Source organism: Amblyomma mixtum, chromosome 8 (assembly GCF_055824585.1).
Source record: "Amblyomma mixtum isolate Tamu chromosome 8, ASM5582458v1, whole genome shotgun sequence".
NCBI lineage: Eukaryota > Metazoa > Arthropoda > Arachnida > Ixodida > Ixodidae > Amblyomma > Amblyomma mixtum.
Window position 1 is genome coordinate 38,347,474 of NC_143019.1, and position 144,179 is coordinate 38,491,652.

General features: G+C 47.1%; 1 protein-coding gene across 2 annotated transcripts; it reads left to right on the forward strand.

The window, feature by feature from the left end:
• The first annotated feature begins 13,424 nt into the window (after positions 1-13,424).
• Positions 13,425-89,746, forward strand: LOC149332134 (uncharacterized). Of its 2 annotated transcripts, XM_089557085.1 has the most exons (5): positions 13,425-15,425; positions 53,907-54,202; positions 81,674-81,889; positions 83,337-83,586; positions 85,210-89,746. In XM_089557085.1, the coding sequence occupies exons 1-5, from the start codon at positions 15,283-15,285 to the stop codon at positions 85,598-85,600; spliced, it is 1,296 nt and encodes a 431-aa protein (XP_089413211.1). In that variant the 5' UTR covers positions 13,425-15,282; the 3' UTR covers positions 85,601-89,746. The 2 variants fall into 2 exon arrangements, with proteins under 2 accessions (XP_089413211.1, XP_089413212.1); XM_089557086.1 differs by lacking the exon at positions 81,674-81,889.
• The last annotated feature ends 54,433 nt before the right edge of the window (positions 89,747-144,179 follow it).

Consider the following 144,179-nt stretch of genomic DNA (forward strand, 5'->3'; position numbering starts at 1 on the left):
ACGGCTAGCGACCCCTCGCTGTTCGCGTCATCATGTTTCGTGTTTTGTTTCATCCAGATTTTATTGCCACCGGCCAGGGCGCCGGTACTCCCCGCTTTACAACCCTTTCTTTCGTCGGTTGATCGCCCTTAAAGCCGGCTGTGTTTATTTCGCCCTTATTTATTTCTTTTTTTCGAGCCTGCTTAATGTTGCCTCGGGTTCTTTACGAGCTCTCGCCGTCGATATGGTGGTTCGGTCGCCTTGAGTCGTTCGAGCGGTTCTCCCCTGCGATGCACGTGGAGAGGGCTTGAAATATAAGCGGGATGAAAGCGAAAATGTCAGGAGAGTTTATTACGGTGTGGCCTTGCCAGCAAGGAACGAAGAAAAAAACAGACGTGGTAATGAACTTGGTGGTCCCTGGTACAATGAGAGTTTATTGTCGACAATGAATGATTTGAAGAATTCTTTTTATTTATTTCGTCTACACAAGTACTACCGGTATCAGCTGAAGAGTGGACAAGACAATATTGAAATGCGATTAGCACAACGAGTAGTTTTTGGTTGATGCGGAGTGAATACTAGCGCAGTTGATTTTGACTTCCGAGGCACGAAGACTGATCTTTGGAAATTTAAATGGCAGCTGGCTGTATTTCTTCCCCGACAGCAATTTTTTTCTCGTTCTTCGGGACTCATGTATACAGGGTGTTTCGCCTAAGCTTTACATCATTTTCAGATAGACTTTTTGAGTGAGAACTTTTTTTGGCATAGCATTGTCAGCGGTGTAGAACATCAGAATAAAGCTAAGGTGAACTAACTAGCAGGCTGGTTAATATTGAACAGTTAACTTTTTACCTATTACAGTTAGGATTCTTTGTTACTCAGAGGCATGTAGCCCACAACATCGAAGGAACTGTCGCATGCAACGTTCACTGATCAAATGGCCCAAATGAAACAGAAAAAAAGACTAAATATGCTAGGCAAAAGAAAGCAAATATTCAAATTAGAATTTTTATTGCAGGTTAAAGCGCCCAGCGGCTTTGATCACTCCTTGTCTTTCTTTAACAGAGCAAAATCTTTAAAGACTTCCTGAAAATAAACAGGGGCATAATGCTTTCGCACGTCTACTCGGTTTAACTACGTTAAAACACTACCACTTTTTGATTTCCTTATTTCCGGGCTATTTGTCTTGCTCCATCCACCTGAAATATAACAAAGCACTCAAGCCTCAATTTCAATGTGCGGCAGGTTTTTAGAGCGAAAAGCTCTACTCTTCCCATGCTGGGCCTGAAGGTCAACTGGCTCCTAGATTTGACCTCTAACGAGAGGCGCACAGCATGTGACTATGACGTCATGCCATGTGACTCGCCGACGCCACAGCTGCACACTGGGCAGTCACGTCCGCCGCTGCATTGGCTGCTGTTCGGCCACTCCTCCTCGCCATTTGTGCATGTGACGTGTCACGTGTTCCGATCTTGTGCTTGGCTCTTGCGCTTGGCCGACCGCAGCTCTGGACGCTCGCTCTTGCACTTGTGGCTTATGATGCATCACGTGATTTGCTCTTCCTAATATAGTTGCAGTGCTTGCTGACAGAGATTTCGTTCTGTATATCCTGGCTCAGCTGAGTTGAGCCACAGGCACTTTTTTTTCCTGCGAAAAAAACACGGAGAAAAGATTTACTGCGCGAAATGCGCAAGCGCAGGTTGTAGTTTGCGCCCCTTTGTTCAATAGCTTTCACCTCGGACGTTTTATGAAGGTCGTAGGAAGGAGCTGCAGGTTTCAATGTCTTTAAAATCTGAACCACCCTGGTTGTCACGCTTGAAAATATTTTCGTTTCTTACGGCTGCGGTAAATGTACGCTTCTATGCGGCTCAAAAGCAGACCACGTGACCTGAAAATCTGGTACCAATGGTGTACACGAATTACCAAGCACCAAAGTAGGCCGCCTTTTTCAGGTATCTTAACATACCCCTGATTTTTTTTTTGGTACCAGATGTGAAAATTGCACATGCTTGGGCTGGTACACGATGACACAGGTACAACACAAACTCTGACTCGGAACTATGCGCGACATAACGGTTCTGCTGTTTTGTCCCGCAGCTGCAATGTCCGTGTGCTGTTGTGTCACCATGCTGTTTTTACGCTGTTCTGTTTTGTCGCTGTGCTATTGTTTCCACCCTGCTGATTCGACGCGGGATGTTTTTCCTTGTGCTGTTTTTACGCCATGCTGTTTTTTGCGTGTGCTATTTTTTCGCTGTGCCGTTTTTTCTGCGCTGTATGTCGCGTGCTGTTTTGTTATTTGCTGTTCTATTTTTGTGGCCTTGTAATTTTTCCTTTTCTGTAGAATTCAAAGCAAATCCACCGAAATAAGAGTCCTCATTTTGATTAACGCGAATAGTGATTATGGTAAGACAATTAAGTATTTTTTTTCTGTACCCAGCTAAGCACATGTCAGCTTCTAATGGCTGAAAACAAAACTTTCTGTGCCCTTTACATTGAAAAACGCTGCGCATTTATCGTGTGCTGTCAGTAAAGCCAGCAACAACTCGGAAACCAAGTGTGACTAGCTAAGGAAAACGAAACTTTGCACTCCGCTGGGAAATAACACGGCAATAAATGGTATTTTTGGTTTGTCCTTTGTAAACATTTATAGACGTCATTACCAACACCAGGATTAGGATGGTTGGGTTTGGTTTATTGGGGTTTAACGTCCCAAAGCAACTCAGGCTATGAGAGACGCCGTAGTGAAGGGCTCCGGAAATTTCGACCGCCTGGGGTTCTTTAACGTGCACTGACATCGCACAGTACACGGGCCTCTAGAATTTCGCCTTCATCGAAATTCCGCCGCCGCGGCCGGGATCGAACTCGCGTCTTTCGGGTCAGCAGCCGAGCGCCGTAACTACTGAGCCACCGCGGCGGGGCCCAGGATTAAGAAATGATGATTATATGGTGTGCCACCATCTAGAAACATTGTCGTCCACAGCAGAAGAACGTGATGATAATTTCCAGTCAAGGCATAGTACGCCGACCCTTGCCCAACTGCGCAGTCCCAGGAAAAAAAGGAAATAAAAGCGAAAGTTAGCAACTTCAACACGGGACAGAACATTGGAGGCTTTGCAGGCAACCTTTCTAAATGCACGCAAGGCACTATACACGCTTCTCGACGTTCGCTTCCGACCTGTCGTCGGCCGCTTCGAGAGGGCGTGACGTTCGCGTCGGCGCCGGCAGGTAGCGCCGCTAGCGCAGTCACCGGCACCTCCTTTTTCTCGCGTCCCGGAACCGGAAATTGACAGCCGTGTCGGCCAGCGCGGGCCCCGCCCACTCTCTCGTTCTCTTTACCCCCTCCCCATCCTCCATTCCCTCAGTGGGGTGGCTGCAGCACCACCACCGGAAGTGTCGGGAACAACACAAATCCCGGAAATACGACCACAAATAAGCCGGATACCCGCTTCGATCGAGAGCGCTTTTAAACGTAATAATAAGCTCAGCCTTCTCACCCCTTTCCCATTTTCCATTCATGTCTGTATTGCACCCATCTCTCCCACTGTGATCGTCTGCGTTATGTTCTCCGTGTTCGTCTGCTCTTTGGAATGGCCGCCGCCATGATGATTCGCGGTGGGGTTGATGGGGAGTGAGTCATACCCGCAAATCGCAACCTTCTCAATACCGGCGACAACAACAAAAAGTAAAATGGCTATAAAACAGCCACAAACTCTTTATTAGCGCCTGACATTTGAAAGAGGCCTTTAAGCCGTACGTAGAATGAGTAAGCGCGTACCAGTCGTTTCCTAAAGGTCGTTTTGAAGCGGACTTCTCTTTCTGTTCCGTCACAAAGATATGTCGAAAGGACTTCACCGCGGCACAAAATGTGAAGTAAAAATGAACAAATAAAAGCCAGAGAGCGAAAATGCGTTCGGGATAATACGAAGTTGGTCGCGTACCGTTGCCGCGAGCGGGATGCGAGCGTCAGTGATTTCATTTGTTCGGTACACGTTATGCGAAAAGCATTATTGATTTCCAGTCACATCCCTTCCTTTACGCTCGTCACCCATGAGCGAGTCCTTATTGTGCTCTCTATGTTTCTGTTTTCTTTCTTTGGTTTCCGCGAGTTAATCGATTTCGACTCACGCACAAGCTTCGTGAGAGAACTTGTAGTGGCCACTCAACCAAAAGAACGGCGCGGTTTGTGACGCTCTCTACCGGAAGCTTTCAGAAACGCACTTTGGCACCTTGCAGCCCGTCGGGGCGGGCCGGGTCTGGGTTCGATTTCTGCCCTCCGCTTTTTGCGCGGCTCTGCAGAGAAAAGAGCTGTCATCGCAGGAGCCGCGCTCGCCGGCGTGGTGGCGTTGTATACGACCGTCGAAGTGGCTTTCAGACGCCCGAAAGGCCTCACAGAGACCCTTTGAACACGTCTTCGAGACGTTTTTCTATGCTGTTTTACGTGTTGCGTGCTCTCTGTCTTCAAAGTCGCTGTTCACTTTGTTTTTGTTTTTAATGTTGAAACACTTCTTCGAAGCCGCGAGTTCGACCGTAACTACAACCATGCAACGGGCCGTTGCGATAAAGTTCTTTCGGGGCGGCAGTTTGGGAAAGAGCACTTTACTGAGGAGCGTAGAATAATTGCCGTTCCGCAGCGAATCGTCAAACAGAAACTGTCGCGTGCTTAGATTTCAGCACCTGTAAAAAAAAAAAAAAGAATTAAAACCGGCATTGCCAAAGTTAAACGGACGCCGAGGACGAATTTAGGTTGACATGCATCGATAGATTACCGCAGTACAGAGACAAAAAAGCTACGTTCAATAAAAATTCAGCCTTTTCAACCTAGAAAAGACGAATAGAATTAAATAGGAGTATCGTTGACTGCGGCCATTTTTGAAAGTAAATTGCAGGGACGTCCAGGCAAATTGCAGACGCGGATCTCGGATGCTAATGAATACATAACCATCCACTTCTCCAACTGTAACACGCAGTTCAGTTCGGTCTTTACGGTCTGTCGAGTTTTAATCGAGTGGGCGAAAAAAAGTGTACTTTCTAAATTCACTCTCCTTAGTAGCGAAGCCCAGCAAATATATGCAAACACTTCTAGCTGACACAGCTGACACCACCTAGCGCGTGGCGCTGCATAAACATTAAAAATGACCGCGGGAATTATTTACGTTCGGTTCATCCCATTGAGTGTCTAAGGCTTTCGGGAACCGTTGGTGAGGGCGCAGGAAGCATCTAATAGGTAAATTTTGCATTCAGAAGGTAAGGTCAGCTTTGATAATCAATCACCGACTTGGCGCAGAATTTCTCGGAGCTATAGCTCTTTTAAAATTACATGTTTTAAACGTTCAAACTTGAGTTACGCGGTATTTAGCTTTGACGGCCAATGGATGACGCCAGCTGAAGATCTCCAGGAAAGCTGGGCGTATACCCGTCTTTTGATCCGGAATAAACGCCACCATATCCAGAAACGTCCAAAAAAGAACAAAAATTCAATATATTTGCCTTGGCGTCCCTATAAACTGTAGGTCTCCTTCATGGACTTCGTCATACTCATAACCTGTAATGTATAATTTTGAGGAGTAAACATGAATTAATTAAAACAGAAAATGCATCCATAAGCAGTCGATTATCCGATAATACAAACCGGGAAGAAACCGAAAATGTTTTCACGTTACGCGAAGTCCGAATTAAGGCAAGACTTTTAAACGTGTTGTTTACGAGACCAAAGCTTCTGTTCCGGCTAAGAGAAAGTTCGAATTAAACGAGTTTTAATTAACGCGGCTCAACTTACACTACTTTAGATGACAGTTGGGGCCAGGCTTTCCAGAGAGTCTGCGGGCACAGATTGAACGCTGTCCATAGTATGGGTTCATTGAAAGCACACTTGGAGGCATGGTCACAAATTCACAGCAGTCCCCTCTCCCCCTCCACTTCCCCCTTTCCTTCTTCTCTTTCACCGGCCAGCAACGGTCGGCGCTCTTGCTGATGCTATAAAAGACCGCAGACGTCGGGTCATTTGGACCTCGGACAAATAGGATCCGAGTCCCGGCGCCAAATCTTTCCGCTGGTCCGCGGTTGTTTCCGCCCGTTACCCTGTCCGGTCCGGAAGGGGAAGCACCTTTCGGGTGTTTGCCGTGCCAATTCGGAGTGCCAGACCCCGAGATGCCCGCCTGCCTGCCTGACGGTCGAAAACTGCCTGTCCTGCGGGGTGACTGGGGGTTCTAGCGCTGACGAGCCTCCCCAGCCCCTTCACTCCCTCACCCCCCAACCCGGCACCCACCTACACACACATGCTTCCCTTGTTCACCTATAAGCACGACTTCATCCTTCTCCCAGAGGCCCGTGTGTTTGTCAGAGGCGTCCGCGAGCTTTTGTCGTCCCGTTATTGGAGGACGCTCTTTCTTCGGCATTGAGTGCGCTGTGATTGCTTTCCTTTTTATTGTTGGTGCTGTTGTATCTGTCCTTCTTGTTTCTTGCTGCGTCAGCCGGGTATCCATCATTGTCGTCGTTTGCCCCGGTCATTTATATTCACGTCAGGCCGCGAACGCTTCACGCCTGGACATCGTGTGTGTGCATGTATTGTCCGGGGAGGTTTGAAACACTGGGGTGTTCAGACACCGCGGCCCAGACGCAGAAGTGTGTGATAAATGCGCCGTATTTCATCGCAAAAAGAAAAGAGCAAAAAAAGGAAATACGAAAGAAAGAGAGAAAGAACACACAGCTGGGATCAGTGCTTGGTACATAATACGATGTTCCTTTAACGGAGGCGCGACAAATCGCAAGGTCGCTTTCTGCTATTTAAAGTCAAGAGCCGCCCTCAATTTAAGCGCTCAATCCTTGAGGGCATCCCCCTCTACCAACGCTTATTGCTTGAGAGCGTCTTTGGAAAGCGTAGGTTGCCATCAGGCTACGTGAACTGAAGTTCTTGGCGCCAGTTATTTACTTGGTCAGTAAGAATAAACTCCGTTATGAATTATTGTTTCCTGGCGCTATACGGGATCCGTCGTTCACGTCTCGACATGGAGAGTTCGGGGATGGCTGTTTATTTTTCTTGTTTGTTCTTGTTCTGGACGCGCGTGCTCGTATCGATTATTGTCATTATCGATCATTGTCATAGATCGACGGTATACGCGCATTCCCGCCGAAGAGCGATCCACCCATGGTTGAAATTTACGTGCATACTACCAATACAGTTTGATGCACACGAGAGTGATACAAACATGAACGAGAGGGAAGGGGGTGCGACAGAAAGTGGAAAAATAGAAGGCAGTTACCGCGTTTACTTGCGTGTATAGGTCGAGTCGTGTTTTCAAATTCCGCTTTGCAAGCTCTTGGACCAACCAGTCCAGGCGAGGTGAGGCGTCAACCTTTCTACAAATTCAGAAAGGGAAAGAATGACACACTACGGAAAGCCCTGAGTTCTGGTCGCCTTCGAGCCTTCTCAAACTTTGGCAGGTGACGTAATTGCATCCAAGTGCTTCAAGCGCCTCTTCTTTATCGAGAGAGCCGTGCAAGAAAGCCTCAGATAAGGCCAGTGTGAAGATGAGCGCGGAACATCACTGCGCCATCACAGCGCCGACTGCGCTTTAGCCGCCACCATCTTGAAAGCGAAACTACCCACCGTCGCTATCAGTCGAACAGCGAATCATACCCTTGAGGGCCTGCAACTGTACCCTGGAGCACCTTAGCAAGCCTTCATCTTACGCAAAGAGGCGCCGATAAATTGAGCGGCTGCGTATACGAATTCGACGTCGCCAAAAAGTTGGTAAGGTGCTTGATGAAAGCAATGAGCGGCATCCTTTCGCGTGCGACAACAAAGCAAAGCTCTGCATTTATCCGGGGAGGATTACTGCTGTTAACCTGCAGTATATGACAAAAGTAACCAGGCAATATGTTTGCTCCTCCGCCTAATAGTGCAGCCTTTATGGCTCACCTAAAGACCGAAATGTCTCAAAAAGAGTGGATAACGGTTCACCTTACCTTACACGGATTTAGATCTTAAAGGCCAAACGCAAACAATGAATTTATTCACGGGAATCGAATTTAAAAACCTCTCTGCCACTTTATTCAAACTTGCAACGTCCTTGCCGAAAAGGAACGGGTTGAAACCGTTTTGAAGGGAATGGCGTTGTAGTGTAGCTTCTTGGAACCGCACCAAAATCGGTAGTGACGCATGCATTTACCTGCGAAATCCGCCGGCGATGGCGACACCTGTATTTATTTTTATACTTGTCTTTTCAAAGTTATGATAGCTATGCTTTCGGCAAGACTGGGTTCTCTGCGATCAGAACGCGTCGCACTATTGTTACGGGCCAAATGGGCCAAATGTCGTTAGAGCCCATTTAAAGAAAGCCCACTGGTAGAAATTAATCCGAAGCCGTTAACCCCGGCGCCTCTTCCTCTCCTCCTTTTACTCTCTCTATCTTTTCCCTCGCCAAACGGCACGCGGGCTGAGTTTCCTCAACGACCATGGAGAGATTCAGCACCGACATTGTGCACTGAAGGACTATGTCACAGCGGAGATGTACTAACGCTGTAGTCCTTCAATACTAACGCTGTTGAACCAGGGTACCTGCAACGGCTGCGCACGCGGAGTGGCCAAACCCGGCTTCGCCCCTCCCACTGCGCATGCGCGGGGGGTGTTGCCTGTTCTGGGCTAGTACGTCTCCGTTGTGCTAAAACTCTCTACTGACGGCTATCGCCATAAAACATCGGGAGAGGAGTGAGGAGGAAACAAGCCAGGTGGAAAGTTGAGGTTAAATAGTTTTGAAGCGAAAATCAATTCACTAGGCTAGTCAACACCGCGCTTCGCGTGAGCCACACTGCAGATTTGACACTTCTGCGCATGCGCGAAACCAAGTGACGTCACGCACGGCGCAGACACTCACCATGGAAGAAGAAGCAACTGTCGGCCGGCGCAGAAACAGGCAGAAGTGCCAGTGCGACCAAGGTTTTCACGGCAGACTTTGTGAACAGTCCGTTCGGCTGCGTGTGTGACGTTTGTGAAAGACTATGGCATTTGCGGGATCTTAAGCCGATAAGTGATGCCATGCAGCAGACATTGAGATTAGCATCTGTTCAGTTGAGTGAAACCGTGGGGGCGGTGTGTGCCTCATGTAGGGCATTTTTAGTCAAAAAGAAAGACTCTCTGTTCAGCGTTTGACCTTTCGCCGCAGCCGTGCGCTGTGCGCATTTGAAAGGAGAGGTATATAAGGCGCGCTTGCCCATAGAACAGGCGCAGACACTCGCCATGGAAGGAGAAGAAGAAGCAACAGCAACAGTCGGACGGCGCAGAAACACGGATCCAGAATTGGTAGTTTGGGAGTTGGCTGAAAAGCAGCGAGAGCTTTTCGCTTCGAGATATCCACGCTTAACCTTAGCTAAGCCGCAGCCATTTTTTTGTGTGTGTGGTAGGGGGATTGGCGCAAAACATTGATGTTGAATTGCATCTGTAGAGGTCTTTGTCCTGCAGTGTACTCTATCTGGGTCACGATGATAATGCTGAACCTTGAGTGTTACAAGCGCGTAACACTGATCAAAATTTTTTCTTCAATGCATTATGGGACGAAACGCTACTTTAGACTGAAAATTATATAAAAAAGGCTCCTTTGAGCGAGATAGAGGGCCGAGTTCCACGGCAACCGAACGCTCTAGAGGTCAAACATCCAAACGTCGTGATGACAGGCGACACCTTCTGTGTGTGCTCCAAATTCGACCGTGACCGATGACCTCGCAGACCCGCCGCTCTTCTGAACGGTTCGCTGTCCTCTGTCGCTTTCTGTGACTGACAAATTGGGAACGGCACGAAGGGACAGTGTCGAGGGCAGGGATATGCCGCTTCGAAAACGGACAACGGCCGAGCTGAACGTCTCTTCCCCGCCGGCACCCCCCGGCATCGTCACCCCAGGTATCGCGCCCTCTAAAGAACCCCCGCGGACCCCCACGACAAAAGGCGCACACAAATACAACAGCGCCGACAGCAGCTCGCCAGAGGACAGAAGGCTCTAGCCTCTGCTGATGCTGCTGCAGATGCGCGCGCCGGACCCTTTCCCTTCCACAACGAAAGAGTGCCCTCTGGTCCGCCCAGTAGAAAGCACTTTGGATTTTTAACTCTTACCTGCCCGCTTGGAAGCGAGGTAACCCGCTGCTCCGTCGTCAAGCAGTCTGGCAGAGCCAGCGAGCGCAGTCAAGCAGTCTGGTAGAATGCACCCACCCTTGCCGACGGAGCCAACCTCCTTTCCCCTTGCCCCCCCCCCCCGCCTTCTTGTGGTCCCCTTAGCTCCGTTCGGAACCGGAGCAACCCATCGGGACGTTGGGCAAACAGGGGTAAGAAACACACAAGTGCGATTCATCTCGTCTTCTATTGGAAACCTCTCTTCTCTTCTTGTCCGGTGTCGCTCTCGGCCAAAACGCCTGGCACAGCCTACCGGAGGAGGGTGCGTAGGATCGCGGCTGACTTTCTTCTTTCCATATGTTTGCCGTGTTCTTCGTTTTTCCATTGTACTGTACGAAGCTGCCACCTTGCAGCCTTCGATCGTACCTACGCACACACCCAGATGTATGGTCGAAGATGGCCCCCGTCCAAGTTGTTCTCCCGCCTGATGTAGACCCACGGCTTCTCACTCACAGAAATCACCGCTGCTCTGCCTTCGAGGGCTGGCTTCTTCACTTTTTCTCCACTCGCATGGTTTCGCCGCCTTTCAGCATCCAGTTGCGGCCCCCACTCTCTTTCCGTACTTCTCTTGTATGTGTTTACTGGCGCCGTCGCTTTACAAAGAGACGCTGTAAACGGATCCGCTTGTTGTCCCGACGGCCGCTCGGGTTGGACTGTTTGCTCTCAACCTTCTGCTTGCCGCTAGAGGAGCGATCGCCAAACTCTGCGCACATTCCAAAGTCCGCTGCGATGAACCCCCCCCCCCCCCCCCCCCGTCCTTTTCTTCCACTGGAATGCCGCACGTGCGGCCAACGGAATTCCTCTTTTTCCTCTTTATTTCCTTCCCTCTCCAGCCCCTTCCTTTCCAGCCTTTCACCTCTGCTCCTTTTTCCCCCTTTTGCCTTCGACGACAAGTTTAACGTTCCTCCATTCTTCCCCAATTTGCCAGACTCTGCCCCCATCGCGATGGGATTCCTCAAGATCAGACACAGCCTTTTTCTAGACCACAAATAAGAGTTGGAGGAAGGAGGGGGACGTAAGGAAAGCAGTAGCTGCCTGGGAGGCGTACGGGAACTCGCTATGTGTTTTTTTTTTTCACCGTTCTTGAGGCAACACTGTAGGAGGGTGCGCATACATGACTCTCCGGCGCTCGTGTGCTAGCCACAGAAGGACCTAAGGAGTCAAGAATGCGGCCTTTTGCAGTGCACCCTGCGCCCCCTTCCTCAACCCCCCTCCTTTTGTCGAAACTGCTCAGTTGTCCAGAGCGCACCTGCGAGTTGTTGCCTTCCTGAACAGCCAGTTATGTGCTGGCGACGAGCGGTGATGGATAACGTTGGCTCTTCTGGACGCTTCCCCAGTCTTCTGCCGATGCGCCGCCTTGCGTCGGTTTTTCGTCTTCCACTTCTGCGCCCCTGGCTCACCCAGATTTTATTTGCTGCTTTTGCTTGACCTCTGTAAGTTTTGGGCAATAAATACGTCCGAATGTCCCTTGTATACCTCGGGCCCCGTTTCCCGAGGCGTAAGGAGCGTGTCATTGCTCCTGAGGAGGTTTCTTCGGACGGGCAGATTCGCCGGCGTTCGTGCTTCTTTGGCGGCATCTTTCTTGGGCTCAGAGAAACTCGGGGAATTCCTGGAATGCGCCTCTTCACTCAGCTCCTTCGCTGCTTGGTGTGTGAGGATCTGAAAGGTTCAGAGTGCCTTAGCTAACTGTCGAGATCGTTTTAAACCACATGACACGCGAGTGATAGGTGACTTTTGGAAAGGATGAAGTGATCAAATGAAAACGAAGGAGGCTTTTGATTTCTGCTTTGCTTTGTTGTGTGTGGGAAGGACTTAAAGCCTCGAGAGAGTTCTTTCGATATCTGGACGGAAAAAAGCCTAAGGGAGCAACCATATAAACTAAGGACATAATTGAGAAGAATCGATCATTTTTTCTATACTGGAGTGCATGCAACTTGTACTCATGACGCAAGGTTATTCGGCGACACTAAACTATTACAAGGGCTGCAGAAAGCGGTATCCACCACCACACAACTCCCTTAGCAGAGAAGACTGTCGCGTGGACGCAGCTACAAACGGGCTCGTACCCGAACCTACACGTACTCAGCAAAATGTATCCTACACAATACACTGACAAATGCCCTTGGTGCCAAGAACCATCCACGCTGTACCACATAACGTGGGCATGCCAGAGGATAAGCGTGGTACCCGTTATAACAAACCCGAGTGCGGAGCAATGGGAGGGAGTGCTCTCCAGCGATCGCCGGGTCGACCAAGAAGGTCTGATTCGGCGAGCACAACTGGCAGCAGCTTCCAGCGGAGCCCTGGACTAAGGGCAGCCGACCTTTGTACAAGCAGATGGACGAAGCCATCTGACAGCCGCAGAATAAAAGCAAATCTAGAGCTTAATAAAGTTTTTCGCTCACTCACTGTTCTCATGCTGAAGAAACTGGATTCGCCATATTTCTTTCTGTCTTGGTGGGATGTACGATGAAGGAAAAAAAGCCTTGCACAAAGAGCGCTGCTGAACACAAAAAGTAGCAAAACAAACTGAGTACTTTCGTCGAGAATTGACTTGCATTGAATCACGTGGTTTCAGAAAGCAATTTGCCCAACGTACAAGGAGCCGGAGGAGCTGTAAAAGAAGCCTTTTCTTTCTGCAGAAGCCCTAGAGGATATATATATGGACCGAAGAAATGAGTTCCAATCTTTCTGGGTTTCCAAGAAGCTAAATGCAGTAGCTCATGCTGCGACTTGCTCATGAACAACATCTAAACAGATGAGATTTTGACTCTGTTTCATCCCCAATTTAAATTCATGGCAGCGTAATGAACGTCAGAAAAGGATGCGTATTGTTTTTAGCGCTGATTTTCCAGAAAAAGATCATCGCAAGTTTATGGGCGTCGGTTATGTTCCTTTATGTTGCAGCTCGCACTGCAGCTTTTTATGCCAGCCATCCCTTAAGTTGTGTTTCTTTTGTTTTTTAGTGTATTCCTTCTCTTTATCTTTCATCGTGCACGACACTCCAACTTCAGAGCAGCCATATTTTCAAAAGCAAGCACATTGTCGATCGAAAGCTGTGCCGTACTGCCGGGGTTTAGCCGTTCCCGACGGCGCCATCGCGTCCAACGTCCATTCTGCCGCCGGATAACGAGCAATACGGATTGCTCTTCGGGAGCCGAAGCATGGACCGTACGGCGCAGGTGATAGGGAGCCAGAGATAAGATAAGGCAGAGCGACGGGTGGGGGAAAAGGAGGGGTGGGGGGTTGAGCGCCCGGTTCTGCAAGCGCTGAGATTGTCGCCATGGCCGTCCATGCAGCGGCGGCGTCGCTATCGGGGCGCCGGGTGCGCGCGCGCAGGGAAGCTCAGCCGCGACCCCAGTGACCGTTCCGCGGTGCTCCGACTCTCATCGCTTGCCAACCCTGGGCCCCCGTGCCCGATAGATCCGAGTACGGTGTGCACTGGACATCTAAGACAGCTGAAACCCTGTCCTGGACCCTTCTGGAAGGGCGGCGATGCTCCGTCGTCGTCCAGGACACTCTGCAGCGCTCCTCCAGCTCAGTGCTCTTTGCAGTTCCTCGTCCATGTGAGGGCAGGATTCAGCGGAGTGAGTGAGAACATACGTGTCTTTGGATCGACAACGTGCTGTGCCGCGCTTCTAGTCGACTGACTTGGAGTCCCTCCACGTGTCCTCGAACATTGTGCATTCGCCGTTCAGGATACCACTGCTTCTGGACGGCCTTCGGCGTGCTGTGCAAGAATAGTCCTGGAACTAACGTCCACAGAGGCTAGGAGGAAGACATCGGTGCAGTTGTGCTGCAGTGCCTGTTTTTATCTCCTCGGATTGCTTCCTTCGTTGGTGTCGCTATCGGTTTAGTGAACAGAAGGCAGGTTTACTTTTTGCTTCTGCACTTTAGCTGTTTGCGTCCAGGTTGGAAACGTGCAATACGTCTGGACCAAGTGTGACATTGGCTCGCTGCAGTAACGCCTGAACCTCATGGCGCTGGAAGACCTTGGGTTTGTTCGTTGCGAGGAGTGATTCAAGAACGAAACTAACCATTACTGGAGAATGTTACGTTTAAAGCATTACGCCTTTTTGCACTAAACGTAAGCGGTCACTTGTTGACGTGGCAGAAAAGAAAGGCTTTACGAAAACGCACTTTGCTGTTCATCATAAGGCAGTGAGCTTGCCAAGTCGGGTAGCACAAAGACTGTTCACCTGCGTAATTGTTCTATTTACCAGTTCCTCATTCGTGCCTCGGCATATGCGGGAAAACAAGTAGTCGAACACTTGTACTTGCTCTTACAAACCAAATATAAGCGAAGTGAAAACAAAGAGGGGTCGTTGGGGCTGCATTTGCTACATATTGCCACCAAAATTCGGAATAAAAAAAGGGATACTTCGGATATTTCTATTGGATAGCCACAGTCACAGTCAACGATTTTGTACAAAACACCGAGCTACGTCACGAAGTGCACGGGGTGACATTTGCAGTAGCTACGGAACTTTTTGCCACATGTGTTCACGCTATATTGCAATACAGCACTGTGTGAAGCATTTCAAACACATCGAATATTCTGTTCGTTCAACCTTCAAAACGCTGCAAGCTTTTTATTTTTTCATGGATTGTTTGAAGTGACATCGACTACATTCACCTCGATGTGAGAGTTTTCATCCGCGTTGTCATTAAGCCGAACGAAGAACCAACAGCGAGGACTCTATGTTGGTAACCAAACCATTTTCGTCTGAAGAACTTCCAATTAGCTGTTCTTTAAAGCGGAGTATATTCATCAGTACCATCAATTCGGGTGCATTTCGGAAGCAGTGTCTTCTACTTGCATTTGTCGGTTCGAACAAGTCATCGCCCATTCTGGACATTGCGAACCCATTGCAGTGTACCATAGTTTCTTTGACACAGTACCTTGGACGTGGAGGTTTTCAAGTCTAAAGAAGCGTTCTAGCTTCATCATTCAAACTACAGCTAATAAGAACTCAACGGTTGCATAAAGGTTTCCGGATCATCTCCATTCCCCGACCAAGCTTCCCGGGATAGTGTCGAGACATTGTGAATAACATTGCACTCTGTGGAACACTGTGCATCAAATCTTCGGATTCCGCAAATCTCGCGGGAGAAGCTTCAGCAGCTCGCAGCCGCTTTGATCCATGGAACTGGGTCCCGTTTCGACGATGATGTATGGCGACCGCTGGTCAGACTGTACCTACATGCCCGACACCATGGGTCTTCAGCCGGGACCTTGCGGTAGTGGTCAAGACTCGCAGCTTCTGGATGACAGCCTTGATTACCGGTGAGTGGGCGCGTAAAGATTAACGCATTAGATAACGAATATGCGAATATAGAATTTAATTTTTATTTATTTATTTATTGTTTCTTCAAGGGTCCACAGGGGACATTACATGAGGGGTGAGCAAACAAAAGGGTTAATATGAACACAGATGGTCTTCAATGGCGGTTTTGAATGGAACAGGATTGATGATGGTCGCCACTTCGGATGGAAGGCCATTCCAATCATTGGCTGTTTGAAGAAAAAATGACTTTTTATATGTTTCGGTGCGGGCCCTTTCAGGGTAGACGGCGTTAGGGTGCATGCATAGAACATGCAGGGTTCGTCGAGATCTACTCGATATTACGTATCTTAGTGCAAGTCAGGTACAAAATGAGCTTCTTTAGCACAAAGCAACCTTTACAACTTTTACACGCCATGCAATAACTAAAACTCATCTAAAGGCTGTTCGTCAGGACAGGAAGTTCGTCGTCATCTGTGACGACAGTATGCGACCGACATGGTATTAAGCATTCGACGTACTGCGGTCAGTTGAAGGATTTTCGCTTTTTCATGCTGTGTTTTGCTAGGTATAAGGTGTTGCGTTTTTCGGTTTGAACTGAAGCTGCTGAGTACGAGTTACATTTATCCCAACGGTCTAAGAAAAAAGGAGTAAAGAGGGTGTAAGCCGTTCTCTAGTGCGTTCCCTCATACGAAAGGGAGTGTACTAGAGGACAGCTTTTACTCCCATATAGGCGTAATTGTGTTTAGAGTGCAGAGAAAATTGCCGAAGAAAGAAGCCGGCTAAGAGAATAGGGTGTGCGGGCTACCAAAAGTTTTTGCGCCTTGAGACATTTCTCTGCGATCTCAGGCATACGCCGGCGCAGACTGGAATGCTATACTTCGCCAAGCGTCTACAAGCCTAGTGCCATCTGTCCACAGTCTGCCATCTTCATCTGCTTAAAGGGTAACTGGTTCTAGAATTTAACGAGCTTTGAGGGGTCGAATGTGTCTAACTTGCAGACAAAGCATGCTAAGTCCTCTTGTGCTAACATTTGAAATGGCGATGTCATCGCCGATTAAAATTGCTGCGACCTTCAAGCTTCTCTGCAGCGCTCAGCGCCAAGTGTGGGGTGCATGGTGACGTCATGTATGGTAGTGGTACATTTCCAAAGCATACACGCTTGTTTGGAAGGACGGAAACCAAAACCACTGAAGACAAAACCTACCGAGAGTTGACTGGATACAACTACGCAAGGCAGGGTGTGTTTGACGGCAACTGAAATTAGCAATCTTACCATCCGTGACGTCACATCAAGCTTCAACGCACTCCTATATTGATTTGCAGAGAAGCCTTGAAACTTCATCGTTGGTTACTTCATCACTTTAAGTGCTCGAAAAAAAAAAAATCGGCGTGCTTTGCCTACAGCCTGTGCAGATTTGAATTCCTGAATACAGGAGATTTCTCGAAAAGTGGTTCAGTGATCCAACACTTCCAATGTTTCTAACCGCAGCAGGCCAATGCCAACAGGAACAAATCCTATGGCGCCAAGAAAAATGGATGTCAAGTCCTGGCGTCAGCAAGGGTTTAGCGGCAGTTATACCGCTGCCGTCATTACGACGACAACGTGATGCGTGGCCGACTCCTTCTAGATTCCTGCCACGGTCATATTCTCAACTTTGCGATATGATAATTTGTTCTTGGGAAGCATCCGCACCTCCAATAGTTCCTTCTTTGAATGATAAGAGGGAACACCGTGTCGTATGCAAGAAATACACGGGAATTTATCGCAATCGCATGAAGTACTTCTGACTTGAAGGCGACTAAAAGAAAGGCATGGTTCTGCTTGCCTAAGCGTGGCAAATGTATATGCGTTCCGCGCACATCTTTCTTTGGCGCGTTTAGCATTCGTTTCTTTACTTTTTGTGTTGCCATTCTCTAAGGTATAAACACTGATATACTTTTCTGAATCACGGCTAGAGAAATTAAATCCAACTGCTTTACTTTTTCTCACAGTGAAATCATTTCCCCATGCAAGGATATCCCTAAATTCGACCGTGCCTACATAGGACTGCTCGTGCTAAAAACAAAAAGATGAAAGATAAACTGTAGGTGACTTGTGACTTCACAGGGATGCCATATATATCACCAACGAAAAAAAACTTTTTCTGTTGAAAACAATTTTATTCAGGAAAAAGAAAAGAAAATTGTGTTCTGTAGCAAACTTCAGTAAAAGCCCGCCAAGTTTTCTAAAACAAAAATCCGAAATTCCAACCAGTACTTAAACAGAAAATATGCGCCCTTTCAAACCAAATCAAGGTTATTTCATCATGTTAAAGGTGGTCGTATATATTACATAAGGAATGAGGTCATAGTTTCAGCCACTGTTTTTGGAGCTCCAATACAGTTTGTGATTCTACCTGGCACTACTGATGGACTGAAGCAAAAGGTATTCCAACATTCATAACTTTCTAAGGCAGCACGCAGCATCTTTAAGTGCTGCGTGCTGCCTCATAATTTGGATGACAAGAGGAAGTGGCTATATATGTTGGGCCATATGACTTCTTAACCTAGAATTCCTGTTTCTTTCTCCGAATGTCCTTAACCACTTTTTATGCACTGAACACCCGCTCTATACGAAGCAAGCAATAACAGGTATCCATCACTCCACTGCCAAGACAATGAAAAGGTAGCATCAAAGTTTCTCCCTCCATCACTTCGTCGTCGCTGACCCCTTCATTACAGCAGGCTGAAAAAAGAAAGCTAGTAGATGTATTGAGCAAATATGTTCATCTTTGCAATGAGTGGTCTTACAGCCCATCTTCTGCATCTCCGGTGCCCGGAACTAATGAGACCATTCATCTGGTAGCGTTCGGAATGGTCATAGAGAGAGAGGGAGAGAGAGAGAGAGCAAACATTTATTATGCAAATAAAGTGACAGGATGAGCCGGCGCAGATGGAGAATGCTGGCATCATCTTGGTCGGCGTCTCTAGCCCGGGATGCCGCAAGATTCCGCCGCCTCGCGAATCCCGGCGTCGGAGGGCAGCTTGTGCCGTCGCACTAGAGCACTCGAGTAGGAAGGTCTCCGGAGCCTATTTAGGGGGGGGGGGGGAGTGCGGTCTGTGTTGACAGGCCCACACCATGCGGGATATAGAACAGAGCTGGTCGCAGTGTGAGCACAAAGGATTCGCTATCGGGTCACAGCGAGAAGCCATGGAGAGAAACCAGTAGGCGTTCGTCTGCAGCTGTCGTAGAATGTGTTCGTCTGCCTTCGACGGCCCCTTTCCGCTGGAGGGAAATGGCGATGCCTGTCTTTGTAATTGTCGATGATTTCTCGAAACCGCAGAGGTGGTCGGCTAGGAAGGGGAGTAAGCTGTTCTCTAGCGCAATCTCGTTACCAGGCAGGGTATATATGCTGCCCAATCCCTGGGGTAGATTTCCATCACTAAAAATACGGAATACTTGCGGCTGGTAACGGAACGAATTTCCTCTTCAAAACATCCGGAGTTCTCGCAAATGTGAAGATTTCAACCGAATTTTTAACCTCCTCTATTTGCTAATCTCAGAACCTCCGATGTCGCGTTTAATAGCCTCCTCCCATTGCTAACTGCATCAAGCTACCCATATTTTGTAGTGGGAATATAGCTCCGTTGATAACAATAAGCATTCCGTATATTTAATGATCGAAGTCTGCTCCGAACTTTGGCAGCATATTCTACCCCGAAATGGGAATGTACAAGAGGACAACTTACTCTCTTTTAGAGCGCAGCTGTTAGGTGCCCCTATCCAGCGTTAGCCGTCGTAGTCGTCGGCGTAACCAGTTGTTCAAGTAACGAAGCGGAACGCCACCTGGAGGGTGGCTGCCACAGTAAGATCCCCTAGGCTGGCCAGCAGCGTGACAAGCCATCTGCCAATAGTGGCAGGTAGCGTGTGAAGAGCTGCGCTCATATTTCGTATTACCGACCAGCGTAATGGGCTGTTAATCCCATTACGAGACATGATTAGGAGAAATGGCGGGTCTCAGGCAGGTTGAGCCCCTGCCTTAATACCCGGATATGAAGACAAAAGCTCATTCCTAGTTCTCGCTCCTCTCATCTACTCGATGTCGATATGGCGCTAGTTCATTCGCTGTCGTATTCAGGAGCAACTGTAATTTCGCTACACTCACACGTGAAGGTTATACAGTTAACACACTGTTTCGTGCTTTGCGGCTCCTAGCAGAGATCAGTGTTGCGTCTTTTGACAGTTATTACTGCATAAGCTATCCCGCCGTTCCTCAACGCGGCCGCTAGTAAAGCGCTTTTTCGCACGATTATTCGGAGATTTTAAAATTGCGCGAAGATGGGACGACTGCTGTGCTCTGTGTGGTCCTGTTCGTGCCTCGTTTTGTCGTCTCGTCTTATTCGCGCAGTTTTAAAATGACTGAATTCAAGAACCCACTAGCCGCACTTCATGCGTTACTTCAGCACGACTATTCGTTTGTACTGTAACGACGAAGAAGTTCTTGTTCCGGCGAAGACGACGACGAACTTCTGACCGTTGTGTTGAGCGGCATTGCCATCGCTTTGTGTGTGAGCTCTCGGTGCTCGACCTGTGTGTCTACGAGGCCTGTGTCTCTGCGTCTACCACCGGTGCCCTGCTCCTCTAACCGTCCCAGTGCCCATCTTACATTTACGCCTTATTTGGCCCCGGCTCTTCGACAGGCTATACAAGATCAGGTTACTGAGGCGCTTCCATCCTTCCATCCTCCGCCACCTGTCGCCGCACCCTTGATTTACGCCGATGCTGCTCCTAGGTCTGTCACCAGTCCCATGCCTTGCGCCGACGTCGCCCCAAGACCTGTAGCCGGTCCTCGGACATACGCCGACGTTCTAGTACAGCCCCCGCCGTCGTCCTATCCTACAATGTACGTGCCTGTGCAAGCGTCGGCACCTGCCCTGCGACCAGCTCGAAGAGCAAGCAATCCGTGGCGCACCAGTGACAACCGTCCTGTGTGCTACACTTGCGGAGTGCCTGGCCACGTCGCGCGCTACTGCCGTCGCCATCTCCAAGCGCCAGCCCCACGTGCGCAATCTTCGGGGTACTGGCCTTCAACCCGTCAGTATTCTGAGCCTGTCGACCAAACGCCAAGTCGTCCTTACTCCCCTGATCGTTCAGCCCTCTCCAGCCGCCGCTCCCCTTCGCCTCGACGCCGCTCTATCTCCCCCATGCGACGTCGCCCTGATTCTCCTCAGCAGGAAAACTAGGCGCCGCAGTTCCGGAGGCAAGAACTGCGCCCCCGTCGAAATTTCGAAGACCTCATCGATCACCTGCAAACCTTATTGATGTTTTTGTTGAGGGCGTGTCTGTGATGGCTCTGATAGACACCGGTGCAGCGATTTCGGTAATGGACGAAAAGTTATGTACTTCTTTAAAGAAAGTTAAGACGCCAGTTTCGGGACTCACGCTGCGCACGGCCAGCGCACAGCCGATTACGCCGTTAGCAGCATGCACCGCTCGAGTTCGAATCCAGGACACACTATACTCCATCGAGTTCGTCGTGCTGCCTTCTTGCTCACATGCTTTAATTTTAGGGTGGGATTTCCTGTCGCGTCACGAAGCTGTCATCGACTGCGCTCGCGCAGAAGTTGAGTTCTCCGCTTTGCCTAATGTCTCGCCAGACGCTGCTCCTTCTGTTCCGTGCGCTAAAGCCGTCGTCACTGAAGACATCATCCTTCCTCCCAGCTCCACTGCGCTTGTAAGCATCTCTTGTGACTCTGTTTGTGATGACGTTGTTCTCTTCACGCCAGCCTGCACTTTCCTGCGCCGCAAGTCCCTCCCGCTGCCCTACGCTGTGCTCACTATTTCTGCAGGCCTTTCCGTGCTATGGGTCTCTAACCCGTTTTCCTTCCCTACTGCTTTGCGCCATGGCGAATGTCTCGGCAGTTTACAATCTATTGCGTCCATTCTCACCTGTGAGGACCCCGCCGATTCACCTCATCTAGCCATGACTGCGCTCAGCCCTCCATCTTCTGCGCCTGATTCCTCCGCTACAGACCTCTTCCTTCGCTCTATCGACACCGATCTTCCTTCCCCGCAACGGACGCAGCTTCTTAACCTCCTTCACCAGTTCAGCTCCTCACTTCGCCATTCGTGACAATCTCCTTTACCGCCGCAACTACAGCGCAGATGGTCGCAAGTGGTTATTGGTTGTTCCTCGCCACCTCCGCTCGCAAGTCTGTGATTATTTCCACGCTGACCCACAATGCGGACACGCAGGAGTATTCAAAACATACAATCGGATCCGGCTGCGTTACTACTGGCGCGGAATGTATAACTTCATCCTTAAGCACATCCGCTCATGCCTGCCCTGCCAACGTCGCAAGCGCCCTGCCCACCCTTCTGCAGGCGAGTTGCAGCCACTACCTTGCCCACCGCGCCCATTCGACTGCGTAGGCATTGATTTGTATGGACCTCTTCCCTACACTGCAGCCGGTAACCGTTGGGCTATCGTCGCAGTTGACCACTTGACGAGGTATGCAGAAACCGCCGCCCTTCCATCCGCCTCAGCGTCTGACGTCGCCTCCTTCATTTTGCGACGGTTCATTCTTCGCCACGGCGCACCGCGCGAACTGCTGAGTGACAGAGGCCGCGTTTTCTTATCGGAAGTTGTGCAAGCCTTGCTCCGCAAGTGCAACATCATTCACCGAACAAGCTCTGCCTATCACCCGCAAACTAACGGCCTTACAGAAAGATTTAACCGTACCCTCGGCGATATGCTCTCTATATACGTCTCATCAGACCATTCCAACTGGGATCTCGTCCTTCCGTATGTGACGTACGCCTACAACACCGCAACGCAGTCGACTACTGGCTTCTCTCCGTTCTATCTTCTTTACGGCCGTCATCCTTCTGCTCCACTCGATACCATTCTCCCATACCAGCCTGACGCATCTGAGTGTACTCCTATTTCGCAAGCTGCACGACACGCAGAAGAGTGTCGCCAAATCGCCCGTTCTCTCACATCTGAGGCCCAATACCGTCGGAAATCCCGCCACGACAGCCAACACACGTCCCCGCACTTTTCTTCTGGTAGCCTCGTGTGGCTCTGGGTTCCATCCAGTACTCCAGGCCTCTCCTCGAAACTCCTTGCGAAGTTTCATGGCCCCTACCGAGTTGTGGAGCGCACCTCGCCTGTTAATTACGTGGTGGAACCGCTGATGCCGTCTTCTGATCTTCGCCGGCGCGGACGCGAGACTGTTCACGTGCAGCGCCTAAAGCCGTATTATGACCCTGCCATCTCACCCACCCCGTAAGTCGCCAGGACGGCTCCTCTCCTTCCCGGGGGGGCAGTTGTAACGACGAAGAAGTTCTTGTTCCGGCGAAGACGACGACGAACTTCTGACCGTTGTGTTGAGCGGCATTGCCATCGCTTTGTGTGTGAGCTCTCGGTGCTCGACCTGTGTGTCTACGAGGCCTGTGTCTCTGCGTCTACCACCGGTGCCCTGCTCCTCTAACCGTCCCAGTGCCCATCTTACAGTACGAATATTCGCTACTTACGTGAATATTGATGAAAATATTCGAATCTTATTAGATTCGTTCCTTACCTACACCATCCGTATTCGATTCGGTTTTGAAAAAAAGTACTATTCGGACGCTCAGAGAAACTAACTTTGAATTTAGATATTTTGAATATGTGTTTCGTGCAGTGCTAAAAGCACTCTCATTTGTGTAATGTCGATTTAACAACAAGTAAAAAGTTACCAGGCGACTATCGAAGACGGAGTCGAGTTTTCTTTGAGAACTCATCTGGCTGGGTTTAATCATAATGTGAAATTGTATACGTCGACCAAAAAAATATAAATTCAAGAAGATTGTGAACAAGGCTTTCGTACTTGAGCCGAAACGTCTTTTTTGTGTTTGTTTTTGGTCAGAGTCGACAATTTCGCGTTATTATGACTGTAAAAGTTACCGCGAAGCACTCTTTAGTGACCTTCGCTGAGCGAAACGCGGAAAGTCGAAAGGGTCACCATTGAAATCAAGCTCAAGCGCCTTCAGTGGCATTCTCCTTTTTCACACCTGCCTCTTGCGTCAGTAACGACGTATTCCAATTGGGGTTCCAGAACAGCTCTCCTAATTTTCTTTCTCTTGTGTTGTGTCTTTTCGCTGCCTTTAAGATGACTCAGTACCAACTCTTCCACTCGTCAGCCTTGCTGTATTAAGCATACGCGCGTTGTCGAGGCGCTTGTTATCGAGACATGCTCAAAATGAAGTGGAAGATGTGCCCGTGGGGGTTAGCAAGCACCTCCTTCGAATAGAGAACAAAAGAGACCCCCGCATATCTTGGTGCACCCCGTCCGTGTCACAGTTGCAGGTGTTCTCAGCGCATTACTCGCGCGGCGTCAAGCGTTCTCACCTGGCAGGCAACGAGTCAGATAATCCGCAGTTGTTGTCTCCGCGCTTCGAGCACCTCGGGAAAACGAGGACCCCCTCCAATCACGCTCTTCTCCATTCAACAGGCCCGCAGATAAGCGGACATGTTGTTGACCAAAAGGAAGAAAAAGAATGGCCCTTCAGCACTCGACGACGAGGGTTTTCGGAGACCTCGTTACGAGACTGCCGCACTTCCCTTTCTGGAGCTTGCTTAGGATGGATACGGATATATATATAAACTTGGCAGCAGTAGCACTCTCCGTGTGCTGTCTATACTTACTTTGGCGTTTAGGCCTGGGTAAACGAAGAACTCTGGCGACGCTCCGTGGTTTGCCTAAGTGAGACGAAGAGTTGGTTACGTACGCATGTGGTCGAGCGGAACGCGTAGGTTCTGTTCGAGGAAGGCGAAACTTTTCCTCAACAAAATGTAATTTTTGGGCTTTGATGATGTATTAATGGAGTACCGAGACCATATATGTTATATTAGTATACATAAATCACTTATAGGGTGCCGTTTACACGTGGGGGAATAATTTGCATTCAAATTTGCTTTCTAATTTTCGATATTTAAGTGTTTTAGTTTACTCTTAATGAGATGACAAGAGTTAAAAATCAACTATGATGTCTGTTTATGTATTTCTCACCTCATCTTAGGCGTCAGAGACACCATTCGGATGTTGAAATTAAAACGGGAGCAATGTGAGAGAAGAAATTCAATGATAAAATACTTATCGGGAGTACGGGAACTTCACGTGGCGAATTATGCTCATTATTGGACATGCATATACCTATATAAAAAAAGCACGGAGACAACTAATATTTCGTCTCTCTTTCTCAACTCCATCAAGACATTTCCGATGAAAGGCGGAAAAGGAACATCAACTGGCGAGATATGATAAGTACTCTAAGAGTACTTGCCTCGTCAGGCAAAGTATGCCTTTTGCCACGTCACCCTGGACAACCTTTTCGTTGTCTTAAATAAATTCTGAATGAATGAATGAATGAATGAATGAATGAATGAATGAATGAATGAATGAATGAATGAATGAATGAATGAATGAATGAATGAATGAATGAATGAATGAATGAATGAATGAAAGTATTAGAAAAATTGCGCGGAAAAGCACGGGGAGTACAAGAGAGTCTAAAGCTACTGACACAGTGCAGACTTCTCTTTACAACATCATCTTTTATTCAAGAATATAACGAGGGACCTATTTACCTTGCGGGAGTTAGCTTACAGTTTATTAGGCTTATAAACCACTCTCCTTGTTATGTCGCGCAGATTTTAGGAAACTCTAAACACATCAACGAGCCCACCAAGAATTATTGTGCCTTCCACTATGTCTCATTGGCTGGGGAACCAGCGTATACAGCCTCTGAGACCATGGTCGAAGAACCAGGTGCCGGCTGAGACGGTCTCATATCGATGGGGACCAATTAAAGATGACCCGTGCGACGGCCGATGTACGTGCACCTTAGAGAACACCTGGAGGTGGAAACAAACAAGGATAAAAAAAATATTTTTTTTCGTCCTTCAGCTGGAAAATAATCCGGCGCCCGCCTCTACGGCGGCTCCCACAGCCTTTACCATGCCACTGAAGAATAGGGACGTTAAACCGAGCATCGATACCATACCTACCATGCCAATCCTTACCATGTCATACTATGCAACTTCATACCGCATCTTGCCATACCACATAATACCATGTCATGTCATGCCATAAAATACCGTACCATACTATATACATTACCCCGCTATTGCATGTCATGCCGACCATACCTACCATGCCTCCAATACATGCCGTACCTACCACATATACAATATAGCATTCCATACCTACCGTGTCTAACATACATACCATACCTACCACAGCATGTACCTTATCATAGAATATCGTACCATACCATACCACACAATACCATACTTTACCATACCATACCATACCATACCATACCGTACCGTACCGTACCATACCATACCATACCATACCATACCATACCATACCATGCCATACCCTACAGCACCATACCATACCATGCCATACCATACCATATAGCACCATACCAAACGAGGAACCACTGACTGCGTATCTTCGTGTTCCAAATCTTCGTGCGTTGTTGTCTTCCAGCGCGCTGCTAAGATGCCGCCGTGTTTGCTCAAGGCAGAAAGCAGCGGCCCCCTGTCACGAGTCTCCTTCTCCTCTCCTCCCAACCTCCCGTACCTTCACCAGGGTTTGCCGACCCGACCCGAACACAATGGAAGAAAAGCAAGCCCACGCTTATCGTCGCCCCGGGGCTGCCTCTATTCTTTTCTCTAGTTTCTTTCATTTTCTAACCGGCGTCATTCTCTCGTTCCTCGCGCATCTGGCTTGCGGGACGTCCTCGCCGTCTTGTTCCTTTTATCTGCCGGGACTCGTTCCTGTTGACGAGATCTCCGCGAGCACGCACCAAGCATGTGCGTTGCCCCGGCTTGTGCGGTCACTCTGCACCGGCTGCACCGAGATATTCGAGTGACCTTCCACCGTAATCGTTTACGGTAGTTTTAGGGCAGCTTTAGAACGTCTCAGGTCCTCTTGTTGAAGCATGTCTTGTCTTGTCGCTTTTCTCCGACCGTTGTTCATTTTGTGCTGTCCCCTAGTTTGGCGCTTCCAAATGCTAATAGCGCTGGCCCAGTAGCCATACTATGCTGCCAGATAAACCTAGATACCCAGGTCGCCTATGTCACCTATGTTGTACATTTTGCCTACATCACCTATGTCACCTATGTCGCCTATGTCACCCATGTCTCCCATGTCGCCCATGTCTCCTCTGTCGCCCATGTCTCCTCTGTCGCCCATGTCTCCTCTGTCGCCCATGTTGACCATGTCGCCCATGTTGACCATGTCGCCTATGTTGTCCATGTCGCCAATGCCGTGAACGTCGCCTATGTCGCCCATGTCGCCTTTGTTGCCTAGCGTTGTTATCTCTCCAACTAGTCAGTTATGCAGCAACACACGAAGATGACATGACGGCCGAGGAAGCTGAAGGAGTCTGGCGAAGAGCGGGAGGATGCTATGGCTCGTCAAACACTAGAAGCAACGAGGTACACCGAACGCGCTGCCCAGCCGGAGAGAGAGAAGCGGCTGAACGCAGCTGCACGTAAGGCATCGAAAGCTGCGAGGAACGCTGAGCGCTCTGTGCAGCTCAGAAATCCGGCTCATTGTAGAGACTCCTCAAGCCGCGGAGGCGAAGAAAAGAAGGAAGGAAGAAAGGCAGAAAGAGAGAAAGGAAGGAAGGAAATAGGGAGGAAGGAAGAAAGGAAGAAAGAACGAAAGGAAAAAACGAAGACAGAAAGGGAGAAATAGAGAAAGGAAGGAAGGAAATAAGGAAGGAAGAAAGAACGAAATAAGGAAAGAAGGAAAGAAAGAAAGAATGGAATGAAGAAAGGACGCAGTAAAGAAAGAAGGATAGAAAGAAAGAATGGAAGGAAGGAAGGAAGGAAGGAAGGAAGGAAGGAAGGAAGGAAGGAAGGAAGGAAGGAAGGAAGGAAGGAAGGAAGGAAGGAAGGAAGGAAGGAAGGAAGGAAGGAAGGCCATGTGCGCTGTTCACATCAAAGACCAGGGCAAGGTCACATGGTGTAGGGAGGGGGCACGTTCATTAGTCCATGGAACTGGCCAGTACCCGAGTTCGGATGCCACACTGTGTGAGCCGTCCTAGAATGCACTATACACTTCCTGCAATGCATTTCATGCTTGCACGTAGTCTAGCTCCACGATCAGAGAGTCCGGTTTCTTTAAGGTTATAGCCTCTTAAGACTTTCCAAATGCTGACGCTTGGGTCAGTTTAGTGTTTAATCTATGAATATTCATGATGATGCATGTACTCAAAACCAAATAAAATGAGAAGAAAAAAGGTATACTACAACACACATTAGTTGTCCCCTCTCGCCTTATGCGACGCGTTTGTGTGAGCTATCGTGCACTGCCAGGTTAAATATAAGTAATGAACTAATTTGCGAGATAGGTTACCTGTTCTAAATTACTGAAATGCGTCTGATAGTTTTGGCTTACCGCCCGCTGCCTTTCTTGAGTTTTGTAAATTTCTCCGAACATGAACGAGTTGGTGCTTCACATACTTTACCCTAGTTACATGGTATACATACAAAAATTACCATTCCAAGTAATGTCAGATTAAAGGACAGAACTATCAAAAAGAAATACATGTACAGAAGTCTTCATTCCAGGCCGCAGATGAAATAGTGTCGAAAAACCAAACCGGTGTATCATTAGACCGGGGCCAGATCGATTGGGAAATCGCGGCCACCGGTGCAAATCTGTTCCGAACGGCCCTCCTCTCTACGCTCCTTCTTACCGTCGTTAACTTCTACTCGTCACCCCACCCCCAGCGCCCTCTTTCGGGGCCTCAAAACCCACCCTGTTCTGTGACCACACTCCCAGGTGGTTCCCCCTAATTGTGCCGACAATTGATACGTGCGCCTGGATTGAGCGTGCGTCATCAGGCGGGTGGGCGGGAGGGGGGGGGGGGGGGGGGGGGGTCGGACCTTGCTCCTGTCCGTTTCCGACGTGCGAAGCAAGGTTATGTGCAAGTCGCCCCCACTGGAGCGGCAGTCTTTCGATTACGACTTGCTCGCTGGCACATACTACGGACTTTTTCATTGGCTGCACGCAGATGTCAAAACACCTGCTGGTCGGACTACTGCGGAACAGTGCGGAGAGCTCCCGATAGCAGGTACACACAACAGGCGCGCACAACAGTACAGCGAGCAATATGGTGACGTCCAGGGAGCTCATTGCAAAGATGTACATTCTTGGTAAAAAGTCTTAAGGCCAGATGCTTTTCGTTTTAGCCGCATAACAGAGCCACTGCGGCGCTATAAAGACCGAATGACCTTGAGATGCTAGCGGAAGGTTTCTTCTGGCGTTAGAGAAGCTTCCTGCTTGACTTGTGTTTTGAAGGAAACGCTACACGGAGCATTCTGAGAACATTCATTTCACTGAAGCTGAACGCTGTGGCCTCAAGACATTCGACCAAGACTGAACACTAAAACTTGATGTTGCTTTATGACGTTTCTTGGGGCGTTGTAGGAGGTGGAAAGACGAAGGAACGTGAAATACGCAACCAGAGGCTGTTTAGTATCGTTCCCAGAGTTGCGATTTCGAAAACCATCCCTAAAAAAAATAATGTCCAATGTTTGATCTGACTTTAGTTCTATGGTGCGTATTTTCCTATTCTGCTATTTGCATGCCTAAGCAAAATTGCGCGCAGTCGCCGCCGGCTAACACCTGGCAACGTTCTCCCGATGTATACGCTTTGTCTAAAATTAAGAGCACAGGGTGGATTTGCTTCTAAGCCGTGCAGTGAGGCTGATTATCCGTCCCTATGCCAACAAATCTTTTGAGTACAACATAAATTCTGGTTCTTTTTCTTGCGCAAATTAGAACTTCCACTCAAGTTACAAGAGCCCTTGTACACGGCTTAGAATCAGAGCCCCATGGGCTCAGTAAGCTTTTCATGGAGGCTGTACATGAATTTGATGTTTAGTCCTGTCAGGATCTTGCAGCTGCGATCGTTATTGTGGCCGCTCGGTATTATTTGGAGACCTTGTTTGGTCGCAGTACCTTCCTTATCAGCAATATTGGACAGGCGTGCATTTATTTTTTTACATTAAAAACTAATGCTTACCACACGTATTGCTGATTCATTTGTACCTTGTGTAAAGCTATGGGTAGCTGATATGTCGCCTGAGATCAACCTTGTTTCATCTGATCAAGTTTTCTCTTGATGCAATTACTTTAGGGAACATACCGCAAGTTTAAAACACCCTTTTTAACTAAAAAAATCGCTGTGTTATTCTTTGCTTTCGTATTGCATAATGCGCCTAAACAGGATGCACACAGAAGCTGTGCAAGAAGTACATTTCGTCTAATATCCGGCCTGTAGCAGCGAGGAGCATGTCCCGTTTATACCCGGCTCTCCGGGGCAGAGAGAATGCCACGGCTTGTACCCGACGCCTGGCTGTAGCCGTGAGACGTCCCGCATAGCTACCGCCATACTCCTGACAAGACCTAGCCACTGATTCGTTTCCCGCGTAATCAGAGCACGCAAGGCCACACGTTAACGGATACGGCGGCGGCATCTTCCACTCTACATTATTGATTGTGTCGAACGAGGCCGCACCTGGACCGGGAGTCGAACTACTGACCTCCGACGAGGACACGCTCAAACGGTGTTAACACAAACTAGCTGACCGCAGACGCTCTACCGATCCCTGCTGCTCTGGGCACGTATCCGAGGCGCCGTGTGACCTCGCCTGTTTGTAGCGTCGCGCTGGGTTTGCGCACTGCGGGGGCATTGTGCGGTGTTGACTCGCTGGCGCGCGCGCGATGGGGTCTGCGCCGATAGCGACCTCGGCCACCCCCTTCGTGTATCACGTGGACAGCGTCAGTCTTACCCTTTGAACGCGCATGCCGGTTCACGTGCGCTTGTTTGTCACCGGTGGCAAACTGTGCCCACCTGTTTTTACTTACTCGATATGTTTACCGTACTTACTGCAGCGCGCGGGGGCATATGCAACAACGTGCTTATTTCTCTTAGATTGGGCGATCGGGCTGGCATGTTCATGGCTGCCACCGCTGCTTACGGAATACGCGAAAGCCGTGCATAACTTCAATGCTGGCCAACCTACTGGAAACTACACAGAGCCACGCTTGACGAGCAAAACGCCGCGCACTTGGCAATAGGCGGAAGATGTAAAAACATAGCTGTAGGCCAGACTGAATGTAGTTACATATGCGTCGCGTGGCCATAGGAAAAAACACGAAGGAGCCGTGGTCAACGCTTGGGGACAAACAGCGGAATCTCGAACGTTCAGAGCTAAGAAAAATACTCAGGGCAGAGACGTACAGTGCTAGCCCAGGGTGACATGAACTAAAGGAGGTTCCAGAGGTAGTCTGGAATATGAAGGACCGTGTCGTGCCAGCAGTGGTGAACTGACAAAATAAATATGGCTGATTAACTCCCGCACAAACGTAAAAGAAGGCACACACGTAAGAAAAGTGTATCCAACGCTGGACCAACATAAAAGGTTTTGTCCCACCCTGAACGGAAGGTTGAGTCACAGGACTGATGTGTACGAGCATTGCCTGAAATACTACTTAAGGTGAACCCTTCACTATAGAAGCCAGGAACACGCCGCAAGTCCTGTGCATAAGGCGTGAAACGGCACAGAACGATACAGAAATAGGAGCGCATTGGCATTTGCACCCTTTGCGGTTTCTGTGCGAGAACTGCCTGGATAATTTCTTTGGAACAGCATCGCTGATTGGCCGGAACGAAGTGACGTCACCAGACCTGAGGTTTCCCATTGTCTAATTGGCTGGAGGAGAGTGACGTCACCAGAATGGAAGTGTCGTCACTTCCGGTCAAAACGTAACAGCTGCTAATGAGATCGCATCGCGAACACATAATGGAATTAGGTGCCCTCGTTAATTTTTTTTCATATCTCAGCTAAACGTTCCGCGAAACTTCCAATCACTATTAACAGTTAAAATTTGTGGTGGAAGAATATTCCTGTCAGTAAATGTGTGAGACGAAAATGTCTGAAGATATGCAGCTTTTGCAACAGATCTTTAGCTCGCATCAGTGTAGAGGCCCGGACACGTTCGGAAATTAACGATATCGCCCGCTCCAGCGGTTCCCATAAGTATACACCTCCTCCCGTAAGTGCTGCTCCGCTCAAAACGTTCGAAGCCCGGTATATATACTATCTGATGAATATATATAGGCTATGCACCGACTCACGGGAGCCCCGCAGTCTCCGGAAGCTGTGGGAAGGTGGGAGGCGATGGACGATTAAGCCCCAGAAACAGCGTTTACACCGACGGGAGCGGGTTGTCCCTTATTGGGGAGTGAAATTTAGGGAGGTAGGGACGCACAATCACCGCAGCGGGATTCATTTCGGAATCGGCTTCCGTCCGCCCCGCTCGCTCGAAGTCCGGCGGGCAGTTCGAAACCTTTCGGCGGATATGCACGGGAAGGAAGGCTGGCGCTACGGATTCAGCGTAATTAGGGGAAAAAGCAGAAACCGGTGAAGCAGCCCGGCTTTTGCCACGAGTACATTTAGGGAGAGGACGCGTGAACAGCGGAGATTCAGTGAAGCTCACTCCGCCTCCTCCTTCTTTCCTTCTTTCCCACCCTTCCCACTTTCCCTTTAGCGTTAGTGGAGATCCCCATTTTCCGCTCCTTTTCCAACCTCCCTAATTTTCCCGCGCACTCCGTCCGTGCAGCGACGGTTTCAGCTGAATCCCGCTTGATTCCCTAATTTGATGTCATCGGAACCGAGAGGGAATACTCGTTTGAGGGGTCGGTGCGCGCCGTTAATGCACTGCTGATAGAAGCGAAGGTTTGCGGGTGGAAAGGAGTCATATATTTGGGTAGGTGCCCAGCTGAAAACGAGGTTTTGGCGTAATGCGTTTCGGAATCGACACGTCGCGTTTTTCGTTCTTTCTGCAAGGTTGGCGGGAGCGTATTTGAGAGATGGCTTGATGCTCGTCGAAGAAAATGGGATCTTTCCGAATGTGAAAATTACGTTCTGGTGGAAGCTGCGTTTTAAACAAAGCAGAGCGTTGCTATGGTAACTGCCTCGGCAAAAGGGGTAAAGGGTTGAAGAGTGTGCAGCATGATTGCATTGTACTTTAGATCCACTAATGCGCCGTGAAAAGAGATTTGTGGCACTTTGTGCTTGAGAACGTATGCTCTAAAGTCTCTTGAGGTTCGATGAGATTTTGGATTTATAACCTTTGACACCAGATCAAGAAAACCAAAGTTTCTCTTACTGCACGAATTCCTAAAGTTGGGTGAGTTGGTTCATTCTTCCTAACAGGCAGGAAAACGGCCTTTAGGAGAGAAGGCGCCAAGTGAAATATTTGATTGTTAAGAGAGAAATATTGGGGCAGTGTTCAACCTTCCCATGTGATTATGTTTCTGTACTTTGCGTTGCTCTGGATGGATGGCTTCACGGTTGAGCGTTTCATATATTTTTTAAGGTTTTTTAAATTCCCAGAGCAACTTTCTGAGGAGCCTAGTTGTCCCTGTGACGTGACGCCATGGTGGGGGCTGCTGTAGCAATAGTGTTGGGACTTGCAATTCGGGTCTACATGCCATTGAGAACACGCCTTGTAAAAACCTCCCCTTAGGTTATTTTCTCTGCGAAGCAGGGCGTCAGGAATTGTATAACAGGACGTTTCGATACCGCCTCATGCCTGAATTCAGTGTAATGCCCAACCACGAAAACGTCGCATAAAAGCTATTAACCTTAAAGTTATTATGTAGTGTGCTAAAAAGTACATTTCTTGAATTCGTATAGAATGATCTAATAAATTCTAATGCTCTTGAATCTGTTTGTATGTTTTATTCAACGTTTGTAACGAACGTCCTCTGTTGTCTTTTCCTTCATTTCATTGGTTCCATATGCTTACTTTAGTTGATTGTTAGATTTGAGTAATATCTTCTATGCATATATAAATGTACACATCTTTTTTGATGCTGACGCCTGGGTACGCTATTTTATGCACTTATTGCATGGGCCCGAATTCACAGCTTGCTAAGGGCCCAGATGCTTTTATCACCCTCTTTTGTATAACCCCCATCCAAAGTGAATGAACTGAAACTGAAACCTCGATTTGTGGATGCCTCTGTAGAAATGTAAAAATTGCCGGATTAATTGAGAAAACATTGATGACTGCGTCATTAAAATTGGTTAATTATAGTTATGTGCCATTGACAACAGTAAAACTGTGCGTTTAAATTTATGCGCATACAACAAAGCAATTTAAGAATTTCAACTGCTTTATCACTTGCCAATGAGAGCAATAAGAACGCAAACATTTTTTTTCCCGTTTTGCCGTTAGGGTTAGCTTTTACAGTGACCTTACACCTTTGACTTTTACCTTTCCTTGATAAATATTTAAAACAAATTCCGTTTTTGCTACAACGTGAGAAAATCAGAACCATCTGCAAGAACAAACGAGAACTACTGACGTTTTTACAGCTTGTGTTTTACGTGACACGCACGACATCGCACGGTTGAAACATTTGAGTATCTGCTTCCGATGGATTGCTGAACGCCGAGCAAGCAATCACGGAACAGCGGCAAACTGAACGGCGAGTGATTTAGAGTGGAGTGCGTGGACAGTGGGCTCAGGCGCCGATAACGCTCTGGGTATTCGGTTTGGAGGAAGGAAAACAATCTTGCTTTTTTTTTTTTCATGTCTGCTGATCCTGCAATGCCACTCGTGAAGTCTTGAAAGCTTCGAACTCTGCAAAGATACACAGTTGCATCCCCCGTCTTCAAAAGTTTTACGCGCAGATTGAATAAAATGTTTTTGAATTCGGGTGGCGCGAGGCCCACTGGGGTAAGGAGAATGCCAGCCTAAGCAGTTAAGGCAATGCGTCGTCGATCACAAAATTCTCCCATTGGCTGGAGGGAAACACGTCACCAGAACGGAGAATTTCCATTGGCTGGAACGAAGTGACGTCTACAAACCGGAATTGACCGCTGTACATTTAGATGTTTCATTGCATTCACGTGGCCACCACTAGACACCTTCGGGGAAACATCCAACCACCATCTGTAGATCCTTCTTGTGTGCAGAAAGGCGTGTAGGGGTCCCCAAACACGACTATGAAAGAATGACATAAAAATTTACCTAAAAGTAGCAGCAGCTTCTAGTCCTATCGCGTTGCCAACACACAATAGCTCTGTTTACATAAACCCGACAGGATCGGGTGAGTCACCGTCGGGTGAGTCACCGTCGGGTTCGATGACTCGCCCTTGATTCGCCCCGTTTGGTGTCTACATGAACTCGGTTCAAGCGCGTATCTCAGCGGCGCTAGCGTCGATGTTCGCAGTTATCGGGCAAGCGTCTGGTTCCTGTTTTTGGTCCAGCGTTCCCGCGCGCTGCAGTCTGCTATCCAGCGCCTCGCTCACTTTTATTTCATTAATCAATGCTAAGAAGCATTCCACTACCCGTCGTTCCAAGAAGCGCGGGTGGAGTTAGCGCGGGGGCTGACGACGGCTGCATTTTGATCGATTGATCACATGAGCGGAAGCTTTCCCAGAGTTCCCTGTTACCCGACTTCCTGACCCGACTGCGTTTACATGCTTTTAGAAAGGCGGGTAAAGGGAGTTAACCTACCACACGCAGGCCAGTTAACTCGACTCGCTCTGGCGCTTATTTTACTCGACACGACAGCGTTTACATGAACCCGAAAACTGTTTTTTTTACCCGATAAGCAAACTCGACTCTACTCTATCGAGTTCATGTAAACAAGCTTAATGTAATTTGGTGTCCCCGTGAATTTTTTTTTTATCGGGGAGAGAGCGGATAAGCTAGATCAGCTTCAGTTTGATTTTCGTTGTCTTCAGTGAGAAATTATCGCAAGCAATTCTCATTCAAAAATACAGAATTCCAGCTATCAGTTGGTTCAATCAATCAATCAATCAATCAATCAATCAATCAATCAATCAATCAATCAATCAATCAATCAAATGTAGAAATGTAATGCCTTACTTGAGAGGAAGCGGGTGAAAAAATGTGGCTAATGGCACCAAGTGCTTAACTGCAGGTTTAGCGAAACTCAGAGAGTATTGCACGATGCAGGCGAGTGGGGAAACAAAAATTTCGGGGTGATCAAGTGTATTCATACGGAGCAAATGCGATAACATTTTTCTTTCATTCGCGAATCTATTCCATTCCTTATTCTATTCTAGTCTGATTCCATTGTCTTTCGCCCACCAATGTATTACAATCCTGATTCTATTCAGCTTTCATACTATTCCCGTACCGTTTTTATTCGTTATTTTGTTATTCATTTTTGCTTAGTTATTTTTAGTCTGGCACTCTCCCTTCCATCCCTAACAAGCGGAGAGAGAGAAATCTCCCTAAACACCACCCGCCCACTTCCAGGCTTCGCAGTTAGAGGTTTCACACAGACGACGACGCCGTACAGTTTTCGTCTTTGTGCACTTCTAAATGCTATCGCATTAGAATAAATGAAGGGAAAAGAAAACCCAAAGTGGTGTGACAAGGCGTCGACAAATCACATCCTCACTGACCGTATATAAGCGTTTTTCGCACGTCGGCAACAGTTCCTTACTGTGAATCCATTTTTCTTCGGCACAGATTCGCGAGCCGGCTTCCAAGAAGCAACGGTTCGTCTGCAGAGCACCGCGTGCGTCCGCCCCACTTGAGATAACAGCGGCGAGAACGGGAACATAGGCGTGCGTTCCGCTCCTATCCAGCGTAGCCAGAAAGACTCACCGAAGAAGCAAGGAGCGCGACAGACTGATAACGGGATGCCGTGCGGCGCACACTGTAGAAAGAGATGAGACCCGTGCTCTGTATTGTATCTCTGCAGACGTTCCAAAATGAACACGTCAGCGTGCTCTATAGCGATCCTAAACGGCGGCATCGCGAGGTGTGTTAACCCTTTGAGACGCCGCTCGGAATTGATGTATTAAAAAGAATCTGAAAACGAAGAATTTATTCAAGGGAATGGCAGTGCAACTAAGAAAGCACGAGAAAGAACAGGACGCATGCACGCTAATGGATTGTTGGGGCGACTTAGTACATGTTACAAAGGAAGGGCGGTGCACCTAAGACAGCACAAGAAAGAAAAGAATGCATGCGCACTAACGGATTGTTAGTCGAGTTGGTGCATGATGGAAAAGAACGGCAGCGCTAGTTAGACAGTACAAGAAAGATCACGACACATGCACACCATGCACCAACTCGGTCAACAATCACTTCTTTTAATCATCTCTTAATCAATGCGAAACACGCACTGTTATTTTCAGCATTTAATTAAGCAATTAAATTTTTACAGTGTATTTCTGTAGTAGGAAACTGTTGCATCGAAGAACCATGCGGGATTTGTCCGATGGGCCCTCGATGGTTCGTGGATTGGCATATTTCTTTTTTTTTTGGACGATTCACATGATGATAGAGGCCAAGGACGAATTATCTTATTACGGGGCAAATCTGGGTGCAAGGTGAAGGCTAAAAACTTATTACAAGCTGCCTTGTTTGAGAAATATTCCTTAATTTCTTCGCTAGCATGAAAAAGCGGCCTAGTTTCAATGTGAAGGAGGCTAAATTCGTCGGACCCTTACAAAAAATTTTTAGACAGTCTATAGAGTGTCTATAGACTGTCTATAGACAAAAGTCCATAGGCAATACAAATGCCATAGACAGTCTACAGACAATCTATAGATTTATGGCCATACACTTTTAGTAGACTTTTGTCTATAGACAGTCTATAGACTATGAATAGACAAAAAGCAATGTCTATAGGAAGTCAATAGAGTCAATAAGAAGTCTATAGACTGTCTAGAGACCGTTTTTATAAGGGGAAACAACAGCAAAAATAAAAATCACCGCTAGCTGTAGCAGTCTCTGAAGAAATGCCGCGAGTGTTCGTTGCACATATTGTCGTACAATGTGTCTGAAAGAGTGAACTCGATGTTTCTTGAAGTTCAAGTGGCGTAGAGAGCCAGGGCCTAAAATACATCTCACACGCCCTGTTGCGACTACCGCCACGCCGAGGGTCACATAAATCTAAGTAGGGGCGCATTAAGAGCGTCGACCTGAAGGGAGGATTCAATGGGAGCTGTGCTTAGCGTCCGCAAGGCATTTACACTAAATGACTGGCGCGATTAGATGGCCGCACTTGTCTGAGCCTTGCTTGCACCGGCCGATTCGAAGCCATTTCTCATATCAATCCACTAAACAATGTCGTGCACTCTTCGCATCATTTATTTACGTAATACATTTATACATATATCCTATCGCATCATCTTACTTTGGCTCTGTTCGGGTTTCTACTTTTTCTGCCGCAGGATATTCTAGACGTCCGCTCTCGAGTGAAGCAGTGATAATGCACGCGACCATTTCTTTCAATTATTCTACTCATCAACATTATCTGCAAATACAGCAAGCAATATAACTTTCTTTGCTATTCCTGAGATATGTACACAATGTGCAACATTCTCCCACCAAAATATCTAGAAAATGCGACCGAGGTTCGAAGCCACATCAATCTCTGTATTGACTTTTCCCGGCTCAGCACAGCGTGGAATTTTTGAGCAAACGCGTCGTCAGTGTAACCTAACAGTGCGAGCTCGGCCCACTGCAGAACAAAAGCTACTGTCATACGCTTCTAATCAATTGTTCGATGTTTTTACAAAAATAACTTGTCCCAAAATACCCTGAATAGCGCAATACCCAAAACGGCCAGGTTCCAAAATAATCAGATATTCAAAGCAATTAAAATGACGAAATACCAAAGGCACCAAATACCCCAAGATCCATGAAATATATAAAAATGGCCAAAACTGTCCAAATAACCGCGGCACCAAAAAGCACCCAATAACCAGAAGCCCGCGACGTGGAAGATCCCTCACAACTACGTACTACTACTATACACGAGAACGCTGAGCTCGGCCAGCGGAGCAGTTTCCTTCGATACTCTGGCTTCCGATCCTTCCAGACACGAACTCGCGGCTCCTCATCACCGCTCTTGGAGCTCGCGAGAGCAGTCTCTTCATTCTGAGCAGGGCCGCCAGAGAGAAGAAGCTAGTAAAGCGTGATTAGTCCCGACGTAAGAGCCGGCGCTCCTCGAGCGACGTTACTCTTCGTTAGCGGGTCGACAAGAGAGTTATGAGGCCCTCCAGATTCTCGTCACGCCGGCCGCTCACTCTCCGAGCTCTGTCCATCCATGGGGCGTCTCCTATAAGCAACAAAAACAGCAAAAAGTAAACACTGATCTAGAATAACTTTCCATCCTGGCCACGGCAGTGTGCGTATGTGAGCGCCTTTGTGAGTCTGTGTGTTTCTCGCGCTCGCTGTATCTCAGGAGTTTCTGGGTGTAGGTTGTATACACCATGCTGTCGGCGCGTTCATTCGTTTGTGTTTGCGTGCTTAGCGCGTATACAGTCGTTGGCAAGGGCCCGCCCTGTGCAGTCCACCAGGAGTGGCATGTTTACCCGGCACATTTCGTGCACGTCTTGGGCCTGGCTTTCGAGGGGCTTGGTCAAAATGACCGCGAGAGTGTTCTCCTCTGGCCTGTTTTTTTTTTTGTTGTTGTTGTTCTCACCGGAAAACAACGTGTCGAGGTTCCCTTCCACACCTCACTCTCTATATGTTGGGCTTACTTTCGTCGCTCACGCAGCTTTTTCAATTTTTGTTTGTTTGTTTGTTGGATGTAAACAGCAGCTCCTTGTATAGCGGACCAAGGAAATAAGTGGATACATTGTTTTGATTTTCGGTGTTGTTCTAAGCCTGACGGAAAGTTTCGAGAGCTTGCTTCGAACGACTAGTTCGCAGCGAACAGGGCTTTAAAGAACGAGAGATATAGAGAGAGTTCTTAGGGGTTATGAATAATTTATGCGACGGCATACGCTTCTATTTGTTTCAGCGCTGTTTCCTGACGGCGCTATGAAAATGCCGAGCTTGTTTTTGTGAGTATTTATAAATGTGCATGCGAGGCAAGTTTCCTTTTTCGAGAGCTTACTCGAAACGGCGTTCTTTGCGGCGTAGCTGTATGCCGTTAGGAAGAATGGGACGTCTCGAGTGCACGTGTTATGCAAATGCGCACTTCGCTTCCACACGTCCTCACGGTTTTTTACTTCGTTTTGTTCGTGAACGGTTTATATTCGTAAATGCAGCAACTTGAAAGGAGAAGCTTTAGTCACATAGAGCTTTCGGGTTTTTGATTCTCATTCCATTCGAGACTGGATGCGCTCCGCTGAATTCAATCGCTGATCGAGCCTTAGAAAGGCTCTTTTTTTTTGTTTCAGCGCCTTCTTTTCTTGGCAAAGCATGTACTTGATTAAGACACGGGAGATTTTAGTCACGTTCTCGGAGGGAAGGTTACACGAACGAAACTCGAAAGCGAACGAGAAGAACCCGGGGAGAAGGACAGGGACCGTACAACAGGAGAGAAAAATAAAATTGAGCCCTCAGCACATGTAGTCACAGAGTGTGATATTCTGCGCGTGTGTACAGTGACGTCAGACGACCACCCCTGTCAATTTTTTATATGCTGCATTCGAAGTGCATGATAGTCAAATTAAGCTATGCATTAAGTCCTCCTCTTGTTCTAAGTAAGATCTGTGTACATATGTCTAGCCGAGTACCATTTCCGCGGCGCTTTCCCAACCCGACCACTATATCTTTCTTGACGGCAGTGCCGAATATGTGCTTTTGACTACCCTTTTAGACACGCCATCAGAGTTCCTTAGAGTGACATAGGTGCTCAGTAATATGGTAACTTTACTTGTCATCTAGGTGCTTGGACACACTAAGCTTCTTCGAAGAAGCGATGAGTGAACGCGCAATCATGGGAATTCATGAGACGTGAACAGAGTAAGTGGTGTAACCCTATAGGTGGAAGCATCAAACATAAAAAACGCACACTAAAGTGAAAAAGAATAAGTACCTGACAATTATTATACATAACCCGCACGCAAATTTTCTGATTTGAAATAGCAATGCGTTTATGGCTCCAGCAGCTTCCGCAGCCTACAGCACGTCCGCCGCCGCAGAACTTCAAGACCAAGACAAAGTTTTCTCGAAGTACTGAAAAAATGTGGCGAAATACTAATCCCTCCGCACTCTGATTCGCCATCATCGTCTGTATGTTAGTCACTGAATCCGACAAAGAGACTCGCTCTGTTTGTCTGCGCCATCACTGCTGTTCATGGTTTCGTAGTCAAGGCTTTCCGCGAAAGATCTGCGGCTCTTTGTGATACACAAAGTTTCCTCCAGTCAGTGAGGGAACCTGGCGATGTGCCTCTTTTTTTGAATGGAGTGATTTTAAGGCGAAAGCCTTTAATGGCGCATACTGTAATTCCTTAACAAAGCCTGTCACACGCGTTTAACTCGGGAACTAAACAAGATAGAAGACAACCAATAGCTGCTTCAGATAGCAGAGGAAAAAATAAACTTAGAAGCCGAGTTTGATGACTGTAGGTCAATTAGTTAATTAATTATAGGCAGAAATGTAGAAATTGCGTCGAAATAGCGTGGACGTCGATATACCCACGGGAACGGTGTGACGTCACATTTACCGGAAGTCGTCATGGCATAGTGAAAATTCTCACAGAATGGTCGGGAAAACGACGGATTTGTGTCAGATTAGAAGAAGAAAGGTGTAATTAAGCGTAATTAACACTTGAGATCCCGAAAAACGTATAATTTTGGTATCGATATAGTCACATCCACCGGAACTCGTCACGGCATAATGTCCTCGGGTTTCACCTCGCAACACTTTAGTTGACAAAGTATCCTCGCAATTTTTCTATTATTTTCTGACTGCCGGTCATCTAACCATACTGGGAATCTTGCATTGTCTACCTTCACAGTCAGTGTTGTTCATCGTTTGAGCTTTCCGCGAATGTGCTTATCCCGAGCAGCGTCCATCTGAAAGACAAAGGGCCAGGAGAAAAAGGCGAGATGAAAAGACTTAAGCAGTCTGCTGCCATGTCTTATCTCCCCTACCCTATCTCTTCTGTTTGCGGGCACGTATACACACACAGGCTTATGAGAACTAAGTGGTCGAACAGGGCTCTCCGGTTCTGACAAGGCCAGCCCTAAAAGCTTCCCCCCACACTTGAGCTCTCTTCAGTCGTTTCTAATTCACGCTCATTTAGCAGACCACGGGCTCTTCGCGTCTTGAGTGGCTGCACTTAGCCGCTTGCTTAGAATGTGGCAATCATGTGCTGAGCTGGGAAGTCCCCGTGTCCATATCGCGTACGCGTTTACGTTCGTCGAGTGAGAAATAGCTTTTGTCTTGCTTTGACGACATCGAGTCATGCCCGTTAATTGACGAAGCAAAAGTTGCTTGGATTTTTCTTTCGTGATAGCGAAGAGATTCTTCCTTGCCGGAAATGCGCTCGCAAACCGTTTATTTCAGTGACACAGCTCTTCAAGGGACACTCTAACGGGGATACAGCTTAAACGCCCCGTGTTTTACGTCATAATCGAATACTCCTTTCTCTTCCGGGTCAAAGGGAATGCTATCCTGTTAGACGATGGCCGTAATGGGCTATTTAGAAAGGGTGTGGAAGCTAGCTAGTATGCGTCACGTGCAATCCTGGCGGTCTTGAAAGCATATTTAGTAATGAAAATGGGAATCGGAGGGAGGGAGCTGCCAAGGGAGGTCAGCTGTTTCTTCGTTGTGTGGGATTACGGGGAAGATGCTGGGAACCCTTTTGCTCCATCGGACACCGAATACAGACGTCACAGGATATGTGCAGGTTTGGTTCATTATCCTCGAATGTGTAGGTACTTCCTATGAATTACTATCGAAGGTGATGCTGAGCACGCGTTAAGATTAAAGGCACTCTGTGCGAGCAACGCAAACGTGTAGCAAAAGGAAATATGATGCACCTAAACTTCTGTGGCGTCTCAGCGAGAAACACTGCATTATTGAAATTCATTTTCCATTATAATTCTATGCTTCTTTTTCTTTCTTTTGTGTCCTGGACAGATTTACTATCGAATTTTCCTCTCTTCTGACAAAATGAAGTTCACTTTGCATAGACTTACTTTTTCATGACAAATAGAAGCTTACGTTGAACAGACATTGACATATCTGAAGAAATTTCAAGCACTTCCTTTACTTTCTCTTTGAGTAAAGAGAAATCAAGAACTTATAGCTTTTTCCTTTCTATGTATTTTCGTCTGAATTTCTACTTCCCTGCACTGTTCTCTTATAACGGGTTGTTTATTTTCTGAACAGAAGAATTTCAGTTTGTCGAGATTACATAGCCTTCTGTAACATGAAAAACACATTTCGTTCCCTTGTCCTCCAGTAAATAGAAAATAAGTAAAGCACATCACTTTCTCCTTATCTATTGCCTTTTCTACTTCCCCTCTGTAGATGCTTAGTTTGGGCATTTTTTTATTACCTTGAAGAGGTTCGTTCAGTTTGAGTAGGCGCTTCATACTCCTGTAATACACATCAACTTTCTTCTTGTATCCTCGAGATATCAGAGAAGTACTTGATTGACGAATACGCTGCCACGCGAAAGCGAAAATCGGGTACTGCCCTACACTACCGCACTTTATTTTCTGTAAAGTGAAAAAAAAAAATTCGTCAGAGACACGTAAGACAGCTTAAGTGAGGGAATGCGAAAACATTATTGTCCATGGATGCATTGTTTGCGCGTATTGTTTGCGTTTCATCGGCATTCAGACTGGCATGGTGAGCTCAGCGTAAGGCCGGAGATGCGGAGACGGGTCTGGTGAAACAGCGCAGCCCTCTTGTCATGTCTGGCCGCGTTTCTCCGCGGTGGTGCTTGATTGGCGTTTTCCTTTTTGCTCGGACTACCACGTTTCACATCAGATGGTGCCTATATGAAGCTGTAGACGTTGATGGTTCACTGTTCATTGCACGAGCGCACATACAAAAGGCAGCAATGAAATCCAGTGACGAAATAGCACGCCGCAGGCATTGCGATCCACTGTCTACAGCATTTCTTGTAGCGCGATGCATGGCACCACCCACACACATGCGTATGACACCACCCGAGAACGCCGTACTACGAACGATTGCAACGCGCGTATGAGTCCACTCGGAACGCTGTACAGGTACGACGAATGGTTGCATCACAATTTTGATGCGAATTATATATTTGGGGAAAGAAAATGGCGCAGTAATTGTCATTACATACTCTATGGCACCACGAGGACAGGGACGGAGACAGAGTGACGACAACACAAGTGCAACCATGTGTTGTGTTGTCGTCGCTCTGTCTCCGTCCCTGGCCTCGTGTTGCCACCGCAGTATGAATTCGTGCCAACTCGCCCAGTTCTCAACCCTATTGTCATTACATCTCGATGGACGCCTAAACCGCGTCTTAAGGAAAGAGGTAAAGAATCTGGGAAGGCATACAATTGAAGGTGCGTATATCATCGGTTTGAATCCCTGTCTCAAGCTAGCCTTTAACATGACTAGCACATGTAATCTATGTGCAACGAGAAATCGTATGACACCCCTCGGGACGCTGTACGACAAATCGTTGCGTCATAACTTTGGTACGAATGCGGTCGGGAGCAAAACTGGCGCCGCACGGAGGCAGGCTAGTGGAGAGTGTATATAGACGAACGACAAGTATAGAGGATAGTCAGAAGTGGCGCTGCTCGGCTCGCTGTGTAATGCTAAACGGCAACTTTATGACGTCACCATATTTTTCTTGCCATCGCTAGAATTTTCCGAACCATGTGCGAGTACACGCACTAACGCACACCGCAGACGTTTCTAGTAATGAGACTAGTAATGCTTTCTCATTAATGAACGCATCAATACACTCACAGAGTTTGATGAACGAAAATATGCGCACAGGTGAGCGTAAGTGCGCTGTCTACGCGCTTATCCTATATGCACACAGGGCTGAAGGAACGAAACACACACGAAGAAAAAGAAGCGAAGAACAAGGAATAAACTAATATGTGAAAAAAAATGAGTCTGTTTAGCAGAATTTTCTCCGTATTTCTTGAATTGTGTGCCATTTTCTTCATTATATACCAACTAGCCAATATGTCGGTCGTACTAAGCATGCTTTCATTTGTGAAATGTTGAGTACGAAATTAATTGCGTGAATTGGCGCGCTGTTAGGTGATTATGAAGATGCTTGTCGCATTACGTCAGCAATTTTGGCGGTGGAATTAAGTGCGTAGCTTTTGCGGCGGTTTTTTTTTTTCTGGTAGTGATTTTTGGCCCGACTTTTTGGGAGGGTATTGGCTGGAAATTGAAAGGAAACTCAAAGGAAAGACATTCAGATTGGATGGATGGGCGGTGGAAAGTTTTTAGTTCATCAGGATACATTCAGGGGCAATGGTTAAGTTTTGATTCCCAGCACACCTGGAGGAAGTTCCAGCAAAGGACGTTGAGATTGAATTCACTGCCAGTGGCCAATTTCTGGTACACAGGACAATGAGATGAAGTTCAAAGAAATGACGTGAAGATTTAATTCTAGGGCAGCGTCCAATTTTCGGTTCACTAGAAGTTCGAAGACAGTTACCCAGTACTGCATTTGGGCATTTCACTTCGAATGTAGAGGACATTCACATTTTCGTAAAGGCCGTAAATCGGCCTCCTCCTTACGGGAGCAGCAGTGGTTGGTGTCATCCCACGTCATCAGCAGGTCTGCTTTCCAGGGTGTTCTTTGTCGTACAGGCCTCCCAGTGCATTTGCAATTGAAGCCGGAAATTGTCGCAACGAGTGGCGATTTATTTAACCAGTCGACGAGCGCTGGAGTAAAGGCGTTATGATGGCCTTTCCTGGTAAACAAAGGAAAAAGTAGCGGATTTCTATTTTACTATTTTTGCAATAAAAAACTAATACTGAATGGACGTTTAATATGGAAAAAAAAATGCTGGATTTTCTCTCTTGAATACTCGCTGCGTAAATATAGTGTATAGGATTACGGTTCGGAGCAAAAGCAGAGGCATATTCGTGTTTTCAAGTATACGCGGGACACACCCAATTGTCTTACGTGATGACGTGCTTAAGGAGGAACGAATATCGCGAATGGAGGAAACGCATGGTTACAGAATGAGCTGTGTTGCTCTAAGTTGGTACTCCAGCTTCACTTTTGAGGGAAAAGTTTATGAGGGTGAAAGAAGAGTGGAATTTCAGAGGGGGAAAGGCTGCTTGGATCGTGTTGGGTCTATCCGCCATCGTACCGGAATCCTGTACGATAAAATTGGCGAGAATTTCGAGCTGACGGATAGAGGCTTGTGCCCGTGAACAAGTCCAGAGCAAAGCCGAAAGGCTATAAACTACGTGGTGTCCGTAAATCCCCCAGGACGAAAATGCCAGGGAGTGTAGTGGGCGGAAGCCTGAGAAGCCTGGGATCTTGGAGAGGATCACATGATTCGTGGGTGCTGCAGATATGACTCCTTCGCCATTGTTCTCTAATAGCAAAAACAACGAAAAAGTAGTAGTGTAACACCGTCCTTATAAAAATGCTCTATAGACAGTCTATACAGTTCTCATAGACTATATTGCCTTCCTATAGATATTAAGGCGAAAGACTTTAATGTCTCATCGTTGTCGACTGAAGGCTGTCAGCAGAAGGTTGTCAGCAGAGGTGTCACGCTTTTTCTAGTCAGACCAGAAAAAAATTCTTTGTGCAGGATGGGATTCGAACCACCATCCTTCCGTTCCGCAGCCGAGCGTGCTAATGGCTACTTCCTGCCAACGGATATGCCTTGTGTATTCTCATTGTCTATGATGCTGGAGAGTGTTTGCAGGAAAACGTCGAATCAGACGGATGCCTCCCAAGCGCCCTCGAGTGTCTCCAGCATTTAAGATTCACAAATAATTGTGTACTTAATTAACATCTTAACCACAGACCAGTGACACAAGCAGCAACACCGCGCTAAAGGTTTTCGCCTCACCGCACTTTAGGTCAACAAAGTGCCCCCTGAACTTTTCTTTTTGTCTATTCATAGTCTATTATAGACTGTCTGGAGAAAAAGGTATACTAAAAGTGTATGGCCGTGAATCTATAGATAGTCTATAGAAGTCTATAGCATTATTATAGACGGCTCTCTAGGATTTGTCTGTATAGATTCTATAGACTTTATAGACAGAAATCTATGGACAGTCTATAGACTGTCTAAAAACATTTTCTCCGAACTTTCCGAGGTGTTGTGTCTGCTCAGCTGGGCTCTTTTCGAAGTCGGCAGCAGGCAGCGTAAGCAGCCGGCGCAGCACAGATTCCGCGTTGAGTGGCCATTCAAAATAGAGGAGTGCGCCTCGAGCATCGGTGCTTGAAACAAGTGCGCGCGACCACTCGTGCATCTGCGGGGTGGCGGCACTCGCAACTTTTATCGAAACGGTGACGACGACGACTGCTATACGGAAGCATTCATTGCGCGATCCGTTCACGAGTGGCGAACAACACAGCAAACAGCTCTCACTCTCTCCATTGTGTCGGGCTGCGAGTGTCAGTGCGAGTTGCTTGCAGGGTGTATGCAGTTCGTGTGCGTGGTAGAGATAAAGAGTTCTCTTTTTGTGGGAGTGTTTCATGGGAAGCACTTGTTGAGAATGCTTCGCGCGCAGAACTGGAGAGTGCGCGTGTGATTAGCAATTATGCTATCTCCAGCACATTCATCTTCGGTGGATGGGAAGCCTCTCGATTTGAAACTTAGCGCCGTCTGCGTACGCCAAGGGGCGTGTTTGGCTGCATTTAGTCTTCCTTTTGAATACTAATTAGCTCAGTTATGGTCTGTACGTGTGTTACTGACTACTCAGTTAATTATTTCACGTGATATTGATTGACCGATTCAGCAAGTCACTCATTCCTTCATAATGATTTTTTATTGATTGATTGATTGATTGATATATCGATTGATCGATTGATTGATTGATTGATTGTTTGTTTGTTTGATTGATTGATTGTTTGATTGATTGATTGATTGATTGATTGATTGATTGATTGATTGATTGATTGATTGATTGATTGATTGATTGATTGATTGATTGATTGATTGATGTATCCTTTAGCGCAATTTTATAAACCGGAGTAAGAGTACGGCCATGAAGCACGCACTGGGGAGGGCTTTACACTAATTCCGACTATGTGGTTTTCTCCAATGCGGACCGAAATTCCACCTCTGTCGGTGCCGGTGAAACTGCGTTCAGCGAACGCCACAGTGATTGAGCCACCGCGGTGGATGTTTAAGAAAACAGTCATTCCAATTTATACGTTCACTGTCTGGTACTGGTGAGTTTCCGCTCGCTGCTATATCCACTAGAGACCGAGTGATATCGAAAGAAATCTGTGCAGGACGTTACCAATAGTGCTTCTTCTTCACATGCCGAATATAGCTACGCTTCAGAATGTTTATGGCGCGGTATTTATGGAGTTGATAGTTGTAACTCCATGTTTGATTGTCATACATTTCGCTGCATCAGTTTCAGAAGATACGGCGCAAAAAAGGGGGCGGCACTCAGAAGAAGAAACAGTTGGAAGTAGCGCATGTCGTCGTTGTTGTTGTTGTCCTCAAAATAATGGCGTGTACGTCCCTTCGCTGGCGTGCTATGCTTTTTACGCTTCATCTTCTCAAGTTATGCACCCACTCACCCAGCAACATGTTTTAATGCAATACCTCACCTGCATGAAAAAGCAGGTTGTCGATTGCGGAGTAGATATCAATTCTCTTTCATTGTTATAAAGAACAAAGCCACGAATAGTTTTTATACAAGGGAAACCCGGATAAGCATGTCACTGCTCCAGATAGTCATGGCATCCTGCTATAATCTAAAACTGTTATTCAGAAATTTTGTTTAATTTCGACCGCGGGGCATTTTAATATTCAGCCATTTTCTTCCCAACGGCCGCAAATGTGGCTTGAACGTATGACCGCTTTACTGCCCATATAGCAGAAGTGGCCTTCCAAATAGCATTCTGATGTTGTTGCCATTTCGGAGCTGGCGTGGCAGCAGCTTATGAACACTATTTCGCAGCTTCACCCCGGCATATGCTCCGCAATCTCCTCATACTTTCTGACTAAGATTTAATTTCTATTTTTTTTTAATAACTAAACTTTGCCACATTGCGCACGCGTTTGCAGTGAAGAAAGCTTTCTGCCATAACAGAGCGTAGTTTTCAAAAATCGCTTTCTTAGCAAGGTCGCAAGATATGTCTTCATGCTGGTTCTTATTTCTTTGCGGTTTTTAAGCCGTATCAAGATGTTTCGGCGTTGGGTAACACTGCCTTACTTTCACTGAGCGCGTAGTGAACGTTAGACACTTAGACCAGCACGACGTCTTATAGCCCCTAAAAGTACGGGTCAGGAAATCGAGAAATAAAAAATGAACAAGATATAGTGCTGCCGTTTACACGTACCTTTCCAATATTTCCAACTGCATAAGCCTGACAGCCCTCTCACTGCCTCAAAAACGCGCCCTCCAAAAGCAACTCCAATGAGACCAGGGGCAAAAGAGATCTCGCTAAGCCTTCAGCGAGGCAAGCTATACACTCCGCAACGGCAAAAGGCTCATCGGCAGAGGAATGAAATTTTAAAAAAAATTTATAAAAAGAAACCGCACGAGTAGGATTTAAGCCCAGTCAAGGTAACGCAAGCCGAAGCCCTCGGAAGAGGGTCTTCGCCGCACAGATATGTAATCTCGTCTAAGCGGCGCTCTCATCAAAATCGAGGGTCCTTGCACCGTGCTTTATACGCTTAGAAGTCTCTGCAACGACTTCTTTGCAATCGACGACCAGCTTGAGATCGGAAGTGCTTTGATCCTAAAGAAGAAAAGAGGTGCAAAGAGATGCCCATGCTCTCTCTCTCTTTTTTGATCTGCCTCTTATTTGTATTAAAATTTTTACTTCGCTATTTCGCTGCTTTCAGCTCTGGTATTCGCGCACACGATTGCAAGCGATGTGAAGGTACTAATAAGAAAGGTAAGAAGAGGGTGTGGAGTAGTGAAAAGGCGGGAGAGCTAGAAAGAAGGAACTGAACGGATGAAAGAAGATACAGAACGTGACTATAAAGTTTGGCCACCTTCAACGCGGCGTCTTGGAGCATTCGCTGGCGGTGACAGAGGGCTCCAAAAGCTGTACGGCAAACTATACATCCCCCTTCCTCTCCTCCTCTTCGTCTCCCCTCTCCCCTCACCGGCATATTAAAGAGTAGGAGGAGTGTCCCGTCGTCGTCGTCGTTTTAGAAACCTCCAGAGTGCGCATGCAAGAAGAGCCTTCGGGCCGAGAGCCGATGCTCGAGTCAGGAGTGGGGATTAGTGCTGTTTCTCCTCTAGTCTCGAAAGTGCGGCGGGGTGAAGGCTTTACAGTGAGGTGGAGAGCAACCCCTCGAAGGGAGTGTCAAGTTCGACGACCAGCAGAGCTGCTGGCTCCCTTCGCATTTACCATCACCTTCATCCTGTCGTATGCCTCCCCCTCCCCTATACCGTCCTTCATCTCCATCATTCTCTTCCCAGCGCAGTATTCTGAAGTATACCAATCGAAATAGAGAGAGAAAAAGAGAGGGGTCGCTACGACTTTGCACAACAAAACAGGCTGCTTGCTAGTCGGAGAGCCCGCTTGACTTTTGATGCTCCTAAACTGTCTCACAAAGCCAGACCGAGCCGTTTTGCAGCAACGCAACGAGAGAAGGCTCGCACATAGGCGAGAGTCCGGAGCACAATTTCAAACTCTATACCGATGAACAAATAGGACCCTTCGAAGGGGGGAGGTGTCAAGCGATACTCCGATATGGGGCCTCTCTTCTCCGTTTCACATAAGAAAGCCCCAAGTGCGCGCATGCCGTCCGTAGAGATATATTATACGGTGTATGCCGATCGTGTAACACCTGGGCTCCAGAGCGAGGCGGCTCGACAATGGCAAATTGTCGGAAACAGCTTCCATTGTGTGTTTCCCGTATTCCTGCTCTCCGGCGCTATCTGAGCTCACGCAGTGGAAGCGGCGGTGGCTTGACGCGGCGCTATAATGTGGCATCAATCGCAGAAAGAAGGCGAAGGGCCACACTGGGCCAGGGTATAGTGTACGCTTTTCAAACAGTGACCGAGCAGCGTTCTTTTCGCCTTTCGCGCCCCCTCCTCCCCATTCTTTTTCCCTTTTTTCACGCCCCCTTCCCTTATTCCTTTCGTAGCGCATCTATCGCCACCGGCGCTAACACTGGAGCGGCGCTGGCAGCAGAACTTCTTTTGTTCCGCCCTGGCCCACACCGTGTGGTGCGGTCGAGCGCGCCTCTCCTAGCCGCGGCGGCAGTCTCTTTCTCCGCTGCTTCTTTCTATCCTTCTTTCTTTCCTTTTTTTTTGTTCTTTCTTTCCCGAGCCGGAGTAGGGCTGAAGGGAGGGGGCTGCCTTTATTTCAGTCCGAGCCCTGTGCAAATACTCACTCCCACATTTGGAACACCATCTGGTGGAGAAAAGCGCTCACTCCTGTCGTCGCGTCGGTCCCTTTTTTCGCCGGCTAGGGCTCGCAGTTGGGGACGGCATCGGGAGGACGCGGGCAGGAATAAAAAAGGTATAAAAAGGGAGAGCATGGGGAAGAGGAGTGGTAAGCGCGCGCGCCGTGACAGAGGGCCGAGAAGAAGAGAGGAGCGACTGTGAGGAGAAGAAGCGATGGAAGAAGAAAGAGAGAAAGAGAATGTGAGAGAAAGAGGGAAACGCCGTTTGGCGGACAGCGAGGTAGGGGCACGGGTGGGTTCGCTCGGGCCGCTCGCTACGCGGCGGCTTTGCTTCGTGCGTGAGCTCTGCGTTGCTCGCTGCTGCTGTTGCTGTTACAGCTCAACGGTGGCGTCCTTCCTCTAACAGAGGGCCTGCAGAATGCATATTCGGAGTGGCGGCATAAAGAGGGCGGCAGCAAGGACGTCTGAAAGCGCCATGAATTGATAGCCGCCTCCCAGGATCTTTGCATGCGTGCTTTGAATGTGGGCTCTCGCATTGCTCCCAAGTTTGCCGGGCCGTCCGCATCGGTTGTAGACGGAGAGAGGCAACGAAGCTTCCCGAGATACCCATGCTTCGATGACACGCCGCTTCTGGTGCTTGTTCCACAACGAAAAGAAAGAAAAGATGGCCAGAGTGTTTGGGGGAGAGAGAACAAGAAGCATTAAATAGTAAGAGAGGCCAGCTAGTTCGGTGCTATAAGACCGAGAAGAGACGTTGGGTGCGTTAGGGAACGGTGTGGTTGGGCAGGGGGGGGGGGGGGGGGGAGATAGGTTTGGAGGATGGTTGGGAACAAGGGACTGGAAGCGTGTCGCGTTGCGGAAAAAAGGAAAGAAGGGAAAAAAGGGAAAAAATAAAAAAGAGAAAGCCCCCCCAAGCGTGCTCGTCGACGACATAAGATTTGACAAACCCCTCGTCTTTTTCTAGAGCCCCTCTCACCCGAGTCAAGGGGGTGGTGCGGGAGCGAGCATCAGCCTTGCGGGAGAGCCCTCCCCATTGGCCGAGGCGGGCACGATCGATGGGCCAATGGGCTGCGGCCCGGAGCCGAGCCAATTGACGCCCGGCTCAACTCAACTGGTCGCGCTCCGCTCGCGACCCGCGTTGGCGTGGTGACGCCGATGGCGGTGGGTGTTATTGACGGCCCCGACGAGAGTTCGCAGGAGGGGGTTTCGGTAGAGGGGTACAAGAAACGGGGGATTGTTGGGGAGGGTGGGGGGGGGGGGTGAAAGAAATCTCACAAAACGGAGTGAACTTCTCTCTAGTGGAGTTTTTCGACTTTACTTTTCTCATTCTCTCTCCCCTCTCTAAAATAGGGAGGAAGAGAAGCACGAAACCAAGAGTCAGAAACATGGGTGGGTCTTTGCTCTCCTAGAGAGTAGGTGTCCGGGGCCAAGTGGTATTAGCAGAGAGCGCTCCTCGTTGGAGCGCCACCACTGTCCGGGAGGATCCTCGGCTTGGCCCATCGCGTCCGGCCGCCTCCCCCCTTTCAACCCCCCACTTCTTCCCTCCACCTCTCTCAAGTCCCCCTTTCTCTTTATATATTGCCTCCCCCGCCGTCCCTCTCTATGCCTTCTCTCCCGCGCTACCACCACCGCCGACCAGAGCCACCCTTCTCCCGCCGTGCACTCGAACCCGCGAGCGAAACTGACAAGAGCTGCGCTTGCCTCTCGTGGTGGCGGCGGCGACGGGACCCCGGTGACGACGAAGAGCCGCTGTAGAGGAGGAGGGTGAGGAAGAGAGAGAGAGAAGGCAAGACAAGCGGAGGCTTGTCAGTTTTTGTCCTCACTGCGGATTTACAACGCGCTCGAGAGGCCACGGCACACGCGGACTACACACACATACTCACCAGCGAGCGCGTCGAGGGCCCCGCTGCGTTGTTGGCCCCTGTGCTCGGCTGCCCGCTCGTTCCGGGGGCTCTTGGACGACGTCTGCCTGTGAAGCTTTCAGATCGGCAGCATTCCCCTGCATTTACCGGCAGTCAGCAGCCTCTTCTGAGATGAGTGCGTGTTGAGTGGCCGGCGAGTTGCCCGCCTGCCGGGACGGACGGGAACCTTTTCCAGCAGCGGCCTCTTGTTTCGTTTTTCTTTTTTTATCTTCTGGGTGTGTGTCTAACGAACGACACCGCTTCGGTGCTCGCGTGGTGTGTGCTTTGTGTGTGCGGTGGTGTGCTGCTGCTTGAGATCCTCCGATTGTTGGGCCGTCCTCAGCTACGAACGGAGGTAGAGAGACAGACACACGCAGTGATCCGGCCACTTCGCAACCCGTGTTCTATCATTTTTTTTATTATTTTGTGCCAGAGAGATATTGCACGTTCCTTTCTGGCCCTTGATTCTTCGCTGTTTGAGAGACGAACGGAAAGAAGCGAGAAGCAAAATGGGCAATTTCTGGGCGGTGACGTCAAGTGTACTCGTGACGTGTTCCTCGGTCCTCGTCGTGTAAGCCTCCCGGAATGTTGCATCCGACGGCATCATCTCTCTTTCCCCCGTGGTCGTCCTCCCCTTGGAAGTCAAGGGCCCGCGGCTTCTGAACGCGCCGTCGGTGAGGTCTTTTCGGGGCGTACCAGGAGTCCGCGTTCGACCCCGCAATGCTGCTGGTGAACCGGGCAGAACAAACACAAGACTCGCTCCGGTCGTACTTTGACAAGGTCTTTGACTCAGTTCTTCTGAGCCAGCTCCGCTGGCCCCGGGATCGTCTTCGCCATGCAACTTCACCGGTACCGGCAGACCGCGACTCGCGATGAGGTCCACATGCAAACGCTGAAGGAACTCGCCATTCCGCTTCTTAAAGAGCGAAGCCAGAGCAGTGGAGGTGGGGGCAGTTCTGGGGGCAGCGGTGGTGGTGCGGGCACGCTGGCGGCCTCCGCCGGAGCCCGAGTCGCCGCGTTGCCTATCTCCCTGCAGAACATTGCCTACGTGTCAGTGCTACGGCGCGCAGTGGCCCAAGCCGCGGCCGCAGCCGAAGCCAATGCCGCAGCCGCTGCAGCGGTGGCCGCAGCGGCGGCCGCTGCCGCGACGGGCACCAAGTCGGGCCGGCGGCCCGCCAAGCTCAGCTTTTCGGTGCGTGACATCCTTGACTTACCCGAGGTCAAATCTGGCTGTTCCAGCCCACACCCGTTCATCGGAGCGAATGGACAGTCTGCGGTCGTGGGTTCCGCCGGCGGTGGCGGGACTGCGGTCGGTGGAGCCTCGGGAGGAGTCGCGGCTGCCGACCTCTGCGGAGGACCCGCGGCCTGGAGCACGGCGGGACACGTCCACGGTAACCCGGCGGTGGCCAACGCAGCCCTAGGTCAGGACCTGGGAGCGTCTTCGTACTCACTCCACTATGGCGGTGTCTGCTCCGAGACGGCCTACCGGTGGTTCCATCATCCGACGCCGGACATGCTGTCGTACGGAGCCCTCGGTGAGTGCAGCCGAGCGTTCATTCTACTCTTTCTGGCATAGAAACGTCCAAGTGGTGGGATAGAGGGTATACCCTGAGAACCACTAAAAGTGTATATGTAATCAAGCGTCTACGTTTCCTCCAATCGGCATCATTGTAGGGTTGTGTATTGCAGTTACGGAGGTATAAACGAGCGATCAAAACAGTGCTACAAGTCATCAAGCGCAAAGAAAAAATGAAAACTAGCTGAGAAATAGGCAGTGCAAGTGATAGCACATATGAAAGGTAGCCGAAGGTAACGAAATTAACTCATCAGAAACGTGTCATGGAACTTACGATGAGAATAGTTGAGCAGCTGACTTGTTGCAATGAAACCACTATAGGTGCTACTTCAGTAGAATCTCAAAATTCTTTTCAGTAGGCGAAATAACATTTACAGGTAGCCGCTTACATTGGTTGATCGCTCGAGGAAAGAGCAGTGATTGCAATGAAGTTGAAACAAACAACTTCGCATGTATTTCAACTAACAATTTCTAGCGGAAACTGCTAAACGGGTGGTACCGAGTTGGTTAGCGCACAGTCCAGACTGGAGGCAAAGAAAAACGTATTAGGAGACGCGATAGCTTATTTATGAAATCGCTGCAAGGCATGAAGGCATATAAATCTTAAATTTTTTTTAACTGTTGCGCCAGACTTTACCGCCTTCACTCCTACTTTCTCTTTTACTCCTGCAAATAATAGGTGGCTCGAAAAATCTATTAACCTATTTACACCTTCACCTCTTTAGTTTCTTTCAATTTTGAAAGCTTGAATCCCAAAGCTATAGGTGGAACGAACAGCCATCTTTTGCGATGCACTTTTCTTCTTGATTTTACTCGGTTTCGTGTAACCCCGATTCCGTATTTTCACCCCATCCTGAACATCAGGCGTTTCTTGTATTTCATAAAAATGAGGGAGATTAAAGCTATATTTAATAAGACAACAACTAAGTGTAGAGTTTCTTGAACCTTACTCGGTTTCTTGTAACCCCGGTTCCGTATTTTCACCCCATGAGGCGTTTCTTGTATTTCATAAAAATGAGAGAGATTAAAGTTATATTTAATAAGACAACAACTAAGTGTAGAGTTTCTTGAACCTTCCTCGGTTTCGTGTAACCCCGGTTCCGTATTTTCACGCCATGAGGCGTTTCTTGTATTTCATAAAAATGAGAGAGATTAAAGTTATATTTAATAAGACAACAACTAAGTGTAGAGTTTCTTGAACCTGATGTCACGTGACACCGTATAACTTTTGTCCAGATGTATGCGCCAGATCGACATACCTTTCTTGTTTTGCACGAGTAATTTGCATTTTAAGTAACCGATTAATAAGCCCTTAATCCAGGCCAACAAGAACAGGTACGAGGATTATATGCTGCCCCTAAAAAAACTAGTACAGTGAGGACCAGAGTCCTGACTGAAGAAAGGCGCTGGTATGCGTCAGGTTTATCTTCTAAATCACAGCTGACCACTCTGTGATGGCCTAAACTACAATTCAGCGCTAAGCAATCAGAATCAAATGAGCTTTAGTTTAAATCCAGAATAAGACAATAATACTGACCTTTCGAAAAGTTGATAACCCGTCGAATCATTTGTATTCCAGTCGTGATTTTCTCGCTGCTCGGTTTTCGAAGTTCGGCAAAAATTTTCGCACGAGAAGTGGCGCAGCCGCAAACATTTTTAATATACAATATGTAAACAGTGGACAGAAAAATTAATTATTTATGTCATTCAACATTATTTTTCATCTTCTGTATCAACTGAGGTAGCCCAGACTGCTGTTCCTTCGAAAGCATGCCGTGATAAACAAACTGTCGGTCTAATACAACACATATGTCAAGCTATCAAAGCTATCCCACGCTCTTCACGGGTTATTACCATAACGTAGAGAAGAACAATGACTGGACGCAGGTGTGAGATATTTATCTAATGCCATTTTTGTATCCCCAGGTGGCCCGGCAGCCATAGTTTAAAGGTCGCGATTAATTGTCACCAGTAAATTTTTCTTTAAAATATCAGCATGGCTTGTTCATTGTTCAGTGTTCAGAATGAATTCGGAATGGGACAAGGACCACACAAAAAAGACACGACTCCACAAAAGTTAATTTTCAACAGACGTTGACTTGTTCCACATCAGCACTCGTGGTGTCCTATATATTCCTTCTGGACTTTCTCGATATCTAAGCTGTTCTTGCGTATCTGCAGTCCTCTTTGATTTCATTTCTTTAATCCTCCATGCTCTATACTAGGCGGGAATTACAATAACTTGGAAACGCTCTTGATGTTCAGATTGCGTCTGGTCCTCAAAGTGATGTAAAACTCCTTGGAAGCCGATAATAATATGAGGAAAGCAATTTTCGATAAGACAAGACCCAACCGTTTTGTAATACAGTCCGTACATTTTTTCAGCGACATTCTCAGAAAATTTCGTTTACGCAAGTGTGATTCGACTTCCGGTTCTACTTGCAGTCCATCACGATTTTGTTACCGCCTCCTGTGCGCTATTTTTATAAAGAATGACAGTGTTGGTATTGCCAACACTTTACTATAAAGAAAACTGTTGCAGTAGCCTTGCTGCCAGGGTGAAGCGTAGCTTCCCTTTTGGACGTGTATGATCGCACGAAATGCTAAAGTACTATAGATAGGAAATCTTTGTTTGCATGTTTTTTTCTTCCAAATTATGCGTGGTATACATGGATCATTGCATAATAATCGCCCATGATCGCTTCATAATTGCATTTGTGGGCTCTTACTGTATCTGTTTCATCAACCCAACGATGGCTGTGACGTGCAATTGACCTTTAGATCACGTCAGGCACGAAAGAGACGGTAATATAACTGCTGATACATTGTCCGCCGTGTGTGCATTTCTTGAAACAGGCTGGTTTAATTGTTGTAGTTAATTAAAACTGTATATCAGAGTATATAATGCAGCTTTATTTATGCCTCACGTGACTTAAAGCTCAACTACAAGTCACAGCCATCGTTCTGCTGATGAAAGTGAAACCGAAACAGCATGAGAGAAGAAATTCAATTATAAATTATTTAGTGTTCATAGACGAACACCAAGTGGTGATCCACGTATTCCAATGTCTAACGCATCACTTCAAAGAAGAGAACAAGCGACTAAATTTAGATGTCTATAGACCTTTAAAACTAATATTTTAGTGCGTGAATTCTCTCTTTAGAGTTCCAAGCTCATCATATCAGGAACCACACGTTAACATCCCAGTAGATATCTTCCTGATCTCGAATCGCCTTTCGTGCTTACGCTTAGCAAACGCGCTAAGCTTATCTTTTCTTGTTGACATAAACATATAAGGGGACGTTGGCGCTTGACAATGGCACCAGCTACCTCTTTCTACATAGCAAAACAAAATACAACAGATACTAATACTTGCATAGAAGACAACACGACGTAACTGCAACAGACAACACAAAATACAATTCACGAAACAAGAAATCAGCACTATCAGCAGCCAACTAGGAAGCTTAAACTACAAACTGGACACCGCGCCATTGTCTTAAACTTGCTTACTCTCAGTTGAGCTGTACTGAGCTGTACTGAGTGATTCTTGTGGCGGCCACAGCTATCAGAAGGGCCAGTGAACTTTGTTTGTACACAAATACCACGAAGTAAAAAGCTAATGGCCTCTTCGCTGCCGCGAACGTGAGGAGCCAGCACTATCACCCATGCTGCTGATTAGGGATTCGTTAAGATACCGATCGTAAAAGACCTCAGGAGTCGCCATGGACGCCGGGCATATTCGCGACGTCTCCCTGTTTTTCTCAAATAAGCACTGATAGCTTCACTCCCCACTTCAGCTGTCGTTTTCAAGACAACTTAGTAAAGGCCTTCTAAGTTCGCAACCGCGCATGCATATGAAAACAGAAAGAGAGGAAAGGTATATTGTGCTGTGTACACATATATGGCATGCATATATATACTCATATAGGGTAATAAAGCCATGAACGTACGCACATGTGTACAAGGATATAGATATACATCCAGGCATACGTATATACATATATATGCATTAGATACAGGGTGTCTCACCTAAGATTTTACATAATTTATAAAAATAGGCTTTTTCAGTTAGAAGAGCGCTTTTTTCCGCATAGCATTGTCAGCGGTGTAGTACATCAGAATATAGCTAAGACGTGCTGACGAGCAGGCAGGTTAATTAATATTGAATAGTTTACTTTTCAACTATTACTCTTAGCCTCCTTAATTATTGAGAGGAGCGTAGTCCGGCGCAGTAGACCTCTCCCTGATGTAAACAGTGTGACGCCAAAAAGGTGTGCCCCGATGGGCAGAATCGTCGACTTTCGGTTCTGTACCGGTTTTTCTGGTGCCAAGCGCTCCCCCACCACCTTTGTTCCCCGACTCGAAACGCTCGCAGCCTTTCTTCTCCTGGTGTGAGCCTTCTCGGTACGGCGCATGTTTTGCCCATAGGACCGGAAACACGTGCGCTGATGACGTAGCCCGGGAGAGGTCTATTGATATCCATATGAGTTTTTAGAATTTCGAAAACGCGGTTACCCTCGGCGCTGTAGCCCAATGAATTCTGGCTACATCGCGCAAAAATGCATGTATACTTTCGAGAAGCTTGCAGGGAAAGCAACCTCTCCAGTGCGCGTAACTCATCGAAATAGCCAAAACTTGCTGAGCCACAACGCCGCTGGTAACCGCGATTTCGGAATTCTAAAAACTGATATAGGTATTACTTGTGGTGGGCTACGCGCCTCTGAATAATTAAGAAGTCTAACCGTAATAGTTAAAAAGTTAACTATCCATTATTACTATCCAGCCTGCTAGTTTGAACGCCTTAACTGTATTCTAACGTACTACACCACTGACAATGGTAGACCAAAAAAAAAAAAAGCGGTCTTCTAACTCAAGAAACCTATATTTAAAAATTGTGTAGTCTTAGGTGAAACGCCCTGTATATGTGTAATGGCTTGTAGAAAACCTAGATAAGCATATATAAACTGTATTCAACCTAAGGTGCGCTCTACTTCATGCTGCTTTATTGATAGATAAAAAATGATATGTGTAAGTTTAATAGAGAAAGAAAGCGGCCCGGAAGAAAGCACAACGTGAGCCGAAAATATTTTCGGAAGAATTAAGGAAATATGGACGTGACCAGAATTGTATTGGGCACAACTTATAATAGCAGGTCGACCATCATAGTGCAAGAGATGATGTCAAGAGAAGGGAACCTTAGTGAGAGAGAGTGAATCTCTGAGATAATTAGGTGGAATAATAAGCCATCAGCTCGCACAAAACAGTTATACGTGGAGGTAATATAAAGATTTTTTTGTCGTGCACTGGATTCAACTGGTATGCTGAGGATGATGATTATGATGATGATAATAACGGCAGTGAAGTACTGATTAGAAGGAACCGATGTGACGCCAGTGACAATTCCCGCCAGTGATTATCTTCTTTATAGCTAACACACAGCGTTATGTCCGCTGCTGTTATCTTTGACGAAGAAAGAAAAAAAGGAACACGAGACAATGCCTTTAAATCCGAAGACAAAGCAAAATATGTACTGAGCAGCGCAATCGAGATAAGTTTTGTTTTTATGTAATTACGAGCTTTGTCTCATTATCAGCTGCACACATCCGCCCTTCATTTTCACTTTATCTGCTCACCACATCTTTGACTTCATCTTCTTGCTGTGAGTGTGCATTTAGTTTCTTTCTTTATATTTTCTTGCGATGTATTCATAACGCTGCAGATATGCAATTCCACAAAGGCATTGTGGTGACTGGCGTATTTCATAACAGGAGTGGGGCATCATTGGCGCCTTTTTAGATCAGTAAACCCTCACGCAGTTAGACAAAATGTTTCACGGGTTAGCACTCTGCGTAAACAGGAGCACTTATTTCATTGTCATTAACTTCTCTCCCACTTTCCCTCTTGGGGAGTCCTTTTAGATCATTGTTAGAGTGCACGTCTTTATGCAGTCAAGGTATGCTTAGGTTAGGTTACGAACAGCGGTGGATTTATGGGTGACTCTTGGAGGGAAAAAGGCGTTTAACAAATATTCATCCGTTTAAAAATTTCTCGCTAAAAGTCACCGCCCCCCCCCCCCCCCTTCCCTCGCACAGAGCCGCCCCTATTCACCAAGCAAGAAAAGACGTGATATACCTGCCCCACAACTGGTGAATTACTGAACGCTTGAATCATGTCGTGAGGCAGAGTATTTTGGAGTTTGTTCGTGAAATTTAGTATTTTTACATCCAAGGCGCATTGCTTGTTTGAAATTTAGTGGCGCACTTTGCGATTTCAGCACTTTGAATTTAGCCGTCTATACATCTTGCAAGCCGTGTCCAAAGACGGTGATAAATTTAAGATTTTTTGTTTACTGACATTGCGTTCCATAACCTTCAACTGCAGAGGAATATGCCTACTGCACGGGGAATTGGTGGGTCCAGCAAAAAATGCGTGGGTCTAAAAACCTTGCGCACGGAACGGAGGTGTCACAACTCACCAGATGCTTCTGTAACTACCCTGAAGACGCCACTCCATCTGGTTGCAGTCCATAAATCACCCATTTGTTTGACTAGCGGACTCTTTGCAAAGCACATCAACAAATTTCAACCAAAACATACGGCTCCCACAAAATTGCATGGAAAATTTTTTTTCTGCACTCTTCGGGACAAATATAGCAGGTTCTCTAAAGCGTTATGTTATTATGTCGCTATCGTCACTAGACGGCTTGCGTTAACTTCATGAAAAAGGCCTCTCTGAATGACCCGATTATTCCTATCCTGTTTCAGCCGCCCAGTGCTGCCAACCCTAGGGATTTTTCCCTAGATCTAGGGAATTTGAACGTCGTTTAGAAAATCTAAGGGCATTTAATTTCCTCGAAGAATTTTTTTTTCTCCCTCAAATTGTGAAGACAGTACAAGCTTTTCGTTGTTTTTTCTCTACAACTGACGGAGGCCCACACAACACCGCCGCGCGCTCAAGTAAAGCCTGTTTCACATGAAGGTGAAAACGCTTTGTTGCTGCAGCGAAAAAGCTGTTTAGAACCATCGCGGCGGCTCCAGCAGTCAGAGCGGCGATGTTCCAACAAGTTACAAATTTTTCGCAGCGCTGCGCTGCTCAATTTTCAGTCGCTTGCATGCATGTGAACCAGCCTTCACACGGACGTAGTGGGACGTGTATGGTCCCTGACGTGGCCACCCGCTGTTGGGATCTGGAGCGCTACCGTCTTCCCTCAACACGCGCGCCCCTTCCTCACGCTGTATTTGAAGCTCGCTGCACGACGTGAAGTTCCTTTTAGTAAACATATCTCCATGTTTGTTTTGATAAATAGAAAAGAACAAGGGCGTCATTTTTTTTTTTTATAAAGGAGCGCCGTGTTGGAAATCAGAGCTAGTCTAACTAAGGGAACAATTGCCAGTTCACCCGCCGCGGTGGCTCAGTGGTTATGGCGCTCGGCTGCGCTGGCCCAAAAGACAAGGTTTCGAACCCGGCCTCGGTGGTCGAATTTCGATGCAAGCGAAATTATAGAGACCCGTGTACTGTGCAATGTTGGTGCCCGTTAAAGAACCCCAGGCGGTCGTAATTTCTGGAGCATTTCACTATTCCATCCCTCATAGCCTGGGTCGCTTTGGGACTTTAGACCCTCCAAAATTATAAACTATAATTTCAAGTTACATCACGACGAACAAAGTGAGTTGAGGTCACAAGAGGCATACAAAAGCCAATCACTGCTTCATTGTCTTAATTGACTCAAACTGTTTACCCTCAAACTGTGACTCAAACTGTTGCTGACCCCCACCTCCCCCTCCCCTTACACACACACACTTTTTTTAACTGAACCGGTTTCACCATCTCTGAAGTACAGACAGCTGACCGAAGCACCGACTGAAGTACATTGCTCTAGCATTCCATATATCTGAAGGTTTACGAGTAGTACGACAACACTGTGGAATAGCGTTAATTCAGACTCACTTAATTCGGACTTCCGGTTGATTTCAGCTGATGTTTTCTTACCGTGAACAAAAAGAGGGTGAAAAAAGGCTCCCGTTATTTCAAACTCTGCATAAAGCGAAGAAGTTTCCGGTCCCCATAGAGCCTGAAGAACCGAGAGTTAACACTGCTAAACGACACCTGTTGTCCACTACTGCCGATACTACAACCGCTGCATTACTGACGCATTTCAGTGGAAGAGATGTGAAAGAACACCCTTAAAGTGAAATATAGGGTGCACGTGAAAGAATCTGCTGCAGTAGAAATTATACCGGAGCCCTTCACCACAGCCTGTCTCATGTTTATGTTGCTTTGAGATTTAAAACCACTAAATTCAAACCATTCATGCTGCTATACTAACTATACCTTAATTACCTTATTACCAACTATTACAATACTGCTGCTCCTACTAATTATACTAGTACTACTTACTACTTTTACGACTTCTACCAATACTATGGCCTGGTGTGGCAGGCTCAGCTCATTTTGAGCTGTTGATTTCTTTTCTGAAGTAAAGTGCTTTACTGGTACTACTACTACTACTACTAGTAGTAGTACTACTACTACTACTACTACTACTACTACCACTACTACTACTACTAATACTAATATTAATAATAATAATAATAATAATAATAATAATAATAATCGGTTTGTTTATTGGTTGTTTAGATGTTACGTCCCAAAGCGACCCAGGCTATGAGGGGCGCCGAGGAGGAGGACTCCGCAAATTTCGACCACCTGGGGTTCTTTAACGTGCGCTGACATCGCATAACACACGGGCCCCTGGAATTTCGCCTCCATCGAAATTCAGCCGCCGCGGCAGGGATCGAACCTGCGTCCGTCGTGTTATCAGCCGAGCACCATAACCACACAGCCATCATGGCAGCTAATAGAAATAATAATACTGAGAATGCCACAACTACTATTGCAGTCACTATGGTGGAACCATGAATCCATGAAAGCCTCCTTGAAAGAGAGCTATCACCGTAAAGCACGAACTTCCCTTTGCAACAATACAGCTGAGTCACACAAAAAACGGCTTCGTTGTCGCACTGATTGAGAACGACAACAATCATTCCGAAGGTCGCGCAGAGCCATCTGGGTGACAAACGTATGAGTTCCTCAAGCTCCGCACAGAAGCGCACATCATTCTTTTTCCGTGTTCTTCCGAGATAAGCGGCGCGTCCAGCAAATCGAAGGAGACGCGCGTTTGGTTCTGTTCTGGCAGTCTAGATATAGGTCCATCTGTGCGTCCCTGTTCACGCTCGCGGACATCACTCACTCAGCGCTGGGTATCTGCGGCTCCGAACAAATCGTATAATGTCGTAGAGCTTGGTAGCAGTTCGACCCCTCCGCACGGTTCAACAGATACCGACCGAATAGAAAGCGAGCAAAGCTGGCACAAATAAAAAATAAAAATATCTGACGACAGTGGTGTCCGTACCAGATATCACGAGAATCTTCTTCACAGTACGTATACGTACAGTCCTAAACGACGCGGCTGAAACCACAAATGCCAAAAATAAAACATATATACACACTTCCAGCTGGCTCGGATCGTCTTTAAAAACCATACGGGTCTTCCCTGTCTTCCGCGTCTTTTACGGGGGAAGCGATAGCGGCGACATAGCCCATCGGTGCAGTGTATATAAGTGAAAAGGGATCCCCATTCAGGGACAAAAAGGAAAAAAAAATGGGGAACAACTGCGCGCTGCCATGAGATTACAACAACCAGCGTCAAGAAGTACGGCGTCCAGAAGAGTAGGTGGTTGGTTGGGTGGTGGCGGTTTTCGGCAGTGTGGGACGGCGCCGATGGTTTTTTTGCGGCCTGTCGCCCCATCACGTACACACGCACGCACACACACACCATTCACTTAAGCGAGCGACGCTAGCGGCCGACCGCAGCGGAACGAAGGGTCGCCGGGAATTGAAGATGGATGCGCCCGTTGTGTCTCTTATCGGCGCCCGGGATCTCATTCTCCGGGCGCCGGCTCCCAGGGAAGAACGCAGTCATCAGGAACCGTTTGCGGGGAGCCCGTATGCCGCTGCTGCTGCTCCCTCTCTTCCCCACGTTCCCTATGTGTGTTTGTGTGTCTCCATGGATAGGGAAGAAATGGGGGTGGAAGGGATCCCGGGGATGAACGGCGCGCGGGAAAAACGGCGCGTAGCTGGGCTTCGCTTCGCTAGAAGCCAGAGACACGAACCCCTCCCCCCTCCCCCCCCTTCCTCCCCCAACCTTGTGCACGGCTTGCGGGGTCGTACACGATATAGCTCATCGTTCGCTCCTCGGATTCTGTGTCTGTGCGTCTGTCTGTCTCTTCGCGGACGTCTTGCTATTGTTCGACACAATATGTTTTCTCTGCTGGAAGGGAGTCAATCTGTTGTTTTATTCCTGGTTTGTCCTGTATCTTTTTTCTTTGTTACTGCCGACTGGCTTGGGTGGAAAAGCATACCGCCTTTTCTTCTTTGTAAGTGAAATATTGTCGTATCACTTCATGTCCTTTCTTAGAGGTCCATTAGCCTACAGATGCTTACTGGTAGCTAAGCAATCCCACGTATCTGAAACCCGCATGATGACTGGTATTGAACAAACCCGAACCTCAGTAGTGGTTTCGTCGATGAGAGAGCTACTATAGGTCAGTTTCAAGGGTGTTGAGTTTTGTAGGAGAATAGAATAAGACGGATACAGTACAGAGGGGTTGGAGATCTTCATTTTATCATTAATCGTGAAATAATGAAGCGATGGATGTAGTAGCACGCGTGATTAGTGCTTAATAATCAGCGCGCTAACGTTTGCATTTAGACTTTGTAAACCTCCGCCCGCGCTACTTCATAAAGGCAGCATGCATTTACCTTCGCACTGGTTAGCAGTTTCTAGGGTTTAATCTAGTGTGTAATAACACTTGCGACCTGAATTAAAACGCCAGTTTTTGGAACGCGGTTGATGATTTTCTTTCATTAAGACAACTTAGTTGTTTCCAATGTTTGTTCCAAGATTGGCAGTGAAACTACTAGTGTTGTGCTTCGAACTTACTTTACACTCAAAAATTGATTTCGACCAAGCTGTATCGCCGAGTTTAATTTAATTTTCTGCTCCATGTGCCAAAATCTCGCTGGAGAGTGACAAAGTGAAAAAAAATATTATATTCCGTAGAATGTTCATTCTTCCCCTTAAGCAAATACTGGTCTCATGACAAGTATATTGAGCTTATATCGCTAGGAAACAGGATAGTTACTTCGAAGCGTCGTAAAATTGAATCCAGATATGAATTCTGAAGGCCCTAGTTATAAGAGCGCTTTATTCGCTCCAGCTTCAAAATTCTTTTGTATGAAGTCTGTAAATCCGTCTCCAAAAAACTTTTTTCTTTTCTGCAGATTGTCCCCCAGAATGATTTCGTAATGTATTTACATTCTGCAACATTGCTTTGCAACAATGTAAGCATTAGTCATGTGCTTTCGCTTCAAGTTTAAACCCATGCTTACATGAGCCGTTAAATAAACGGAGTTGTGTTGTATTCAGGTAATTACATTCATTAACGCCTCTGTTACATTTGCGCCGTGCGTTGTGCGAGTCTGAGCGTCTACTTCCGGTCTATTCGGTCTGCATAACGAAAGCAACGGAAATCTGTAACGGAAGCAACCACGGTCGTCGACACATTCGTCCATAACTTTACAACCGCCGCGTATGCGAGTGACTGTAATAATCGCCGGCCATAAATTCAGAGCCTCTTTTGTGCAGGGCACCGCCCTCCTTCTCACTCCCATATGACGCCCTCTCCCTCTTTACTCCCTCTCACCACGTGTGCTGCAGCTCGGGCACAAAACCTTCGCAATGCCTCACAAGCGCAGAGCTTATGTATAGCACTTTTGCTCAAAGTGAGACACTTTGTTAGAATTATACAAAGAGAGAAATTTTCGAGCAGCCATGGCTTAAGCGCTTTCGCACCGAACAGCCTAGCGAAATGCTGCTCGTAATCGCTCGCATTATTACTCCGCTTATAATACTCGTAATAACAATTCCTAACGGGATTTTGCGCCTCCGAGCGTGCTTTATTGCCGTAGGGGAGGAAGCAGGGAGGGTTGGTTGAGGATAGTGGGTGTTGCGTTTCGAGGGATAAAAAGGGGAGTAGGGAAAGCGAGCTTACAAGCCGAAGTATATGTACGTGCGGGTTTTGAGTAGAGTATAATGCGCCCAGCCGCGAGTCCTGAATGCAGGATACGCACAAATGTAGGGCCGCGCATCGCCGTGGCTTAATGCGGAGATGTGGCGCGCCCGAATAGGGGCTGCGCTAAGCCTAACGATGATGACGCCCTCCGCCGATGCGCTCTTCCTCTCGTTAGGCCTAGGAGCTTTGATCGCGCAGGACCGTGTTCTAAGCGCGCGTTAAGAAGCCTTCCTTCTCCATAGTTGTGCTGACGCGAGAACTTGCGAGCTCGCCAAACTGGAGCGGACAAGTTTTGCGGAATTAGAGGCATACAGAGAGAGAGAGGAGTTAAAGATGGCAGCCTAGCTTCTCCGACAGAGTCGCCAGAAGTCGTTCGCGTGATGAAGGTCATCATCATTTCGAGCCGTATTCAGAGCGACCGAGTCGTCTGCTCACGTAGCTCGCTGGTGGTCGTCTGCGTTCATGCGTGCGCAGGCATCACGTTCTGGTTCTGTTTGCTAGCATTTTGCGAAAAGATAGGAGAAACGAATAGTACTCAAGCAGACGGCAAAAGTACGAAACTTTTTCTTCGCATTTATTTTTGAAATGAACGTGTAGCTGTAGTTTCTTTCCCAATAATATTTGTGCATGGTTTGACGCGACGCAACGTACAAAACTGTTCTCAGAGACATGAAGGGCCACTTGTGGGTGGTTGTACTTTTTTGACTCGTACTTGTCGGCAAGCAACTGCTAGTTATCTGAATCAGAATTTTGGTATAGACTAGTTGGTTCATTGTTAAAAAAAGATTAATCCAGTGCGACAGAAGAAGGGCACGAGAAAACACATGCTACACAGGACGGACGATGTCCCGTGTTATGTGTTTCCCCATGTCCTTGTTCCGTCGCGCTGAATTAACCTTTTCCGGCAAAGTTACCTGAGCTTCGTAGGTTTCTGCTGCTGCATGTGCCTTCCATTTGTGCCCACATTACTTCTATGGTACATTATTCATGACTCGTGCGTATGGAATAGCTGGTTTGTTGGAACATACTAATGCCACTTATACTTTGGGCATAAAGCTCCTTGCAATACCAAATGTAAAAGTGCTCCTGCTGTACTGGCGTCAAGTTTGCATAAAATTAGGCAGCAAAGTGACGGTTAATAAACGTTTTCATTCCAAAGCAAAATTGAGTGCAGGGACGTCGCATATTGGAGGACTTCGAATTATTATCGACCACCTCCATTTCTTTAACCCGCATGGAACTTTTTGGGCTCTGACGTTTTTGCTTTCCGCTTTCAACAGTATTGCATCCACCACGGGAGAGGAATGGGGCGAAGCATGCTTATTGGAGTGGGTGATCTCCTGCTTTGCTTCTTATCGCTCCTTATTATCTGCGCAAACAACTTCGTGAGTTACTATCTTTTGTCAACACTGGGAATAAAAACTTGAGTGCATGCACATATTTGCTCTTTTTTTTTCTGTTGAACCATCCTACCACCTACTTCCACTGCGCACTTCGTAATGATAGCTGTGAAATTATCGTTCATTATTTCTACATTAAGATCGTCTTCCCCAGTTAAAGTCGAATATCTGTTTTGCAGTGATGTCCTGAATTCCTCCACATTCCCTCTTAGCGTTAACTCGTTAATGGGTTTCCGCTTCACTAGATTCTTCCACTCCCTCTTGAAGACTAACATAATTTGTAGCGTACCATTCTGTAAGGCTGCCATTATAGGCCACCATTATATAGGCTACGCCTGTGGACAGGAAGTTATGTATACATTCGTGTACCAAGGTGGGCCATGCACTGATAAAAATAATTAAAGGGAAATAAAACATCGAGTGTCAATGTACGCATTTGAAGTGTGGGTTTTGATCATATTTTCAAGGGCTCTAGAGGGATAACAATCAACATTTCCACGCTCAATTCGTCTCGTCAACAAGGCTGATATATTTGAGAAAAATTGTTTGGCGAAATTAATATCAGCATAAGGTTGCCTCCTTCCTAATCAAGGGTGAGCTGACGTGCGAACAAAGCTAGTATCATTCTAGTCCGACGTTATCCAGAAAATTGGGTCAGAGCCGGATAAGCTTATTCCGAGAGAAAGCGGCGTATAATGAACAAACTGGGTCGCGGCACGCTAGGACGATCCAAGTCGATTATAGCATTCCTGATATCGTGACTTCGATTTCCTTGTATCGTGGTTCCTGGTATCATAACTGGATTCCAGGTATCGTTACTGATTTGGTATCACGCCTTCGTCTAGTGGTTGTGCATAGAATTGCTATGTGAACACATGTTTTTATCTAACTGCAACAGCAACATTATTGCAATCCTCGTCTCTTTTCTATGCACTTTGAGTTAGCGTATACATAGAAGCGAAGTTCAGGCATGCGCCAATGTGTTGATATAAAATCGCGATAATTTCCTGCGATATTGATGAATAGCATCATGGACAGTGATATCAATCACTTCGAGCCTCGAATATGGTACTATCGACTGGTTTTTATCATTCCCGTTATCGTAGGTAAAACTCTTCATTCGTCGGTTAACATGGCCTGTGTTAAGAGAGGAACAGTGCTTTTCACACTGCTAAAACCTCACAGAACATGAGGCATACTTCGTTGAGAACATGATTTATTGTTCTCATACAGTGTCGTAACTCCTGTGCACAATCTGACAAGGTTTTCCTTTATAACGCTGACCCGAAAGACACGGGTTCGATCCCCGTCACGGCAGTCGCGTTTCGATGGAGGCGAAATTCTGGAGGCCCGTGCATTGTGCGATGTCAGTGCGCGTTAAAGAACCCCAGGTAGTCGAAATTACCCGGAGCCCTCCACTACGGCGTCTCTCATGGGCTGAGTCGCTTGGGGACGTTGAACTTCATAAACCAACTCTCTTTTGTAACGCCAGCTGTTAGACATCAGGCGCACTCTCTGTCACTGTCCGGGTGTGTTATGTGCGTCATGACTTCATGTCTCGACGTGAGCCCGCTGTGACCTAGTCACTTGCAAGCGTGTCATAGAAGATGGGTCGATCGGCTCACCCAAATAAACGCGAAGCCTACGCTCTTGTTTCATGTCCTTTGCGGCTCTTTGCTCGTTATTTAGACGTCCGAGCACAGGTAAGAAAGCACAGTGCCTGCACACTAATCACATGTGAAATTTTATTTTGCAAATACGTAAACTCGTTGATCGTTCTAAATAGGCAGCTAGTTATTTAGTTCCGACATAAACTGCCGCGACATTTCTTTTGTAAATAAAACAACTTAATACACCTGGGTCAGAAGCCGTCCTGGTGCTACGACATCCAGCAATACCTAATGCGTATTTTTAATTGGCTATGGTATTTGTTGATCACAGTACTAACTAGACTGGGCGGGGCAGTGACCTCCTTGTGCATGCAGGTATTTTGCGGAAAGCTTCGGTCGCTTGCTTACTATATAGTCGCGCACAACTCAAGAACGAAGCGGCTTTTCCACGTCAAAGGACGCCCCTTCCAGCCAATAGCGTCGGCCGATTCTGATGAGCCTGCTAGAGTGATGATGCAGGGAGTGACAGATGAAAGGGGAAAGTCCCCTCCCTGCATTGTCACGGTAGCAAGTTCATGAGAATCGACCGACGCCATTGTCTGGAAGGGGGGTCCTTTGACGGGGAAAAGTCGCTTCGTTCTTGAGTTATATCCGACTATTGCTGAAGCTAGCGAATCTAGTGCCGGAATGGTACCAAAGCTTCATTTCGAGTCGCGTTTTTTTTTTTTAATTTTGTGCCTAACTGAAGGTTGCGGAGCTCGGCCGTTGGGAACCGTTGCCATGGTTTCAATCACAATAAATAAATAAATTTATTACTTAATTTCACCAATATTCTGGCTTACGCTCCGACCAGCCATACGCCCTTTTTACATACGCAAACAGGTCTACGACTTGTATTATTCAATTAGTGCGGCCAAGATACACGGCGCACGAATGAAGCAAGCACTGGTCTTGCCTCGTCTGTCCGCCGGAAAGATATATCCACACAATGCACACACGCGGAGTCGTACGCCGCTTTGAAAGTTTAGATTAGAATGAGCGCGACCAATGAATGATCTTATTTCAGTATTTTAGTTCGACAGCGCTACTTCTGACGTACCAACCCCGGGCAAGAATCTTGTTTAGTGCATGAAATAAATAAAGAACTTAAGTATTGCTGCGACTGTGATTGGAACCTGCTACGACACGAACAGATCAGCTTCGCTGGCCACTGCGCCAGAGCGCTTTGCTGTCGCCGCAGCCGACCACGCCTCATGTTAAACTGCAACACATTCTCGCGCTGTGCATTGTAGATCGTCGTCTTCATCAACTTCTATCTGCAGCGATAAACAGATCAGATCAGCTTAGCCTCGGCCAGAGCTTAACCTGAGTCTAATATCGTCGCCAGGCGTGCACGACCCTGCAAAGCAGAACCATGAGCCGCCCCGCCGCGGTGGCTCAGTGGTTACGGCGCTCGGCTGCTGGCCCGAAAGACGCGGGTTCGATCCCGGTCGCAACGACTGAATTTCGATGGAGGCTAAATCCTAGAGGCCCGTGTACTGTGCGATGCCAGTACACGTTAAAGAACCCCAGGTGGTCGAAATTTCCGGAACCCTCCACTACGGCGTCCCGCATAGCCTGAGTTGCTTTGGGTCGTTAAACCCCAATAAACCAAGCCAAACCAGAACCATGAGCCAAACAGGCTAAACACACGTTCTCGCACGTCAACTCGATTTAAATGTATTAAAGTCCTACCATTCTGTACAATAACCAACCGACCGAGAAACCAAAGCACTGTGGTATTGGCTTCAGCGCACACCCTGTACGAATGCACGTGCGTTTCAGGCCCCACCGGGGTTCTACGAGGCAAACAAGGGGTGTGTTGCCTGTTCGAAGCGAGAAGCGGGGCACAAGGCTGGGAATCAGAGGTGGGAACAGGAACAGCCGAGGGATAGAAGGCCGCGCGGCCGTGATCGAGCGACAACCTCACCGTGACGTCACCGGAAATGGCGTTCGGAAGTGCGCAGAATGCGTCGATTCTGGGCCACCTTCCGAAAGACGGGCATGTGTACACAAATAAAAGCCCCTCCGCTGCTAGGCAGTCGTCACCACCGCATCCACACTGCTGCCGAAGGCGCCGGTTCGGGTAGTGTTCCCCCAGCGAGAGAAAATTGGGGAAAGGGTTCACGAAAGGCTACGGAAGAGCGAAGAAAAGAACACCGAGAGAGAAGGAATACCTTCTTTCCCTCTGCTGTGCGAAACGAGGGTTCGGAAAAATGAAGATGGGGATAAAGAGGGGCACGAGATCGCTGAGAGAGGGTGAGAAAAAGGGGTGGGAGAGGAGGATGCTGGGGAAGAAATCAAGGTTTTCCTCTCTCTCTCGCCTTCTCCTCGCCGTCCCGAATTCGGGGAGGGGAAAAGGAATAAAGGTAGGCGGAGCCCTTCGATCCGGTGGCTCCACCCATGCGCCTTAGGACGCGGAAGCGAATATTCGGGGCGGAGATATTTGCGGCCGAACGTGAGTTGGGGACACATGTGCTCGGGTCTTTTTCGCTGCCTCCGCGGGCGCGTCGCCTCCGAGACTGCAGGCCGTGACAGCGCGAAGCGCAATGGACACCGAGCAAGTTTTTTCGACTGCTAATAAACGTGTTTCCTCCGAGATCCTTCTCTCTATGCGAAATGTTTGCTCGAAGACATTCGTCTCTCGAAATGAGTTAATCAGTTACAATTTAAACATGCGCCATATTGTCGCTCGGGAGACGCAGGGTACTTGGACGGAGAGGGATGCCTCAGACACTGGCGAACTCCTTTTACAATTTTGTAGTTTGCATACACATTTTATGAAGATGTAGAACAGCGCTTCGAATGCCTCGCTTTATGATCACTAGGCATAACTTAATCGGTTTTATACAACACGGAGTTGTTAACTCGTGCCTCACACCTCGTGTATTAAGAGCATGGAAGCTCCACAGATAGAAACCTTTTGGAAAGTACAGTCCTGACCCACAAATAACAGGTGAACCAACATACGAGCTGCATGTCTCAAGCAAGCATCAACTTATACCACTGTTTCCTATTGTAAATAGCGTGTGCGAATTCAAAAGATGGCGCCCGTCAACTGCCATCATCAAGCAAACTTAAATGTAGTGCATTCCAAAGGATTCATTCATTGAGGCACACATTTAGCTGTGCCTTTTGCCATTAAACAGATTGTATCGTCTCATCATCACGCCTGACACTATGGCGCCTACGACGACCGGCTACCTTGGCCTTAATTTAGGGCCGATGCAAATAACACAGCTATAGACATAAATGAAAAGAAAGGATACATGAACGTTTGGGAATTCAGCACGAAATTTTCTTGAAACGCCTCAGCTGACACTCTCTTACGGTTCCTAAAGAGTCGATTTAAAAATTAAGCAATTTTAAAGACATAATTGCTAAAGATCAATGAGACAAGAATAAAAAAAAATGAACTGCGTTCTGTTAGTTTTCTTCTGTTTGCGTACTTATCGGGCACGTCGAGTACTCGAGTACTCCAGAATACGGGATTATTTATTTGCTAAAAGTTTCCACATTCTACACTGTGAACAGGATATAGCGAAGTAATATATGCTAGACTTAAACGCTCCGCATTCAATATCTGAATCAGTCCGTTGTTGCCAACATCACGACATAATGGCGTCCACATGGCCTGCGCAAACTTGTAACAATGGCTAGTATCTAAAACGTTCAGCATTTCTTAAGAGACGTAACGGCGGCGAACAAATTTGAGCTCCGCACTGACCCCGCTTGCTTGGGAAAAGATACCTCCATAGGTCACCGCCATTGCAGACAGATTCTGGGAAATCAGACTATTATATTCTTCGTAATCTGTTTCTTCGGCTTCATCACTTTTGACGCATTAACTCCGTGACGACTCCGATGGCCAAACGCAATGTCCGGAGCAGATATGGGCAAGGATTGTGGCTGCCTCTTATCTGCGCTTCTTATCGTCTTCATGAGTGCAAACAAAGCAATCTGGAGCGTATCATCTCCCCATGCACTGTTTGGCAAGCGGCCATCCTATGCAAGTCGCGGGTTCCTTCTTCATTGTGTACACTTCGAGATAGTCTCAGCAGATATTGCGCGAGAAATCTTGCGCCGTTTTGTTAGAACAGCGCTGATTCAACTCCTCTTATTTTTCTGTTTCTTCTGTGCGCGCGAAGGTAACCTTTTTTACGAGGCGCTTGTTTCTTCGTGTAAAGCTAGTCATTGCGTTTCTTGGAGAATTTGGGCTTGCTGAAGAAATAAATGGGTGTTTTATTATCGGCGCTGGAAAATAAACAAGAGTCATAAGAACGAGCTTCATAAAGCTTCCTAAATTTTTTATATCGCGGATTGAGAGGTGACACGAAAAGACAGGGGAACTACTATAACGCTACTAGAATTTGTCCGTATCTTATGCCTCGTCTGCGCCTTTTCACCCGCTTTATTGTCACCAGGAAGAACTAATCCACTGAATGATTTAAAGGCACATAGATGTGTGAACTGAATAAACGTACACTTTGTTTCTACTTGCTATAGTTTAGAATTGCGCGTGGAGACCAGTTCTGTGTATGACGAGTCAACTCCGCCAAACTGACAGAACTGACTCGCACCGCGCCCTCCTTGGGAAGATATGTGTACTATTAATACCTGCGGTTTGCATTTCTAAGGCTCTACTGACAGTTGCAACTTGCTGGACATGACACAAGTTGAGGTGTACCTGAGTTATATACAGATACGCACACACTTATGGAGGGCACCCGATCGCCCCACTGCGAAGTGGGTGCAGTGGCGAAAGACCACACGGTCTATTAGGAAACCACAAAGAATTTTTGAGCGGGAGACCCTTTATGAACTCCACTTTTCCATATGATGCAATATTTCACTGTGACAGCCAATACATCCGCAGACCACCTGACGGCAGTCTTGTATTTTTTTTCTATTAACATTTTTGCTGTCGTCAAAAGCTTTCCGCATTGGTTTTCTATCGCAGTCTTAGCTATTCGATACGATCGATGGAAGCACTTTAAAAGAAAGATTTTTCTACATATCAGAAGAATAGACCATTACCTTCAATTGTAGCTGCCGGAGTTCCAATTGGTTTCGATTGGTTCCAATTGGGTCATCCAACCGGGAGTGCCGCAACCAAATGGAACCTCACAAACCAGTTGGGTAATCCAAATGGAAATGCAGAAATAAATTGGGATGCGCAACTGGAGCTAGGAAAACCAAGTGGAATACCTAACTGGATTCATGAGCCCGGTTGGCTGACCTATTGAGTCAAACTGGTTTCAGATGGAACCAGACGGTACGCCCAATTGGACCCATTGTCGCCTGCATTCGAGATTTCTTGAAGGAAGGAGAAACTTGAGCCCTGACTCTTTCGAAAGTTATGACTTCCAAGGATGTTTACTGCTTACAAGAGCCTTATTACATGGCTTATTGCTTAGACACAAATCCTTTCGGCTCTTTTCCAAATTTCCAAATTTTTGTTCGAGAATGTTGGACTTCCTCCCCCCGCTCGGCCAATGACACACTGACACATGACGGCCGCGAGCTGTTCTGCTCTTAAGCCCCGATGACGCGGGATCAAATCTCGGCTACGGTGGCGGCGTTTCGACAAAGGCGAAACGCAAGACGTCTTTAACGAACCACAAGTGGCCAAAATTAATCCTGAGCCCTCCTTCCTTCTCTTTCTCTCTCTTCTTTATCCATTCCCCCACGTCGCGGCTCTGGTGCCCACCGAGAGTGAGAGTGTTGCTGCTCATTCTTTCCTGATAACCAGTTATTATTAAAGGTGCACTGAAGAGGAATCTGAACTCGTCTTTTTGCCGCGGGAACTCGATCTACACGTTCCTAGCATTCTTAGAAACTGCAACTTATTGCCCTGTGTGGCCGAATTCCCTAATTAAATCGAATTAACGTCCGGCTCCCGCCTTTTTTTTTTAATTCTCCCTCGTACGGTGGGCGGAGTCGACCAACGCGTGGAGTGCCCTTCAGCCAGCTCCGTGGAGGCTTTACTTTCGCTTCATTTTGTTTTTTAGGTTTCCGTGAATAAATAGTTTCATTTGCAGATAATATAACCGCAAAATAAGCCCACAGAAATAAAAATACGCGCGGACTATTTGCTTCTACGGACTGCTACGTATTACTCCGCCGATGGTAGAGCGGCAAGCCGCCACGAGACTGGGTGAAAGGCACTCGCGTTGGTCGACTCCGCCCACCGTACGAGGGAGAATTAAAAATAAAAAAGGCGGGAGCCGGACGTTAATTCGATTTAATTAGGGAAATCGGCCACACAGGGCACTAAATCGAAGTTTCTAAGAATGCTCAGAACGTGTAGATCGAGTTCCCGCGGCAAAAAGACGAGTTCAGATTCCTCTTCAGTGCACCTTTATGCCCCGATGGCACGGGATCAAAACTCGGCTACGGTGGCCTGAGCCCTGAGCCCTCCTTCCTTCCTTCTCTTTCTCTCTCTTCTTTACCCCTTCTCCCAAGTCGCGGTTCTGGTGCCCACCGAGAGTGAGAGTGTTGCTGCTCATTTTCTCTCCTGATAACCAATTATTATTAACGGAGGAATGCATTTCACGGCTACATTTTATTGTTGCCACACCCAGCCTCAAGGCCTATTCCAATCGACGAACCGGGGCAAGTTTTCTTTCTCTGGGAATCCGAAGAGCAAGTTTCAAATGGCGATTTAGATTCAGATCCCGACTTCTGATTGGACTACTGTGCTACAGCGCGGATTCAGGCAGGCGCCCCGTATCGCCGGTTGAGATAGCTCATGTTCCGTGTCGACGCTACACATGCTTTTAACCATGCAGTTGTCGCATTCTTTCGCACGAGGTATACAGTGTACGATCCATTGAGGTACTTCATTTTAACGGCCCCACAACGCACAGCCAATGCTAACAGCTGCCACGCCAAACAGGGCTACCGGAGACTGGAATAGAAGTAATTGTCTATTGTACTCTGTTTGCTAGGTTCGTTTTTTTTTTCATCCCTCTTCTTGTATCTAGGCACCTGACTGCTCTCACCGTTGTCTAGACCAATATTCATCGGTATTCTAAAAACCAGTCGAACATTGGCGATTGCAAAGTATTGACTACATTTTGGAAGCGTTCTAACCCTGACTTCATATTCGCTTCGAACAGAAAAAAAGAATTTGTCTAGTTTCCTAAAAAGGGCAAGTTGGGGATATAAAGAGATAATAATGAGTTTGTAATTACTCATTGGCATCCACCCAAGCGCAGCCATACGGTTACAAGGTTGATGCCAGTGAGTAATTACTGACTTGTTACAAATCTACTCCACCACGGGGGATTTCCGTGAACATCTTATTAGCTAATATAAATATTTTTCGTAACTTGAAATAAATCTTAGAACGTCTCGTCTCCATTGCCTTTTAGCTCCCGTGCGCAGTCGAAGCGTTGTCGCTTTCTTATCTCGTTGCTTTCCTTTATCTTTTAGTTGTTTTACTTGGGCTCTTGGATTGGCTCACCTTCTAACGTGTTCCTAGGCCCGCGCCGACGATTCGCCCATGTCGCTGGCGCTTCTTCATTGGCCAACTGCCTATTCCCGGGCGCCGAAGTGATAAGAGATATCTCTGTCGTTGGTGGGCAAGAGCGCTCTTCTTTTCCTCCTCCGTTATCTCGCACAACCTCGGTCACCCCTGTGCAGGTGTTAAGATATATCCTGGCGGGGTCGTATACAGTAAGCGGCGAGATTGCATTCTCTGCAGATCGCCGTGTTCGCGCCGGGGCAGAGCTATAATGCGAGATTGTGACTCATAGCTATATTGCAGCCGGAAATTGCATTGTTTCCCTAAAATTAATTAATTTATACTGTTTGCATAACTTGTATTCAGTTGCAATGTTGGATGACCTGCATTAGTTCCGATTCAATCTTGCGTTGGTCCAATGTTTAGAAGAATTTCCCAAGGAAGACTAGATATGTAATAAGGGCGAGATTACTCACTAGCACACACCCAAGCGCAGACTTACGGCTACAAAGGAAAGACATAGTGCTTCCAGAGAGACATTGTTTGATGAAGAAAACGTCCTCTTGGTCCAGGGCTTTGAATCCGGAACAACCACCTTACCGGAACAGTCACTCTGTCTACTGAGCTAACCAGGACGGCTATAGCATGTGATATATCGAGAGCGAATCGATCAACCACATGATTAACTCCGATATAAGCTAAGTTATTATCGAACTCAAATCAATTTTCTTAGTTGCTAGAACAACTTCTCCCGTGAGGAGGTAGTCTCGGGTTCGAACCCCGGCCGAGGACGAATTTTTTTTCGACTACGAAGTTTCTGTGCGAGTCGTCCAAGTTTCCGTCGTAGCCGCATGGCTGTGCTAGGGTAAATGATAATGAGTGTTCATTTTTGCATTAACAATTTTAGTGTAGGAATGCACTTAACGTCTACATTTTCGGACCCTGGCGTTGTATACCTTGAAGCCCTGAGCATCCCTGTACGTGCAGAAGAAATAGACACGCTGGGCGCGAATACTTCATTGCAGACGGCACCTATTATTTCGGCCCGCCGTCGCTCAGCAAAGAAGTTTGTTCTACTTTTTCTTTTTTCCAAAAAGAAAGCAAAACATTCATTCACTCATACTGCATTCAGTTCTTTACCCTGGGTTAACAACAGTGCGTTTTGACCCGAAGACTCACTGCCGTGGACAGAATATTATTTTCTCAGGTGGCTGTAGGCGTACGTGTTTTCTTGAGAAAAGGAGCTTACCCTTCACGGTACCTTTCAGCTTACCCTTCAGCTTACCCTTCACGGTACAGTCTATCCACCCTGGAGTATTTCAAAGTGCTTTGGATGGTTTTTCGTGAACTTATAAAGTGAAGAGGATCTTTACGGCGTCCGAGAAGACACCAGAAAGGAAGAAAAACCTAGTCACTGGAGTCCGGTAATAAGGAGAAGGGACAAGCTTAGACAATTTGCGGAATAACTTAGCTCAGGTTACGCGTAGAACAGGAATGACCGGAGTTAAAAGACGGCTTCGTCCCACAACATACTGGATTGATTGTGATGAAGGTGTCTCCCTTGCCCTTATTCTTGACGCCCCCCATTTAAAGACCCGGGGACGCTGCTCATAACTTAGTCCACGTGTTTCTGTCCTCCGCTCCACGTGCTGGGGAGTTGGCGCGAGATAAAGAAGACAGGGCGCCCCCCCCCCCCCCCTTCCCCCTCCCCCCCTTTCATACCTTTAGCCGTGGTTCGATCTGATAAGGCGAGATCGGCGTTTTCTCGGAAATCAACTCGCGGGCCCGATCTCCGCGATCGCATATTGCGTATCCCGCGTCGCCGATGCCGTCCGCCGCAATGACGTTTAGGCGTCCGATGACGCAGCCTTTTCTGCGCGGGCAGGCTCCCAGGAGGGTCACGTGTCCCGAAAAGTACAAATGTAGCTTGGCCAGTTTAAGGTTTAACACATCCCACGTTCATTGCTACACAGAAGCGTGTACACTGTCGCGTTATTGTTAACATGCAACACGCGATACGGAGGTGGTACTCTACACTCTAAGAAAAAACTCGCCTGTATGGGAGTACAAAGGGAGTAATATGTCCTCTAGAACACTCCCTTCTATAAAGAAAAGTGCTCAAGAGGACAGTTTACCCCTTTTTATGCCTTTCTGTTTAGAGCGTACGAGCCCTGTTTAGCCACATAATACTAGGCGGTGAATATCTTTACACCCTTAAGTGTGCAAATCTTGTAAACACCCTTTTCGCGCCTATAAAGATACGAAATGTTTAAAAGTGCATGGTTTCGTGGAGTGTTTTCGCATGTTTCGGGTCGTTCAGCGCGGCACATTGGCATCCCCAATGTGGAATATATGATGGCGTGCTGAAGGATATATTAAGCGTGACATTTCGGATTGAACAAGTCTGAATGAGGAAATTTATATTTTATTCTCACAGCTTGCGCGCCTTATTTTTGATATTTTTCTATTGCTTAAACGTGCGCTCTCAAGGAAGAAAAAGGAATACAGAAATCGAAATGGTGGGTACTATATACTGCCACTTAAATGTAACTGGAACCCCATGCATTCTGTCGAGGTTATCTTCTGCGTCACTACTAAGCGCTCCTGGATAACATGTTTAACCTTTCTTCATGTATAATTACATAGCCGTGTGTGCAGGGTAGGCTTATAAATTCACTGCTACTCTTTATTGTTATTCTGGTTATACTGGAGTTTCATTATTATCCGAGTGAACTCTGCAGTGGGGACGCGAAAGCATTGTCACGAAGCGGATATAGATATTTCGGCCCGAGGAAATTTATTCCGCCAGCCCTAGAGTGGATGTGGGCTTAAAAATGCGAATCACACTACTGATTGACGAATATCCCCCCCCCCCCCCCCGCCCCACCCCCCTACCACGCACACAACCACGCATACACACAATGGTTCGAAATGCTTGATGGCGCACTAAGCTTGATTTCTTGTCTTTTTTCCCGATACCCATAGGTCCTTGTCTTCAACAGCACACCGCGAAATCTGTTGAACAGGCATTTTGCTTTGAGAAAAAAACTCGGATGCGATATACATTTATCGATTTATTGTTCTACGCTATCACTAATCGACGAAGTAACAAAGCTGCTGCAGTCCAACCATGTCTATTGTTCTGCCGTCTTAGAGGGCATCTTTATTGTTCCCTTCGGGAGCCTTTCGCTTATTTCAGTATTAATCTCTCTTTTGTTCAAAGATTACATACACGCCACACCTTTCTCACCTGTTGCAGCCTGATGGAAGGGGCGGTCCAGTTCCGTCATGCCTTCCGCTCCTTTTCGCTGTTAAAAACGTCTTTTCTGTTGCTCATGCTTTTCTCTATTCTTGCTGCTTTTTCTGCTATACCCGAAATTACGATAAGAAGGCTGTATCCATCGATTGCATTGAAGACCTCTATTGTTGAAGGAACGCGAAGCACGAGAAGGCTGCTTCTGCAGCTTATGTTCTGACCACGGCAGTTTTTCTTGAATTTCATAGTGTCGCTTTCTACACCTTTATAACCCGCATTCTTCTACTGCTGGCTACCAGGTTGTGTTACTGGAACGGAAAAATAGTTGCTAGATAAAAAGGAATCAGAAGACATTTAATTACAGTATGTATTGACAATCCAAAAGCATTAGAAGCTGTTTATTCCTTCACCGGAAGTGATGTCACGTCCGGTCTGGTGACGTCACTTGCCTCCAGCCAATGGTTATTATCCAGTTCGGTGACGTCAGCTCCCTCCGGCTCATTGAGGAATTGAATGACTGACCATGCATTTTGTCCCATGAATGGTTTTATGCTAGCGCCTTACAAACAAGCAAATAATCATTCAAAGTGGAAAATGCGTTCTATATATTTCCCATGAGATTCAAAAACTAGGAGAAAAGACACACCACTAGAGGATGTCAACCTTCTGGCATCTGCGCATAAGCCTGTTTCATCGTTTCAGCGCCTTTTATGGAGCTTTTGTGCGAGTCGAGTCGTTGTTGCTTAATATTGTTGGTAAGTTGGTCAGCTGTGCTGCTTAAAATGTGGTTGTGCTATCATTATAGAATGAGAAGATCATGAGGAGATCAAGGAAAATGCATGCAAGAAGAAAGGAAACACAAGAACGGAGGCACTAAATGAACACGCTTGAGTACAGAAGTAATCCATGCAAAGAAAAAAGAAACGAAAGTGAACACGAAAACCGCCTCCTAATCGCCTCACACAGTGATCTAGCAATGATTTTGATTTTTTTTCTTGTTCACCCCCGGGAACTTCAAAATTTGTTTCTGAATAACGTGGTATAAGTTTCCTTATGAATACATACTGCTGTTTCGTGTATTCTTTGGTATTTCCTGGAAGTGCTTGTTTTTAAAATTGTCCAAACTCTTATGCTGCCTCCCTGCCGATCATTAGGATCGTAGACTCATCAAGCTGCCCAAGGGTAGCTTATTTCTAAGATTCCTCCATCTGTATTGTTAGATGGAAAATAAACTTTGAATATTGAATATTTAACAAGAATCAACATCATCAAGTGGAGCTGAGCTAATCATATCCATTACAAGATGTGTCACCTTATGTTGTCCTAAACGTGTTTTTCTCTCTTGGACATGCACTTTCCGTCCAACTTTACGTACAGAACTCCCTAGCTGTGCATAAGACGACGGCACACCCTTCAGAATAACCCTGTTTATGAGAATAAATCAAGCTCCCTGTAACTGCGTACGCGTGAAATGCATGAGCCCCAATTAACTCCCTCGCTTCTTCTATTCCGCTCGCAGCGCTTGGCACGATGGGTGGCGGAGGCATGGACCCCCTGCAGGGACAGCTGCCCGTGGGCTCGGACCCGTCGCCGCTGCTCTCGGAGGCCGGCGAGCTGGCCGAGCCGCCCGCGCTTGCAGCGTCCCCGCACCAGGACTCCCCTGCGTTGCCCACCGGAAGCACGCCGCTGGTGGCGCCCTCCTCCGTGTCTCCCGGATCCATGAGGCCCCTTCTAGGTGAGGAGGGACGATGAAGCGACAAAAAGATCTGAGCTGCGGCAGAAAATCTCTTCGTATACCTATCTGAAGCGGACAGGCCTAGCCCAACGACCCTTCAACTGGGTTCGCGAATATTTGCAAACACCTGCTCTCTGTCTGCTACGAGCAGGTGCAGTCGCGTTACCACTTCCACTGCGATTGCTCCAGGAGTACACAACGCTCCACAAAGAAACGCGACTACGCTCGCTTTTTGGAAAGGTCTCCACAACCGCTTCGAGGTGCTTTGCCATTGCGGAATTGTCAATGTACAGATACTCATTCATAGCAGAACTTTTAGCTATAACACATGCTGTCTGTTTTCATTCAAGTTAAAAAATGAAATAAAAAGCCTTTGTCGTCTTTGTCGCATCCGCCACTATGCCTTTTCAACAGCAATGTGCTATTTCCCCGGCTTCTGTGAAAGTCTGTTCCATGTATCAGTAGATTACTCTGTGCGCTTGTACAGAACACTCGAAAAACCAGCACCGGGGCGTAGAGTTAACTTTGCTGATGCAAAGTTGATCTATAGAAAAGTACCCGCACGCTATGGCCGTGTTTTAAGTCCCGGGTTACTACTAAAGGATCTAATGAACTACCCAGTGCTTTGACTTCGCACGATCGAGACAAACGTGCTCACGACTGACTGTACGTCACGAAGGCGTGTAAGCAACTAAAAAAGTAGCACGTTTTTAACGTTGTTACAACGAATAGACGCGCGAAAGAATGTGTTCTTTCATCGCCTCTTCTTTCTGGCATCTGCATGTGCACGCAACTGCGTTTTTCGCTCTTCATCTTCAAACCCTCTCTCCACTCCGCGGTAGGTGGCGCGATGAGCTCCTCCCATTGTAGGGTGCCTCGATCCCTTACAAAAAAAGATTTAGACAGTCTATAGAGTTTCTATAGACTCCTGTCTATAAACTCTATAGACTGTCTATAGACAAAAGTCTATAGGCAATACAAATGCCATAGACAGTCTATAGACAATCTATAGATTTATGGCCATACACTTTTAGTAGACCTTTGTCTATAGACAGTCTATAGACTATTAATAGACAAAAAGCAATATCTATAGGAAGTCAATAGAGTCAATAAGAAGTCTATAGACTGTCTATAGAGCATTTTTATAAAAGCGTACAACTAACTGTACAGTGGCACTGGTATCGAGTCACTTTACTCCCACTGCCTACAACTGGCCAATGGGACACCGGGCTACAGCGCAATGCTCCTCCGAACTAATCCGAGCTTACCTCACGCAACATTCTTGGTTGGGATTCACCCCTCTAATTAGTGCTTTCACTCTGAAAGATGCTGTGCCGACTGAGCTAGTAGATGTGATTCAGGACGGCTAGATCTGTAGTATCCTTGTGCCCGTTCCATGTCTTCGGGCGAAATAGCCTCAACTGCAACGAATGATGTCACCACGTAGGCCCCGCCAGCCCCAACGACTCGGAGTCCTCCAAGCCGTCGGTGGACCTGGCGGTGGACGACTCCAACAGCGAGGACGAGGATGGCTCGGAGTTGAAGGGCGATGACCTCGGGGCCGGCTCTCAGTGCCGAGACGGTTCCGGTGCCTCGGGTCCCGGCTCTCAGCAGCAGCCACAGAAGAAACGCAAGCGCCGGGTGCTGTTCTCCAAAGCGCAGACCTACGAGCTGGAGAGGCGCTTCAGGCAGCAGAGGTTAGTATGCATACCTCTGTGTTCGCATGCAGCCAACATCCGTTCTTTAAAAGACGCTAGGAAGGCTTGCAGCCGGGAAAAATCGTATGTGCTTGAACTACATAAAAGAAAACCGCGCATAGACTGGTCTATAGGAAGTTACACACGCTAGAGCCAACAATAAACTGAACCCCTTTTAAGTTTAAGAGCATATTTTTTCTTGAACACCTTTTTTTCCCTTTAACTCCTTCTTAAAATAAGGTGATTCGCAACTAACGGCCTCATTTGATAACGCTCGACTTCTTACTGTCACGCAATCGCGTTCAAAGCCCCGTTACTCATAAAATTTGGTGTCGGCGTTGTGAGCGAAAAATAACAAGCACGAGTATGACGGGTGGTACCTACAGAACAACATAAGAAACATAAGAGGCAGGTGGGCCACCTCGGTCACGTGACCTTGCGACGTCATCACGATCTACCCAATGGATAGTGAGCAAACTGCTCACCGTGTCAGGGCGCAGTTAATGTTTGGTCGCTTGGGAAGAGCAACATGGCCACACAATGAAGGCCCCCGGCTGGGAGCTCCTGCCATCGCATGGCAGTGGCGCATCGCCTAACCGCTGCACCACTGCGCCAAGAGGGCTATGGGACTCCCAGGGATCTATTTATTTATTTATTTACAAATACTGCAGGCCCTTCTCGGGCCCATGCAGGAGTGGATACAAAGGAGATAATACAGGGGAACAAGTTAGGTACATATATAATACAAAATAAGAATTCATCATCATAGCGGCATCGTGGTGGTAATGATGCCAATTCAGGGAAACGAAAATGGCGGGTTCAGTACGGAAACAAATATAGTTAAAAAAAAATACAAACGAAAGTCAGCATCGTAGCTTTATCACGGTGGTATTACTGATGAATCAATGCTATTGACATGCTCTATGAATAATTCAACTGAGTTGCAGTTTACAGCTGTCGAGGGTAGTTTGTTCCATTTAGATATAGCCGCTCGAAACAAAGAATATTTATGAGCATGAATATGGCTTATGGGTTGATGAAGTGCTTTCTCGTGGTTAGCTCTCGAAGAGTGACGAAATGGTTCCTGGAGGTATGTTTCTCTTGATATGTTCAAATCACCATGATAAAACAGAAATTTTAGTCTTGATGTTGTTCTACGCTGTGCCAAGCTGTGAAGATCTGCTTTGTGAAGTAGGTTAGATACGCTGGAATGTCTGAAAAAGCTTGAGTATACAAAGCGCAGTGCTAAGTTTTGAATGCGTTCTAGTTTGCCTATCAAATATTGATGTGGACTCCAGATAATGTCAGCATATTCTAAGGTTGGTCTTACGAGCGTTTTATAAGCATTAAGTTTTACATTAGGAGGAGCGTTGCGTAATCTTCTTCTGAGGAAATATAGCTTTCCTTGGGCCTACATAAATGTAAAGTAGAGAATGACCTGCATATATTGGAATCAATCCATTACGCTATCGCGTCATACACTTAAGGCGGAGCTCAAGTGTCCCCTCCATTTTTTCCCCGTAGTTCCTTGAGACGTTACTAACTTGATCATCCAATTAATTAATTAGCTGGTTCTTTTTTTTTTCACTGTGAATGAACACTCGTGCGCTTCGCATTTTGCAGATACCTGTCCGCGCCCGAGCGCGAGCACCTGGCCTCCATCATCCGGCTGACGCCGACGCAGGTGAAGATTTGGTTCCAGAACCACCGCTACAAGACGAAGCGCGCCCGGCAGGAGAAGGGCCTGGACGGGTCGGCCGGCGCCGGCAACCCGCTGCCGTCGCCTCGTCGGGTCGCGGTGCCCGTCCTGGTGCGGGACGGCAAGCCCTGCCAGCCCGGCTCGCTCAAGGGCTCCGACGGGGCCGTTCTGCAGCCGCCGCCGCCCGGCGCCGGCGTGCCCTTCCCGGGAGACCTGAGCTCGGCGGCCGTGGCCACGTGCATGGGCTCCTTCGGGGGAAACGTCATGCCCACCTACACGCACCCCATGATACCGCCTCAACCCAGGTGGTGGTGAGGGAGCGTATCCACTACAAAACCCCCGGTGCGACGCGAAGCGCTTCCGACGGAAGACCTCGCTGTTTCAGAGCAGCGATGACGACGTCGTGATGTGACTGTGAAACTTCCTCACCCCAGCAGCATGTATCAAGGGTGCGGCATCTTCTCACCTCAGTAGCCTGTATAAAGGGTGCGGCATCTTCTCACTTCAGCAGCCTGGATCAAGGGTGCGGCATCTTCCTGATGCTTGGGAGCAAGTGGGTGTCATCGAGAGTTCAACAGAGACGTCGCTAGAGTACAGAAGAACGTAAAGCATTCGGTTGCTCACCGCAAGGTTATTCAAATGACCTCCACAAGATGACCCAGGGGTAACGCGGTGTCATTGACTGTTCAGAGAACGTCGTGTCAAGGCTGAGCCGCGTGTTCCTTCTTCAGAGGCGACGTATAGTACCTCCTCGACGGGGCCTCTCCACGTCTGGCGCACTTCCTCTTGTGGTGTGGGCTAGTAGCACTGCACTGACCCAGTCCAGTGTGAATATTAGAGAGCAGGACAGAACGGCGATGAGAATGCTGTACGCTTGTGCAGACCACGGATTCACGATGAACGTGCGTGATAATATGGCAGCGAAAAAAGTAACGGAGCTTGTGCATGACATCATCTTGATACGGGCGAAACGAAGTTTGCTTTCTCGTCAACGCTTTCTGATTGACGTATAGAGTTCCGAACTTCTACAAGTCAGCATGAAATCATGCGCTACAAGCGTCGACTATCCGCGCGTGAAAGACGTCATATTCCATTCTTCGGAAACGGCATTCAAAACGCGCGGTGCCCTTGTGGTCCTCGAACTGCAGTCAGCATTTTTCTGTCTGGGACTTCCCCTCGGCTCCTGTCTCGTATATATGAACGTGCAATTTGGATTGTCACGTCATGGTACGGCATTATGTTTCCCTTTCATTCACACCTGACGACCACTTCTGAATGGTGTGTTGCAACGTCCAGCGTTTATAAAGCCGGCGCCTGTCCTTAAGTGGAACTGACTAGGACGGTTTCGAGTTAGAGCGCGTCAAGTGAACCACATCGTTTTTTTGTGAACGACCGTTGGTGTGCGGGGAACGGGGGGGATCTGTTAACTTGTGTGGCATCGTTGGCTGCTAAGACACCGTTCCGACATTTAGGCGGCACAGCTAGCTCGAATTGTAGCCACCGGCACTTACTTGGCACATGCGTTGTTTGCTCGAAGGTTGAAAGTGATTCCCCTCTAGATAAACCATGGTCATGGTTAACAAAAACGTATTTCAAAAAATGTGGCACGGTTTTGCGATCATCACATATGTATATCTTAGATCAGCCTGTAATTTATTTTGCGACATCGTACAAGGAACGTCGATGTGCTATTCTAGCGTACTGAGTTAGGTTTTCAAGTTTGTTTGAATACCTTCTTGAGATGCACGAAGTATCCAGTGTGAACGGTAAAGTACATACGCTATGGAGACCTTGGCATCGTTGGTTCAATATTTTTTTGATGGTCTAAAGCACCGGAAAGTAAGTTTACTTCTCACATGCGCATTCATATTGTAAAAGTTCACTTTTTGGAAGTTCTACATGATAAGATAAGTTCTCTTAAGTGGCTCATTTAAAAAGTTCAGACTTACTTTGAGAACTTCGCTGGTGTCTTCTTAGAAAAGTTGCGGTGAATGTTACCAACATCCTTTCTTCCCTCAAGTATAATGTTAGCCGACATCCGCACGAGAGAAGCTCTTGCCGTTGACAGACTCAGTGCAAAGGTGCAGATCCCCCGTGTCAGAAAGACTCTGACTTTCATCTCCAGCAGCTCGACGACATCACGTTGAAGGCTGGGGCAAACTTCCGGTGCAACAATACACAAGACACGCCTTTATACACAAGAAGTCAACATATCTGTCAGTGTCCGCATCGTGAAGCACTCCTGGACATTATGCCAAAAGGACTACGCCTGCAGGAGCAGCTTCCATTCACTGGCACATCCGGCCCCGAGACGGAGACAACACATGCGCGAAATTTGTTAAGGACAACACAGTCTACCAGCATGCAACACTTGTGAGGTCAGTTCACAGGACGACGCAGTATATACCACCCAAGTTTACACGTGCAAAGACAGTTCGACACCTGTGCGGATTACCGTGGAGGATTTCGGAGACTTCACACTCTTCAACATCTACCAAAGAAAGAACTCTTTAGGGGTGCTGTGAACGGGAAAGTGCCTTAGCCCCTGCTTATATCGAGAGACAGACGTCAGTGTTTGTTGTGCGTTCGGGAAGAAGTACGCGAACTGTGTTGTGTGTAGACGGCTGCGTGCATTTAGACCGATGGCACGAGTTACGCGTGCACATTACGTCAGCGTTTAACGCAGCCCACGATAGAGCGTGAAACGCACGCACACACCATTACAAAATGCTCCCATAGATGGCGCTAGCCATACCAGCGACGCGTCGCTGGTGTGACTGGCGCCATCTATGGGAGCCTGTTGTAACACACACTTACATACATACATCCATACATACATGTATTGTTTCACACACGCCCATCGGCCCAGCTTATGTAGCTGTAGAGTTAGCCCCAAGGCATCACACCTTTATGACATTGCTCTCTTTTATTTTGTCGGTTTTTATTGTGCCAAGTTCCAAACACTTGAGGCTCTTCGGAAAAGTTTAGACTTATACAAAGCTTTCTTTCTGCATTTTGCACTTGGACCCATTTTGTGGCGTCGGGTATTAAGGGCCAGCATTCAGAACAAGGATAGAGATGATACTTAGGCATTTCAGTTTCATGGTTAAAGAACAATTCATAACAAATGTTCCTCCTTTTTAGCCCCTAAGAGCACCTAAGACTTGTAGCAGAAACACAGGCATTGAGAAAATAGTTTGCGTTTCTGACCTTTTTCTGTGCCACACATTGATGCGAACAACACATCAGCATCTGGGGAGCTGGTTTTGTTAAAACATTTCGCTTGAAAGAAGGCGTGCAAAAAGTGTCGAGAAAAGCTTTTGCGATGTCACAACCATACTACTCGCTGCAGGCTAGGCTGCTGAAGAGCATTTTTGATAAACGTGCTGCATATTTTTCAGCGGGTTCAACGGTTTCTACATTCTTCTTCAGTGTGCGTTGCGCATGCATGCGCGATTACTTTATTTGCGTTCTAAACAGTCTCGAATTCGAGCTGCTTAACTTTGTTGTACGGTCTACAATTCCTTAAGGATAAGGATACACCGACCGAAAAAGATCGATACTCTTATCACTAATGAGTGGACAGCACACCCACTATTGTTTTCCTGTACGAACACCACATTATGTTCGCTTGGTTTGCATAGTTCCGTGCAGGTCATTATGCTTCTCTAAACTGATTTTATTAGCTGTTCGTTTGTAAGACAGACCCTAACGGTTAACTCTGACCAACGGTTATAATATTAACGCCATGCATTTAAGTGTTGTTCAGGTTCTAGGTCCTATACACGTAGTCCATAATGGTTCAGAGCACCCACAAATGAAAAAAAAAATCGAGACTGATGTCCATCTTGCTCCAGCATTTAAGTCGAGGAGCACGTATGAAAACAGCACCTTTGGCAAGAGCGAAAGGAAGGCTCTGCACACTATTAGCATCCAGTGAACGAGCAAAGATATCCGCGTAATTTTTTACCAACGTTGAGCCTTAATTTTGCTTTCTTTTCCCCAGACCCACATGACAGAACTTTACAACCTTTTTGTTTTCACTTGCTGCAGTAGACATAGTTTCTGTCTTTACCGTTGTTCCTTGTTTTGTCATTCACATGCTTCATCTAGTCTCAATGTCAAAATATACACGTTCATTTCATATCTACAGATATGTTTTCTTTTTTGTTTTACGTAGATGTTTAAAGATAGAAAGCAGGAGTGTTTGTGCCTGTTATTATTTTTCTGTGTGTGCCGTTCTTAAAGCAACTTGTGCATCAAACTGCCATTTTGAGATCATCTGGACTCGACTTGTTCGTAGTTTTATTTTTGTTCAAGTGTCTTAAGATGGGCTGAAAACCATGTCATAAAAGCGTGCACTAGTAGGAGTGGCAAAAGCACATTTTCATTTCAATTTGTGCTGACGGCTTTTGTGTTGGCATATGTAAATAAAATAAAGAGATCATGTAATGAACCTAACCAACCGCTGTTGCATCTTTTCTTGGTGCTCTTTCACTTATTCGGCGTTCCCTAGTTTTGGGCGCCTCTGCACGTTCGTGTTTCTTTCACTGAAAGCTGTCAAAGAACCGTTCTTTGGGCCATATACGCTATATACAAGCTGTTTTAAGTAACAACAGCATATTGCGCCACATTTTATCCATGAAAAGTTTTAAAAAATCGTTGAGTAACGGGGAGCATCTATAAATTTGCCCCTGAGTTGTGAAGAAGAGTTCATAACTTCCGCAACTCTCACAGTTGCACCGTTCCCAAATGTAGCATGTCTGCCGTTGCAAAGCGTTTCGGAGAACGGCTTCGAAGATCTTGAGAAAGAAATCGAATTGGCAGCACAAACGAAAAGTACACGTATGATATGAGCCAAATAGCCTGAGCTATAGTACCTAGCGTTTTCCCGCAAATAAATAATAGCTATGCAATCGCAATCGCTCCAAAAAAAAAAACTTTCATGCAAGAAATGTTATTTCATTAAACATTGTGGATAAGGTGGGTCGCTAACTCAGCTGCTGTGTTGCGAAGCAGGTCTCTCTGACCCCCTCGATTATACACACCGCTGAAGGACAGTGACGTTAAGGTGAACGAGGCAAGCATAACCGAACTTTACCATGATCGTTACCATCCTGAGAGCCGAACACCCGTTTATTGGCATTGAGTGCAACCGACTGAAGCAATTTGTCATTCTGTTTTCTCTCATTGAGAAGTGTCACAAAACATGAATGCAAGTCCCTGTTTAATCATACTCCCTAAACACCGCTCTTAATCAAGTATTTAGTTCCGAGTTTTCGGCTGCAGTTTTCATGACAAGCTTTATTGCGGCCGTTTTTGTGGAGACACATATGTGCGCCCTTCAACTCAGTAAAAACACTACCATGTTCATTTTCATCAGAGGAAAGTCCTAAACTCAGTAAACTCTTTCGCCGTGCCTTTTGCTGATGTCTAAGGCGTACAGTAAAGCCGAATATATGCAGCCTTTACGGGCAAGCTGGATTGCCACAACGATCGCAACTGTCGCATGGTCATGTGCCTGGCGCTTTCCATGTGGTGGCCCAGACCAGATTCTGACAACATACGTTACGGACCACGCTAGGCAATCCTCCTTTCAACAACTTTAGCAGTAAATCCGAAAGTATTCCCAAAGAGGCTTCTAGCAGAGGTTTGTAACCAGGACCTCTGTAATCTCTATAGGGGACTCTGTTCCAGCCTTCCTGCTTCGAGGGACGGATTTATGGTGGCTGTTGGAAGGGGCGGTTGCTTGGAGGGTGAATATGCACAATGCATTCCTTGAACCTCCTTCGTAAGAAAAATGCAGTTTTTCATGGTTTTTCAGACAAAACATCTCAAGGTGAGAACCAATTAGGGAGCCGAGCAATTAGGGAGCGGAGAGCGGCTGATTGGGCTAGTTGGTAATTCATGACACCACAGCACTGTGGTGTCCGTCTTTTCTTTGTCCCTGTCTCAAAGTTGCTCTGTATTTCTTACCTTTTAGGGAGCCGAGCGCGATTAGAATCTCTGTTCATATCCCAACGCCCAAACATGCGCCGAAAATGAAGTTCAGGGCTGCTGCTACTGCGGGAAACTTCTTGCACAAGCTTGCTACTGTCGCTGTGTTCATGACTATGGGCAAAAACCACAGCCGTCCTAACGGAAAAAACCCGGCCACTTCCGGCAGCTTTCTGCAAAGCACCTCGGATAACTTGGGCCTCCTATATTGTCCTTCCATCATATTGCCAATTTATGGTTCTGTTAAACCAAACTACATTCGGCCGCCTGCCATTGTCATTGGCAGAGTATGTATATCCAATTTATGAGACCAACCCCGATACGGCCCATCTTTCAGCGCTTGCATACTATTACTAATGCGACAGCATTAGAAGACTCATAAGGGGAAAAATTCGCCGGCGGTAACACAATTCCACGCAGCGTAAGTGACGTTACCAGACGGGAAGTGACAACTATTCTTTTCGATGTATCTTCATTGTGTCCCTGTCGTCACTTCTAGACATCTTCGGGGAAACATCTAACCAACAGCTAGATGACCCGAAGGCATGTGTGGTCGTGAACAGGCAGCCATGCAGTGGTCCGCAAACACAACCATGACAGATTTACACAGATCTCAATGTAAGACATCGACAGCTTCTGATGCTTTCATATTGCCAACGAATAATGTAATTCGGTTTCGCTCTGAATTTTTTTAATAATTTGTTATAAATAGGGGAGACGTGAAAGTATTGCTAGTAAACTAAGCGTTAAGAATTCTTGACTGGATAAACTGTTAGCCTCGTACAGTTAGCACACGAACGTTCTGACGAGAACAGACTTGAATAAAGGCTCAGTAAAGGAATCAGTCAATGAAGCGGTCACTTAGCTCCATAGAACAATTTCAAGGCACAAGAAGCGATTATTGAGAAGAACCTTCGGGACACCATTGAGTTGTTCCGCGATTGATAATGAAGAGCGCACAATGTCACGAGCTGTGCCAAAAAAATAAATAAAAGAATATTACTATACAGACAAGATGATCTTCGATAAGTCTGTGCAGGACCGATAAGAAAGCTTTCATACCGTGCCACTGGAAGATATCGGTGTGACAAAAAGCTTTCAGTATTTTGTCAGGCTAGTATTACCATCACGCGGACGCTCGAAATTAAATGCCACGAAATTTAGAACAATGTAATTCTGGCAGTAGTACTAGCAGCTAGATAAAATACTTTGACTTGTTTTCAATTAAAATCCATGCCTGACGTGTGCTTTTAGTGCCTTCTGTTGTCCTTCTGTCGCAGGCCTTCTGTTGTTTATTCTGTTCATCTCTCACCTATGCGATTTGTTTAAATGAAAAAAGCATTAAATACTACAAGCCTGTTTATCTGAGTTGCACGAACTTCTCGCGTAACTTTCGGGCACAATTGCTTTGCCTGCTGCTTTGAAATTGCTTGAAGCTGCTTTTACGAGAGTTCCCGTATTTTCAGCTTCTGTTTGCTACACCGCTAGACAGCAATAAGGATAGAAGTGTGAAGCTCTTTATGTGACGAAAATTTTTCTTATATTATTTTTTCGAAATTATGAGGTAAATATATACTCAGCCGGCAGCATTCACAGAAAGTTCGATTTTCCGTTTCAATGCGACATATCTTGTCGAAGTTTTCACATGGCCTGTCGAAAGATAATTTCTCAGTTTGAAGTGTCTTTTTGTTATAGTAAAGCTATATAGTATAGTTCAGCTATAGTATAGCTGAACTATAGTATAGTTCAGCTCTTGCTAAAGCTTCCTTTTGAGCTCGGTGGCCAATGACACGTGCCTTCTAGAGAGGGTGTTTCCCTAAGATTTGACATAATTTTGAAAAGTGTGATTTCTGAGTCAGAACAGCGCTTTTTTGGCATAGCATTCTCAGAGGCGTAGTATATTAGAATACAGCTAAGACGGGCTAACTAGCTGGCTACTTCACTAATATGAAATAGTTAACTTTTCAACTATTACTGTTAACCTCCTTAATTATTGATAGGCGTGTAGCCCACCCTACCTAATATCCATATCAGTTTTTTTTTGCATTTCGAAAGCGCAGTTACCTTCGGCACTGTGGCCCAACAAATACAAGCTACGCCACGCCACAACAGATGCGCTTTCGAGAAGCTTGCAGGCAAAGCAACCTCTCCAGTGCTAACAATTCTTCGATATAGCCAAAATTTGTTGGGCCACAGCACCAAGGGTAACCGAGTTTTCGTAGTTTTAAAAAGTGCTGTGGATATTACTTACCGTGGGCTAGACGCCTTTAAATAATTAATGAGCCTAACAGTAATAGTTAAGAACTTAATTATTCAAATTAGTTAACCAGCCTGCTAGTTAGCATGTCTTAGCTGTAATCTGATGTACTACACCTTTGACAATGCTATGCAGAAAAAAGCGCTCTTCTAATTCAAAAAGCTTCTTCTTAAAAACAGTGTAAAATCACAGGTGAAATATATGGGAACGGAAGTGATGTGTACGGTCACAATTCGTGGCCCCATAACACCTGACATCACCATCGCGTCATACAACACTGTGGGAAAGCACGCTCTGCAGCTCCACTTAATATATATGCTCCGAACAAAGCTCCCGCAAACAACGACCACCACCAAATTCATACGTTTAATGAAGGAAGCAGGTTTGTATTCGTGCCGCCTAAAGCGCGGCTTCTAATCGCGGCTTTACTTGGGAGAAAAAAAAAGCGCATGCGAGCCTCTTCACCCCCCCCCCCCCCACCCCCCCACAGGAAAAAGGAAAAACAAGATGAGCTTTATCCGCACGCCTAAACTGATGCGAATAAAAACAAAAATTAATTGAAAAAAAGCCACTTCGGTATAGCTTTGTACCCTCGCGACTGCACGGTGACATCTCTCGCCTCTTCTTGTTCCTTCTATTCTCCCTATGCAACATTTTTAAAAGCCTGTCGTTGAAAGGCGTCATGAAATATGGGACAAAGGAGGCCGCGATGCAACAACCATTAATCGGAAGAAAAAACAAAAGTGATGTCACTATCGATGTCATTTCGGCGGGCCTTTCGCTTTTGACCTGTCAATCAAAGCCAACGGCGCTTTTTTTTCTCTCTCGGTCCTTTCTTCCCGTTTCGGAAAAACACCTTCCTTTCTTTTCCCTCCGACGCCATTGTGATCCCGACAGGGCCTTGACGGCCGCCGGCTCGCTTTCATTCTTATTACACGCGCACCTCCCGTGTTAGACGCGATAAGGACGCGCGCTACTGCGGCCACGCTATACCTTATGCACGTCGATGCCGAAAAAATTTGCTCCTCGGTTTTGCTTTGCTGGATTTTGTATCTCAACTTTCCTGCTGACATCGCTGTGGCGGGGCACGACCACTCCGCCATAAGAACAGGACCGAATCTTTGTTGTGGAGACGTTTTAATCACATTTCCCTGAAAGCTCGCCTCTGGTTTCTTTAGCACTTGTGTTCTTATCTGTATTAGGAGTTTTTTTTTTCGTCCGATCATTTAGGGGGGAAAAAGGACATTAAAAGAAACATTATTTTAGTTCTTATGGATACGGCACGGGGTCCGCATTTCCGCAAGTATTTGTGTGACATGGTTGCTGGTTGTTAGAGACATTTAGCAAAGAGTGTTCAGATCATGATCCGCATCAGCGGACCATGAGAGAGAAGTAACTATAGAAGATTTAGAATTAGATGGAGCTAATATGGCAGGTTTTCTCAACTCATGAATGATAGTTTGCCAATATCCCTCAAGAGAAAAAGTATGCAACAGCTGTATCTTACCGGTACTCACCTACGGGGCAGAAACGTGGAGGCTAACGAAGAGGGTTCTGCTTAAGTTAAGGGCAACACAGCGAGCTGTCGAAAGAAAAGTGACGGGTGTAACGTGAAGAGACCGGAACCGGGCGGAGCGGGTGGGGGAACAAACACGGGTTAATGACATCCTAGTCGAAATCAAGAGGAAGAAGAAATGGGCTTGGGCAGGGCATGTAATGCGAAGGCAAGATAACCGCTGGTCCTTAAGGGTAACGGAGTGGATTCCAAGAAAAGGCAAGCGTAGCAGGGGGTGGCAGAAAGTTAGGTGGGCGGCTGAGATTAATAAATTTGCGGGGACAGGGTAGCTACAGCTGGAATAGGACAAGGTTAATTGGAGTGACGTGGGAGAAGCGTTTGCTCCGAAATGGGCGTAGTCAGGCTTATGATAATGATGAGGATGATGATACCTCCACCGCTACTTCATATCGCGTACCGCGTACCGCGTTCTGCCAATGCTAGGCACCAGGTGCTGACACCTGGAGCCATCTGCAGCATTCGTGGCACAATTCGTAGCTTTAAGTTGCGCATTATTCAGGCGCGCGTTACTCTGCCTTTGCCTTGAGAACCTTCGGCACGTGGTCACCAACTGCCGACAGTTTTGCAGACGTCAAGAGAGACTTATCTTCTGCTGATCGATTGCTCGAATTTCTTTCTTTTCACTCTCTGCTATTCCACGCAAAAGGATATGTTTAACTGACTCATACAAGGAGCACATCGTCTCAGAGCTTGAGAGATACGTTTGCGGCCGCGCGCTTGCGCTCTTCATCTTGGAAGCGATAACACAAGTGGTCGCGCTAATGGAAGCTTCTGGATGAAGATCTGAACCTGCCTGCCGATTTCAACGCTGTCTCGATGACTTCTTCGGTGAAGTGTAATCGCATTTACGGCGGGCATTGTCGTTCTGCTGCAAAGGACGTTGAATAACATATTTTTGTCCAGAACCCAGCCAGAGCGAACGCGATAATGGCTGCGCATTAGCTCCAAATGGTTTGAGGGTACTCAGAATATCCATTACTCAGACATTATGCGCTTTGAGCGCCACTTCGCAGTGTTACCGTCTCTTCAAGCGGCTCCTCCCGCGATAAACGTCCCGTTTTTCCTATTTACATGCTAGTTTTTGAATAAATAGCTTCTTTTGTAAAAATTAATATAATGCGAACGCGCTATTGACTACGAAGGGTGCAAGTGCTAATGATCGGCTATGCAGCGAACAGATATAGGGAGTCTATTTAACGAAACTCAAGCTAGGTGCCAGCCCTAGTCGAGGTGTTTTACCGTATCGAAGTAAACACCTTTTGTTCGGCTGTTTTGCACGTTTCTTTAGTATAAGAAGGCCGCGCTAACAACGTATAGGAACATATTGGAAGAAATGAGAAACCGTTTGCAAATGTTTTTCCTTTTCCTCAGTGCCGCATCCTCTTTGCTCAGCCGTACGTTTAGGCATCAATGCCAGTTGGAGGGGGGGGGGGGGGGGGATCGTGTTCAAGCTATACCTGCACAGGGTGCATTTTATACCCTCTATGTTGTAAGCCAGTACTTTGTAAAAAAATGAACCATCCTGTATTTTATTGTTTATTCTTTCTTACTTTGTTTTTCTTTATTCCGGCGCAAGCGCTTAAAGTTTGGTATTTTATTACTTTGTCTGGTGATCAACGCATATTCAAGTCTCATTGTGACGAAGATGATGTGTCTGGTAATTTTTTCCTGTAAGACAAATAATTTCTTAATTGTGTTTTAAAAATTTACCCTTTGCGTACGTGGTGCTCATTATTGTGATGACATTTCTGTGCATCTATTTTTACCCCTTCGCAACACAGCCATGTAACGGTCTCCTGGGCCCCGTCAAGCTGCTTACTCAACTTTTAGCTCTTGAGACCATCCAGTTTTTCTGTAAAAGAAAAGAATCTATGAATGAAACAGTCCCCTTTATATCAAGGCGCTCCAGTAGACGGGATGCGCTGCATAACTTCCATAGTGGCCGCCATGTTACACAGAAGGAGCCCAGCGAAAAGCAGAGCTTTACTGTGAAAGCTATGTGTGAAACAAAGTGATGACGTCCCTCGCAATGTATGTATAAAGGAGATACAACACTTATATGCAGTGACAGAAGTCATAGAAGTTAAGAAAGTGTAAAACGAACTGCTAGTCGAACATACGCACAGAGAGTAGGTCCGTACCACCTGCGCGCTAAATGGATGTGAGTGGCCGCTCTACTCGTCACACATCCATCTGCAGGCTAGTACGCCTTTTTGTGCGCTGGCCATAGAAAGGCGGTGTGACGTCACGAGTCGTTAGTGGTAGGGTGGAGACAGTTGGCTTGGGGTCTGTTCTCTGCACGCTACGCAAACTATCGATAATATTTCTTGTTCTTCCTTTTTACGTGTCTTTTCTGTAGGAAAGGTTCCGATGTCGGTGGTTTGTACAGAGCCTTAAAGAGCGAAACGCATGAACCAACCCCTACGCACGGCTTGTGTTAACGTTTTTATGCGCTGTAATGGATACATTGCTTGGCACAAAGGCGCGCAGCAACCGTTCCGTGGGCGCGTGTGGCAAATGATCCGGAACTAATGCCTTGTCTGTGAATGGGGGACTTATTCGGAGGGCTTTGCGTTTTCGCGCAGGGTGGAGACGCGATTGCGAATTGTGTGGCTATAATCCCGCGCATCTGGAACATGCTCCTCGAAGCCGCTTAGCTTTTGACGTCGTTATGAGCCCAATTTAGGCACAGTTTTGAGAATGCGACATCATCTATGCTATACGTTACCGGTGAGAGTAAAAAAAATATTAATTGTAGACAGCCGCTAAAAGATGAGTGTTTAAATGCAGAAATGTATCCACCGATTGGTGTGGCGCAGCGTGTGGCATTACCAAGAGTTTACTCTGTTAGTTGCTTGGATTTGAGGCTCTCAAATATGTGATCCGTTCGGCACGAATCGAGCCGTTAGCAGTTAAGTGTTGGACTTCCTAAGATTGTTAGCGTCTCGCAGAAGAGCCTAAGCAAAACTGTGGATAAAAGTAGCACGACAGCAAATTATGTCAGCTGTCCCAATGGTTGTTTCTGGAAGACAGTAATCAGTCCGAAAGAAAAATAACAATCTCTCAATTTCTGCTCACAGGCTCAAATATCGAGTAATATACTCGACTAGGAGGCTGCCAGACTTGCTTGCGAAAGATGGTCATTGCAAAATGACAACCTTAGTAGACCGGAACGTTGGGCCAGTTGGTGTAGCGACATACTCAGGAAAACTTTGCGCAGAATAACGCAACGCAAGAAGAGAGGAAGAAACCAGTCGCGGTTAAAACTAAAAGATACTTGGCTCTTTGAACGTCATGTCTGGTTCTGCAATCCTGAAAAGCGAAAAAAAAAATATACCCAAATCAACCTTTTCTATTCCGAGGTTGAATAAACGTGAATCTGTGGCCTAAGCAAAGGTACCCTCACTCGCTAGAAGGAAGGTTCTAAACATATTGTTACAACGGTGTATGCACCAAAGATGCTGAAGGTTCCAACATCGATTTTATTCCCGGTCAAGCTAATTGAAGGCTATAATGTTCTTTTCCCGTAAACATAGTGCAGGTTCGGGTTTATCGTTTGTCCTTCTTCCAGTCCTAATACGTTGCTTGCATGGAAGTAACAACTGTTCGCTTAATAGCTAGCAGACATCTTTCATGCGCTCAAATAATTCGCGCATATTTAGAAATCGAAACAAAATGGGTCGCCGTCACAAGGCGACCTACACGGCCGTCCGAACATCGACAACACTATTTGTAGTGCGGGAAAGTTGCCCCGAAATTTTTCCTAAGTTGTTTGTTCCGACCGCACCAGGTACACAGGTATCTCTCATAAAACAATCAAGATAGGTATACTGAGGAAACTATTTTTATCATCATATTTCGTTCTGCACACCTATTCACTAGTTGTGTATTGGAATCCTTGTCACTTGGTCTAATAGAAAGATTGGCGACAAGAAGGTGGCCGTAGCTGGCATAGGCAAGGTTTATAATTGGAACGCAATGAAAGAGCCCATTGCCTTAGTAGACGCGCATAGTTAGGCCAATGACGATGATAATCATGTCCTACATATTTCATTCGGTTCTGAACAACATATTTGGTGTTCCCTGGCTTTGGCGACATACTGCAACTATAAAAACAAAGAACTTCCACTGTATCAAATGTTGTGTTGCCATGTCAACGGATCCCAGCGCCCTCAAAATGCCTCGGTGGGTGCGGGACAAGCAAGCCATACATATGTACCAACATGCTGTTTCTGAATATATTAGTACAGAACTTATATAATGCTCGCGGACAGATGTTTCTCAACCTCCCAATCCCCCCCAACGCGTCCTTACATTTAGTGCTTTTGAATATTTCAAGCCACACAGCACACCTCTGCGAAATCTGGACTACGGCTCAGATCGGACACTTTCTCTCTTTCCCCTCTTACTCTCAGTCGCTCTCATTCACAGCCACCCGCACACGGGGCACAGGAAGCGCGAATACACGCATTACACGAGAGATTGCACCTCATCTGGTATTCATGATTTCACGCGGGCGGAGAACGGTGCGACCCCGTGTCCCGGCCGACCGACCAACCGAACGAGACGGATCGCAGACCGGAGCGAAGCTGGACCGCATTCAAAACAGAACAGGGTCCCCGCGAGCGGCGCTTTAAAGGGCGCGACATAGAAAAGGGGGAGAGTGCTAAAGAGTGACAGAAGAGACATAGGAGAGGAGGAAAGGAGGAGGGAGAAGAAGGAGCAGTTAGGACGAGAGCATTGACCAAGAAGCAAGCGTTCAAAGCACGCGCTATGGCTTCAGTGGTTCGTTGGTTCTCCGGTTTTCGGGCCGGGTAATTTATGCGGCCTGCTGCTACCGGCCCGCAACTACCGGCCTGGATTGTGGATCCCTATTATGACCCAGCAGTGCAGCCGTCGTACCTCTGAAAAAAAAAAAAATCCGGGCATTTATTTTCTTAACTGTACCTATGTATTTTGATTTTGAGAAAGCCGAGTGTGAAGTGATCGTGTATATACGCTTCGTTTCTCCTGCAGTCTGCTCTAAGAGTACACGCGCTGAAGTACGCAGCATGTTTCGTGCAGTCGAGTGAGGTGTGATACGAGTACGTTGAGGATGGCTTTGCATAAACGACAGGCGTGCTGTGGTAAGGGCGGCAAGTTTCTTTGATGTATCGGAGGCGTGTGAACGTCTTCCGCCAGCGCTGTGAGTTTATATTTGACAAATACCGTCGGTGAGAACGAGTGGCAGTTGACTCCTGACGCGTAACGCGCCTTTGTACTCTCATATCTCTCCCGTTTCCTCCTCCTCTTCACCATTTTTTTTCGATAGATGTACATATTTCATGCGTCGAAGTCAGTTTGTATGCCTAAGCGTCTGATGTTTGATGACTTTCAATAGACGTGGCGTGCCCGAGACAATAAGTAATTTCATACAAAAGAAACAAAATGTGCTAACAATAAATTGAGAGGAGAAAGGGGAAGGTAATTCTCTACTCCGTTAAAATGCACCAAATTTCGTCGAGCAGCAAAGCTGCGAGTCCCAAAGTAAACTAGAAGACAGGGACAACGCGCTATAGAGGGCATTTCAATGACTAAACATTATCGACTACAGCAGCGTTGAAGCTGAGAGAGTTTTCAGAAATGTAAAGGACCGAGAACGCCTGAACACCAACTGATACTTCTGAGAACTTTGTTATGACGATGCATTTCATTCGCGCTGTTCATTATACAAGCGGGCGTTTAGCTTCATGAACGGTTCAACAACTTCATATGTAAAATTGCATGTCGTTCTTTCTGACTGCTGAGATTCCTTTTTTGCTGAACAAAATTCAATTTACCAATTAACGATCCTCTGGGATCATACTATTGTCTCTTTCTCAACAGCATCGTTCAGGATTCACCATACAGGTAAAGCTTTTCACTTGCGAGCCAGCTGTCAGACTGCATCGCGGTGCAGAGACACCTTACAAACCAAAGCTCGGGACGCTAACATCATGCGGATGGTCCTACAAACTGCCCTTTGGGCGTCACCGATGTGCCACGCGTTTGAATCATTTTCGGGCAACCCCGCTGACAGCTCCGTTTAAGCCCGTCCTGAGACGTACGCTGAGCTAAAGGCCAGACCGCAACAACGCCCGCCTACTAAATTACCGAAACAACTGCCGCACGCGTCTGCAGGGGCGTTGTTGGGCGTGTCGGCTCAATCTGTTCGCGAGCCTCACCCCTCCGGGAGCTTACATCAATCCCCCCCCCCCCCCTCCTTTTTCTCCCGTTTACTCGTGTATGCCTGCTTCCTTTTTACGCTCGTGGCAGGAACGAAGTCTATTAGCGTTGCGCTGCCTGCGCTTACGCTGCAGCTGGATGTTAAGCAGCGCCATCTGCCGACAGGCACGCCACGTTTCGGTAGGCCTGCGTCGCCGTAACGAGCCCTGCGCTCACGAGAACTCAGTCAAACCATCCTAATAGTGAGCGAAATACTACAAAAGTTTATTTCGAAGTATCATTCATTTTAGGTCAAAGGATCTATATTCGGCGCTTTAGCAGTCAAGAAAGGAGCTGCGAAGTCAAAACTGTGCCTGCTTTCATCGTCGGCACAGGTTTGCTTCGTTTCATCTGCATTTTATCTGTATTTTTGTCTGTATAATAGGCAAAATAGACATTGGTTGACTGACTGACTGACTGACTGACTGACTGACTGATTGATTGATTGATTGATTGATTGATTGATTGATTGATTGATTGATTGATTGATTGATTGATTGATTGATTGATATAAAGGTGACAGATTTATTCCCCATTGATGCTGTCGTTATTAGACATCACATTCTTGCATTTCGATCCAATTAAATAAACATGGTCGGCATGGGTGCCTTCTATAAAGCTACTTCGCATAATGCCACTTTGCTTAGAGTTAGGAGTCTCTCGTTCTCCCATGCTCAATCTTGACGTACAGCCTGCCATGAGAAATCAAAAGCCATGGCAGATCAATGCTCATTGACAGCCCACGCTTCAATATACGTACTATCGGCGACGAAAGTTCCAAGGATGTGCGAGCGGCAACCAAAGCATATAGCTTTATTACCGACCATATTTGCGGATATGAACGTGGGCGTTGGGTCCTCTAAAGTGTCTTAGTGAAATAAGCCCAATATTGGCACATTTTGCACCTATACAAGCCAAGATCGTCATTTGCGCATCGTCGAGACTTTGCTTCCCGATAGTACGTGCCGGCTAGCCAGAATAGAAACTTCGCTAACTTATAGTATTCCTAAAAAGCTGAGAAGCTTCCCGGCGTGCGTCCGGGGTAATTGCCGTTACTGTATAGTCCGATAGTTTACCTTATATGCAGAGTTCATGCTGTCAAGGTTCGTGTAGTGAGGAAAGCCCTTAATGCTCCTTTCCAAAGATTTAGAATGACAGCAGCACGTCGCAAATATATTCGCACTTGCCACTCTCCTGGTCGGATGCAAAGTGGCTTTGACATTTCTGAAAAATATCGCTTTTTTTTTCTCACACGCTGCAGATTTTTGTGAACCTAATTTGACACTCTTTTCCTGTGTGTGGCACAGGGCATATGTTCAAGGATACATATTTTTCCGATTTAAACTCACGAAAAAAAAAGAACTGTTTTCAGTTTGCTTCGTTGATTTAGCGCTGAAGAATAGAAAAAAAAACCCAGAAAGTACAGAGTTGGTGAAAAGCTCGCAGGCCACAGGGCCTGTTTTGTAGCGTTATTGTAGGACCTTTAACATCGCTAAGAATCTAACACGGCTGTGAGAGGCGAGAATGATGCTTCTCCTGCTCCGTACAGATATACAGAGCTTCGAGGGCTACGAAAAGTGCGCCACCAGGTGACCCGAAAGCAGACTCTGTACCTACGAAAGAGACCTGCGCTCTGCTTCCTCGCATTGAAGATCCGCGAAAACACTTATCAAACATACGCTAACTGCCGGACGCAAGGTGTCTCCTCTGCTGAAAAACTCGGCTATCAAACCCTATTGTCCTTTCTCATTTTCATCTCGTTTCGTGCAGCCCAAAGCTGGATCCGGAAAAACAGTTTCAGAGATAAAAGAAACAGTGGAGTCAATCTAGCTACCATTCTGTTGTCTCTAGCACATGCAGGTGTGCACCACTGTATCTAACGTGGCCTTCAATATGCCGTCTCATAATCGGAATTACGTGCATATACGTCAAAACTTCCCACAGTAATATACCTTCCCGTTTTCGTGACTCTGGGTCTCTTGCCGCTGTTATGGCCCGTTTTCATGAAGTCCTTCTTACAGTTGGCACTCTTGCGCAACTCCTTTTGGAATCCTCGCGCAAACACGAACTCACCAATGTGCAAAAAGGAGAAAAGAAAAAAACAAGCACATACAAGCCCTTAAGAACGCCAACAATTGTTTCGGCATTGCTCCCGGTTTTTAATTTAGTCCTCGCTGCAACCTTTCGGGCTGAGCTGGCATCCGAATCACCCGCCTGGATTTCTGCTACGGGAATCCTCATTTTGAACTGGAAAGTCCTCCCCTGCTGACTGGATATGACCCTCGTGCTGGTTCTGTTCCGTTCTTTCGCAAGAGTTTCTTCGTGGTGTTTCAATTTTGTTGATTTATTCTTTCGCTAGCCTCTACAGACCCATTTCTTCCTCGCTGTCGCAACGTTCGTTCTGCTCCACAAAGGATTCCACTTTTCTTTTTTACTTTTCTTTATTGGCCTACGCTCCTCTGACTCTTCCCTTACACTCCGGTCTAACTTCTACACTAGAGAAAAACTGTTCTCTGCTTTTGTTTTCGTTCAGATATACCTAGATATATTTTGTTCTACCCCTCGTATTCTTTCCTGCGCTCTGTGCGTAAGCGCGTCGTTCCTTATGGACGTACACATATCGTTCTTCAGGGCGCAGAGCAATTCAGCTCTCCCCAGCGCCATCTGGGTGATTCTTCGGAGTTGGTGCTTTACTCCTAGGCCACTTTCGCCTGTTGCCTCGGCGAAAGTCCCCCACTCACTCGGCACTGGGACAACCCGTGGCGCGTAGGTTGAGCCGATTCCAATTGGATGGCGAGGAAAAACGAGCCAGCATTTCCTCAATCGCCGCCTGGAGGATTGTAATCCGTCGCGAATGAAGCCGGCTGTACACTGGCGCCACCGCTGCGCAGCCCCCCCTCGCCCCGCGATGTCCATAAATCACGCTTAACCGGGCTTCGTCTCTCATTTCGCCGCTGCTGCAATACCGAGCTTGCCGCGTTTCCTTTTGCACGGTTTTGATGCGGAGTTTGTCTCTTTTGACTGTTGAGCGTCCTCGGTTATTTTATCTTCTCTTTATGTAAACTAGACCTTCCCTCATTCTGCTCGAATATTTTGCGCATTTCAACACTATATGCTAGCTTAATAATGCGCCGTTTTATTACGAGGCTTGGAGGGTGACATTGTTATTACTTCTCAAGCTCGCATGGAATTCCACACCGAAGACTTCTTACACGGTTTCTGCACTGAGTTTGGAGATCGATATCTGCAAACAATTCTTTGCAAGAAGCTCCGCGCACAGTGGGCTGCCTTTCGCAATTCGAAGAGGTCGGTTGTCTGTAGGTAGCGGCCTGTCGAAAAGGGAGTCCGGACATCGAAATGTCCATACATGACAGACAGCAGGGTTCTTAGCTGAATAATCAGAGGGACGGACGGACGGACGGACGGACGGACGGACGGACGGACGGACGGACGGACGGACGGACGGACGGACGGACGGACAGACACGGACAGACAGACAGACAGACAGACAGACAGACACGGACAGACAGACAGACAGACAGACACAGACAGACAGACAGACAGACAGACAGACAGACAGACAGACAGACAGACAGACAGACAGACAGACAGACAGACAGACAGACAGACAGACAGACAGACAGACAGACAGACAGACAGACAGACAGACAGACAGACAGACAGACAGACGGACGGACGGACGGACGGACGGACGGACGGGTGGTCGGAAAGACAGGCAGACGCAGCCCCTCTGTCGCGTCCAGCAACTCTTTAAACCCTTCTTATGTCTGCGCTTCCTGAAAATTCACGGCTTTCTCATAATACCTGCCACCTCTTTACCTAGACGTGCTCCGCGGATTACCAGCGTTTGCGTTCTGCTATCTCGGCTCTGTCATCAACACTTATTATCCATCTTTGGCATATTTCTCGTACAATATTTTGATCTATATATGATGTGACCTTCCACCTACAAACCCTGTCGTCAGTTAGCGCTTGTGTGTGTATGTGCGTGTCGTCTTTGTCGTGGTCTGTGCCTGCTTGCGCTAAACTTTTTTACGGCATGGAAAATGAATAAATAAAAATAACCAGGATGTTCTATTTGCAGCTATTGGCTGAGAGTAACGTCTCCATTAAACATTTGCCTACCTCGGGCTTTGACAGCCGGATATTGAATGTGTTCTATTCAAACTTCTTCTATGCCGTGCCCCAGTTCATTATCGGCGCTTTCAGAGAATACGTAGTTTGTGGAAGTTTGTGAAATCGAATAGTCTAAATGAGATACTACCCGCATACCGCTTCTTAGTTGCTATTATAAGCAGGCAACATAATATGAGTTCTGCGAATGAAAAAGCTAATCTGACGCCTCCATCTTTCAGGTGCCCTATTTACAAAATCCCGTTTTTGACGTGTTCAGTCACCCCGCGTTTATGTCTCAGAGACGCAGTGTCGGGAGAATGTGCGCCACAGGCCCTCGGTTCATTGTTCACAGCTTGAAATAATCCAAGCACGACTTAGCCGAAAGGGTGGTAGCAAAAGAAGCTGTTCTTTCGCTGCCTAGTTTCTTTTTGTTTTCTTTTTTTTTTCACTTCTTCCTCACTTCTGATTTTTGACACGCGGACATCTCGCCAGTGCGACATAAATGAGCTTGCATTTTAATACGCAACCCATCATTTACCGAGCTGGAAGTAAAGCGATCACTGTAATCGTGAACGTTGTTCAAAGCTCAGTAGGATGTAGAGAAATTTCGCGTCACAGCCAAAAACTTTTTGCCCATATGGATTCACGGAAAGAGAAAAAACGAGCACGGAGAAAGCCAGAGAGAAAGAACATCAAGAATTGAACAATTCACGAAAGCAGAAAGGAATGTTGCTTTAGCCTGTTTTATATGCGTATTAAATACAATGTATACGGATTACTTTGTAGCATCTTTCGGCAAACGACTGTTTTCTTTTTTTCTTTAGTGCATAAAGACGATTTCACTTCCATCAACTCCGCCTCTTTTTTTTTTCTTGTTTCCACACGCTCCATTTGCTTCATTCATGCGCGGCATGTTTGCTTTGTGGCTGGTTTGTTTACCATTCGAAACGGTCGCGCGTACAACGCATTCCTTCATTGTTTTGACGTCAGTGTCACCACTTACAGGGAACCTGCTAAATTAATAAGTTCTCTCTTGCTTCTTGTGACTGACAGCGTGTCAGCTGAGTAATAAAAAACGCGGTTGAAACTAGATAAGAAATAAACTGGATCTTATAGTTTTACATGTATTAAAAAAAAAAAAAACTTCATTCCACAAAATCGCGACGACAGAGCATTACTTTCAGGCATTAAGCAAAGCATTCGAGGCTCCGATACTAGCAGCGAGTTCCGGTATAACATAACGGTTGAAAAAGTAAAATAAAGATCGCTGTTTTAAAAGCACTTGCATGTTCATTACACATCATACTACGACGCATACGTCATCACTGAATCTCAACGTCAGTATAACGGTTTCCGATAGCGCGAAATTTCAACGCTGCACTGAGACGAGCGTTATGTTCGCACACTCGTCGCTATCTATGGCCGGCATCGCACCACATATTTCATCGTCTCTAGTGGCGGGCAAGCCATTTATACCCCGTCGTTGAACAAGGTATTTCTCCCTATTTTTAAGTGCCTTTTCATATTTTTATTGCGCAGTTTTTCTTTGGTGCGGGACTGATTCCGGAGCCTGTCGTCTGCTCTCGCGTCGCCTGGAGATTCTTGTCTTCTGCTATGCGCCGTCTGAGAGCGGCCGGTGTGTCGTCTGCTACTACCGGCGCCGTCAGCCATATTTCATGGGAACGCCTTTGGAGAGGCGGTAATTTCCTGGCGCCAACACGGTCCGCTCGACGCAAGGATATCGAGAAGCACCTCTCGATGGACGATCAAGGCGCGTAAACGTACGCCTGGCTCAAAAGGGAACGCCACGGTGAAATATGGCCCCAAAACGGCGGTGGCGATGGGAGTGTGCCGGGAAGGACGAGAAATTTTCGCCGCGGGAACTACATGTAGTGGGTATACTCTAGCTCTCTCTCATATAAATGCGTGCAGCACTACTGAAGGCATGTAGGCATGAACTAACCAGCTGCTCCGAATAAACAAAGTCGGTCGTGGGAAACAGACTGCTGATTGGCTGGTATACGTGCGTGATCAGCCAGTCTTGGAGAGGAGTGACATAAGAGGAGTATTGTTAATCTGAGCGCCTGATTGGCTGCCGCTAGCGCGTGACTATAAAAACACAAATATGCCCAGATGTATCAACAGCCGATGATTGCCCGACATCTGAGTTCAGTCTTTGCGCAGAGGCAGTGTCGCATCCCATGAAGTCTCGAGTTCCGCAAGTCAGTCATGGTAAAGTAGTTACATAAAATATAGTAAGGATTAAAAATTCCCCTCTCTGATTGGCTAGCGCTTGCTGCAGCTTCTAAAAATAGGGGTCATTGCGCATGATGACAATCTGCGATTGACCGCGAGCCTCCCGCCAAGTGTGAAAAAACAGTGACGTAACAGAAAGGTTTCCAGTCTGGCTCCATTTTGCAGCTGGGAAATGTTAAACATATGCCACATCACTGCACTGTTTTAGCCGAGGAGGTTGGATACGCTCGACGGCGTGTGCTTCTAGGTATGTGCGCGCTTTTAACGCGGAGACATGGCACTCTTCTTTGCGTACATACTGAACACGCGTGAAGAAGCCAAGTATCTGAGTGCAGCGCTATATCTAAATCGCTTCGGACGACGCACGTTTCGCTCGTGTTTGCTCATGATTCCGGTAGAGGGCGCCAGCAACGTCGTTCCTTTTTCCTTCCGGCGGCGTTTTCATGATGGCGGCGAGTTATTTATGGCCGCATTCTCTGATATTGGACGTTATTTATCGCCCCTTAGTGCCGGCGCCTCTTGCCTTTTGTAGTCACGGCAGGCTCCCCCCGACGAGTTTCGGGAGTGGTTCTTGTCCGAGATACTTCGCGCACATCCCTAGCATCACATTCATCTTTTATTTATTTGTTGTGTCATTGCACGCGTGAGAGTTGTTTTTCTTCAATTTGAACTCTTTGGATACCTTCATTTCTACGTACATATTTTCCCGATCGATTGGTTTCTGCAGCGAATGACCAAGATGCAAGAGTGAGAAAAAAAGTGCCATGCCCGTCGTCATATCCCACTCCTTTTCTTTACATTTATTTTATTTATTCAATATGCATTGCGTGCTGCGACTGAAGCAAGAGCACAGGCAGAAAATCTTGTTTTAACAATTTCAAACGCAGGGAACAAAAAAAACTGTTAGGTTTAATTCATGTTCGACTTCATGTGATTACCGTTCTGTTCTTTCCTTTCTATTTCTGCCGAAGTTTTCATCGCCATGAAAGCACATGACCTAGTCCTAAATAGAAGGATTAAAAAATTTGTCCTCCCCTCGAAGCTCGCTGCGTAGATATTTTTATAAAGATATCCATAGTCCTTTTTTTGCGTAATGAGAAGCTTTAAAATTTACAAAACTTGAACTTCAGTCTTTCCGACCGCTTAAGCAGCCAGGGAGAAGTTGAGTAACTGCCAAGAAGGATACAAAATAGGAAATAAAACCTCGACGTCACCGAGAAAGCGCGTGCTCAAAGGTGGCATACACTTTTGAATGACAACTACACCAGCTGACGTCTTGCCGTGTGAGCTCCGGTACGCGGATCAACAGGAGGAAGTCCTAATACCTAACGAGACGGATGCTCAGTATGACCATTAGGGCTCAATACGCCCACCTCCACACATACAAATTCTCGCTTGCGGGGCCGAAATCCATCCTGCCCGATTTCAGTGGGAAAGGTGTCTACAACACAGTTCGTATCAAGCGATCACGAAACCATGCCTCCGAGATTCGATCCCGAGAATAAAGCGAGAAGACGTCTTTGAAGACAGGACACAGCCCTACCAGAACGTCTGCCGAGTGGCAGAATAACACGCTCGGCTCGGTAAATACAGTCCGACGCGCCCCGGATCTCTGAATCCACATCACCGCCCTTCCACCACACTGTCCACCCGCGTCGTCCTCCACGGTACCGAGCCGCGATGGGGAAGAGGGAAAAAGGAGAGAGAGTGTGTGCGTGCGAGGAGGGAAGCGTAGCGAATCGGTCACACCCACCCCACCCTGCAAAGAGCACAAAGTGGATTATATGCCGCAGACCGGATCGGTCGCCGAGCCAAGGGGGAAAAAACGGGGCTACCGCCGCGGGAAAAACAGAAATCTAAGGGAATATGTAAAAAAAATATAGAGAACAAGGAAAACCTCAGCGCCGAAGACTGCAGCCATCGCCGCTCGGGGAGGAAATGGGGTTGGGGAAAGTGGGAGCGAAGGCGAGCAGAGCTCGCTTGGTGGCGGCGCTCCCCCGTCTTTGCTTAAATGATGGGTGATCAACGACTACCGCCGCTCCCCGTCTCTTTCCCTTCCTCCAGTCTTATCCCTTCACTTTCCATTCCATCCCTCTTTCTTCCCCATCCCGTGGAGCTGCCTGCTCCGACATGCTTCCTTATTTCCCTGCCTTTTCCTCCTTTCCCCTCGGACGACGGGATGACTTCTTCCCTGCTGCATCTCTCCCTCTCTTCCCCGTCGCTTTGCCTTCTCGCCTCAGTGCGACGTCTTCCCGGCGCTTTCAGTTGTTTCTACTTCGCTCTGTACCCTTTATTTTCCCTTTTTTTCTTTTTCCTTGCGTCACCATAAATCCAGTCGTTCGTCTCCCCGTCTGCCGCTGGGGCGAGCGCGGAGGCGTTGATGTCGTCGTTGTCGTCGCCTGCTGATTTCTCGATTCGGGAAGGCGGTGCACCGCACTGCGTCCCGAATGGGGAGTGAGCGAGGACTTCGTTTTTTTTTGCGAGTATTTGTGCGTTCCGCGCGGTCTGTTACTCGTAGTCTGAATTTTTTTCTCTCCATTCTCAATTGGGATCTCCCTTAGTGTATAAGTGTAAAGTAGGACGAGAAGGAGGCCATATTACGTGGAAGAATATAGTGGGTCTTCCAAATTTTCGATGCGTTGGAGAAACGAGATGAAATCTTAGTTCGACAGAAGACACTACGTCCCAAAGCTTCACTTACTTATAAACTAAATGTCTCATGTGACCACACTGAATTGAACAGGTATAGCTCATCTATTGGCCACGGAAACAAGATAAGCCAGCCAGATAAGTCTGCTGGATAAAGAAAGCAAATAAAGAGAAGTGACTGGTTCACGATCTCTGTCGAGTATCGCAACTTAGTTTTCAGATTCTAGCCGCCAGTGCCTTCGAGACGTGCCATTTGCACAACAACTTGCTGCGCAAACATATTCGTTCTAATCGTCATTCTCTTTTTTTTTTCTTAAATTGAGCAACAATAATATGACCACTTACAAGATGCCGCAGGATAGCAGACGGAGGTGAAAAAGTTATGCATTCTAGATGTAATCTACCACAATCAACAATATTAATCTATATATATTCGAGTGAGCATTAGTACACGAGGAGTTAAGGACTAACTAGAAGGAATGGGTGGGAATTAACTCGACCGCTTAGGAACCTTTATCGAGAGGAGAAATCTCTGTTCAAGCTTCATTAATGAATAGTTGTATATGGAAGCCTGTATTATTTAGACGACGTCAGTATCGCTGCCGAAGTACGTTAGAACTGTCGTACTACGTCTCTCATTTACTTTGTGGCCAATAATTATGTTTTCTAAGTGAGCATAATCGATCACATGGGCCAAGTCTGTGCCCGAGGATGTTACATTTCCGGTCACGGGATAAGGCTGGATGCGGCAGTGAGCCTTCCTGCAGGGAAAGAAGTACACCCATCCCGATCGCATCTTACGCCTAAGGAAAAAGTGTGTTTTATATTATTAAGCTTCTTTTGATACGTGGCCGAGGTTCGTAACTGCCAAGCCCAGCTTATAGCTTCAGAACGATGTTTGTACCAGAACCATTGCGGCTGCAACGCTCCTGGGTTTATCTCAATTAATTTGATTTGTGATTCACTCAGCCCAGGTAACGAGGTCATTCGAATTTTAAACAAAGTGAGTGACAGTAAACAACACAATGAAAAAAAAACACGCCACAAGGGCGCATTGGCACCTAATGTTTTATGGATCATTCTTGCCATTTTATACTTCATTTGTCACGTTTTTGGACATGCCGACCACTCAAAGACCTTTCAAGATATGATCAGCAAATGTCAGTAGGGCACTCGCAGTTAATGTTTTTATTTTTACATTCATGTCATTTTATACCATACTTTTCCTGCTATTGCGCATCGCCACAAATAAAGCTCCTTCCGCGATATTAGCAGTAGATTGCCAGTCAAAGCTGAGCACTAGCATGCTAGTGAAGAATGAACCGACATGAACGACGAACATAGTGTTATCTGTGTGTGCTGAACGTGTCCTATTTGTTGAGTCATTTTGTCGCACCCTTCATTTCAAAAACATCCACCAAATCAACCAGCAACCCCCCGATTTTAATGAGGTCACATCTGCTGTCTTCACTCGCTATTTTGACGGACGTGGAGTGACCTTGTGCTTTTATACCGCGTCGAATGGACGTGCAGACAGCATCCACAACCTTATAGGTCACCCCGGCCTCGTGCTACATTTGCGAACAAGTCCGGGACACGCCTAGTTTTATCGGCCTTCCCAACTTGCAGCAACACAGGCTTTACGACCAGAAGCATCACCATGAATGCACACGCAACTCCGCCAACACAAGCATATTGGCCTACCTCGCAAGAGAACGCCGCCGTTTATCTAAGTGTCCCCGTTTCCCGTTCGGTCGCATACATATAGAAGCTCCCCACTGCCGCGCCCCAATATGCGTGAACCCAGCGGCCGCGAACAGCTCAGCGACCCAGTATACACATGACCGTCCACACCGACCTTGCATACGCCACCAGCGCCGCCTGGTGACGTAGGGCGGAGTACAAGCACCGCTTGGTGGCGCTCCGCGCAGCTAGTGTGCCGACACCGCGTGCGCTCTTTCTTTTGTACTTGCGTGCAGAGCTATAACCACGCTGTCTTTATACGTTCATGGCGGAGGCCCTGCTTCGACGCCCCGCGAATAGAGCCGTCTCAACGAGACAAGCGGTCCCGTTATAGATGACCCGGGCGAAAGTAATGAAAGTGGTGTCCCGCCGTGTCGAGTCGACGGGAGGCACGTCAGCGCGCCCTTTCGGGAGATGCGTGCTGCACGCGCGCAGGAGGAGCTCCGCTCAGCGCGGTAGGGAAAAAGGGAGCGCTGGTGAGGGAGAGGAGGGGCACTGACTTCCCTAATTAGGCCTAAAGCTCCGTGACCTCCCACGGCGTCTTCGACGTGGGGCTTGGACGGGAGTGCAAGCGCATATGTGTAAGTACAAAAAGTGGACACAAAGAAATATCTATAAGTAAAAAAGATGATAAGCGTCGGGCGAGAGACGGGGGAGGGTAAAAATAAGAGTAGCTTAATTTGATCAGCGAGCAGAGCTCGTGTGGAGGACATTTCTTGCGGGCTTCTCAGGAAGAAAGGAGTGTGCTTGTGGAGGACATTAGGGAAGAGAAAGGAGATGAACTCTACTTGCGCTAACGGAGTGGTTATCGAAAGACGGGAGGCGGATGAGGGGAATGTCGGGAGCACAAGAGGTTAAATTACTCACAAGAAATCTGCACGCGAGCCTTTTACTGGCAGGTATTGGAACTACTTTCTGGGAGTCACTGTTTTTGAAGTGGTTTACCTACTTACGCATATATGTGTGTGTCGACCGTGGTGGCTGAGTGGTTAGGACGCTCGGCTACCGAGGCAGGGTCCCGGGCTCAGTACCGGTCGTGGCGGTCGCGTTTAGATGAACATGAAGTGCAAAAGGTGCCAGTAGTGTTGGGCTACATCAGCGCCTTTTAAAGAACCCCATTCGATTTACATTAATCCGGAGACCTCTACTACGGATTCCTCGTAGCCAATGTGCCGCTTCGAGACATTAAACCAGTCTTCAATTTACAATGTGTGCGTGTGTGTGTGCGTGCGTGCGAATGTGCGCATGTGTGTGCGTGTTAGTATGCTAGGACTTATTAAAAATAATAAAAATATTGCGTCTCGGTTCATGCAGTGTGTGAGTGTGTATGTAGTACATATGAGGCGAATGGAGCGATTGAGTGAAGAATTAAAATTTGAACTGAAAAAGACATGCACTCCGCTTCGCCCCATCGCAGCTATACGAGCTCAACTGGTACAGCAACTGCTCCGGTGAAGTGGTGGTCCCGGATTCGAATCCCGGACCAGGACGAATTTTTATTAAGCAATGAAGCTCCTCTGGAAGCTGTATATAGCTCTCCTTTATAGCCGTTTGTCTGCGGTTCGTTTGATGCCATTCAGTAATTTCTCTCTTAATACGTGCCTTCTTGTAGCGAAAAGTTGACTGGTCATGCTAAATACTGGATAAAGAGAAAGTAATGGACAGCTTAGAAGAAAATAAATGCTTGTCTTTATGTTGCATAGAACAAGACGCTATTACTGTGTTAAAACATAAATTTCTAAACGAAAATGAATGCAGGAAAATACCCGTGATTTGTCACCAAAGACATCACGCTTGAGACTGTGCAGGAAGCGGCAACGATCTGCTGTAGAACACAGGTGTTTCATTGAAAAGAGTGTGCAAAACTGACATGACGCGGCACCTTTTCGAGAGAGCCAGCATGCTTAAAATGTGCATTACACAGCTGGCTTTGACGACGGCGACGACACTCGGACAGAGTTTAATTCGCAGCGTTGACTCACTGAGGTGAGTATAGAAGTTCTCCCAAGGGACTCCCGAAATTATGGTCGTATCCACGTAGAATACGTTTATTAATGTTTCTATTGTTTCTATGAATTGCTTACGCATAAAACCGCAACTTATGTCTTGGCATTCGCTGAGATCACAAACAAATAAACAACCAAACAAGGAAACAAGCAAGCAAGCAAGTAAAAAACAAAATGCGCATCGCAGAATATAAGCCCTGTGGTGAACGAAGTCGGAAGTCATAGAAGGCAAGCCACGCATTTAAACGTGGCGGCAAAAAACCTTGAGCAACACTGGCGCGCAGTACTAACACAACGCCCCCTGGACGCTGGTGGAGGTGGCGTTGGCGTTGGCTGGAGTCTGTCTAGCGTTGCTCGGCGTGCATTCTGTTATAACAAGCAAACGCAATATACACGCTTTGTTTTCTTGGACGTTAAACCACCATAAACTAAACTAAACTAAATTTCCTCTGTAGTCCCCCCTCCCCCCCTCTTTTTTGCTACCGAACTTTCCAGCATGCGTGTTACGGCATCCACCAGAGTGCATTCACAGCAACCTTTCAATTGAAATTGCACGCATGCTTATTATATTATTTGTTTTCTTTCACAATAGACAAAAAGCAGAGCACGAAGGACGCGTGGTCGGTTGTGCACCTGTAGACGGAGAACCTCCATGTGAAATGCAGAAGGAACAGAAACCGGTTCCTGGTGCAAACTCCGCTGTTTATAATCTGCAACAACAAAAAAAGGACATGAGGGGCGCTGACTAAGCAAGACGCTTAATATTAAGAAAGGGAAATCGTAGTGAGGTGCGAGTGCGTTTGGTTGTCTAGTTAAGCCCTAAATGTGGCTGAGAGCAAGCGGTTCAATTTCGATAGAAGGACTAAAAACTAAGACCTTCCAAACAGCTAGGATTCGAAATGTGAGTAAATCGTTCTTTCTATGGGCACACCCGTGTCCAACATTCTCGAATGAAAATTTCAGAAATAGGAAAATTGCAAGAAGCTATTACGGATATATTGAAGCTAACGGTCCATTATTCTCATAAGTAGCAAAATCTTCCTTTTAAAGTGTTCCTATCGATCGCATCGAGCAGTTAAGGCTGCCATTGAAACCAATGGGGAACGCTTTTGACGATAGGAAAAATGTTAACAGAGAAAAAATGTGTGGCTTCCGTCGGGTGATCAGCGGATATATTGATTTTTTTAGTGAAATCTTACAGTACATGAAAAAAAAAAACGCGTTCACAAAAGCTTTCCTTCTCAAAAAATGGTTTTGTACAGAATTGCTGGGTATGATGATGAGTATATAGTCAGTAGTGAATTGATGAAGAGTACAGTATTCTCTTCGTTAACGAATTAAAGTTGCACGTGGGATAACAATGGCGCTTGCATGAGTTTCAGGCAGCAAGTAAAGAAAAGCTCTTAAGGGGTCCTCGGTTGATAGTTTGAATTAGCAGTCAAACGTTTGTTATATCCGAGGCTGACGAACTAAAGTTCATTATAACCGAGGTGGTGCTTTTAGGTTCATTATATCCGAGGTCAACACACTAAGCTCGTTACATTTGAGGTGGCATACTAAGGTGTGTTATACCTGAGGTAGTATACTAAGTTCGTTCGTAGCCCGGTGAGCAGGTTGCAAGTGGGTCACCTGCCATTGGGTACTGACCGAAAGAGCTCGCCAATTTCTCTTGCACAGACGCTTCTAACACTAACGCATTAAAAAAAAGTGATCTGTTCCTTTAAACAGAATGGGCGTTTCTTCGGGACGAACTCTTCTTTTTATTTTCTCCGAATGGTCCCCCGACGCAGCCGTTATAGATCGGACACTCAGCCGTCAAAGAGTTCAAAGCGCCCGGACAACTCGTCACTATGACAGGCGAAGCCGAGGGTGTCATCCTCCCGTCTGTGACTGCGGTGAATCAGGTTAACCACAAAAGCTGAGTCCGCTCGTTGATGTCCGAAAAGATGAGCGGAAAAACTGTTCTGAACCCAAGGTGACAATGTAACAATGTAACACTGTCGACAACAACGACCACAATAAAAGTATGGAGAAAAAAAAGGATCTGAAGGGCTGCAGGCCCTCTTCGCTGGCAAGCCATTCAAGTAACCCCTTTTTTTTCTCGTCGCTAGAATCGCCACTCATGACGATGTGCCACGCTTCTCCATAGAAGAGGTCGCTTGAAGAGGCTCTTAAGGTCGTCCTATTTTCTACCTTCTTTTTTCCCTCCAGTTGGGAAGAATAACGCGTTTTTGGAACTCGTCTTTGTGTGCGAGAATGGTGGGAACGACGATCTCAGCGTCATGCATGTGTACGGACTGTCTGAATGAGACTGCGTGCGTCTGCCATTTTCGCTCACTGTCGTTGCGAACGAGGTTGAAGTGTTGGGGCGTATATGCCCGGAAACACGGTCATTTGAGTATGATGGGGGATGACTCGCTCAAAGTGTTGGACGGCGATTTTTCTGATAGCTGGGTGACGGATCGGATTTAGGAAGAATGGCTTTAGGCATTGGGATCGCACCTGTCTCTCTAATAATAGGCAGGCGAAAAAATTTGAAGTAAACGCAAAACGTAAGAAATAAGGGCATTGTAGATCGCAGGTGAATATTGGGGTGTCTAACCGTGATGCCTCCAGTGTCGTGCATGCATTAAAGCTACAATGGCGTTAAGGATTGGGGTTACTTTTTCGCACGTGTTTACGACCGTCGGCCAGCAAGGTGTAGCAAGGCGCTCTTCAATAACCGAACATGAAACGAAATAACAAATTCCTCGTGCGAATGCTTCGAAAATCTTGGGCTAGAACTTAATCCAGCTACCGAGGGCTCCTCCTGATGTGTTATTTTGATGCCAAAGTACAATTACTTGAGTCCGCATTGGATTAATTTTGAACAGCGCTTTCCGCGGCAGACGTCTCGGCTACACTACTTATGAGGTAGGCTTTAAGAACGGTAGCAGGGTTCTAAACGAAAGACCCAGCATGCCTTGACTGTTCAGGTTATCTCAATAAACATCCATGCCTTTTCAAGCTGAGCGTGCGGACATTTGGTAGATGATAGTTTTTGTATTACCTTAGCTCGATATCAGGCTCAGTGCGTTTTGTCCAGTGTCATCTTATTTGTAGCCTGCAGATTGCAACACGTGATGTTATGACATCACAGCTCTGGATCGTTGAGATCTGTTCTGGCAGGGGCATCGATACAACTTCGCTGCGAATGCGTGTGATTGGTGGCCTCCGAGCAATGTCGTGGTGCTTAAAAGCCAACATGTAGAACAATAAGCTCGTCTGACATTTTGTTCCCTGTTGTACCGATAGCTACATGAAGGAGATGCTTTCCACGGTAAAGTGTGAACACTATGGCCTAATTGCTACAAGCAAACATCTGCCAACGTGAACAATGGCTTTCTTAACTTGGCCGCCAGCCTATCACTGCAAATTTACTATACAGGGTATTTCACCCAAGAGTTTACACAATTTTTAAAAATAGGCTTTTTAAGTTAGTAGAGCGTTTTTTTTTTCAGGCATAGCTTTGTCAGTGGTGCAGCATATCAGAATACAGCCAATACGTGCTAACACGCAGGAAGGTTAACTAATATTGAATAGTTACTTTTTTAACTATTATTGTTAGGCTCCTTAATTACTGAGTGGCGTGTAGCTCCCGGTAAGTAATATCGAAATAAGTTTTTAGAATTTCGAAAATGCGGCTACTCTCGGCACTGTGGCCCAATAAATTCTGCCTACATCGCGCCAAAATACATGCGCTTTTGGGAAGCTTTCAAGCAAAGTAACCTCTACAGTGCATGTAACTCGTCGAAATAGCCAAAAATTGTAGGGCCACAGTGCCGAGGCTAACCGCGTTTTCGAAATGCTAAAAACTGATATGGATATTACTTATGGTAGGCTACACGGTTCTGAATAATTAAGAAGCCTAACAGCAATAGTTAAAAAGTTAACTATTCATTATTAGACAACCAGCCTGCCCATTAGCACGTCTTAGCTGTAATCTGACGTACTACACCGCTGACAATGCTATGCGGAAAAGAGCGCTCTTCAAACTCAAAAAGCCTATTTCTAAAACTTATGCAAAGTCTTACGTGAAACACCCTGTATATGCATTCACGCCAAGCTTGCAATAAAGCCAGTCGCACTGTTTCGCATGTATTCTCTTTCACTTCTTTAATGAACCACTTCGCTGATCTTTCCTTTTCATTCCTGCACCCAACAAAGATCATCCGAATTGCACCGCTAACGAGAACAAAGAAAGCATAAAAGAAGGATCCTGAAAAGCCACCGCTGAAGATACGGCTGGATTACACGGAGACACCGGTAGTCCCTAAGCGTAGAGCATAAGCGCGGTCGTCAGCTTCGACAGCATCTTCTCCGTAGCGGGTCGCATCACTTGAGCTCTCCGATCACGTCACGAGCAACCGCGCTGCGTCCTTCCCCAGACCTCTTCCACGGATGATACTCGTCCCACTGCCCCCTGGCGGTCGCCAGAAATTGATTCCTCTGCACCCCGAGCAAAGCGTGGGTGGAAAGCGGCTGCAAAATGACATAGGGGATACAAGCCGGACATGGGAGCTGGAAATCTGCGATGTTTTTATTACACTTCCGTGAGGCGACTACTTACAAGTGAGGACGCTTGTTTTTCGCGGCTGGTATAGAGTACGGTGGTTATAGAGTCGCCGGCCGAAAAACCTGGGCTGTATTTTTTGAGGGTTCTTTTTCCGGGTTATAATTCTGACTTTTTGTTAGTCGTCAGTCCCATCCTTGGTATCGAGGTTTTTGCAAAGGCGTATGTAGCGTTTGTCTGCTCCGTTTCTTTCCTTAAGAAATGCTCTTTTGGTTGAGGACTCTGTTATTTCCTACCCTACAAACGCGACAGGCAATGTAACCCTCGCAGAGTGTTCAGGAAAAAGAAAACCGTCACAGAAAACCGTATGCCTAGCTAACGACATCGGCCGCTGAATAATACACTGAATCGACACAAAAAAGAGGACGTACAAAGTAAAACTATGCAAAGTAAATTCTATGCAAAGTAAACTTTTAGTGCGCAGCCCTTAAGCATCGCTTTCATGGTTTCCGCGTCATAGCTGTGGTCGTCGGCGTAACACGCCACCTGGCAACCGTGCCAGGTAGTAGTTGACCGAAACGCCACCTACCACGGCGAGAACGAAGGAATTGGCAACCGGAAAGTAGCTGCCACAGGAAAATCCGGGAGGGTGGCTAAAGCGTAGCACACCACCTGACAGCAGTGGGAGGTGAAGAGCTGTGGTCAAGTTTCGCAATGCCGCCTATCGTTATCGTCTGTAAATTTTTGGCAGACAGTGTTGTTTTTTGAGACTACTTGCCAAGAACATGGACTACTCCGAAGTACTGCTCAGCTTTACCGGATAATGGAATTCTTAAAAAAGAAAGGCGCCATATTTGTACAGTGAAAGTAACAATTATGATGTTTATTGGACATGCAACAAATATTACGATTTCCCTTTCTGCACATTACCTAAGCATATCTTCGAAATCGCACGCACACGCAATGCTGATGCACCGGATAATATTCCTCAAGGAACCCCACCGGCAGTTTTTTTCAAGTGAGGCTTTTATTTCCTCAACTTTGAACTCTAAGCAGCTCAAGACTTTGCTTTAGCTGACGATAAGAGCGCTTCATAAAGCATGCCTAGCCCGTGTATCAGTGAAACCACCGACGCAGTATAAGCTTCAAGTCAATGGTATATCGGGATCAAAGCCATGTCAGTGATCACCAGGAATTCCGCTAAGAACTCGCAAATGCAAAGCACGCGCAGTGATTCCGGCAGTCTTCTTCGCTTCAACTCGCTAATACCAAAAGGACGGTCCAACGATACCCGGATACATTTCCTTTCTTCCAGGAGGTCGCGTCCGGCAAAAAAGAGATCGAATACGCGGTGTGCTCCTTTTTAGCCACGGTCCGCAGCTGCCGAAAGGCGGCGTGACACAAACATGGCTTCCACGCCGCGGCGCACAGCACACATAGCGCCCTCTGACGCCGAAGCGGCAAAATCTCCGCCCCCTTTTATAGACGGGGGAAGGCCGCAAAACGTTTCGGAGGCCGCGGACAGTGAGAAAAGGAAGGTTACGCTGTGCTACCCTTTTGTGGAGGTGGGATTGGGGGGGGGGGGGGGGGGGGGGGGCGTTTCCTAGCTTTTTTTCCGAACACCTGTGTGCTTCGCGGAGGAAGGGAAGACTGCCTCGCTCGTAACTCCGCGCACCGACACTGGGGGGCGGCACTACAAGAGCGCGCGTGCACGCGGGAAGGGACGTTGTTGCAGCCCGCTACCTGGCGGCCGCGGACTGCGCGAGGTACATACACAGGGACAGAGGGCGCGCGGGGCGGGAGCGTCGCATCGATACCGTGGCAATGGCGGAGCAAACAGCGGGCCCACAATGGCGGCCGCAACAATGGCGCGCTCGCGCACACGGCCCGTCTAATGTTGCAGTCCCCGCGTGTGTGACGTGCCTCCTCTCGCGTCTTTTGTGGGCGTCCTTTTGACCGTGCGGAGGCGTTTGACGCCGCCATTTTCTTTCTTTAGCTGCGTGGTCGTTTTCTGCGCTTTGCTACTTCAATGTGGTCAGCTTCCGCCGCTGGGTGGCGCACGTGAGGTCACGCGGCGTTCTTCTTTAAGAGCGTTATACGCCGGACTTTAGAAGCCACCGACCAGGCGTACTTTGCTGCCCACGGGTCACAAGGCATTGGGAATTGGGTAGGGGGGGGGAGTGAAGATGGGGAAGACAAGGGGTGAGAGGATAAGGCAGGTAGTAAAGCTGAAGGAGGCAGGGTAGGGGGGCTTCCTGAATGCGTTGAATGCCAGGCGACGACAAATTTGAAGACATTCGCACATTCGGAACGCACAAAGACGTTCCATCTGCGAGAGTCGTATCTTCGGGTTGGCATAAAGCGTCTCCCCTTCCCTCGTCCTCCGAAAAGGGCGCAAAGCACTGAAGAATGGGGACGGTGCAGGTGGAAATTCTCACTCGTTCTAGCTGTTCGGACGACATCACCGAGTGAAGCTTGGGCGATGGCCTTTGTGCAGAGGTGTTAAAAGGAGGGATAAGGATTCGGCCGAGCGATCTTTAGATTCTCGCCGGCCTGGCTTCGTGCGATGCGGCTTTGAAGAAGAAGCGACACTCCACCCCTCTCTTTCCTCTGCGCCTTGGGTGGCTCCTGGAGAAGGAGGCCCTCACGCTGGAGGTCTCCAAAGGGGTTCCTTGCGGTTCCCTTTTAGCCGGTACTATCTCCCCTCTCCTGCACAGTTTACTGCCTTGTAGGCACTAAATTGCCTCGACGACGAAAGTTGGAATGTCCACGGGCTCGCGCTTCTTTGGTTCGTGTACAGGATCTCTCACACCTGGTTGTACCTAGGCGGTCGATGTTAAGTGCGGGATCCTCTCAACTGACGTGTTCTTGTTAAGGCACCGACAACAACGCCGCGCACTCCTGGATTCCGCTGGGGTAAGAGGTCGAAACACGGTCTCGAAAACCTCTCTCTCATGCTTCGAGCGGTCTTCGAGAGATAATCCTCGAGTTGAGCTTCCCCGCGCTTCGAGGGTCTTGGAGTGAGCGGGTAGGTTCGTGTGGTGCTCACTGTGTGTGGTCGTCGATGGGAAGACGAGCAGAAAGCGCGGCTTAGGAAGAGAATAAGGAGGGTGTGTGAGTGCTACACCGGTGCTTTCGGCGCAACAATGACGCAGGAGTTGAGTGGCAGGTTCTTCAGGACAGAACGATTATTGGGAAGGGGGGGGGGGGGGGGGGGGGGCTTCGTAGGCGCGGCTCGTACACAACGAGTCACAGAAAGCATCTACCGGTTTCACTATCGAGGACTCGTTCTCTTTCTTCCTGAAAATTGGTTTCCTAGTTCACATTGCTTTTCAGTGCAACTTTCTAACGCACGTAGGGGTAATGCATAGCACGTCAGTGAAAGTGTGGATGGGCTAGTTTGGTGTTCTTGCAATCCAAAGTACCCTCAGGAGACCTCTGCAGCATCTTTTTGAAAAAGTTGATTATTTGTCGCTCGGTTTTCCTTAATGTCCAGCTCCGCAAGCCTGATACGTTATAGTTCGAAACGTAATCGCCAATGTATTTTCGTCTACAAACTCAATGGTGACTCCATACGCCATGAACGCACGCTAAGCAGTTTCGACTCATAGCGAGCTTGTCGTATGCAGGTTTCGCTTACCGACCCCGTGGAATATTTTGTCTGTGGCGGCGGTACCGGCGCATGCACGCAGATTTCTACCAATCTCGACTGATCCCCACCAACTTCGTGAGCACTATCCGCCTGCGTATTTTTTTCTGACGATGCAGCATTGATACCCGGAAGAGCATATTAAAAAGTCGAATCGATGCGCTCACCATAAGGCAAGGGTTCGCTTTAGGCCCTCTTATCATTCCTCTTATCATCTTTTTTGTTCGGGCCTTTGCGTTCCCCCTTAAGCTTTCGACATTCGACTCTTATCATCTGCCTTCATCGCAATCAAAACTGACAATGCTCTCATTACGAGCGCAATACGTCGTATCTGATCGGCAGATGAAAGAAGAACAAGCGAAATCCTGTCAATACCAAGCTTCCGGGGGGATGAAAAGCTGATGCAAGAAAACAAAAGGCGTCATTAGCGGTTAACAACACCCTGTACCCCGAAGGATTAATCTTCTAATTAACGACCGCCCGTGTTTATCGTCAGTCCAGCAGCACGCACACACCACGCTTGCTGCAGAATCCGTTTTCCGGTTTCTCAACTTTTTTTTGCTGGCTCGCAAGGGAACAAAAGAACACTAATGTTTTGATGGCAGCATTCCCTAATTTATCTCGCTAAGGCATCTCATTTCCAGCTTTTATCTTCCCTGTTTAGTCGAAGCCCTGACAGAAGAGGCGGCGCCACCGTCGTCTGCAAACACCCATTAAAAATGACGCCCAGCGAGCAGACGACGCACGAGCAGACGACAGCAAACGCATCCGCAAGCTTTGCAGACGAAATGACTAAGGGTTTCAGCCGATCACACACTAGTCCGATATTCGAAAAAAAGTACTCAAGACAAAACTTAAGCTCGTAGCTGCGACATTTGTTAGTTCATGCTTCCACAAGACCGTATTTGGACAGCACTCGAGCGCATTAAACGAACAGAGATCACCAAAAAGGGAGCGGCATAAAGAAGAGAACAGCGAGTCAGAAAGAAGTCAGGCGTAACGATGCCTTTTCACGCGGCGCATAGGACCCCACGCTCTGGGACCAAACAAAACATTTCTGCGAATCACTTGACAAGATGGCGTGACAAATGACGCCTTAACAAATCGATGTGCGGGCGGTCTTCCTGAACGCTTAGCGCCCGGTTTTATATAAGCTGAGAGCGATAAAAGCGACTTTCGGTGGTCGTCGTCAAGTCACGTGCGTTTAAAAACAAACACGATCTGTGTTCGCGCCGCCCTCCCCACCAGGCATGCCATCCCACCACCGCAAATCGACAGTGATTCGCCGTTCAAATACTCCTCCTGTTCCAAGGACCAGCGCTATGTAGGGACGCTGGCTTCAGTACCTCGCAATGCTGAGGACGCCAGCCGCGATTTCTCCCGCCACCCTCAAAACATAAAAAAGTAAAAAAGTGACAAAAGGAACGGATGGGAAAGTAGATTGGAGGGGATAATGTTGCTCGTTTTACTTACTCTTGAAGCCTGTCAGGGAGTGTGCTTCGTGAAGCAAAGACTAAAAGAAAAGGGCTTTGCGTGAGTGATGGTTCTGTTCCGTTTTCCCCCCGCACCCATGTTTCTTTCCTTCCATTACTTTATGTTCTTGGTTGGGTGGTTGTGTGCGAAGAATTGAAAACGGACAAGTTTTGATGCCTGCTTGCCGAAGGCTGGGCGTCGCGGATATCAGATGAGCCTGTAACGTTAGCAAGTACGGTAGCGTTAAAAAACGCTGGAAAGATTAAACATGGCTGAAGGTTGGGAAGGCTTTAACATTAACATGGGTTTAATATATGAAAATCTCTTACTGCCTCGAGACATGTGTGGATGACCGGGGCCTCAACATTCCCATGTAGCACCTAACGGTAGGATACTTTTATAAATGCTGCAGTAAGTTTTCATTAGAACATTGCATTATAATTAAATATTAACAAATAACGTTATATAGCCTAAACATTAGTTTAACATTCATGGTAAATATTACTCCAATTCTGACTTTTAAATGTTATCACAATTTTGGAAATTAACAAATAATGTTATATGTTGCATATATAGCCTCCGGAATAAACAGCGCGAACGTCGATAAGCACAAGAGACAAGGAAACGGACGACACAGCGCTGACTAACAACTGAGGGTTTATTGCTCGGCATTCATTGCCGGTATTGTGAATGGGCAAAGAAAGAGAAAAAACAGTGCGTACCGCTATATCGTGAAACTACAGTCATTGCCAAAAACCGGAAAAAAACTGCAAGGGAAATTATCGAGGCCTACAACATATTGAAGCAGGGAAATTCATGTATCAGCACTCCTTGCAAAAAGAGCTGATAACCTCTGCTGATTTCTAGCGTCCTTCTGTTGCTGTTGTCACATATAGGGTTTTTGTGCTTTTTTGCACTTTTCCACTCTGCCGACATCTATGTATTTATAGTTGTATGATCAGCAATAAACCCTGAGTTGTTAGTCAGCGCTGTGTCGTCCGTTTCCTTGTCTCTTGTGCTTATCGACGTTCGCGCTCTTCATTCAAGATGCTTAACCAACTAGCCCGCCAAAACGTGTTAATGCATATAGCTACTAACGTTCCAAATATATGTTATTTTAATATATTCTTCTGAACGGTATTATGTTTTAATCGTAACTGTAAAACACTACAAATATATCTCAACCACGCGATACCAGGACTTTTGCTCACTGTTTTTACCGAAAAGATGTTTTCCAACTAGCAGTGCTCGGCAACTAAATCTCTTAGTTTTCGCCTGCCGTAAATTGCGTCTACAATATTTTAATTCTGACAGAAACCTTTACTTGTTACTTATATGCCCCTACCACTAATGTGACACCCCTTAGTAATAGCTATATCACCTTGACTCTATCCGTTCGGAGGGGAGGATACTAGCCGCATGTTGTGCTGTATTGCGGAGCTAAAGTGTTGCCCTCGTTGTTGATACTTGTAAATGCGTTAAGTTGCGGACCTTCACAACTAGTGAGCCTGCACGCTATTTCAGCTAGGGCTGCGTTACCAGTTTCGATAACGATGCATTTATAGTGCTTAAATGTTTATAAAGGTTAGGCAAAGGCTATTCGAATGTTCATATGCACCAACAGAGAAAGGTTAGAATAAAAGTAAATTAAGAACATTGAATTAACGCTTGGCAGAAACAAAAATTAACATTGTTTGCAATCTTTTGGTGCTAATTAGGTTAGCAGGCTTGCTGCAGAATTGCTACAGCCAATTTAGGTAAAAAACATAAAGCAAGCGTTTCACCTGCGGTAAGCTTAGAAGCTTTTGAAGTCAAAAACATAAAACAAGCGTTTCGACTGCGCAAAAGTTAAAAGCTACCGGAACAAAGGCCTTGTAACTATACAGTTCTTCATAATGTTTCGATAAGGTTTCCTATTTTTTTCTTTCTTCTGACGTGAGGATGCACATAAAAGTCGCACTGCAATCGAAATAGAGAGGGTGTTGCATAAAGGGGCTCTTAATGAAATTATGCGCCGAACAGGACAAAAATTTAAACTACGAGCAAGGGGTCATCCTTAAGGAGGTAGCAGTCAAGTACCACTATTTTAGGGCCTTACTTTGTTTTACCAATGTATCATTTTGCTGCCAAGCGTGTATGACTATGGGCTCAATAAACTTCGGCTGTGGAACTAAGTTTCGATATATTGTTTATATTGGAAATAAACTTGCGTATACGGCAGTGAATTCATTATGTCGCCTAGCTACCGCTCCTCACGTGTCAACCATCGCAACAAGGTTGCTCTTCCTAATTGCCGCACTAACACCTTTTATTATTCATTCTTGCCAAACACATCTAAAGACTGGAACCACCTTCCCGCTGAGATCGCATCAATATCAGACTACACTCTTTTCAGGCAAGCATTGTTGAATCATTTTTGTGATGTCACCTAAGAGTTTACTATTGCCTTCTTTTTTTCTTTCTGCTGTTTTTTTTGTTATTATTATTCATGTCTTGTGTTGCTTTTCGATTTACTTTTCTAGTGGAATTATGTTCATTTTCTTGCTTTTTTAGCCTTTCACGCTCTATGATTTATTTTGTATTTTGTACTATATACCTGCCGCTTTCATGTTCTGTTGTTGCTTTTTGTAACCCACTCCCCTCTACAATGCTTCGGCGATTGAGGGTATGCGAAATAAATAAATAAAAAATTCCCTCAGGAGCCGATGCGACTTCGCTGAGGTTATTGATTTATTTGGTACCGTCCCAGCATGTTAACCAGCCCGTGGAGCACACGGTATGAGTCGACTGACGACAACCATCATGGAAGGCACTGGAGGTGCAGCATCGCAAAGCGCTGCGGACCTGCCTCGGTCTACCCGGGAACTCGCAATGCGAGGCGACACTGGCCGAGGCGGGCGCGTGGCCGCTGCAGCTACAGGCCACGCAGCGCTCGCTGCACCACATTGACCGCCTTCACCGCGCACCAGACGGCGCGGAACTCCTGCAGCGCCTTCGTCACTACCCGCGCTCAAGAATGGGCGCGGCACTGCAGGAATATGACCAGCTGACGCGCGCCACGCCCCCCTACGGCCTCTGCTCCCCCTGGCCCCTCACGACGGAGGTACAGCGAGAGATCGTCGGCATCACGGGAAAACGCAGCACACCACTATGTGCAGTGCAGCAGCTAGCCGGAGCCGTCATCTACGAGCAACTGCGCGACCATCTGCTTGTGTTCACTGACGGCTCCGTGGTGAGCGAAAACTGCTCGCTCGCCGCAGCGGCCACCATCCCCGCCCTGCAGCTGCACCGCCAGCAAAGAGTGGCTTACCTGGGCTCTTCGACCACGGCGGAGCTACTGGGTCTTCGCCTGGGCTTGGACCTGGTGCTCACCCTTACTCCGCCGCCACCCAGGTGTGCTCTGCTTTGTGATTCCCGTGCCGCCCTCAGCCGCCTGCAGACTCCCGCCCGTGGCACCCCCTTGCTGTGCGCGTTACGCGAGCGCATTGAGCGCCTCGCGGAGCGCAGATGCAGTATTCGCGTGCAGTGGGTGCCCGGTCACTGCGGCATCCGCGGCAACGAGCAAGCCGACGAGCTCGCCACCGCCGCACATCAGCTTCCTCCCAGCGACGAACCGCTCGCCCTGGAAGACGTGCGTGCGGTGATCTACGACCACCTCCGTCAGCAACACCCGGACCCTCGCATCGCGCGAGGAGAGCGCATTTCTCTCGTCGGCGCGCGCTCACTGTCCCGCCTCCAGCGGGCGATGATCATCCGAGTGCGCGTCGGCTGCGTGTGGCCCGGGGAAAGACGGGTGCGCCACGGACTTTCGTCGAGCGACGCGTGCGCTGAATGCGGCGCAGTGGAGACATTGGAGCACATGCTCCTTCGCTGTACCGCTTCTGCAGTGCCGCGTCGCGAGATGCTCGCGGCCTACAGGGCGCTGGGAATCATCCCGGACAGTCTCGAAGCGCTCCTGTGGCCGCGCGGCAGTGCGCGCACCCGTGACAGAACAATGGTGAGCCTCTGTGCGTTCATCGAGCAGGCGGACTTGACTCCCCGCTTGCTCTACGCCAGGTAGTGCACGCGTGACACGAACGCTCCGTGGGTGCTACCTCGGACGGTATACGCGGCCGGGCGCCCCACCCCGGCCGCTAGTGCAGTGTGCCGCGCGCGCGATTAGTCCGAGACAGGACGCTACGTGCGCGCGGCTATGTACATACAGTTTACTTCTTGTGTAAGTGATTGTGCGCAGTGGCCGCTCGCGCGCACTTATTTTCGGACAATGCTTGGACATTAGCGCGCGAGCGGCGCGAACTTGATTACTTTTGTATTTTGTAAATAGTGTACAAAGCTCTCCCCTGTCCTTTCTCGCTGTCGCTCCCCTCTATACTTCTCCTCACTATCCTCTTCCTTTCCCTTTCGTTTCCGCCGGCTGCAGCTCGGGTGCTTAAGATATTAGATAGCAATTGCCGCGGCCGGCAACACTCTTTTGCTTCACTTTTTATTTTTTAAATAAACCACTACCACCACCAGTCGACTGACGACGACGCAATTTGGCGGTCAGACGAACTACAAAGAAAGTGACTGACCAGCGCCGGTTCCCTGTGGGGCTTTCCGCGTATTTCATATTGAGTGCTGTTGTTTCACTTCCCATCTGAAGATGCTGTAATTAATTTGGCTGCAGCAGTTCCAACGTGCTGGCGAGAACTGCTTGTGCATCTACGTTGACAAGTGGTCAGCGTCCACTCTGTTGTCTTAGCTTCCTACCGATTAAACCCTGACATTACGAACCACAAAGCCACGACGGTATTCAAGCAGCGTTTGATAACAACCAATAGAACTATACAACAAAATATAATGCAATGCAAAAACACAAACACGAAATGAAAGCACAGCGAATAAAATTTATGACCTAAACCACGATAAATTGGCACCACGCAGAACGCATCAGTAGGTGGCTTCGAATTAATTTTCAGAATCTAGGGTTCTCAACGTGAAAGGCAATTTCGACGCAGGCGAGTTTCAACATTCGGCGAGCTTTCATTTTGCAACTGAACACCCACAGACGCAAGGCGGTATGTCTTTACAATGCTTCGTTGTTTTTTTAGTTCTTTTCTGAAGAGGGCATCTCGAAAAGTCAAGTGCCACATTCCTAAGCCTCTTTTACACTCATTCTGAAGCACTCTTCGATCGTCGTACATATATAAGGTTAACGTTTTCAGAAGCACTTCGTTCGTTCTGCGGATTCCTTCTTCTCAACTCGGTCCTTCAAACTCTCACATGCCTTCTCCTCCACTCGTCTCTGACTCACACTTTTCGCAGGTGCGTCCTTCGAGCATTTTTCTTCTTTTTATCTCACAGGTATTCTTTAGGTCTCCTTCTACGCGCGTGCCTTTCTCTCTTTCTCTCTCTCTCTCCACTAAGCCGCGTAACCTGGCGCGCCACCTGCTGACCACGTTCTTGTGCGCCCGGGCTACCCTTCGCGAGCAAGCCGAAACCTCTCGCTGCGTTTTCAAGTTGTCACTCGACGTACACAATAGAACAACCACAAGCCTCGGCCGGAGACGGCAAGGAGCGAAGAAACGGCGGGCGAACGCTTGCAGGTGCACTCGTTGAAGAGAAAGATAAGACGACGAGGCCTAAAGAAGGAGACGCTGGGGGGTAGAGTGGAAATAGGGATTGGGAGAAAGGGGGGGGGGGGGGGGGTAGACGGCGTCAAGCTAGCGTGGTGTTCCACCCCATCCTCCTCTTCCACCACCAAACACTCCTCGCTTGTCAGCAAACAATTACGCGGTCCGCGCTAAACCGTCCGCTTTCTTTACGCGCGCTCTTCAGCTTGAAGTACGCGGCTCGCCTGGCGGTCCAACCTAACTAAGTGTGCGTGGCACGGCCATCAAGAACTGCCGAATCTTTTCTTTAGCGTTCAAGCTCCAAAAAAAGGAGAAAAACGAAACAGAGAAATAATAGGCGTTTTCGTCGGCATTCATGTACAGCCGGCCAAATCTTTAGCTGGCGTGCGTGACGACCGCTTTTTCCGTGCTCCTGCGCTTTGGGACGAAGCAAACTTGCGGAGAGCTCAATATTAAGCACAAGCTTAGTGAGCCTGTGCTTAAATTTGATATTTTAGGAAGCTTGCTCCGCCATAAGCTACAGGAGCACGAAAAACGTGACCGTCACGCACGCTAGCCAAAGATTTGGCCGGCTGTACGTATTTAAGCGCATTGTGTAGAACTTCAATCCTAGGTAGCCCGACACCGTCCTGTAGATCACGTGACGGCGGACTACTTTGTCCATCTAGAGGAAAACAAACCTGTCGGGTGCACGGGTCAGCCTTGCAGGAACCGTCGTAATCACTGCTCTGCGTCACGGCGCGATAGGTTTGGTTTGTGTCGTCTGGGGAGACTTGTTTCCAGCGTGACAAATTGTAAATCCTGACAACCGTGGGCGGGGTAAATTACACGGTTTGTTCGTGAAGGGTCGCTTTCGTGCTTAGCGGAGTACGCCGTTGACTGGCAAGTGTGCGCTACCGTGAAGTATTTCAGGAAGCCAAAAGAAGGGGAAGATTAGCGGGTTGGTCGAGCATACCAACATGCAGGACAGAATGAGATGAAGAGGAGATAACGGAGCTTTTGTGTCTACTTTTTCCGCTTTGTATTCAACTGTGAGTCGAAATACTTCCGCCATTCCTCTCTTTCCTAACCGCTCTCTTTCACAGGCGCCTTGCGAAGGCAACAATAACAAAAAAAAAACAAGAACTGACAAAAACGCTTGAACAGCAACAATACTTAGAGATGTGTGGCAGTCGCGTGGACTGGCACTTGTGTTAAAGTTTCACAGAAATAGGCTATAGGTGTTCCTGCACATCATCTGTGGTATTCGAGATGCCATGGTCTGGTGATGGAGGCGTAAGTTAAATAGCTTAAAAATTTCAACCACTGAGCTTGCTGGTCACTGAACTCGTCTGAGGATGCGAACGCAGGGGCTGCAGAAGGAAATTATCACAATTTTCATTCCCCCTCCCCCCCCCCCCCCCCGCCCCCCCCCCAAAAAGTGTTACAATAGTTTCAGAAAGTTTCAGTGCCTTTTGTGTACTCAAAGAAGAGACCATTTATATAGTGGCCCAGTCTGACTTGGATGACATTCTTTTTGGCTAGCAATGTAATGGAGAAGCATGTGATGCCATCCGCAGTTCTGGTTACCTGGGAAAAAGTCCCAAGTTAAATTATTCTTGTAGAAAAATTGTTAGTTTCTTGCTAACTTCTTTTATTTCAGTTTTAGGTCTTGTCGGATTGATTAAAGCAAAGAAAGGTCTGGTTGTGCGGTGTTTTTTAAATGTATGAAGCTTGACAAGCAGAGTTTCTCCTAAACATTTGACCAAATTCACAAGGGCAGACTTTTATCTTTACATCGTTCGCTCTTTAAGATCCTAAACACCTCCTTCTTTTCGCTGTTCTCTCCACAAAGCCTTCTCACCCTCTGCACTCACTGCAGGGCCCGTAAACTAAAAGCTGCTGACGTAAACCCTTCACTGCGGCGTCCCGCATAGCCTGAGTTGCTTTGCGACGTTAAACAGCATAAACAAAACCAAACCAAACCAGCAGTGTGGTTTCGTTTGCTGATTGTATTACAGGCGACATGTGGCAGTGATGAATGAACCCGATATACTTCTCACCAACCGAACCCACCACTCAGCAGGCATCTAACAGTAGCATTCACATACAAAGCACAAAAGGTATACCAACGCAGACACTTTATTCCACCCCAACTTGACCACATTACAATATTAACACTTCCTATCACTAGATTAACACTTCCCATTTGTATTGAGTTAGATCTACAGGCTAATCCCCAGGCCATTGAGGCATGTTCATTCGAGTTGATTAAAAGGAGACCTTGTGTGTCGCGTGTTGTATCACGTGGTCAAGTATGCCTACTGATGTATGCTAATGTGTGCAATTAAAAAGCGGCACAAAATTAAAAACAAAGTAGTAAATAATGTTCATAAAGCGGAGCTTAAGTGCCCCTATTTTTTTCATCAGCAAGATGCAATGCATATGGTTGATTAGTGCCTCGTGCAATTCGCACTCTTAGAATACGGTCTCGTAGGTCAACTTCAAACGCCTGAAAAGACGGCCATGAAATCAAAATTATCCAGCAATGCTACCTCTCACAAAAATTTGACCGTGGTTGAACTAACGGCTCCCGCTGTTGGAAGAAATTCGAGAAACCACTTTTACAGACTGCAGCGAAGCGTCCCCATCACTCCTCCTCCCCACCTGACGTGTAGGGACCTCCTCCCCCACTGGCACGTTTGCTTGGGAGCAGTTAACCGCGTTTGCGACAGTCTCGGCCCCGTCTCCCCACCAGGCTTGATTGTCTGTGAACGCGAGATCGGTCCAAACAATCAATGCACCCGCTTTTCTGGATTCGCTGTATTAAGCTTACGAATCCCGCTCCCTTGTATGCTTGTCGCGGTGGATGACGACAAATTTCTGTTTGCATTTAGGACGGTGACGGGCTGATTTCACCAGCCTGTGCCCTTTGCTGAGAGAGCAGCGCTCTCATAATGCTGCGGACCAATCAATGTTTACTCTTGACAATAAATACAGCATCCCGTCTTGATATCTGACGGGTAACTGTGAAAACCTCTGCGCTTCCAGCTACGTTTCAATGGGCAGCGTATTAACATATTGTAATCGTAGTTCGTACAGTCTGCAGCTGTGAAGTCGTCGACTACATGCTCTAAAAACAACAAAATACTTATGAGAATTGCCATTACAAAAATGCTCTTGCACTATTCAATAACTTTTAAAAGCCTCTAAAAGCGCAATGCGCTTCATTTTGCACACAGAAAGAGTGCCACGATAATGATTAGCCTTTGGGGCTATTGCTTCAGACGAAGTTGTGGTTACTGTTTTAACGCATTTAATGAACGTGTTGTGTGCTGAGACTAAATGACTTGTAGGCCTTGTAGGAGGCTCTGGCAGGTCAGGCGTCGCATCCAGGGCTGCAATTCCGGTACCCTCTGTATGGAGGAACCGGAGCACCACGCAAGGCGTCAGCGAAAGTCCGGGGGACCAGTGCCACTTGCCTCAGGTCGCGAAGTTACGCATCAGCCTACATGACCCTGGCGGAATTATCTGTAAGCCGTGTTCTAACGACGTCCAGCTCGCGCTGTTTCGCTTCCAAATAGGTCTGGAGCATCCGTGAATAGTCTGTCTCTGCGACCACGCGCGCAAATAAATGCGCAGTTTGACAGTATATAGGTCGCAGACCGGAGACAGGAGGACAGCTCTGCAGAACCCATCTTGTTTTCCTTCACCAAAATCGCAGCGATGATCTGCGCATGAGCTCTCATGGCCTTGGCGTCCGTGCCGATGACCGCCGATTTCCGATTTCGATGGCCGCGGTGATTCGGCCTGGCAGTTCGTCATACGGCCTACAGTAGCCATTTTTTGCCAGTTTAGAAAAACTGTGCTGTGCCATGCGATCTATTTATACTGATGGTCTCTAGAAGACAAAAACTGAAAACTGGTTTTCCAGGAAAGCAAATGCCGCAGTTTCTGCCTCATATCTCGGTGGACACCTGAACCGGCGCGGTTCAGGTGTCCACCGAGATGTGACATTTTTTTTTCTTTGCTTCAATCTTAACACACCAGACTGTAAGACAACAAAAAAGTCTTTTTATTAGACATAATGGCCCCGTAAGGAAAAAGGAAAAATGATAAACCTACGGATAGCGGCATTTTTATTTCCCTTGGTAGCGGAAGCACCCGCGCAAAAACGAATAGCGTTTATATCAACCGGGCGCAACTTTTCGATCGAATGGCTCATTGATTTATTCAGGCTTTAAAACCCTTCAACAAACCTGCGTTTAATTCAAACTCTTCGGCACACGGAAACAGTTTTCAACGCATATCACTCGTGTTGTAATCTCTTCGCAGTTCCCGTAAAGCAGCATTCGTCATCGCATTTTCCAAGCGCAACGCTTTTCATCAAATTCCCCCAACTTGTCTGACATAATTTCTCCATGTAAAATATACATGTTCAACACAGCAGTGATGATCAATGTGCGTGATTTCAGAAAAATAAGAAAAAGCAACACATCCGAGCCTCCCATCTCTGTCGCAGTGAGTGCGATGCGAAGTGTTAATTATTCATGGCGAAGCAATATAACGTACGGAAATATACACTAAAGAAGAAATCAATTAGTCGTTCAGAGCTATTCGTATGGTAATGAGTAAATAGTGTCCAAACACTGTGATTAGACAGCTGGTGGGAGAGTTACGCTAAAATAACGCAACTTTCGCCTGCCACAAACTCATTTGACATGGCGGTGTGAGTGATCGACTCGGGACTTCTCGCGAAGGCTTAGCAAGATGTAAACGCTGCCGCCAACTGACCGAGGACCGGAAACTGGCTATCCTTCGTCTTCCAGTTTAGAAGCTGCCCCTGTAAGGAAGTGAGCATCTCCTCGCTCGCTGTTTCCACCAGATCAGCGCTTCCAGAGCTCTTCCTGTCTTGCTCTTTCCCGCATACGTGCTGATGGAAGTCGTCGCATGGATTGACGCGGATGTTCATGAGTAACAGGAGGTCATCCGCGGCCATTCTGCACTCGGTACTGTCGCAGTGTGACATGCGCTGTTTTCGATCTCTCAACATGTACATGGCAACGAGGACGAAAATTGTCACCGCTACCACTATCACGCCCACTACGGGGAAGGTCATTCGCCGGAAGCCTTCGTTCTTGTCGCTCGTCGTGCTCCTGGGAGTGGTTTCTAGTTGTGTGGTTGAACCAACTGCAAAAACAAAAGTTTGCTCTGCTTGAACCACGCAGTAGTTGAAAGAAAGGGGAAAGGTGAGAAATGCAATCCTTCGCAGCGCTCTGTTTTCGCGATCAGAAATTAAGAAAAGAAGCGTTGACTGCGGCACCAGCCGGCTAGAACGAGCGCAGCATGTCAAGACGTAGAAGATACGCATGCAGTCATTGATTTTTACACTCGATTTATAGTCTTACAAGACCATTGAAAATTAGATATTCTATCTTTTTAGACCATGCTGTGAACCATAGAGGAAAGTTGTTTTTGCACAGCAGTTATGCGATGAGGCGTGCAAAAAAATAAAAATCAGAGTAATAGTCATCGCCTGTTTCATAATTAACTAAAACATTATATTTCAGTCATTGCTGCAAGAGCGTGTGCTTTTATTTCAGTCTTGGATGGTGGCCGCATTCCTAGGCTATCTGCGACAGAAGTCTTCTAGTAAGCGCATACTATCGAGTTATTTGCTTCAAAAATATGCATTCAGTCAGAGTAAATACGCATGCAACCGGCGAAAAACCACTCCCTGCGTAATGTAGGTATTCATACCCGCGAATGTGGGGGAGCGGAAGGTAAAAGTCGTAACTAATTCCCGCTCGATCTCAGCGAACGCAACTGAAGAAACGGCTTTCGCAAGAGCTGCGTCACTCTAGAGATCAGTCTGGTGTCGGTCGCCATCCCCTGACTTGAATAATTACGCGGATTGAGTTGAAGCTTTGGAGGCGAATATTTTGGAAGCTGTGCTTGTGAGAATAGGTTTGGTTTATGGTTTGGTTTATGGGGTTTAACGTCCCAAAGCGACTAAGGCTATGAGAGACGCCGTAGTGGAGGGCTCCGGAAATTTGTGAGAATAATTCTGTAATCCGGTGGGATCTATGAGTACGACCACCTGTAAAATTCAAATACATGTATGCAATTCGTATAGTAACTTATAGTCACTACTCTGTAAATGCGCCTCATCTGCTCCTATCCCACAATATTTTGTGGTGGTGGTAGTGGTTTATTTAAAAATAAAAAAAGTGAAGCAAAAGAGTGTTGCCGGCCGCGGCAATTGCTATCTAATACCTTAAGCACCCGAGCTGCAGCCGGCGGAAATGAAAGGGAAAGGGAGAGGATAGTGAGGAGAAGTATAGAGGGGAGCGACAGCAAGAAAGGACAGGGGAGAGCTTTGTACACTATTTACAAAATACAAAAGTAATCAAGTTCGAGCCGCTCGCGCGCTAATGTCCAAGCATTGTCCGAAAATAAGTGCGCATGAGCGGCCACTGCGCACACTCACTTACACAAGAAGTAAACTCTATGTACACAGCCATGCGCAGCGTCACAGTATTTTGTCTGTACGCAAAATAATCTAATACAAATTGCGTACCATTATGTACAAATCTGTTAGAGAGCTACTTCCTTTTTCGCTAACTACCAGTGACCGAATTCCGCGTCGCAACGACACACGTTTTGCTGATCACAATAACATCTTACTCCCTAAACCTAACGCTAATTATGATACACAAACAGTTAGTTTCTCGGCTACCACTTTATGGAACTCATTACCTGTTACCATTAAGCAATCATCTAATATTTGTGCCTTTAAATCCGCTCTTCGTCAGTTTTTACAATCCCCCTAATAGTATTTCTCATGAAAAATGGTACTAGTTTTGTCATTTATACTATGATTTTTGTTTTGTGTTTTTCTGCACGCTTTTAGGTGTGCAATCTTTTTTCAATTAAATAAGTGTTTGCATTCATTCTGGTTTGGGTTTGGTTTATGAGGTTTAAAGTCCCAAAGCGACTAAGGCTATGAGAGACGCCGCAGTGGAGGGCTCTGGAAATTTCGACCACCTGGGGTTCTTTAACGTGCACTGACATCGCACAGTACACGGGCCTCGAATTTCTCCTCCAAAGAAATTCAACCGCCACGGCCGGGATCGAACCCGCGTCTTTAGGGACAGCAGCCGAGCACCATCTCACAAACAGCTCTTTACTGATGCCAATACCTTTATAATTTTTGCATCTGCTGTCTCTATATTCATTTTTACAATTGTTCTCACAGGAGGTCCCGTCCACAGTCTCTGACTTTGGGACCTCCTTCTGTATTCCAGTGTTTGTTTTTTTTATTCTTGTACCATAAACATGCAATAAACGAACTTTGACTTTGACAATTTCACAAGCCTAGCAAGAGTGACTAACGTCTTCAGTAATTTGTTAGCTGAGAAGTGTGCGTCTCTGTGTATGTTTCTGTGCTGTGGCACGACTCCTGCATCAACGCCACTTTCAAACGAGACGAGAAAAGTTTTCGGAGGGAGCAGTCCGATAAAGTGCTACGCGTTTCTGTAATACATTTCATGCTTCCACATAGTCGCGACGTCGAAATAAGATGAAATCTTTAATTAAACCATGCAGCCCGCAATCGTATGGAAAAGCCTTCAAAGCACGTTTCAAGCTAATGGTCTGGGCACCAATACTTATCAACTTTTCCTGCCCGAAGGTTTAGCTCGGTATAGATACTGTCCGCCACATATTTACCACACGACACAATACTGACATTCAAGTTTTGCGCAGTCCATGTCACTGCGCTTCAGTAAAGACAAAACTTCCTTTGAAATAAATGGGACAGCTGATCCGGAGTTTGAATTGCGCTGACCAGTCTTGCGGAAGTAGACACCTGTGTCCTTATTTTGTATAGTGTTGGATAGGCTCGGATCGCATTACCTAATTATATATTCTGAATTTCCCACAAAAAAAAAATTACCTGCTATATGACTGAATTCATCTTCGTGCGAATCGTATACAGTGGCAAATCCTTGTATGGGATTGGCAGTGTTCTATACAGCGTAAATTAGTGAACCTTTTGCCACGTCGATTACAAAGGGGCCGAGTGGCACTTTTATAATGTGGATTATCGCTGCTACTTACAGCGGACCGATGATTTCATCTGGTAGGATAGTTGGTTGCCACATTCACTTGTTGCTCCCCAACGTTCTGACACCTCTGATGGTCGCGTAGCCTCTCCTTTTTTCCCCTGTGCGGATTAATGTAAACATCAAATGCAAGCATACCTGTAAGTATGTCCAATTACCTTGAATAGCAACGTTACGCTCACTCACTGCTGAAGGGTTAGAGAGAGCACGGTGCCAGCTAAATTATCTCTAAGTGTAGAATAATATTTTCACCGTCCTCGAGAGCTTTGCGTAGACCTCAGTAAGGCGTTATTTCCTGAAACAACTTATTATTGATGATTACCGATAGCTTTAAAAGAAACCCAGGAAGTATTTTTTCTTTCAGTAGGTCTTTCCCGATTTTAACTGCGGATATGATCTCGCGGTATTTAACAGGGCTAATATTTCTTCTTCACTAAATAAAGATGGAAAACTGAGTTCAAATTGCGTGTGTTAAATAAATATCAGGCTTTATTTTTACTAACACTGTTTAAATATTAGTACAGCCCGGTAAACTGGGGCTGTTAAAAAATTATGCAAGGTCTATTGCGTGCCTAACTGAAATTCGGCGAATTCTCATCCCGATTAAGCCGGTGCGGTGTTCTCGGCTAAATTTCGATCACAGGTGGCATAAAACAGTAAGCTCTATTTGATACAACATTTGGGCGGAACATTAATTGCCAGCTTCCATCAGAACTGTTCAGAAGCCGTCATTGTATAGGACAACTCCGGGTCTTTCCAGGACCATGCCATGCGACAAAAAAAAAAGTATTTTGCAGCAGCTTCACCATCGCCTTCTATCAGCACAGACAGAAAGAGGAAATCATTCCACGCAAGACTTCTCGAGAAGCGCGAACACTGATCCGCCTCACCACGCAGTCGAGAGATGGCGCTACCGCTACAATTGCAAGGAACGCGTGTGCTAGTGTTCGGCGTTGCTGAAACGATGCCGACTTTGGGTTAGCTTCAATCGAATCACCCCAAATGCCCCAATCAAAAGAAAAGAGAAAGACAGCTGACGGCAAACTGTCACCGTTGTGCGGAAGTTCATGCGCACAAGCCATCGGTTGAGCTGTGAGTACACTTCATCGATTTTCATTGAGCGCCAACATAGTCTGTGTAGTTAAACAGAAGAGTTTGCGAATAAACAGGCTGTTCGTCGGTACCTCGGTCCATCCTGCAGGAGCCTTGGGTGTCTTGTCTAAAAAGAAGCCAGATATCTTGGTGGGCCGTCCAGCAGGGATAGAAGTCCTCGTCTTCGCTAAGCGTGAGGAAGATTCCTCCAGCAGTGCCGACCCGCTTCTGTACGCAGACGTTGCCGTCACTGCAGTCCCGAAAATCCCAACAGTGGCAACCAGGAATAAGTCAGGGAACATGCATTACAGACATTCTTGAGAACGACCAAACATTCTTTCCCCCAGAAGTGGCCACAGGCTTTGTTAAGAGCGTGAATGGGAGCTGATCGACAACGATGCGACCACGTACGTTCTATGGAGGCGCAATTCTGGAGGCCCGTGTGCTGTGCGATGACAGTGCACGTTAAAGAACCCCGGGTGGTCTAAATTTCCGGAGCCCTTCACTACGGCGTCTCTCGCGGCCTGAGTCGCTTCGGGACCTTAAACCCCCGTAAACCGAACCGAACCAAACCAATTTCATATAAAAAATGCTCTTGAAATTTATTTGAGGAAATGACGCAGTAACTGTCTCACATATTTCGATGGAGACCCGAACAGCGCCGTAAGGGAAGGTATAAAGGAGGAAGTGAAAGAAGAAAGAAAGAAAGAGGTGCCGTAGTGGAGGGCTCCGGAATAATTTCGACCACCTGGGGATCTTTAAAGTGCACTGACATGGTACAGCACACGCGCGCCTTTGGGATTCCGCCTCCATCGAAACGCGGCCGCCACGGCCGGGTTCGAACCTAGGTACTCCGGCTCATTAGACGAGCGTCTTAACCACTTGGCGACCACGGTGGGTCCAGAGTTTCGATCTTTTCCCATTCCCGGTTACATGAGAACACTCCACCAACACATAAACGGAGCACGCTTGGATAGATCCTCTCTGCAGGTGACGTCAGAGGTAGGAAAATCTGTGTAGTTTCGGTTTTAACTATTTCGTCAACCTGGGAAAAGAAGAACTATGCATGCAGCCCAAGAGGTTTCGGCAATGGCCGAATTTGTTGAGGCAACGGGAAACCACCCGCTAGGAGGCGAAGCTTCTTTCCTCCTGGATACCGTTGCCATGACAGCGATTTGACGCTACAGTTGCCTCTACTAAAGCCGCCATGGCTGCAGTTGGCGCTGACGTCTGTACTGCTTGGACAATGGTATGCAAAAAGTTTCCTACCCCGGATGACGTCACCAAGCACGTAAACGCACACGACAAGCTGTGTGACGCTGAAGTCTTGGTCGCATGGTGTATTACAAAAACGACGCCACCGCCACTCAAGAGGCATGTGAGCAGCTAACAGTTTAGCTGCGAATATTCGGTAGCCATGGTACCAGGTCCATTATTCAAATATTGAGAAAAAAAAGTACTGTTTGGGTAGAGAAGGGAAACAATCCTGACGCCGAATTTCAGAAACAATGCTGGAAGCAACAGCGAGAAAACCTTGGAGAAGTGAACGTGGAGGTTGAGGGATTCAAATTTTTTTTAATTTCTTCAGTGAAAGAAGGTACCATAATATTATGCCAATATGCATTCTTCTCCCTCTGAGAGGTTCCATTTGTGACTATCAGAGAGGAAAGGTGAGCATCATTGCTGGTCCGTGTAGCTTCCTTTTAACTAACTGGAAAGTGATAATTAAGCACTCACCTTTCACAACATCGATGCTGTGCCGAGAAGACGGCCGATCCTCTGCCGAAGTCTTCACGATGCCTGCGGTCGGCACAGCAGCTGGCAGTGGCTGGTCGTCTCTGGGCTCTTTCTCGGTTCCGGAAGTCCCGCTGACCCGCATCTCGCCCTTGGTTCTGGCACTGGTCACCGGGGAAGAACTGTTCGGGATGTTCGCGGTAGGTGCAACCCCGCAGGGGACCTGGTCACCGCCGGGAATTTCTGCGATTGTGACGCCCATCCCACCGCGGCTTCCTATCTTCTCGCACATGCCGGCCAGCGCTGAGGAGGCCTTCGTCAGGTCCTTGGCCAGCGAAACAGTGGCGGTTGATTGGGCGTCTCTGCCAGCTTCGGAGACTGCAGATTGTTGGGTGTTTTGAATTTTCTTCTTTCTGGCACCGGGTACTGCCGAAGCGGTCTTAGCATTTTCTCCCGTCGACCCTTGAGGGGCTGGTGGTTTGTCGCCTTTGCGAGCCCCTCTGGATCGTACTTCCTGGGAGCTTTTCCGTTGTTTTCTTCGGGAGCCCGGTTTTCCAGAACCCTCCCGTTGTTCCTTATGGATGGGCGACTTTGAGGACTCGGCTGTGTTGCTCCCTTTTTCATTGGGTTTGTCCGCAGGAGGCCTGCTTCTCTGAACACTCGCCATCGCAGATTCTCTTCTTCTTCTGCGCGTGCAGGCGCACGGGCAGCACTTCTTCTGCGTCCATGCATGGTTTTCGACGGTGAATGTTAGAGGAGGAGGAGGAGGAAGAACATTTATTTCCGCCGAATATGGTTTGGTTTGGTTTATTGGGGTTTAACGTCCCAAAGCAACTGAGACTATGAGGGACGCCGTAGTGAAGGGCTCCGGAAATTTCGACCACCTGGGGTTCTTTAACGTGCACTGACATCGCACAGCACACAGGCCTCTAGAATTTCGCCTTCATCGAAATTCAGCCGCCGCGGCCGGGATCGAACCCGCGTCTTTCGGGACAGCAGCCGAGTGCCGTAGCCACTGAGCCACCGCGGCGGGGCCCGCCGAATATGGCGCACGGGTATGGCGTGGGTATGTGCCATTCAGCCCGAGGACATCATCATCATCATCATCATATGGCGCGGCAGCCACCTCCGGGTCCGCACGCAGGCGTCCGGAGAGGCAGTCTGTCGCACCGTGGCTGGATGACATCCGATCCCGTCTAGGAGAAAAGGTCTTCAGCCTCGGCCGCCAAGCGGACGGCGAAGCGCTGAGTTTTTTCGTCGGAGCTTAAGGAGCTTAACTGCCTCAAATTGCAGGTGGACGCCACCGCCTACTCCCAGCGCGATTGAGGTGTCCACTGATCCCGCCGCCACAAGATACCCGAATAAAGCGAGAATTTTTGAGTTCCGAGCTACGTTGTGCGCTCTCTGCACGTTTGTGAACTCAGCCACTTGGGGAACTGCACACTGAAAATTCAGAGCACGCAGTCCAAGCACGACATTGCCGTTCAAGTTAAAAGCCGCTACTCTTTTTTTCTCCATTGAGCAAAGCAGCATTGCATGTTTGCCATATGCAATTTGCAATAGAGGTATGTAACCGACTAGTTATGGCCAATCCCACTTGTGGGCATGTGTCAATCTATGAGGCCGACAACAACAACAAGCAGCAAACATCAAGCTCTACCATGTGGGTGCACGTTAGAGCTTGATGATTGCTGCTTGTTGTTGTTGCCGGCCTCATAGATTGACACATGCCCACAAGGGGGGTTGGCCATGTAGTACCTTCCAGCGTTTTAATATAAGGTTCAGCTACACCCTTATTCCGTAACTCCTGCGATGTCACGAGAATCGGTGGACGCTATTCACTAGACGCCCTCGTTTCAGGGGCATTTGTCGCTTCCTTCTTGAGTTCTATCCGACTGCACAATTTAAAAGGAAATGAGCTTTTTGATTTGGTTTGCTTTGGTTAATGGGGGTTTAACATCCCAAAGCGACTCCGGCTATGAGGGACGCCGTAGTGAAAGGCTACGGATAATTTCGACCACTTGGGGTTCATTAACGTGCACTGGCATCACACAGTACACGGGCCTCTAGAATTTCGCCTTCATCGAAATTCCACCGCCGCGGCCGGGGTCGAACCCGCGTCTTCCGGGCTAGCAGCCGAGTGCCATAACCACTGAGCCACCGCGGCGGGTCTTTTTGAGTTAAAAGAGTTTTTTTTCGGCGTAGCATTGTCAGCGGTGTAGAACACCAGAAAACAGCTAAGGCGTGCTAACTAGCAAGCTGGTTAGGTAATATTAGTTAATTTTGTAACTATTACGGTAAGGGTCCCTAGTTATTGAGATGCGTGCAGCACACCGTAAGTAATACTCATATCAGTTTTTAGAATTGCGAAAGCGCGATTACCCTCAGCGCTGTGGCTCATGCAAAACTTCCGCTACATCTCGCCAAATACATGCGTTTTCGAGAAGCTTGCAGGCAAGACAACCTCTACAGTATACGTAACTCGACGAAATAGCCAAAACTTGTTGGGCCACAGCGCCGAGGATAAGCGCGTTTTCGGAATTCTAAAGACTGATACGGATATCAATTACGGTGGGCTGCATGCCTCTTCTTAAGGAGCCTAACAGTAATAGCTAAAAACTTCACTATTCAATATCAGTTAACCAGCCTGCTAGTTAGCACGTCTTAGCTGTATGCTAATGCACTACACGGCTGATAATGTTATGCCGAAAAAAACGCTCTTGTAACTCAAAAAGGATATATTTTTTTTTAAATTGCATAATGACTTAGGTGAAACACCCTGTATGGTATTGCCGTTTTGGACAAAAGGTATTTGTTTTGTTGTGTAAAAAACAGTTGCCCTTTAATGACAATATCATGCACCGGATCGTGGCCCCTGCAGACTATTTAATGTGAACACTCAGGACTAAGACAGCAAACAATGTCATTTTTGTAAGTAATCAGCCAGTAAGGATAAAGGACGAACGATAAACGTAAGGATAAAGGTATTTTACTCCACTTGGCAGAGGAAGAACCCTAACAAAGAGCAATATCGCTTCAATCAACCCGGTGCAAATTTTGGATCCAACAGCTCATTGATTTAATCAGGCTTTCAAACCTGCCCACAAAATCGCATTTATTTCAAACTGTCCGGCGCCTGAAAATAGTGTTCGACGCATATCACTGGTTTTGTAAGCCCTTTGCGCTTTCCAATAAATCAGAATTTCATCACAGCATTTTCCAAGCACAATACTTTTCAACAGTTTTTCAACGACTTGTCCGATGTAATTTGCGTGCGTAAAAATATAAGACACGTTCACACAGCAGCAATTGCGATCAGTGTACGTGATTTCAGAAAAATAAATAGCCTGCGTAATATGTAGGACATGCTCAACAGAGCAGCAATCACGATAAATCTGCGTGTTTTAAGAAAATTAAAAAAGCAAATAAAAAAAGCGCCTCACATCCCTCTCAGAGTGAGTGCAATACAAATTGTTACATATTCAAGGTGAAGCATTATGAAGTACAGAAAAATATACTACAGAAGAAATCAATTAGTCGTTCCGGGCTATTTGTATGGTAAAGAGTGAGTAGTCTCAAATACTTGGATTATATAGCTAGTGGGAGAGTTAAGCCAAGTTAACACAACTTTTGCCCACACCAAACTTGAGAGACGGGCAATCGAATGCCTCGAAAAACTCTGGCGAGTTGACAATGGGCACAATGCAGTCCAGTCTGGATTCCTCGCTCACGTTGCGATAGCTTCCTCTGCAGGTGAGCAGGCAGTACCTCCTGTAAAAAGCCTGCTGCACGATTTGCCACACGTCGTCAAAG

Coding starts and splice junctions, on each gene's coding strand:
- LOC149332134 (XM_089557085.1), top strand. CDS start 15,283: ATGGAACTGGGTCCCGTTTCGACGATGATGTATGGCGACCGCTGGTCA. Junction 54,203..81,673: donor GCTGTCGTACGGAGCCCTCG/GTGAGTGCAGCC, acceptor TTCCGCTCGCAG/CGCTTGGCACGATGGGTGGC. Junction 83,587..85,209: donor AGGCGCTTCAGGCAGCAGAG/GTTAGTATGCAT, acceptor CGCATTTTGCAG/ATACCTGTCCGCGCCCGAGC.